Below are 144,179 nucleotides of genomic sequence, written 5' to 3' on the forward strand. Positions count from 1 at the left end.
TTTTTGGATGGGGGGTTTGCCTTGGTCAAACCCTGGTTTGGAATCAACCTTAATAATGGAATTGAAATAGAGAATGCAAGCAAGTAGTAGAAGTAAATCTAACAATGAAGCTATGGTATTCAATATATATGCAATTGTATTTGAAATGTAAACAAGTATGTTGATATGAAAGCTTGAACATAACATTAGAAAGTGTAAATCAAAACCTCCATAATTGTATGCTTGGAATCCACCTTGAGAGAAGAATGAATATATCTAGAAGATGAACAAAGGATCTTGAAGGAAGATCACAACACCATAATGGTTAGATCTAGGGTTTTGAATGATGAATCTTGAATGCTTGAACCAATCTCCTTCAAAGGCTTGAATGCTTGAATCCTTGATCTTCAATGGAAAACTTGAACAGAGACAATATCTTGGATACTTCCTTGAAATTACTTGATGGAATGCTTTCTTGGAAATAAAAGATCATCTGATATCTTCCTATTCATGTGTGTTATATCATGCTAGAGAAAATGAGAGGAGGCTTCCTTATATAGAGATCTAGGGCACAAACTTATAAAGGGACTGACATCAAAGAATTAAATCTAAATTAACCTTAAACCATAGAAATGAACCTAGATTAAATGAAATTTAAGAGTTTACCATTCCAAAACCTAAAAAAACTGACTTAGAAGAGGGAAAATGAAACTTTTTGAAGTCTAATATCCCAAAACTCCTAGAACTTGAAAATTGGACTTGGGGTTAGGGACAAGGTTGACCTTGCCCAAGGTCAAGGTCAAGGTAATCCTTGACTTAGGTCAAGTTTAAGGTCATCCTTGACCATTTGGGTCATCTTTGACCCACAAAGTCAAAGTCTTCAATTTCATAGAGAAAGTAGTCAGAAAGAGGCTGAAAATAGGAGAGAGGAAGAATAGGGGAAAACAACTAGATCAATGCAAAGACCTATTCAAGGTACTTGACATGATCGTAGACCACTTAATTGGAGGGATAAACACTCTTAACATGGAAGTTCTTTCATTTTAAGATGATACACTATGATGTCAATTAGCCATACCTAACTCTGTACATGTCCAATGTACCTCAACAAACCACGCTGATGAAAACTCTATGTGTTCTGCTAGATAAAATGTATGATACTAAGAAAAATTTCTAAGTATAACTATTATAAATGAATATTCATAATCTTCCCTCTTCCCATTACTGATATGTTTCCATAAACAACAACATCAAATGTATACCATAGCAAAATTGTCAACACAATGTGTATGTAAAATTGTACCAATTGCTTAAATAATGTAAATCTAGATGCTATGTGTATACAATTAGCCCAATTAAGATGTAGATATAGAGTAAAGATATGAAAGGAAATTAAATATGAAAGAATCACCTTGAAATACATAGAGGAAGATGTATTTTAGCTCTAAAAATCGTATATTTGAACCTTTTTTTGAATATTTAACCATGGATCTCAGACTAAAATGACAAAAGGAATAAAACTCAAAAATCATTTGGTAAGAAGCTAAAAAGGCCTAGGTCAACTTGTTGGAAGGATTTCTTACAAATGGTTGACATAGTCTAGAGACATTATAACAAACTTATCCAAAAATATTCCATAGAGTCATTTCTAGATGTGCATGCAAAATCCTAATATCCCATTTCTAAACACAAAAAAGAAGGGATTTTGTTGTTGAGTTGGATGAGGGCTTTCCTTGGTCAAGCCCTAGGTTAAGGAATTAATATAAATTAAAATATAATTGATAAAGGAAAAGCTTGCATGTAGTAGATCTGAGTAATGCCAAAAGAAAGATACAATTACCTTTGCAATTACAATTGAATTTGATATGTGATCAAGTATATAAGTGTAATAGCCTTGACTCAAAGAAACCATAAGGAATTAAAATAAGCCAAAACTTCATGTATGAAAATGTTTTAAGAAGTCTTAATACAGGAATTCAAATAGTTTTTCAAAGATCTACAAAGATCTATTAAGAACACTCTATTAAGAGATTTAATCTAATTCAAGTATGTTAAAACTGATTCAACACTTGACTCTCAATTTTCTCTGTAAGATGATTTTGAGTCTTTTGCTTACTAAGTGGTCCTCTCCTCTAATCTGATAATGCTTGTCTTTCCCTTACACATTCACTTCTTATGAATAAGTCACTTTATCTATTAGATTATAACATAACTCTTGAATGACTTTTTCTCTTCTCAATCCATCATAGTATAATGCTTCATATTCACACATATACTCTTTTCCTTCTTCTCCTTCGTCGTATCTCTAATCTAGGTTAAGATCATCACTATTTAAAGATTTTATGAAGAGTATTCTAGATGGTTCCATGTTTTGCCTCTTCATCCTAATCATTGAACATACACATAGGGGTATGTGATCTACATCATGTAAAAGTTATGTAACAACCTCTTCAAAACTAAAAATAAAATTTCCAAGTTGACATGATAATCCTTTTACCTAAAAATTCATTCCATTCCTAAATTTCATATAATTTTTTTAATATATTATTCTTGACACATACCATATCACTCAGTGATTATATACTTAGAAATCACTTAGTCATTGATAACTTGCTTGGTCTATGATGAGCTATAGAAAATTACTCTTTGACCATACACTTACTCAACTTCTATAGAACTTTCTTGGTACATACTATCCTATGTACATGTCTCAGCCTATGTAGAGTAGCTCAGTCATAGTGATGACTGCTTGACTCTATTTTGTAAATGACTAAGTGGTTGACACTAATAGACAACAATGGTTAGAGATACTAATAGACATAAGCCCCCAAACCTAGGATCCTAACTCCATTCCCATGTAATAAGAGCATGAAAATCTAGCAAAAGAAAGCCAAAGAAAACAAAAGGAATATAAAACCAAAAAGACACAAAAGGTGTTAGTGCTAAAGCCCAAATAAACTAGTAAAAGGGACCTTATCTAAAGAAAAATCCCCCTCACTAATATCATATTTGGAAGGCTATTAAAAAATGTAGGAGATCAAATAGGAAAGGCAAGAGCACCACAAATGATTGTGTCCCTTGTGATTCTATCACACCAACATAAAAGCATAAAGAGAGAGAGAAAGAGAGTGATTATCTTTCCTACTAAGGTTTATGTCCCTTATTTTGAATCACAATAAGGGAGGATTGAATGGTCTAATAGGTATGTGTGCTAGACAGTCAATCTAAAAAATGAAAAAACAAAGACCAAGATTAAATGGTCTAATGGGTTTGTGTGCTTGGTAGTCAATCCTATGCACCTGTCAATGACTTATGCATGCATATGTGCATATGTTCTTGTGTTGCATAAAAATGTAACAAAGGAAAAAATAATAAGCAACTAAATTCTATTCCTACATATTCATGCAAACCTCAAATATGAAAGACAACATGTAAATAATGATGACATGAAATCAAAAGAGTTTAAACTATTCATAGTAGCACTAATGCAAACCTCATAAAATTACCAAGTTGTTGATAATTTCATTGTTGAGGGATGTGGTTGCTCACAAATCTTGTAGCATAACAATGGGTTAGACAGTGCTTTTCGAGATGAGGAGAGGGCTCTCCTTTTATAGGAAATGAGATGAAATGGACGGTTGAGTTTCAATGCAAGATGAAGGGCTGGGATCTCTCAGGATCAATGAGGTGTCCCTAAGGTGGAGGCCAAGTGGACTCCATGTGGATTAGGGTTTTTGACCATTCAAAGGGGGAAAGATGCTCACACATGTGTGAGCAACCTTTAGGTGTAAGAGGTGTGAGAAGCATGGTTTCTCACACATGTGAGACACCTTGATTCTCATGTGAAGGGGGACAAATGTGTAAGATATTTGAGAAGTGTGAGGGGTGTGGGAAGTGTGAGTCTTCCTCACACATGTGTGAGCATACACTTAGGATTAAAAGGGGATTTAGCAAGGTGATTAGGAAAAGTAAGTGGGATTAAGTAGTGGGTAGGCTTAAAAGGATGAGTTAGGTTAGGAAAGTGAGGTTGGGTGAGGGTTAAAGTTAGGATCCATGTGCTCAAATAGGATTAAATTTAATATTTAACTCCAAGTGGGATTAAAAAAGGAATAATTAAGTAAATGAAGTACTTAATTAAAGTGAATGAGTTAGGATGTAAGTGGGATGAGGGGAAAAGGGCTAGGATCAAATAAACCTAAATTAATTTAAAACAAGGAAAGATGAATTTAATTAAATAAATATAAATTTATTTAATTAAAGGTAGGGTAAGACTATAATTACATAAATAATAAATACCTATTTAATTGGTCATGACAAGGGTATTTGAAATTTTTTAGGTGTCTACATTTTCCCCTCTTTGATATAGCATTAGTAATGTTATATCAAAGAAAAATAAAATATAGTGGATGGAAGGATAAGACTAGTAGCATGATGCCCTAGCCATGGAAGGATGAGGAAGGATGATGAGGGTGGAAGGGTATGCCCCCTCGAGAGGGCATGCAGGTTAGGAGAACATGGATGTTCTCTCGAAATGGATGGGAGGATGGAAGGGAGTGGGAAATGATAAGAGTGATAAAGTTATGTTGCAATGGTGTGAACAACCTAAGTTTGATATTGTATTCAACACTATGTAGCAAGGTATGAGGAACCAAGATGACAATGTGTCAAGTACGTGAAAAAAGGGGTCTAATACAACCATGTGCCTTATGAAACCATGATATGGAAGACCATGATTCCTTGGGACAATAGGATGCCAAGAACATGATAAATGTAAAAAATACTAATGCATACAAGTAACAAGCAATCATGCATAATAAACCAAAAGCAAACCAACATTTTCCCCTAGCCAAGCTGAAAACCAATTAATGGATTGATTAATGATGATTGATTGAGGATGAAAAAATTAATGATAAGAACAATGCACATCCAATGATTTGGGAAGGAAACATCTCATAATGATGTTCAAATTTGGTCAATGGATTATCAATTGGTTGGGTCAAATTGATGAATTGATTAAGGACTAATGTACAAGATTGCAAGATTAGATTGATTGGATTAGTATTGATTGCACATTGATTGAGCTTTTTTTTTGATGTTTCTAAACTTTTATGATTTTTTTGGATTTTTATGTTGTATGATGTTTTGGCTTTTTCAAATTTGAGATGCAAAATCAAACAATGAAATATATATAAGACAAATGTAGATGGTGTGTCCCCTTCAACTGGGGAGGGTTTCAAACACTCAAGAATGTCAAACACATGAAAAATCCTATAAGGTTTCAACTAAGATGTACAAAGATCAACTAAAGGGCATCCTCAATATACACAAGGTACGTGAGGCCCAAATCTATAGATGAAAGAAATTAATGGCAGATAGCCAGGAGGAGACAGTAATCCAAATCTCTACCTTCAATTCCCAAAGGTATAAAGTTCTTTGGGGCTTAGCTAAAATGACAAGATTTTATTTCCAAGAGAGGCGTCTTTCAATTCACCTCCCAATTTTTATACTCTGCCAGAACATTGGAGTTGAGGTCATCCCAAGGGGTGATGAATCCCCAAGTAGGCCTCCTAAAAAAGAAAAACAAGACCACTTATTTCTTGTGCACTCAAGATCACCTGAAGGTACGTGAGGAGAGAATACGTAAGTGGCCTCGAGGTTCAAAAGACAATTGTTCTTTCCCAATGAAGCTTTAGGTGTTTTAATGTGCTTTAAAGACACACATGTTTATAGCATACAATGTTCTTTCCAACTTGACAATGTCGTCAACATTAAAAAATTAAGAGTTTCTAACATAAGTAAATCGAGTGTCATCAACATAAGAAAATTTGATAAGGAAAGAATCAATTCCTTTATGCATTTAAGATTGAGTGAGTGTTCATTTTAAGCACCAAATTGAAATGTGCATTGCAATATTCATTGATCTTTAGACATTCAAGATTGTGCTATCATCCATTCCACTAAAATGTTCAATTTCCCTATGGCATTCAAGATTGTGTTGAAACATTCATTCCAAATCAAAAGTGTTGTTCAATTAACTATGCATTCAAGATTGAATTTGATTGTTTTAGCTTTAACCATACATTCAAAGATGAGTGTTTAAGCATTCAAGTTCATTCCAAAACAAATTTAATGAAAAACCTACAAGCAATATGGTTAGTGATTTTTAGAATTCTCCAACCTTCAATGCACAAGTGAGAAAATATCCTTGCAAAACCACAAGTTAGGGTATTGAAAATGTATGACAAATATGAAATAACCCTACAATGAAAATGTTAACACAAAGTTCAACCTTTGACAGAAAAATAGGTATCTAAACAACATTAGAATCTAATGAAACCAACACCATCATGATAGGCTCAGAATTAGCTTTTTGGTGATATTTCATTTTCCAAAAATGGAGTCTGTATGCTCAAGTTATGAGCAAAAAATTGAACGTTTCTCCTTATGTTCTAGAAGAGCATGTGGAAGGCTTATGTAGTGATGATGTTAGAAAACTACGGGCTTCAATTTGATGGTTAGATGGATGTCATAGAATTTTTTTTTTGTTTAAAATAAGAAGAAGGAAAAATGCCCTACTGATGTGGCATCAGTGTGTGATATGTCAAGATAAAATGTTCTCCCGCTTAAGAGGTCAAATATAGGTGATTTATTAAAAAGATAAATTTTATTTTTGAAAAATAAAATTGAAAATAAAATAAGTACTTATAAGTTCAATCTAGATATCAAAATTTAAAAATGAACTCTCTATATTGAACATTAAAAATGGAGCCCAACTTTATATGTCCCAAAGGATAATATTTATGCATGGATCCTTTTATTTGTTTATCAAGCAACAGACTGCAGGAGGAGTTGCGCGAGTGGAGGAAGGGATTAGAGGTTGTGGGTGGCAATGAGGGGAGATGAGCAGAGGCACGGGTGGGGAGTCGAGTGGTGATGGCAGGAGGTGCAGCAATCGAGTAGCACATGAAGGAAAGTCGAGTGGTGGAAGTGCAGGGGTTTTAGCGGAGGTGGGAGGGAGGAGCGATGGGAAGTGCAAGGTTCAATGGAGGTTGTGTGGGGTTGCAAGCGATGAGGGTTGGCGGCGCTATGTAGGGCACAGTGGTGGTGATGGGACGTACTGGTGGTGGTGGGATGCAATGGCAGAGGTGGCTAGGGTTTCGACGGTGGCGGTAGTAAGGGAAGAAAAGTAGCATAGTTGCAAGGAAAAGTAGAGAAAGGTGAGCAAGGCCGAGCAGAGTGAGCAAATGGGGGAGCAGAAGTTGCAGGGCATGGGGAGGAAGTAGTGGGCGGCGATTGCGGGTGCCACAGGTGGTGGCGCCTGCGGTGCCAAACTTGTAAAATCAAAAACAATTTTTATTATTATAGTTTTTCCCATTTGAGCTTTTGACAATTTCTTTTTTATAACTTGTATATATATATATATTATAAATATATATAGTAGAATATATATTTATATTGCTATATATATATATATATATTATAAAAAAAGAAAAACTAAAACAAAACAAACCTTCTATCTATTTGTTTAACAACAAACATAGAATTTTAAAAAAATAATTCTCATTAACAAAGAAGTATACTCAATGTATATACACTCCTATAACTTGGAAATAGAGAAATAAGAACTATAAAGTGTTATATATCAAAAGACTTCTCTTATGTGCTTCAAGCATGATGGTGGGCTTTTTGGCTCGATTAGAGGCTCTTCATAAAATTTGATCTCCAAGTCCTTCAATCTACAAACTTGAAAACTCACAAATAAACTCAAAAACACATTAGATGATTAGTTCAAACCCATGAAGTGGGTCCCACTGGGTGTGCCAAAATGTGTTGCATAAAAATGTAACAAAGCAACAAATAATAAGCAACTAAAGTCTATTCCTACATATTCATGCAAACCTCAAATATGAAAGATAACATGTAAATAATGATGACATGGAATCAAAAGAGCTTAAACCATTCAAAATAGCACTAGTGCAAACCTCATAAAATCACCAAGTTGTTGATGATTTCATTGTTGTGGTATGTGGTTGCTCACAAATTCTGCAACATAACAATGGGCTAGATAGTGCTTGTGGAGATGAGGAGAGGACTCTCCTTTTATAGGAAATGAAATGAAATGGATGGTTGAGATTCAATGCATGATGAAGGGCTAGGATCTCTTAGGATTAATGAGGTGTCCCTGAGGTGGAGGCCAAGTGGACTCCATGTGGATTAGGGTTTTTGACCATTCAAAGGGGGAAAGATGCTCACACGCGTGAGAAACCTTTGATGTGATAGGTCAATAAAAGGGGTAAGAGGTGTGAGAAGCATGGTTTCTCACACATGTGTGAGACACCTTGATTCTCATGTGAAGGGGGACAAATGTGTAAGAGGTGTGAGAAGTGTGAGGGGTGTAGGAAGTGTGAGTGGTCCTCACACATGTGTGAGCACACTATGTTGCATAAAAATGTAACTAAGAAAATAACACTAAGAAACTAATGCACATTCCTACATTATCATGCAAAACCTAAAAATATGAAAGAAAACAATGTAAAATAAAGAGAACATGAACATCAAAGTAGCACTATGCAAACCTCATGAAACTATCAAGTGTAGATGATTTCATTGTTGTGGGATGTGGTTGCTCACAAATCCAGCAGCATAACAATGAGGTAGATAGTGCTTTTAAAAATAAGGAGAGGGCTCTCCATTTATAGGAAAATGGATGCAACGGATGGTTGAGATTGAATGCAAGATGGAGGGCTAGGATCTCTTAGGATTGATGAGGTGTCAATGAGGTGGAGGCCAAGTAAACTCCATATGGATTAGGGTTTTGACCATTCAAAGAGGGTAATATGCTCACACATGTGTGAGTAACCTTTGATGGTGAGATAATCAATGAGGTGTGAGAAGCATGGCTTCTCACACATGTGTGAGACAACTTGATTGTCATGCAAGAGGACAAGTTTGCAAGAGGTGTGAGAAGGCATAGCTTCTCACACATGTGTGAGACACCTTGACTCTCATGCAAGAGGAAAAGTGAGCAAGAGACATGTAAGACATGAGGGATGAGGGAAGTGTGAACATCTCTCACACATGTGTGAGAACACACTTAGGATTAAGAGGTGATTAGCTAGGTGATTATGCAAAGCAAGCATGATTAGGGAAGTGGGTAGGTTTAGCATGACGGGTTAGGTAGGCTAGTGAGGTTAGGTGAGGGTTAAAAGTAGGAGCCATGTGCTCAAATAGGATTAAATGTAATATTTAATTCCTAGTGAAATTAGGAAAGGGATTAATTAAGTAAATGACATACTTAATTAAAGTGAAAGGGGTTAGATGCAAGGGGAATAGGTTAGGATTTAAATAAACCTTAGTTTATTTAAATCAAGGTAAGACAAATGATTTAAATAAACCTTAGATTATTTAAATTAGGGTTAGGAAAATGTAATTAAATAAATGCAAATTTATTTAATTAAGGTAGGGGAATTAAATAAATAATGAATATTTATTTAATTGGTTAGGAACGGGTTTTGGACAAATTTTGGTGTCTACATTTTGCCCCTCTTTGATATAGCATTAGTAATGTTATATCAAAGAAGATTAAAATATAGTGGCTAGGAGGATAAGACTTGTAGTGTGATGCCCCAGTCATGAAAGGATGAGGAAGGATGACGAGGGTGGAAAAGTATGCCCCCTTGAGAGGACATGCAGGTTAGAAGAACACAGATGTTCTCTTGAAATGCAAGGAAGATGGAAGGGAGTTATGCTGCAATGGTGTGAACAACCTAAGTTTGATATTGTACTCAACACTATGCACCAAGGTATAAGGAACCAAGATGACAATGTGTCAAGTACGTGAAAACAGGGGTCTAATACAACCATATGTCTTATGAAACCATGATATGGAAGATAATGATTCTTGGGACAATAGGATGCAAAGACCATGATACATGAAAAAAATGCTAATGCATACAAGTAATCAAGCAACAATGCACAAAAGATCAAAAGCAAACCACCATTTTGCCCCTAGTCAAGCTGAAAACCCATAAATGGACTGATTGATGATGATTGATAAGGATGGCAAAGCTAATGCTAAGTGTAATGCACATCCAAGGATTGGGAAGGATTCATCCCATGATAATAATTGTTTGAAATAGATTATCAGCTGATTGGGTCAAATTGATAAATTGATTAAAGATTGATGTAAAAGATTGCAAGATTAGATTGATTGAATTAGTATTGATTGCATAGTGATTGAGATTTGTTTTGATTTTTTGATTTTATGGTGGATAGAAGAATGAACATGGATAAGAGTGGAAAAATTATGTTGATAGGATAAAGAATGATGAGAGTAGAATAAAAATTGATTTGATGTGAAAGGATTAGAAGAATTGAAAATTGATTGACTTAGAGGATGAATGAATTTGATTGAAGTGATTGGAAGAATTAGATTGAATGTGATATGAACGAATAGAATGGATAGAAATGAATTGATCGAACGAATGTGAGAGAGAATGAATAGAATGGAACCAATGACAAGGGAGGGTCAAGGTATGGTAAATGGAGGAAAAGAAACATGATGTTGGTGGATGCAAGGAATAGTGAAAGGATATGAGGGGCCAAATGATATGGTGGCAAAAAAAATGCGGGGCCAAGGATCATGTTTCGAAGGAGTCCAAATGCTCCATACCAAGGATATGAAAATGGAGGGAAATATGGGGGTAAAGGATGCGTGAAAATGGAAGGATAGTGTGAAGGCTAGTGTATGGAGGAAGAGAAGGCATGAAAATAGGAAAATGGCACGAAGGCTTAGCATATGGAGGAAGAGAAGGCATGTCTTCTACCAAAGCATGTATGAACATTTATGGTATTGTGCCTCTAATATTGATCATGAGCATGGGAAGGAAAGTGGAATGAATAAGGGATATGAGAGGGAGGGTATGAAAAAGGGATAATGATATGAAGGGTATGGAGGAAATGTGTGATATGAAGGGGATGAAATGGAAGGGATGACCAAGATCAAGGACATATGAAAAAATGATGGAAGCATGTAGGAGTATGGATGGAAAATGGATGAACATGAGAAGGACTTTGGAATGCAAGATATGGAGCATATGTCAAGATCAACTATATGGAAGAATTATGGAAATATGTAGGATAATGTGCAAGGGATATGGAAAGTGAGCATATGGATGGATGAAAAGAAAGTGAAATTCAAGATCAAAGATGGAAATGGATAATGAATGGTGGATGGAAGGATGGATGATATGTAAGGGAAAATGGTATGGATGAAGCTTGGCCCCAGTATAGAGTGCAAGTGGACAAGGAAAAGTGAATGGATGGATAAGTGGACGTGGAAGACTATGGATACATGATAGGAAAATGAATGGAGGACTCAAGCATCTATATGCGTGGATGGTATCCCTTGATTTTATTTTTCCTTTTTTCTTTTTTATTTTCAAGGAATTTTGATTATGTTCTCATAGATGTTGGTAGGATAGTGAATGGAAGAAAATGGCTTATGAAAGGGTTTGGAGTAAGGTGGTGGAGTGGGTGGGAGGAAGACATGGTTGATGGATGCTAGGTTGGAAGGCTTGTGAATGAATGGATGAAGGAGGTGGAAAGATCGTCATCGACACACACCTTGAAGGGTGATGGAAAGGAGGAAATTGTGGAGGATATGTGGGAGAGAGTTTGAATTTTGGGATATAGGGACCCAAAATGGATGAAGGAGATGATGGATTTGGAATGGTGGATTTGGGTATATAAGGACCCAAAATGGATGTGGAAGCCTTTGGATTAGCCAAATTGGATGTCATTTTGAATCTTTCTTTGAGATTCATTGCTACATTAAGTAGCTTTGATATCCACAAAATTTTTGCATTTTTGATTTTTAGCCTTTGTGGCCTTTTGATTTTGCTTTGGATCATGTTTGTCTTTTCTTGAACATGTCTTTTAGAGGGGACATGGTGATCCTTGGATTTTTGTGGATTTTTCACTTTTTGCTCATTTTCTTTGGCATTCAATGTGCTTCCATTGGCCATGGTATGGGTGCATGAAGAAGAGCATATGGATGGTGAATGTTGGAAGGAATTCAAGGATGTGGGCCTTTTTTGATCTTTATTAGGAGCATGAGGGGATAAAATTGAAGACATGAATACGGTGGATGGATGTACATAGGGACCCAAAATGGATGGAAGGGATGAAGGGTTTGGCCGTGGAATATAAGGACCTAGAATGGACGAAAGTGAGGAAGGAATAGAAATATGGATATAAGGTCCTAAAATGGATTTGGAAGAGGAATGATGGGAAGTTTTAGGTTTGGAAGGAGGAATTGTGGAAGGTATACCGACATCTTGAGCCATTATTTCTTCAATGGGATACTTATTATTTTCAACACAAGATGCGGGTCCAGGTAAATGGGATACATGAGTGGATGGTATAGGCATGATATGATCATGTAGAATATTAGGATCACAAGGGGGATCATGAAGGATAATAGGATCTTGAGATGGAGTGGGATCATGAAAAGAAAATGAAGGGGTGCTTTGATCTTGACGTAGAAGAGGATCATGGAGTGGAATGCATGGATCATGAGATGCACTAGAATCATGAGATGGAGTGGAAGGAATGGAACCATGAGATGGAGTGATTTGATCTTGACATGGAGGAATATGAGTGGGTAGAGTGGAAGGAACTTCTTCATAAAGTGGAGGATCTATGGAGGCTAATGCTTGAGATGGAATGGAATTGGTGGAACATGGAATGTCTTGATCTTGATTAAGAAGGGGATCATGAGATGGACTAGGAGGGGTAAATGGATCTTGAGGGATAGGGGAAGTATGGGATGGAGAAATACTCAAATCTAGAGGAGAAGAGGCATCTATAATGTCATGCTTTGGATGAAGGTCATGAGATGGAATTAGGGGTATCACTTTGGGTGATTGGATCGCTTTATCCTGTTCTTTACACTTAGCCAAGAGTGATGTGAAAAACCCCTTACAAGGTGGGGATGAGGTTTTTGGAGGACTAGAATTGTGTGAAGGTGTAACTATGGGTAGTTGATTGCATGGAGGATTGGGGTTGGATGGGACATGAGGACTAGGGTCTTCAAAACATGGAGGAAGAGGACACATGGCATGAAAGGTGGATTCTTTTTGCTGACTTGCCAAGAGATAATTCTTTAATTGTTTCATTTCTATGGCAAGGGAATTTGTGTTTGAGGAAGTGTGTGGGCTAGGAATGGAATTGTATGTAGTTGAAGGATAATGAGGTGGATTTCCCTTGTCAAAGGTAGAAGAATAATGAACATGAGATGGATGAGAGTTGGATATGAAGTGTGAAGGATGGATTTGATATGTAGGTTGAATGGGAGGTATAACTCCATATTGTCTTTGAAGATTGTCAACCATTTGATTAAGCAAATTCAAATCCATAGATGCTAGAAGAAGAGTGATGAAAGATTTGATTATGAAGGAAATATGAACTTAGGACTAGGAGCAAGTTTGGACTTTTTGTTGACTTGATTTGAATTGGATGGGACTTGATATGATTTGATTGAATTTGATTGGATTTGATTTGATATTGAATTTGATTTGATATGATTGGATGAGGGTTTGATTTGATTTGATAAAAACCCTATGAGATTGCAAACAAGTGAATGCAAGATTTAAATTAAAGTCCAATGTTTATGAAAATGCTCCTATGACCAAAGTAGAATATTTGATGAAAAGTTGAATTAGAGGAAGACGAATGAAATTAGAAAGATGGATTATGGAGGAATATGTAAATGGATTGAATTAGAAATTGATTAGAAATGACTAAATTTGACAAGGGATTGGATTAGAAGAATGATGATGTGGAGGAATGAATTAAGAATGCATTACGAGATTGGCAGAGGAAATTGGATTTGGATGATGGTGAAGCATGACTAGGATGAAGATGAGGAATGAGATTGAATGATAATGAATGATTTGGATGAATATAGAGATGATGAAGATGTCAAGAAAATGGTTTGAATGATGAAGACTAGATGGATAAGGGTGATGACTGTGATGGAAAGAAGAAGTGATGTGGAAAAATTGACTAGGGGAACCCTAAACCAAGACTTGTTTTGTTGTTTTTGAAATTTGTTTTGATTTTTTTGGATTTTTGAACTTTTATGATTTTTTGGATTTTTATGTTTTAAGATGTTTTTGGGTTTTTAGGTTTAAGATGCAAAATATATACAATAAAATATGTACAAGGCAAGTGTGTTTCAAACACTCAAGAATGTCAAACACACCAACAAACCTATAAGGTTTTGACTAGGATGTACAAGGATCAACTAAAGGGCATCCTCGATATATGCAAGGTACGTGAGGCCCAAATCTATAGATGAAAGAAAATACTGCCACAAAGTCAGGGGGAGATAGTAACCCAAATCTCCTCCTTCACTTTCCAAAGGTATAAAGTTCTTTGGGGCTTAGCCAAGAGTGACAATATTTTGCTTCCAAGAGAGGTCTCTTTCGATTCACCTCCCAATTTTTATACTTCGCCAGAACACGGGAGTTGAGGTCATCCCAAGGGGTGATGAAATCCCCAAGCAGGCCTCCTAATGAAAAGAAAAGCAAGACCACTTATTTTTTGTGCACCCAAGATTGCCCAAAGGCACGAGGGGGGAGAATACATAAGTGGCCTTGGGGCTTAAAAGACACGCCTTCTTTTCCAATGAAGCTTTAGGTTTTGTAACTACTTGAAGACACACGTGTTTAAAGCATACAATGTTCTTTCCAACTTGAAATCATCATCAAAATAAATGAAAAGCACGGATTTGTCAACAAGAAAGTAAATCGAGCGTGTGTATAAGCAAGATTGCTAAAAATGAAATCAATTTCCCTTAAGGCATTCAAGAGTGTGTGAGTTAGTTTTAAGCACCAATTCCAAATGTTTGCTAGCCTAAGCATACATGTCCATTCCATTAAGGCATTCAAGATTGAATTTGATTGTTCGAGCGTGTAACCATGCATTCAAAGACGAGTGTTTAAGCATACAAGTTCATTCCCAAAACAAAATTAAAGCAAAAATCTGCAAGCAATATGGTTAGTGACAAAATATCCCTGCAAAACAACAAGTTAGGGCAGCAAAAATGTAGGACAAACATGAAACAACCCTGCAATGAAAAGGTTAGCAAAAAGTTTGGAATTTGACAAAAAAATAGAGGTCTAAACTACATCAAAATTTCATGAAACTAGAACCATGATGATGGGCTCAGAATTAGCTTTTCGACGATATTTCATTTTTTGAAAACGGAGTTCGTATGCTCAAGTTATTAGCAAAAATGTGAAGGCTGCTCCTTATAGTCTAAAAAGGCATGCGGACTATTGATGCAGTGTTGACGTCAGCAATCTACGAGGTTAAATTTGACGATTAGGTGCATGTCAAGCAATTTTTTTTTTTGAACTTTTTGGAGACCACAAGGATACATAGAAATTTACATTGTACATGAAAGAGGAATTTTTGTTTTGTTTTTGCACACAAGAAATAAAGAGTCTAAAATATTAAAAAAAAGAAAAAAAAAGGTAAAATGGTTTGTTTTTTCACCAAAAGAGGGCAGAGGTCGGTGGTGTTTGGGCGGCCAAGGGCAAAGTTTGCAAGTTGCGAGAGTAGAGCGGTGGTAGGTGGGAGTGCGGTTGCAGAGGGGTTTTTTTTAAAATTTGGTTACAATGGGCCACGGGTGATTAGCAGCTGAGCGACACTTGGGAGTAGGATTGGTGGTGGCAGGTGAAATGATGGATAGGAGCAATGGAGGTTACAGGCCGCACGAGGGAGGGTTTGAAGGAAGCGGCCGCGTGGAGGAGAAGATGTCACGGTTGAGCGCGGGGAGTGGTTCGCAATCGAGCAGGAAGGGGGTTGGTTGCTGCGAGCGGTAGGGTATGGTTGGCCGTGGGCACAGCGGAGTGTTGGCCGTGGGATGAGTTGCGTGATTCCACGAGCAGTGAAGGCAGTGAGCGAAGGTGGAAAGGTGGCTCGGGGAAGGAAGCAGTGGCGGCGGAGAGATAGGCATTGGGTTGCGGCCACGGCCGACGAGAACGGTGTAGGCCGCGAAGTGTAGCAGTGGCAGGTTTCGGCAGCGAGGTACAGATGGCCACGAGATAGGTGGGGAAGCACAGAGGGGCCGCCGAGGAGAAGAGGAAGCAGAGGCACCGGGTAGGGGAGGCGGCTCGATCACAACGAGAATTGCAGGGGGAAGCAGGGGGCAGCGGCGGCGGCTGCGCCGCTCGCGAGTGCCTCCCAAACTAAAAAAAGTTTTTTATTTTTATTTTTATTTTTTATTTTTTATTTTTTAATTATTATTATTATTATTATTTTTAATACAATCTATATATATGTTAAAAATGCATAAAAAAAAGATATAAACAAAACTAAGCCCCCAAATTATTATTATATATATATATTTTTTAAATTTAAACTTTTGACTCCCCTTTTTTTTTTTTTAAAATTTGATTTTTGATTTTTAATTAAACTAATCCCTTATTTTTAAAATTAAAAAAAAAAAAAATCTATATATGTAAAAGGTAAAGCATTAATAAAATAAAAACAACCCCCTCTTTTTTTTTTTTTGCTTTTAACCTATTTATCTATGAACAAAGAAAGAGTAAATTTTTTTTTTCTTTTAAAATTTTTTCTAATAACGAATATTTAATGCATATGTACCCTAGAACTTGAAAGTAAAGCCATAAGCAAAATATAAAGTGTTTTATGTCAAAAAACTTCCCTTAGGTCCTCCAAATGCAATGATGGGCTCCTTGACTCGATTAGAGGTTCTTTGTAAGATTTGATGTCCAAGTACTTCTTCAACCTCACAAAATACTCAAAAACACATTCAATGATTAGTTTAAACCCATGAAGTGGGTCCCACCGGGCGTGCCAAAATGTGTTGCATAAAAATGTAACTAAGGAAATAACACTAAGCAACTAATGCACATTCCTACATTATCATGCAAAACTTCAAAATATGAAAGAAAAAAATATAAAATAAAGAGAACATGAACATCAAAGTAGCACTATGCAAACCTCATGAAACCATCAAGTGTAGATGATTTTATTGTTGTGGGATGTGGTTGCTCACAAATCTAGCAGCATAACAATGAGGTAGATAGTGCTTTTTAAAATGAGGAGAGGGCTCTCCATTTATTGGAAAATGGATGCAACGAATGGTTGAGATTGAATGCAAGATGGAGGGCTAGGATCTCTCAAAATCGATGAGGTGTCAATGAGGTGGAGGCCAAGTAGACTCCACATGGATTAGGGTTTTGACCATTCAAAGGGGGCAATATGCTCACACATGTGTGAGACAACTTGATTCTCATGCAAGAGGACAAATTTCCAAGAGGTGTGAGAAGGCATGGCTTCTCACACATGTGTGAGACACCTTGACTCTCATGCAAGAGGACAAGTGTGAAAGAGACATGCAAGACATGAAGGATGAGGGAAGTGTGAACATCTCTCACATATGTGTGAGGATTCCTCACACGTGTGAGAACACACTTAGGATTAAGAGGTGATTAGCTAGGTGATTATGCAAAGCAAGCATGATTAGGGAAGTGGGTAGGTTTAGCATGATGGGTTAGGTAGGCTAGTGAGGTTAGGTGAGGGTTAAAAGTAGGAGCCATGTGCTCAAATAGGATTAAATGTAATATTTAATTCCTAGTGAGATTAGGAAAGGGATCAATTAAGTAAATGACATACTTAATTAAAGTGAAAGGGGCTAGATGCAAGGGGAATGGGTTAGGATTTAAATAAACCTTAATTTATTTAAATCAAGGTAAGGCAAATGATTTAAATAAACCTTAGTTTATTTAAATTAGGGTCAGGAAAATGTAATTAAATAAATGCAAATTTATTTAATTAAGGTAGGGGAATTAAATAAATAATGAATATTTATTTAATTGGCTAGGAACGGGTTTTGGACAAATTTTGGTGTCTACACACACACTTAGGCCTAAGAGGGGGTTTAGCAAGATGATTAGGAAAAGTAAGTTGGATAAAGTGGTGGGTAGGTTTAGAAGGATGAGTTAGGTTAGGAAAGTGAGGTTGGGTAAGGGTTAAAGTTAGGAGCCAAGTGCTCAAATAGGATTAAATTTAATATTTAATTCCAAGTGGGATTAAAAGGGGTTAATTAAGTAAATGAAATAATTTACTTAATAAAAGTAAATGGATTAAGATGTAAGTGGGATGAGGGAAAATAGGCTATGATTAAATAAACCTAAATTTATTTAAATCAAGGAAAGGCAAATGTAATTAAATAAATGTAAATATATTTAATTAAAGGTAGGATAAGACTACAATTAAACAATAATAAATATATATTTAATTGGTAAGGAAAAGGGGTATTTGGACAATTTTAGGTGTCTATAGATATATATGGCTTAACCATAGGGATTTGAGGTCAAAGGTAAGGAGAACCTAGTATGAAAATTAAAAAAAAGTTTATATGGCTTGAAGCAAGCACCTCGACAATGGTATCTAAAATTTGATAGGTTTACACATGAGCATGGATATAGCAGGTGTCGTTCATATCATTGTGTTTATTTTAAGATGTTGGATGATGAAAACTACATTATTTTATGTTTATATGTTGATGATATGCTTGTAGCTAGGTCTAACATGGATCATATTAAGGGGCTAAAACACCAGTTAGCACTTGCTTTTTAGTATGAAGGATTTTGGGGCAGAAAAATAAGTCCTTGGTATGAAGATTTGTAGAGATATGAAGAACATTAAATTGACATTATCTAAGGCTGATTATATTGAGAACGTGTTGCAATGTTTCTCTATGGAGAATGCTAAACCTGTCAACACACCTTTACCTAATCATTTGAAGTTGACTAAGGAGATGTGTCCCAACAGACAAGAAGAGGAGGACAAGATGTCTAAGGTTCCCTATGCTTCAATTGTAGGAAGCTTAATATATGGTATGTTATGTACTAGGCCAGATATTGCACATGTAGTGGGAGTTGTTAGTAGGTATATGAGTCATCCAGGAACTGAGCATTGAAATGTAGTTAAATAGATTCTCAGATATTTGAGAGGAACATCTAGTAAGTGTTTACACTTTGGGGGCTTTGCTAATTCTTTATAGGGATATGTTGACTCAGATTTGGTAGGGGATATTAATAATAGAAGGAGTACTATAGGTTATGTATCTACTATTGGTGGGGCAATAGTGAGCCAGGTTTCTTGATTATAACATGTTAATGCTTTATCCACTATAAAGGCACAATATCTTGCTACTACAGAGGTAGCCAAGGAGATGATATGGCTCCAGTTCTTCATGGAAGAATTAGGACACCCACAGAGGGATAATTATTTGTTCATAGATAGCCAGAGTATCATTCATCTTCTAAATATTTTAGCTTTGTATTCAAAGACAAAACACATACAATTGCAGTACCATTTCATTTGGCCAATTTTGGATGATGGACAGTTAAAGATGGAGAAGATAAATAGAAATGACAATCCATTAGATATGTTTACAAAGATAGTAACAAGGGAGAAGTTGAACTTCTCTTTAGCTTCGGTTAGTCTTCTAGATTGAACAAACTAAAAGAACAATAGATTCTAGGATGGTTTAATATTCCAATGGGAGCTATAGGTTTAGTAGTGCTATGATCAGTCTCCAAGTGGGAGGTTATTATTATGGAGTCTGATTAGTCTTCGAGTGGGAGATTGTTATGATGTGGCACCTAATCAGACTTAGAGGTCTATTCAATGTGATTTCCCTCTAGATTATTTCTACGAGGGCTTGGGGGTAGCACCCCCAGGATAGGGTCAAGGGGTAGCACCCTTGTGGGGTCCTAGTGTAGTGCCCCAAGTGTGCTCCCTATTGCCGTATAGGGTGGGGTCAAGGAGCAATGCCCTCGTGGGGGTCTTTAGGGACAGTACCCTCGAAGCCAAAAATGATCTGATTGTATATGCAAAAATGTGACCTCGAATCTTCACATACACTTCAACATGGTCTTTACTTGCAGAATCATCCTGGAATAAACATTGTGTTGTTTATCCAAGAGGTATGACATAGTGACCTATTGCTTTCTAACTAGAGAGATTTTTCCTATCTACTCTTAGACCGAGAAGCAGGCAACCAAAACTTTTAATATGAAGGATTTTATGCAATAATATAAAAGTGTATTTAGGCTAGATGATGTGTAGTTTAATATAATAACAAGTAAAGAAGAATTAAACTAGATGGATGCATTTTTAATCTAATATGACATCAATGCTAAGAAATTCAAAAAAAACTATGATAAGCTTGAGTAATTGAGTATGAAATCCGACAGTATTTTGATGCAATTCAAATTCCAACCTCCTAAATGAGGAATTAGAAGCCTCTTAAATAGAATTTCTAAAATCAATTAACAGTTGATATCAACTCAAATCGATGGTCAAGATTCAAGCAGAGATCTAGCAAGGATGGAAAATTCCCAGTGTAGGTGATGTTAATTAACTTAGATCTTGAGTGTAATGAAAAGTTAACTAGAATTCACCCAAGTGTTAGAATAAGTGGATTAAGCCAATTCCAATTTGAGAGGTAGATCACTTGGAATTCCCATTCTTGAACTGGAGAGATGAAATTGGAAGGTTATTTAATTTAATAAAAGTGAGATATGGCCTCATAAAGGCATATTTCCATTAATTGAATAATTACATTTAATAATTAAAATGAGAGCATTATTAAATTAAATAAATTTAATTCCTTAGTACATTAGCCTTAGGAGATTATTTAATTTAATTAAAATATAAACACTTCAAATTAAATCAAATCTTAATCAATAGGTTTAATGTAGCTAATTCAAGTTAATAATTTAGGAATTAAATAAATAGCATGATTAATGTAGATTAGGGTTTTCTACATTTGATAATTAAGTCAAGTAATGAAAATCAGAATGAGAATTGCTTAATGAAATAGGACTTTAGGGTTGATCAAAATAGACCAGAATTGGTTGAGATGGCAATGAGCTAATTTTGGGGTATTACATTTGCCCCTCTTTGAATGAATGTGAAAGCAACATGTTCAATTCAAAGAAAATCATAAAGCATGACAAACATAATGAGTTTGGTTTTGAAATTGATTAATAGAGACCAATTGGCAAGCTTTTAAAGATTATCTCCAAAATGGAGCTTAATCTTAAGGGATCCAGATAGGGTGCCTAGATACCTAGATATATAAGATTGGTTCTGAAATTGATGACACAAAGATCAATTGATAAGCTTTTAAAGATTATCTCCATAAAGGAGCTTAACCTTAAGCAATCCAGGTAGAACACCTAGATACCTAGAGTTGATAAGCTTTTAAAGATTATCTCTAGAATGGAGCTTAACATTAAGGGATCTAGATAGAACACCTAGATACCTAGAGTTGATAAAATTTTAAAGATTATCTCTAGAATGGAGCTTAATCTTAAGGGATCGAGATAGAACACCTAGATACCTAGAGTTGACAAGCTTTTAAAGATTATCTCCAAAATGGAGCTTAACCTTAAGGGATCAAGATAGAACACCTAGATACCTAAAGTTGACAAAAGATAACAAAATCCAACCATTGACTCATAGAATCATCCCTATAACAACGCTTGATCCTCAAGAGTTGGGGCCCAATACCTATCTATTGAACTCTGATAAAGACTATTATAAGATGTGATTAGCTAATGAAAAGATGAGATAGATGACAAAGATTCTAGATAGAGGGGAACAAGATGCCCCTAGTGATAAAATGCCCCAAGTAATGAGGACATAAGATTCAGATTGAGTTTGAAATTAAGATTCAATGATGTAATTATCCTGCCCCCTCGAGAGCAAAATCAAAAGATGACACACCAAAAATATGAGGTAGAGCAGTGTAGCAAGAAATATGGAAGAAATCATAGAGTGAAAAGGATACATAAGAGGTTAGAACGATCAGAAGAAAATTTGGAGTCAATTTGGAGTGATTTTGAGGTCTAGAAGACCAAGTCTAACCAAAAGTTGACCAGATTTGACCATTGTTGACTTTTTCTAGATTTGTGATGCAATGTGAAGTAATTTTGAGTTGAAAAGATTCCAAGATTCACAAAGTATCAGAAAGAATTAGACTATACAAGCATTCGATCACGTTGGTTCCAAAAATTTAAAATATGATTTTGAGCCACTTAAGTGTGTCAGATTTCAAATTCATTCCCGAAAATGGATTCAGAGCAGTCAAATTAGCCAAGGGGTGATTTTTACATGAATCATAACACTTTGAAAAAGTAGGTCAAAACTTATATAAGGGCCCAAAGGGTCATTTTCAAATCATTTTCACTTTTGTCTTTAGTGAATAGGAGAGCTTTGAGGCAAAAATGGTGGTCCTTGTGTCTTCTCATTGTTCCGAGCACTCTCAATGACATAGTCAACTAGTGGACTATGGACCTCTAGTGAGTAGTTGATAAACTTGCCTTGTATTTAATCTTTCATGAATTTTGAGGAATTTATTAGCATGTTTTAGGGGTTTTAATTTTTTCTTTTTCGGTCCTCGCACGAGGATCTCATTATTCATGTAGGCCCAATCTTTTCTCGCACGAGGATCCATCAGTATGGTGTTTCTTCACATGCCTTGGTGAGGTTTCTCACACAAGAGATGCTCACCTCTCACATGAGATGTGCAGAATATTGGGTGCATGCCACTTAGTGTTTTGTTGCTTCTTGCATGAAGATGTGAAATCTCGTGCGAACAAATGTGTGCTCATGAAAATAATTGATGTCTAGTGCAATGTTTAAGTTCAAATTTTTGCATTTAATTAGAAATTTGCATTTTAGTTTTTTCTCATGTTGCCTCATCGATTGGATACTGACCATCTACATGTTGTTGTTGGTCGTGTATGCAGGTTATCTTTGATGACATCAGATTCAGGTCCTGCTACCCACCATACAAAGCTCTGTTGCAGAGTCTCGATGATGCTGACATGGCTCATATAGATAGACTCATGTTTTCTCATTTATGTTGGTTCCCAAAAGTGCCGGTGAATCATGGTTTATTGACTGCATTGGTGGAGCATTTCCATTTGGAAACAAACACCTTCCACTTGCCCTAGGGAGAGATGACTATGACTCTCGAGGATATATACAAGATCTTGTGCATACCCTTCCATGGGCTGAGGGTAGTATATAGAATAGTACCAAGAGTAGGTATAGAGGTACCATGGGGCATATTTCATCAGGATTTGATCATGGGTTGGGCCATCACATGGAATGAGCTTGTCCACACTTATGACCCAACACATAGATTAGCTTCAATTTTGGCAATCTTTATCAACTATTTCTTGGTGTTGGATAGGGGGCAACATGGATTGGAGTGTAGTTGGGGGCAGATTATCTAGAGGATGTTGGAAACTTTGGAGAGATTTGGGTGGGGTCAGTGCATGCTCATGCACATGTTCCATGAGATGCATGAGATTGTGTACCATGAATAGAGGAGTATGGCCACCAACATATATGTATTATAGATTTGGGCATGGGAGAACTTGCCAATTATGAGGCCCATCTTTGAGGATGAGTGACAACCCATAGAGCTATACATCTATAGATATAGGGGCCAGCTTATCCAGACAGGTATGGGGAAGAATAAGTAGTGGAGGGCACATCTCGATGACTTGGTATCCATTGTATAGTGGCCTTGGAGAGAGATCGAGGACTGGGATGATGCTCCTTAGGAGTTGAGCCATATGTTTGCATCACGACCACTAATAGGACACTCAACATAGATTATTGTAGATTCCCCATTACATGCATGTGGTGTCAGTATGGGTGGCCACAAGATATATCATAGGAGTACTGCTCGTATGCATGATTGGCCAGAGATTTGAGTAATGGATGGTTGTTGAGGTTGGATCTAGGGAGATCCATGATCGATGTGCACAACTTGGTTGTGACATAGTGGGATTACTTGTTGGTAGTAACAATTGGTAGGATGATGCCTGACTATCAGGCATATTTTGATAGCCATCCCTTCCCATGATTTATAGATCTAGTAGGGATGGCAGCTCATGGACCACAGGTGGCTTAGCAAGTACCACCACCACAGCCGCCATAGGGACCATTGTAGACATTGGAGTAGGGACCACAACAGGTTAGACATTGAGTCAGATAAGTGTAGATTCCCCCTTGGTAGATGGGGAGCAATTTGGTACAGGTAGTAGTGGGGTAGATCAAGGTAGGCAATAGAGACCCCACACAAAGGAGTAGAAGCCAACTGAGCAACATGTGGAGCAGGTTGAGGAGGAGATATAGGACTAGCTAGCTACCAAGTCTCAAGATGCCTTGAGGAGACCTAGAGGGCAGATACAACAGGCCTCTTGGTAGTTAGGAGAGTTGCAGATCTAGATAGCTATGCAAGACACTTGGATAGTTGAGTGGGATCTTGAGATCCACAGGCTACAAGAGCAGCTAGAAATTGCTAGGAGGAGGACAGAGCAGCTATATAATGAGTTCTACTTGTAGGCAACACATGCGGCCTATTATTTTGTTTCTTATTCTACAATTATGCTAGATAAGGCTCAATAGGTGCCTTGATTCTCTTAGTATGCTTGGGAGTCAGGAGGTGTGCAACCACCTGCTAGGCCATATATGCCTCCACTACCTCCTCCTCCAAGAGGCGAGGGAGCTGGAGAGACTTAGATTGATTTTTGTCTCTAAGTTTTGATCTGGCTATGTATCATTTGCTATGCTAGCACCATTTTGTATCATTTTTGATCGACAGTGCTCGAGTAGCACTCATTTTTGTACTGACATATTCTTTGATACTAATATATATTCAAGATTTTGAGTTGAGTATCCTTTGTATATTTCATTGTCTATCTTTTAACTTGATGTATATGAGATGTTTATGCTATGATTATGAGATACAAACATGATGTGATGTATGGATGCATATTTGATTTGATTTGTAAATGTAGTGTAGATGAGATGAATTATGAAAGTATGTATGAACTAACTAACATCTCATGTAGTGTTCCATGTTTTTGTTAATAGTGACAGGTATCCCATTGAGGAGCGAGAGGATGAACCAAAGAACTGAACACTTGTGCAACTGTGAAGAAACATGATACTTTGAAGAGACCAACAATCTTGCATCATGAAGGATGGAAGTAGATTTGCAATCAAATCATGTGTTTAGTCAAGTGAAGTATGCAATGCAAACCTATGCTAGATGCAACCCTAGGTTTGGTTACCAAGCCTCTTCAATTTGCATCACTGAGCATACAACAAAACTCCATATGTCATACAATTCCCACTAACATTGCAATCATGGAAATTTGAATAGGACATATGTTTTGATTTTGTTGGGATGAAATGCAACCATTTGAGGCACAAGAAGCTAGAATGAACACAAAATCTATCCCTTTTAATGTAGCAAGCTAACATAAACATCAAAGAATAAATTCTAGGATGACTAGAATGTTGCTTGCATGTAGACACACCAAACACACAAGGTATTCTATGTGTAACGACTCATGCATTCATAACCTAAGACAAAAGTGTGCTAGATATACTCACAGTGATCCATACATTCACTTAGTAGGATGAGTATCCATATTTATAGTAGAATGAATAATTCTCTCCAAAAAGCAAGGAGAAGAACCAATGTTATTGATGTATCCATATAAAAGGAGTCAAGGTACACATGGCCATCCAATACAAGATGGAGGCTCTTATAGTTGATACCCCTGTTATATGGATGCTTTAGATTATTGGAACTAAACCACAAATAGAAAGAAAAGAAAAGATCATGCCCCCAGTCATTGCTTCTCTAGTAAAAAATGACATCATCGAGTTGCTCGAGGAGACATGATGAAGAAAAAGCAAAAAAAACAAAGAAAAAAAAACTCAACATATCCAAACAAGTATATCATTTTGAGGTTTGTGTTTTTGATGTCAAAAACCAATATCCAAAACATGGATGAAATAAATCTCTTTAGTAGGGTGATGACAATAAACATATGCAATCAGGATGACTAGTGACGGAAATCAAAGAGGAATCTTCATGAAAAAGAACCTTAGTTGGAATTGAGTGATAATAGATAGACATAGTCAAGATGACTGGTGACTAATGCAAGAGAGATCTTCCATAAAGGTGAATCTTAGAAGTGACACAAACAATAGTAGATAGATGCAGTAAGAACCACTGGTGACTATTGTGAGAGAGACTCCATGAGAGAAATCTCAAAAAGTGACATGAACGACAATAGGCAGATATAGTGAGGACCTCTAGTGACTATTGCAAGAGAGATTCCATGAGAGAAATCTCAAAAAGTGACATGAATGATAGAAGGTAGATGTAATGAGGACCACTGGTGACTATCGTTAGAGAGACTCCATGAGAGGAATCTTGAAAAGTGACAATTGTATATGTGTAAATGTAGCCTCTGTTTAACACACACTTCAACACAATCTTTGTATGCAGATCCATCCTAGAATGAACATGAGATTATTTACCCAAGAGGAGTCCTACAAGATGACCTGTTGCTTTCTATGTAGGTGGATTTTTCCTACTTATGCTCTCAGATTTGAGGTATAGACAATCAGACCATTCTAGAACAAAGGGTTTTAAAATGCAATAAAATCTAAATGATATGTAATTAGTCTATATAAAAGATGCAAGTAATCTAATAATGCATAAAAAAATTAAACTATATGTATGCATATTAAATCTATATGATATTAAATCTAAATAATAAAAAGCTTGTGAGAATAGTAAGTTACTGAGTGCAAGATTCAATAGAGATTCGTTACAAAATCAATTCAACCTCTATAATGAGGAATTATGAGCCTCTTAAATAGAATCCCTGGAATTCATCAATAGTCAAGATCAACCTTGATGAACAGTTAGAATTAGATAGAAGATTTAGTTGAGATGGAAACTTCCTTGTGCAGGTGAAGTTAACTATTTTTGGTCTGAGTGTGATAAGGAGTTAACTGAACTTGTCATAAGTGTGAGAGTAAGTTAACTAGATTGATTCTAATTTCGAGAAGTAGTTCACTCAGAGTTTCCATTTAGAACTAAAGAGAGGATTTTGAATATATTATTTAATTTAATAAGTGAGATATGACTTCACAAATACCTTTTTAATTTAATTGAATAATCTAATTCAATTAATTAAAGTGGACATAATATTAAATTAAATATTTTTAATCCCTTAGTACATTAGCCTTAGGATATAATTTAATTTAATTAAAGTATAAATACTTCAAATTAAATTAAACCTTAATCAATAGGTTTAAACTGACTAATATGAGTCAATACTTTAGGAATTGAATAAATAGCATGATGAATGTAGATTTAGGGTTTTTTGCATTTGACAATTAAGCCAAGTAGCAATAAGCAGAATAATAATAGCCTAGTGGAATAGGACTTTAGAATTGATCAGATAGACCAGGATTGGTGATCATGGCAATGAGCCAATTTTGGGGTATTACATTTTGCCTCTCTTTGAATGAATGTGCAAGCAACACGTTCAATTCAAATAAAATCAGAAAGCATGATGTGAGGATCAAGAAATGAGATTGGTTCTGAAATTGATGATACAGAGACCAATTGATAAACTTTTAAGGACCTTCTTCAGAACAAAGCTTAATCCCAAGGAATCCAAGCAGAGCACCTAGATACCTAAATTGATAAGTATTTTAAAGGTTTCCTTTAGAATGAAGTTTAACCTTTAAGGATCCAAATAGAACATCTGGATACCCGAGATTTGATAACATTTAAAAGATTGTCTCCAAAATAGAGCTTAATCTTTAAGGATCCAGATAGAACACCTAGATACCTAAAATTGATAAGCATTTAAAAGATTATCTCTAGAATAGAGCTTAATCTTTAAAGATCTAGATAGAACACCTAGATACCTAAAATTAGTAAGCATTTAAAAGATTATCTCCAGAATGGAGCTCAATCTTTAAGGATCTAGATAGAACACCTAGATACCTAAAATTGATAAAAGACTGCAAGATCAAATTATAATTCATAGAATCATCCCTAGAACAAGGCTTGATTTTTAGGATTCAAGGTTTAGGTTTCCCCAATACCTATTCATTGAATTCTTTATAACATGTGATAGATGGAAAAGATACCAGAAAGAGGGGAACAAGATGCCCCTAGCAATAATGATTCATATTGATTTGATATTCTAGTTCAATGATGTAATCATCTTGCCCCCTCAGGAGCGAAATCGAAATATGACACACCAAAAATATGATGTAAACTAGTAGATAGAGATATGTAGAAGATATTTGAGATCAACAGAATGCAGAAGGGATCAAAATGATCAACAGAGGATTTGAAGTCAATTCAATGTGATTTGAAGATCTAGAAGAGTAGGTTTGACCAAGAGTTGACCAAAATTGACCATAGTTGACATTTTTTGAAAATTAATTTGGAAAACATGAAGAATTATGAGTAAAAAAGATTCCAAGAATAAAAAAATATCAGAAAAATATGGACTACACAAGTACTTGATCGCATCTGTCCCATAATTTTAAAACTTGTTTTTGAGCTACTTGTGTGTGTCAAATTTCAAATTTGATCCCAAAAATGGATTTAGAATGGTTAAATTAGCTAGGGGTGATTTTTGCACAAATCAGAGCACTTTGAAAAATTAGGTCAAACCCTATATAAGGGCCCAAGGGGTCATTTACAAATCATTTGAACCTTTTTGCCTTTAGTGAATAGGAGCTCTGAGAGGAAGATGGCAGTCAATGTGAGATATCACCATTTTGAGCACTCTTGACAACATAGCCAACTAGAAAACTATGGACCACCAGTGACTGGTTGATAACCATTCTTCGTACTTTCATTTTCATGCTTTTTGGTTTCATTTATTACATGTTTTAGCATGTTTTAGGAAGTTTTCAATCAATCTTCGCATGAGACTATCCTTTCTCACGCGAAGGCAGTCTCTTCTTGCGCAAAGATTCACCAACTTGGTCTTTCTTTGTGCACGTAAATGGGAATTCTTGTGTAAGAGATACCCACTTCTCGCATGAGAAGCATGGGAATTTGGGAAAATTTCACTTATTTTTTTGTCACCTTTTGCGCGAGATACTCTCTTTTTGTGCGATGACTTGATTTCTCACATGGGTTAGCATCTCTTCATGCAAAGACTTGATTTCTCATGTGAAGACCCACAATCTTGTGTGAAGAAGTGAATCCTTGCATGAGGAAACAAATCTTTGTGCAAAAATCCAAGATAATAGGTTAATGAAAAATTACATTTTTGATGTTTTAGCTTGGATTTTTTGCTTATTTTGTTGTTGTTTTGACTTTTCAAGTGAGTACTGACTGTTTGCACATTATAGTTGTTCGTGTGTGTAGAAGGTATTTGGTGACATTGCATTCAGATCACATTATCCTCCATATGGGGCTTTGTTGCAAAGCCTTGATGTAACTGATATGGCCCATATTGACAGATTGGGGCTCTCTTTATGTTAGATCCTAGTAGTGCTGGTGAATCATGTCTTATTGACTGCCTTGGTCGAGCGTTTCCATTAAAAAATGAACACCTTCCACTTGCCATAGGGAGAGATGACTATGACTCCCAAGGATATATATAAGATCTTGCACATACCCTTCCATGGACTGAGGGTAGCATATGACACAATGCCCCAATTAGGTACAGAGGCATTGTGTGCCATTTTTCAGAGGCAACTAGCAATTGGACAAGCCATCACCTGGGATGAGCTTATTGACACATATGGGTAGACACATATATTAGCATTAGTTTTGGCCATATTTTTCAGCTGTTTCTTGGTACCAAATAGAGGACAACACAGATTGGAGTGTGGATGGGGTATTATGCTACAGTGCATGCTCGATGCTCTAGAGAGATTTGGGTGGGTCCAATGTGTGCTAGCTCATATTTTCCATGAGATGCATGAGAAAATATATCATGAGTGGAAGAGCATGGATGTTGGGATTTATGTTCTCCAAATCTAGGCATGGGAGCACCTGCCAGTTACACGACCTATTTTTGAGGATTCCTGAGAGCCCACAAAGCCTTATATTGCAGATATAGGGGGTAGATTACCGAGGCATGCCTGGGTAAGATGGAGCACTGGAGGTCACATCTCAATGACCTAGTCTCCATTGCATGGTAGCCCTAGTGAGAGATGAAGTATTAAGATGACGCTCCTAAGGAGCTAGGGTGGATGTTTTGCTCGTAGTCATTGGTGGGTAGGACCACACATATTATTGAATAGTTTGCCATTATGAGGCTATGGAGATAATATGGGAGGCAAAAAGATATCTCCCAAGAGTATTGCACCTATGCACAGGTTGCCTAGGACCTAACATGAAAATGGCTAACGAGATTAGGTGTAGGGAGATCGATGATCGATGTGCGCAACCTAGTTGTAGCATAGTGGGACTACCTTTTGAAGGTAGTAGATGCAAGGGTGATGCCATCATATCAGGCATACCTTATTAGTCACCCATTCCCATGGTTCATAGATCCTCTGGGGGTAGCATCACCAACTCCACAATAGGCACCAATACAATAGTAGTAGGTACCCCAACAATAGGAACTCCACCAGTAGGCACCACAGGGCCCACTACCATAGGTATGACAAAGGATGAGACAGACATAGATCCCTCCACATCAGATGGGGTCAGATCTAAGTGTAGAGGGTAGTGGAAGAGGGCAAGGTCAATGCTAGAGGGTGAGGGTGGAGGAGTAGGCACTTGGGATGCGTAATGAGGAGATATAGGACCAACCTATGGTGAGAGCTCATGATGCATTACAATGATAGAGAAAGAAGATCTACCAGGCCTCTTGGCAAATCAAAGAGCTACGGATATAGGTAGTAGTGAGAGATGCATGGATCTTCGAGTGAGATAAAAAGATTCAATAGTTATAGGATCAAGTGTAGGCTATCAAGTAGAGGGAAGAGGTGTTGCAAGACGAGGTCTAATTGTAGATGGCTCAAGCGGCCTATTGCTTTGTAGCATACTCTACAATTGTGCTCGATGAGGCTCAACAAGTACCTCAGTTCTCATAGTATGCTTGAGATTTTGGGGGTGCACGTTCTCCTACCAAACTAGATATGCCACCTCCTCCACATCCTCTTGTTACTGGGGGTGATGGTGCAGGTTAGAGCTAGCCACAAGTTACTGTTACCCTAATTTTGATTCTAGCTATGTATTGATTGGCATGGCAACACCATTTTGTATCATTCTTGACCAATGGTGCTCGAGTAGCACTCATTCTTTTGTACTGACACATTTTTGAAGATATATATATATATATATATATATATGATATTTTGGGTTGAGTAGCCTTGTGTTCATGTCATTGTTAGTGTTTGTCTTTTCCGTTGATGTACATGAGATGTTTTTATGCTTACGATTATGAGATGCAAATGTGATGTTGATGTATAGATTTAATGCATATGAAAATGAAAATGAGATTCTTATATAATGATTATGAAATGTGAAATGTGATTTAGTGGATACGTAAATTATGTGATATGAGTTGATTATGTAATGTAAATGATATAAGTGTATGGATGTAATGCATATGTAAATGAACTGACATCTCATGAAGTGTTGTATATTTTTGTGTGACAGTGATAGGTATCCCCTTGAGGAGCACATGAATATGAACCAAAGAACCAAATTCTTGTGCAACCATGGAGAATCTTGATATGCTTGAAGAGATCCACAATCCCTCATCACAAAGGATGGAAATAGAGTTGTAATTGAATCATGTGCTTATGCAAGTAAAGTATGCAATGTGAGAGTATGTAAAATGAAACCTTAGGTCTGATTACCAAGCCTCAATCATTTATCATCACTGGGCATAGGGTGCAATCCCATATGTCATACAGTTCCCATTGACATTGAAATCATGGGGTTATGAATATGACATATGTTATAAGTTTGTTAGGATTAAATGTACGCATTCAAGGCAAAAGAAGCCAGAATGACTAGAACATTTGTCTATTTTATTGTAGCAAGTTAACATAAGCATCAAAACATAAATGTTAGGATGAATAGAATGTTTCTTGCATGGTAGACACACCAAACACATGAGAGATCCATCTTATGCTAAGTATTGAGTAAGTATTCTATCCGTAATGACCCTTACATTCGTAACTTGAGACAAAAGTGTGCTAGGTATACTCGCAGTGACCCATACATTTACTTAGTAGGATGAGTATCAATATTTACTATAGCATAAAGAGTTCACTACAATAGACAAGGAGAAGCACCAACAATATTGACATATCCATATAAAAGGAGTTGAGGTACACCCAACCATCCAATATGAGATGGAGGCTCTTATAGTGGACACCCCTTTTATAAGAATATGTCAACTAATTGAAACTAAACCATAGGAAAAAAGAAAAGAAAAGATCATGCCCCTAGTCATTACTTCTCTAGTTAGAACTAACATCATCAAGTTTCTCGAGGAGACATGATAAAGGAAAAAACAAAACAAACAAAAAAAATGCTGAGCATATCCATACAAGTATGTCATTTTGAGTTCAATGTTTTTTGTGGGATTGATGTCAAGGGTTAGTGTCCAAAACATGGATTAAAGAAATCTCTTCAGTAGGGTGACAATAGTAGGAAAACACAGTCAAAATGACTAGTGACTGAGGTCAAAGAGGAATCTTTGAGGTGAAGAGCCTAAACAAGATTGAGTGACAGTAGATAGACACAACCAGGATGAATAGTGACTAATGCAAGAGATATCTTCCATAAAAGAATCTTGAAACATGACCCGAGCAATTGTAGGAAAACACAACTAAAACAATTGGTGACTGTTGCAAAAGAGATTTGATAAAGAAAATCTTGATAGAGAGTGACATTGGTGACAGTAGGTAGACACAACCAAAATGACTGGTGACCATCACAAAAGAGATTCTATGAGGATAATCTCAAAAAGAGTGATGCTAGCAATAGTAGGTAGATGTAGTGAGGACCATTGGTGAATATCGTGCAAGGTTCTAATGAAACTAAAGGGGAATGCCCCCAAGTTGTGACAAGACTCAATCCATGGATACATGAGCAAAAAGTAGGAAAAATAGTAAATATTCTTATTCTCTTACTCATGTCCCTATTTAGCGTATTTGTCATAGATTCTTGGCTTTAAGTGGGTTGAGGTGTCTTATGACGCGTCATAGATTCTCTTCCACATTTAGCCAAGTTTGACTTCCGTGTGTCATAGAATCTTACAATTGGCATATTTTGTCATATGCATCATGGATTCTCAAAGGAATCTCTTGCCACATTGCATATCTATGGGTGACAAATCCAATGCTTTCATCCTCCATGCCCATTATAAAATGAGCATTCTTCCTCTCATTTCCGATCCTTGAATCCTTGAAGTCTTGGAAGTCTTTAGGTCCAAATTCTTGAGTCTTTGAGTCCCTACTTCTTTGCATTTTGAATTCTTGCTCTCACACTAAAATCACACTTCTAGTATTCTCATGTCATTATCCCTATCATAGACTTTGCTTCAATATTGTGTGCACTATAGGCAAGTTGGAGCTACATCATTTGGAGAAGAAAGAAGGACATGGGAGCTACAAATGAAAGAGGAAGTTTCTATTGGTTTCTTTATTAGTTTGGCTTTCATGGTAGACTAATGGATGCTAAAGTATGATTATTGAGTTTTATGATTTGCTGATAGTATGTTATGCATTTAGCCCATTTTCTAGTCCTACATTTTGGTGAACCCGACGCGAACATGCATATCTAACTTGAATTTTCTTGTTTTGTGCTTGTAGGTGCAAGGAAGGAGCTCAATTGGAAGGGTATAATGACTATCTACTCTTCCTTTTCACAGCTAGATTAATTAGGGGGTCTACTAATATGGTTAAATCCTTTCATTCTATGCATTTTTTCAGCTTGCTGTCCTAGGGTGCACTCTACTCTATCAGGGCACACTTAGGACTCCTAGGAGCAATTTTAGGAGTCCAAAAGCCACCAAAACCCCTTTCTACTATTTCTAACTTCCCAAATGCATCATAAAACTACCAACTACATCATTGACATAGTCTACACTATTTGGGCACACTTGGTAGTATAGGTGTCAAAATTTTTAGTTTCTGGATCTTATCTAGGCACCATTTCCCCACACTTTGCACCTGACTTCCCAAATGTTCCCTAAAACTACCAAATATGCCCAAATAGGATCAAAATATGTCATTTATGTAGTATCCATTGCCTAGGCACACTTGGGAATGTTCTGAGTCATTTTGGCCTTCTGGGGTGCCACCTGCTCTGTCAGAGCACACCTAGTTCACAGTAGGCACATACATCAATCAAAATTTGCATATAAGGCTTCCATTTGCTTCTAGGATATAGATTAGAGGATTTTTGTGTTACTAATGGTCTACTTGTAGCATGTGGCAATCTTGGGATGAAGACATGATCATAATAGACTACTAAAGCTTGCTTTGCAGGATGTTGAAGACCATTGCATGTTTGCTAAAACCATGTGTGTGGATTTCCTAGATTAGATAACACTTTGTTTGGTGCTTAAAATGAAATTTTTCCTTTTTTATTGGTGTGTCTATAGTGTTTAAATCCCTAGGGGTTACATTGGACATATGCTCTCCCCTCGCCATTTGTGAATCTTGGGTGTAAGAGAAATCCGTGTAACTTCAATAAGAGGCCTACCTTGGACCAAGATACTCAATATTGGGTATGCTAGGGGATGACCTCAGAGTGGTAACAGGCCAAAGCCAAGTCAACATTCTAGCCACTATATAAAATTCAATTATAGTGAAAGTCGTGTCGGTGGTATTACTGCGTGATAGCTCTCCTCTAGTACCCTTGTGGTACATCAAACCTCGATTCTCAAGGCTAGGAGACCTTCTACAAAATTTTATCATTCACTTGCCGAACAGAATGCCCTTACTAAAAATCATGTTTTATTGGCCAAAATCCTTTCTATCCACTAGCTCAAGGGGTCGCCCATGCCCTCACAGTCCTTAATAGAGGCAACAGTCCCTTGGGAAGTCATGCCCCTTGGGAAGCGAATCTTGGTAGCCCCAAGAAGTGAGCGCACTATAAGGGGGAGCCTATGGTACCAAGATCCTAGGTTGTCCACTCTAGATAAGCATGACTCAACTTTAGTTCAAGTAGGAATTCAGTGGATACAGTCCTAAAAACCTAGGTTGTGGTGTGTTTGTTCACTTTTAACAACAACTATTCTTGTCTTAATGTGTCTTGCATGTGTGTAAAATATAATCAAGATAAAAGCCAACATTCAAATTTACACCTTGGAAATGTGAAAAAACTTGTCAAAACATCACACATTGCCAAAAAATTTCAGCCCTTGTCCAAAATTTGTAAACTTTGGTTCAACACACTCAAACCTTGGAAAACATGGTGACTTGTGCTCCTAAACGTGCTTGGCAAAACGTCGATCTCATACTTGCATAGACTTCACTTGCATCCACCCTAGTATAGGCCTCATTCATGCATCATATAGACTTCATATTACACCTTTTGGTCCTCATTTAGTATCCATTACCTTTCATATTGCATCTATTTGGGTTTAGTTTACCTCCCTTAGTTTTTGCATTCCCATCTCAAAATTAGCACTTTGCATTCACCACCTTACATATTTGCATACCTATTCATCATCTTGACCACTTTATCCATCATTTCAGGTGTCCTAACCATCATTTTGAGAATTCATACTAGTCTTAACATTGTCCGCTACTATTTACCTCTTTGTGACATTAATCTGGAAATCATAGCTCCCGAAATTGCCTTAGTTTTAGCCTAGTTTACCAACTACACCCTGAAACTACCAACTGCATCATAAAACTACCAACTACATCATTGACATAGTTGGCACTATCTAGATGCACTTTGTGGTCCTCAAACCTAGTTTTGGATTCCAAATAGCATCTTGGGGCTTCAACAGTGTCCCTTGCATTAGCTTACCTAGATCTGCATTCTGCATCACCTAGTCTTCATTACCTTCACTTAAGGCATCATTCCCTAGGTCATAACCTATATTTTTCACCTCCCAACCCTTCCTAACATTAACCCCAACATCTTAGCTTCTTGGCATATCACTTTGGTAACCATACCCTTTAGAATCAACAAACATTCTTCCTAGCTTACCAACAGCACCCAAAAACTACCACTTGCACCCAAACTAGCCCCATCTACATCAATGAAACAATTGGTACTATTAGGGTGCACTTAGAACTATTAAGGCACACTTGGGCACCTGCATTACCATTTTGGTCCCCCAAACTGCACTTTAGGGCCCCAAAACTACATCTAGGAGCCTCCGTACCTCCCCATCTTGCACTTGACCCAAAACTGCATCTTGCACCCAAAATCCCATTTTGCATCATAAGCATTGTCCATATCATATATCTTGTTAACATCACCACCATTTTGAGTCCCCGAAACATCATTTTGAACCCCCAAAACCTTTGAATTTAGTCAAAAATCTAGACAAAGTATGAGTCTTAGAGTATCTCCTAGTGTTGATAGATAATGGATCTTGACTAGTCTTTTTATCTTTTCTTATCATTTTCTTTGGTCAAAATCTGTCTATGTCTTGATAGATTTGACCTTGTCATCTTTTATCAATTTGATCTTTTCATCTTTTATCACTTTTTGGTCAAGATCCAAAGTCCTTTATCACAAGGTTAAACTCCTAGACAAAATACTTTCTAAAAGGTTTTACCTTAGTTCAAAACCTTGCATATACCACTATCATTAGCATAATCATATTCCTAAATGTTTGACTTACCCTAGAGGTATATCCCTTTCATCTTGCATTTATCAAAATCCTAGCATCATTTTCACTACCAAACCTTATCAAAGTGTCCATCAACCAAATTGCCTTCCTAATCATTTACCCTCATTTTTGCATATCCCAAACATCATTATCAACCCTTGGAAACCATCCTTTGCATAGTCTATCTTCCATACATCAACCTTTGGCATCCTTAGCAAGTCCAAAATATAACCCTAACCTTCATTTTGCATACCCTCAAAACATCACCTTGCATTGGCATTTTCATAACATCCCTAATACATTTGCACTTTTCACATCAAAACACTAGTTCATTTACCATTTCCTCACATTGCATAACATCCCTAAACACTTAAAAATCCCAAAAAAACTCATATCTTGCATACCCACCACTCTAAATCACCCAAAACACTCAAAATTTCCATTGCATCTACATTCTTAGGTATCATGCCAAGCAAAGACAACTGCCAAGTAGGCTTTCTCAATGATACTGTAGTTTCTCTCATGAGAGATTAGTGTGTGACTCAAGTAGTAAATAGATCTCTCCTTGTTGTCATTGTCCTCTTGAGCTAATAGGATTCCCAGAGATGTTTCAGTTGCTAAAATGTACAAGAGCAAGGGCTTCCCATAGATAGGAGGGATCAAGATTGGTGGATTGGCTAGATATTTTTTGATTTGTGTTAAGCTTTGCTCACAATCCTAACTATAGTTGAATTTCACACCCTTATGTAAAGTCTTTGTGAAGGGTTGTGATCTATCTACCAATTGTGAGATAAACCAATGAATAGATTGGAGTCTACCTTATAGACCTCTCATTTGGATGATGTTTCAAGGTGGTGGCATATCCATTATTGCTTGTACTTTCTCTGGATCCACCTCAATTCCTTTTACATACATGATGTATCCCAGCAACTTTCTTGATGTGACACCAAATGCACATTTCCTAGGATTGAGCTGAAGACTAAACTTTTCCATGCGATCTAGGATGGGTCCCAAATCTTGTAGATGAGTATTGCATTTAGCACTTTTGACCAAGGTATCATCCACGTAGTCCTCTATGGTCTTATGCATCATGTCATGGAAAATTGTAGTTACTACTCTCTGATAAGTCACACCAGTATTTTTCAAACTGAATGGCATTACATTCTAGCAAAAGGTTCCCCATGCATATGTGAAAGCAATTTTCTCCTAGTTTTTTGGTACAATTTTTATCTAATTGTAACTAGAAAACCCATCCATAAGTGAGTACATATCATAGCCTACCATCATGTCCATTATCATATCAATGTTGGGAAGTGGAAAATCATCCTTTGGACATGTTAAGTTGAGATCATGAAAGTCATTGCAAACTCTGTTAGATTTATCATGCTTGGAGACTGGGACCATATTGGATATCCATTTAACATAATAAATTGCCTAGATGAATCCAACTTTCAGAATCTTCTCTAGTTCTATTTTGACAAGTAATGCAATATGAGGATGCATTTTTCAAAGTTTTTGTTTAACTAGTTTGATGCCTAGTGCGATGGATAAGTGATGCATGATAAGATTAGGATCTAGTCCTAGCATGTCATAATATCTCCAAGAAAAGTTTATTTTCTTCTCTTAGAAGAAGGCAATGAACTCCTCCTTTTGTTTAGGGGATAGTGATTGTGCCAGATGTATCATATGAGGATGTTCTTTTGTACCCAGGTTGACTAGCTATGTCAACTCTATCAAAATTGATGATCTCTCTTGAAAGTGACTTTGAAGCACATCAAATATCTCATCTGTGGGTGCCTTAGAGAGGTTTTTAGCCTTGGATATGTCTTTTGTTTTTACTTTTTTGGGTTTTGACATTGGCACAATGTGGTTTTCACCATCAGACCTTTTACATTTTTTCATTCAAATTGTATGACTAAGATATTTGATATTAGCTTCAGTCATGTTGACACTCTACTCATTGGTAGAAGATGTTATAGATTCAATAGAATTTAGGTAGCAAGCAAGAGCATAGTCATTCTGGAACATGGGGAAATCACTAGATGCATTAGGGTTCTAGTCTATAAGCTCAAGATGTGTGAGTGAAAGAGTAGTGATTGGTTCCATTGCATTCATGGTATAGTCAATAAGTGCTTAGACCAAACATTTGAGACCTATGGAGACTTCATCCATAAGTGTGTTTGAATACCTCTGAGTACTAACATTAGTAATTGATGACTCTAGGAAACTAGTTGGATCAGACCCATCTAACCTAATCCTAGATGTTTCACCCACTTTGATTTGGTTTTTGTAGACATGAACTTGGTCAATGTCTTTATCAGTAGTTGCTTCTGAAAGAGAGTCAAACTCATATTCCTTAGAGTCAGTACTACTTGGCAAGAGACTGTAGAACTCCCCAATAGTGATAGGGACATACTCACCTTCATCATCTAGATTCTTACACTAGTACTCAATACGTAATGACTAACTAGACTCTCCCTTTTCTGAATGAGCTTTGGGTTGATCAATATTGTCCTCATAAGAATCACTAGTATCATCCATAGTGCTGATAAGTGGCATAAAATCATCTAGCTCAGCAAAGAATTTAGCAAGGTCATGAGGGATAGGATAAGGATAAGGATCCTCATCATCAAATTGTTGCTCTTGAGTATCTGATTAAGCTCGTGACTTGTTTTCGATGAATTTTTAGGTTCTAGTATGAATTTGTTAGCTCCCAAATGAAAGGGCACCTTCTTGAAGCCTAAACTAGTTGTATCACTATTTCTTTGAGCTATTGCCTTGATAGGATCAATTAAGCCATTGTTATTGCACCCAAAATGGCTAGTTCCCTTGTAGCCAAAACACTTCATGAGCCTAAGACTAGGCCCATATTTCGCAGGAGTGATTTTGCAAGCTTGCTTTGTTAAGTCTACTGGATTCTCTTCTTTGTAAAGCCATGCAACAATGGCTTTATTTTCACTTTCATCCTCTAGGGGAACTATAGCCTTGACAAAAGTACCATTATACTTGGTTTGAGGTGTCAACATAAATGGCTTCTTGGCCTCTGAGGGTCTCCCATAATGATAAGGAGATTGTAAAAAAGATGTTAATGACAACATTGGTTCAATATGATATTCTCCCATGTAGTTTCTTTGAGTTTGAATGAATGCTCAATTTTTTTGAGATTGTTGTTATGATAATTAGTGGATTCCTTGTTAGTAGGGACAAAAGTTTCAGTAGCTTTGAGCATATTGTCGGTATAGCTAGTAATGGCAGGAATGGTGACTTTGGAGCCATGAAAAGGAAATTTGATGCATTGGTGATATGTGGATCAGAAAACATGCATCTCATGAATCCATGGATGTCCTAATAGAATATTATAAGCCAAGGGAATGTCAACCACCTTACAGGTGACATCCCTTTTTGTAGGACCGATGAAAATGGGTAAGATCACAAGACCTAGAGACTTTCGTTCAACTTCATCATACACTTTGATGGTGATCTTGCATCGAGGGTCAATGGAGTCCTCTGAATAATTCAATTTCATAAGAAAAGTAATAGAGACAATGTTTAAGCTAATGCCATTATCAATGAGTACCCAATGAACACATGTCCGATGTATCATGACCTCAATGTGTAGAGGTTGATTGTGCGGGTGACTCAATGAGTTATCATCCTCCTTAGAGAAGGACATAAAATAAGGTGAGGTTAGGTGACCTACCATGGATTGAAATTTCTCAAGATTGAGATGTTGAGGAACACTTTCCTTAGCAAGGGATTTATCTAGAATCTTCCTGTGAGTAGGCAAGATTTTAAGCAGCTCAAAGATGGAAATTTGAGCATTAGTTCATTTTAGTTGATCAAGAACACTATAGCTAGTTGCTATTGAATTTGATGTGAGTTTTGAACCTTTGTCAGACGGACTAATAAGGGCTTTGTCTTTATGTTATTTAGGATAAGGAGTAGAAGGCACATGGCCTTTGAGAACCAAGTTGGCATGAGAGTGGGTAACAACATTAACATAGTGTTGCGAAGATGTGTTATCTATTGTGTTGGAAGTACTACCCCTTAAGACAAATGGTGTCTTGGGTTTATCATTGTCTTGTTTACCCTTGATGGTAATGATGTTGTAGTATTGAAAATCCACTGGTTCAACCATGTTGATCACATTATCATCATTAGAATATGCATAGCTGACCTTGTTGTTGGGTTTTGGTTTTGAGCCCTCTCCTTTTTCATAAATCAGGAAAGGTTCTTTGAAGGCCTTGTGATCCAAGTTCTTATTATTTCCATCTACCACAAGTTCACCAACATCAATCATGTCCTAGAATTTGTGATGTAAGTTTATGCAGTTGCTAGTTTTGTGCCCCTTATTTTGGTGATACTCATAGAATGAGGTTTCACTCCACGATGGTGGATGTGGTTGTAGATCATAGGGGTGAGAGTTGTCCAGTGGTGAGCTAAGCTAGTGTTGTAACAATGTTTTGTAAACCACATCCAAAGGCTCACCCATGGGTGTATACTCTCACTTAGGACATGTGGCAGATGAGTTTCTTGGTTTGTTCCTAGATGTCTTGTTGTTTAGAGGAGGCTTTTTAACATTTTTGGCTGTATTGAGACCATTTGTGAGATTAAATGTTGCCTTAGTAGGTTTAGGAGTGACATTGTCAACAACCCCATCATGTATGATTTCTTAGTTCTTGTTGACATATTTGGTTTTATCCTTGTTGGAGGTGGAACCTTGTTTTGTGTGCTGCTGAAGAGTAAGTTCACCTTTCTTGACCATGAATTCCTTGATGTGGATAGCCTATGTGATCATGTCCTGAAAGGTACATGGACCTTGAAGTTGGAATCTATACCCAAAATTAGGTAGGAGATTGTCAGTGAAAATGTCAAGCTTCTCCATTTCTAGAATTTTGCATGAATACTTAGTGTAAAGTTGTCTCCATCATTGGAGGAATGTAAGGAAAGGTTCTCCAACTTTCTACTTAAGGTTACATAGATCTCAAATATTGACAGGGTGTTGAATGTTATGAGAATGTTACTGGACAAATAAATTAGGAATTTCATCAAACATCTTGATATCAAGAGGCAAGTGTGAGAACCATTCCAAAGCCTGAACACCTAGAATTCTAGGGAATAAACACATGAGGTATGTCTGGTCGTGCATAAAATCCATAAAAAAGGCACCAAATTCCCACAAGTGATCTTGTGGATCAGTGGTACCAAAGTACTTGTCATACTTAGGTAGTTCTATGCCTTGTGGGAAAGGAGGCATTTTTATGCTCTTGTCAAATGGGAATGGACAAAGAGCATATAATGTGTATGTTTTTGTGGGTTTCTCTTTCTCATGCATCATCTGAGCCAGCTAGTCTTGCATAATTTTTAGTTGTTTTTGGAGTTTGGAGGTCTTAGTTTCCTCTTTAGGTGTGATGATGGTTTCCACATTGAAATGAGAAGGTATCTTAGCTCCCTCTTGGGAAAGTTTGAGAAATTACTTTTCCTTCTCTTCATTGAGTAAGATTTTCATGACCTTTTGAAAGTTCTTATCTCTTTGACATTTTTCTATGTGTTCAAGAAGTATTTCCACCTCTTCTTGTTCATCATCTAGGTCATGGGTTTTCTCTTTGTCATTCCTAAGTGGTTCTTGATGTCTGCTGTGACTACCATGTTCGGGTTCATGATCAGCCATTGTAGGAATGTGTTCAATTTCAATATGTTGTGACTCAAAAGGTACTTTGAAAAGGAAGTTAGACATGTTTTTTGAGGATATGGGACCTTTACTAGTCTCAGGATCATCTTGATACAAAGGGTTCCTAGTTTGTCACAATTTTATGGAGAATCATCATTGGACTCGAGGTTCCCTAATAAGTGAGGGAGATTGTGAAGATGCCTCGGTAGATGAACTAGATGTAGACCATGGATCAAAAGGGAGGCAACCTCTACCACAATTATGACCTCTAGTACAACCTCACCTAAGTCTACAAGGATAAAACATGTTGTTGCTCCTTGTTGTGATAGTCATAGACAAGGACAAGAAATAATAACTTGCACAAGGACTGCACTAGAACTTAGTCTCAATAGGACAAGGTAAGAGTGCTATATACTAAGGTATGAATAGTCTGATTTGAAGGCTAGAACAAACAAAGATTATGACCATCATAACATAGAGTATGACAAGAACTAAAGAACAAGAATCAAGACAACTAAAAGATGAGACTAGTCAAAGTACAGATCACAAATCTTTAGGTAAGCTATATCTCACCGTTTGGGGACTGTTTACAAATAGAGAAGGGACAAATCAATGTAGAAAGTAGAAAAGGTACAAATTGCAAATAGCTCTAATAGATCAAAATGATAGTTCAAACTCAAGGTCTCACGTGAAAACCTTCTAGGGACCATGCGAGAAAGTTTTGAGGACCATGTGAAGACGCAGAATAGTAGCAATATTTCACGTGAGGATATGCTCTAGGCCACATGAGAAAGTGCATAGGTCAGATAGTATAGCTACAAGATCTTGTGCAAAGACTTGCAACTGTTCACACAAGAACCTATACAGAGCCACATGAGAAAATGACAACACAAAAAGATCTCGCACGAGGACTTGCATAACTGTGCATGAAAATCAGGACTAGTTTGAAATCAATGTTGGATTTTGAAGAGATTTTCAATAGTTTCAGATAGTTTTAGATAGATTGCAGGTTCATTTAATTGATAACAAACATAATGTAGGTTTAGTTCTTAGACTTTTGAAAGTAATGTTGAGTTTTAAATAAGACAAAGTGTCAACAAGATCCAGGGAGCAAGCAATAGTTGAATACAATCCAATTGAGGGAAAAACAACTCAGAGGGACAGGGGAGTCTTGACTCTTTAGTTTGTTTTGTCAGGTTTGAACATGTTGAAGACTTGATAAAAAATTCACTTTACCCCTAAAATAGAAAATGGTAGAGAAGGAAAAACCTTTGTCCCACATCTTATGTGCATGGGTATACCTTACACAGCTATGTCACCCCCTAGAGGGTGTTCATGTTTTTGGTATGTTCAAGGGACTCAATAGTATACGCTGAATGAGCACCCTTGTGGTAGGGAACAAGTGTGTATACCACCTTCCAATTTATAGTGACATGCTTATGGTGAGTTCTACAGGAGAGATTCTTCCCCCTCCTTGTACAAAGATTATTCCTCCTTTCAGAGGTGAATCATGTGGCTTCTAACTACAAGGTTTTTACTTGGCTTCTATTCAAATTAATCCCCAGTGGCTCCACAAGTGAAGTTGAGACCAACATCCCACACCAACATCTAAGAGTGCACACACTTGCTTAACAAGATTGGGGTTGGTGTTAGCTAGTGCAATAGTCAAAGCTTCCCCTTGATAAGTGATATCAAGAATCAAGGGAAAGAAATTAATCTAGCTTTGGAGTCTTTTTCTCTACAAAGCATCTTGATTATAGTGAGTTGGAATCTCTGGCTAAAGGAGTGTGCTCACTTGGGTCATTCTTAGAGGTTGGATCACTCTAGTAGGCCCTCTAAAGGATTAACTTGGACTGGTGGTTTGATCACAAGGGTCAAAGTTTTTGATTTCCCTCAAGGGGAAAGAGCATACTCCTCTACCTTAATTTCTCACCCAAACACGTAGAATAGGTTAATTTACTGACTTATTTTAATCAATCTAGACTCATTATTCCTAAAGATTTTGATTCCCTTGAAAGGAAACCATCATCTCATCATAGAGAAGAATTAGCACTAGAGAACCACTAAGCTGCTTGCCTTCTTCAGAATGCCATCTTTTAGAAGTGTTTAGGTTTATAATTCATCCTTGGTCATGACCTCCAAGTGGTGAAAAGCATAATCCCTTATTCTTTTGTCTTGCACCCTAGGAAGTTCACAAGCCCTAATTAGACTATGTTTTGAAAGCAAGAAAGAAAAAAAATTGTTTTGCAGGTTTTAAGATCAGATCTTTGACAAACGTGTCTTTTAAAATCATTCTACAAACAAAGGGTTAGTTCATGTTTTGAATGGTTTGTAAAGGAATCTTCACCAAATGTTCTATAGACAACTATTAAGCTGTAGAAAATTAGAAAAATAGAACAACAATGATTCAGAGGAAAAACATGTCAGTAAAATATAATGAACACCATGTCAAAGATAACAAAATAAATCTTACTATTTCACAATTTTGCATGAAATCCTACGCAGGACCATGCGATATCTCTCACTAACCTACACAAGAAAATGATGTGGTATGCAAAGACTTGTGTAATAAGGCACTTTTTTAAGTGAGAAGGTGCAGAGATCCAGGAAAAACCTTTATATCTTCATGTGAGAATGAAATTTTTCATGCGAGAATCTAGAAATCTATATGGAACTGTATGGACAAAGTGCTAAAAAATGATAAAAAATTAATGCAAATGAGGCCAAAAAACTATTTCTCAGGCCCCACGGTGGGCACCAGAAATATATATGTGTAAATGTAGCCTCTTTTTAACACACACACTTCAACATAGTCTTTGTATGCTAATTCATCCTGGAATGAACATGAGATTATTCACCCAAGAGGAGTCCTGCAAGATGGCCTATTGCCTTCTATCTAGGTGGATTTTTCTTGCTTATGCTCTTAGATTTGAGGTACAGGCAATCAGATCATTCTAGAATGAAGGGTTTAGATTGTAATGAAATCTAAATGATATGTAATTAGTCTATATGAAAGATGCACATAATCTAATAACACATAAAACAAATTAAACTATATGAATGCATATTAAATCTATATGATATTAAATCTAAACAATGAAAAGCTTGTGAGAATAGTAAGCTAGTGAGTGCAAGATTTAGTAGAGATTCATTACAAAATCAATTCAACCTTTGTAATGAGGAATTATGAGCCTCTTAAATAGAATCCTTGGAATCCATCAATGATTAGGATCAAGCTTGATGAATGGTTAGAATTAGATAGAAGATTCAGTTGAGATGGAAACTTCCTTGTGTAGGTGATGTTAACTATTTATGCTCTGAGTGTGATAAGTAGTTAATTGAACTTGTCATAAGTGTGAGAGAAAGTTAGCTAGATTGATTCTAATTTTAAGAAGTAGTTCACTTAGAGTTTCCATTTAGAACTAAAGAGAGAATTTTGAAGATATTATTTAATTTAATAAGTGAGATATGACTTCACAAATACCTTTTTCATTTAATTGAATAATTTAATTCAATTAATTAAAGTGGGCATAATATTAAATTAAATATTTTTGATCCCTTAGTACATTAGCCTTAGGATATAATTTAATTTAATTAAAGTATAAATACTTCAAATTAAATTAAACCTTAATCAATAGGTTTAATGTGAATAATATGAGTCAATACTTTAGGAATTAAATAAATAGCATGATGAATGTAGATTTAGGGTTTTTTGCATTTGACAATCAAGCCAAGTAGCAATAAGTAGAATAATAATAGCCTAGTGGAATGGGACTTCAGAATTGATCAGATAGACCAAGATTGGTGATCATGGCAATGAGCCAATTTTGGGGTATTACAACACTGTAGGGTGGTGCCCTTGAGTTCTGACAAGATTCAATCCATGGATACATGAGCAAAAAGCATAAAACTAAAGCAAAAAGTGAAAGCAGGAAAGCTACTATACAAGAAACCAGAAGATGTATTGCAAGATGGAGCATTGGGAGCAAGGGGCACCTATTTACTAGGTTTTCACCTTCTTGGAAAAGATTCACTTTTTTTTCTACCATGATGCCTATTTCCAGGTTTTCAACAATGGCACTTTTTCTTATTTTTCAAAATTTTAAATATTTTTCTCTTTTTTTCTCTTTTTTTTTCTATTACCAAGGCACTTATTGCTAGGTTTTCACCAGGGTAATGATTTTTTAGGACCTTTTACAATTTTTAGATTTTTTCTAGGACATTTAAGTATATACAGAGAGCTTTTGAGATTAGATCAGCTACAAAATTGCTTCAAGTGGAGAGTGTTAATGGGCTCCTTGAGTACTTCTCCCTCAGCTATAGAAAATTGGTAAGTACTAGATCCAAAAACTACAATGACTATGTAAGGACCAAGCTAGTTTGGTTTAAACTTCTCTTTTTGAACCCATTGTTGCTGATTCTTAGGGTTTTCTCTCAAGACAAGATCACCCAGTTGGAAGTTATGTGGCTTAACTTTCTTATTGTAACTTTTGGACATATGCTACTGATAAGCTCAAAGATGATTGCATGCCACTTGCTAACATTCATCTAACAACACTACCTCTTGAAGTTGAGACATTCTATAGTCATCATTAGTGATGAGGCCCTTCATGGAGATTCTTAGAGTAGGAATCTCAACCTCAATTGGAAGCATAGCATCTGGTCCATAGACCAAAGAAAATGGAATTGTACCTATAGAAATTCTAATACTTGTTCTATATGCCCATAAAGATGGATTAATCTAGAGGTGCCAGTCCCTCCTAGATTTGCTGACTATGTGATGCAAGATCTTGAGTATCACCTTGTTGGATGCCTCTACTTGACCATTACCCTGGGGATAATATATAGAAGATCAATGTTGAGTTATTCCAAACTTTTTTCATAACTCCTTGAGGTCTTTTTTTTAAAACTATCCTCCATTGTCAATAATAATGGAGGATTGTACACCATACTTGCATATTATGTAGTTTGTAATAAATAGAGCTATAGTTTTGACATTTTCTATTGTGAGAGGCACTGTTTCTACCCACTTTGTGAAGTAGTCTATAGCTGTAGTAATGAACTTATGTCCATTGGAAGAAGATGGGTGAATATGAACCACTAGATCAAAGGCCCATTATTTAAATGGCCACAGTATGGTAGATGGAATCAACTCCCTAGCTGGAGCATGAATTAGATTCCCATGGAGCTGGCACTATTTGTAGGACTTGGCATACTTGATTGCCTCTTGCTCCATATTTAGCTAGTAGTAACTAGCTCTAATAAGTTTACGAGCTAGTATCAAGCCATTTGAGTGAGATCTGTAAATTCGCTAGTGAATGTCAATTAATGCATGTTTTGATTCTTTAGATTCTAGACACCTAAGGAGTGTTCCATCGAGACCTCTCCTAAATAATTAATTATAAAGACATATTGCAAAGCATTATAGATAAGGTGACATTATTCATTCTAGATTAGACTATCCAAAATAGTTTAGTCACATAGATATGAGTAGATATGGTGGTAGTGAGATGAGTATTGTCCTACAATAGAATAGATCATCCTAGATTTAGGGGTATCATAGGTAGGTTAGAGTAATGTTTCCAATAGGAACTCATGTTAGAGATCATTTTTTGGCATTTGTAGCAAGGAAGCAAGAGTAGTGATGGCATCAACCACTTTGTTGTTTGCTCAAGGAATTTGTTGAAAAGTAATATGAGCAAAGTATTTCTTCATATCATCAACCATGCATTTGTAAGGGATTAATTTCTCATCCTTTGTTTGATACACATCATTAACTTGGTTGATTATGAGCTGAGAGTCCCCAAAGATGCTAAAATGATCCACTCTCCATTTAGCTGCAATCTTCATGCCATTAATTAGAGCCTCATATTCTACAATGTTGTTTGTACAAGGAAACACAATATTATACACCTTGGGGAGTGAATACCTGTGTGGTGTTATGTAGAGTAACTTAGCATAAGATCCTTGTTGTGTGAAGGAACCATCAAAGAACATCACCCACATTTGGTGTGTGAGTGTTAGAATTGATTCATCAGGAAAATTGATGTTCATCAGGAGAAGACTCCACATAGGTGCATCTACTAGCTGATCTGCAATCACTTGTCCCCTGATAGCTTTTCATTCAACATATTGAATGTCAAAATCACTTAGTATCATGACCCACTTGGCTAATCTCCTTGTTAGAGCTGCCTTATAGATTAAGTACTTTAGTGGATCAATTTTAGCCACCAATCATGTAGTGTGAGTGAGCATGTAGTGCCTCAACTTTTGGGAAGCAAAGACAATTGCCAAGCAAGCTTTCTTGATGATACTATAATTCATCTCATAAGAGATCAATGTATGAATTAGATAGTAAATAGCCCTTTCCTTGTTGTCACTATCTTCTTAAGTAGTGAGATACCCAAAGAAGTTTTTGTGGTAGAGATGTACAAAACTAGTGGCTTCCCATAAATAGGAGTCATCAAGATTGGTGGATTAGTGAGATATTATTTTATTTGTGTCAAGCTTTTCTTGCAATCCTAACTCTAGTTATATTTCAAACCTTTATGTAGAGTCTTGGTGAAATGTTGTGATCTATTCGCTAGCTGTGAGATGAATCTGTGAATAGATTGAAGTCTTCCTTGTAATCCTCCCATTTGACTGATATTACGAGGTGAAGGCATATCTATAATTGCTTGAACTTTCTCTGGATCCACCTCGATTCCTTTTGCAGACATAATGTATCTTAGTAGTTTTCCTGATGTGATGCCAAATGCACATTTCTTAGGATTAAGCCTTAGATTGAATTTTTCCATGCAATCTAGAATAAGTCCCAAATCGTGAAGGTGAGTATTAAATTTTGTGCTCTTGTCCAAGGTATCATCCACATAGTCTTCCATGGTCTTATGGATCATGTCATGAAAAATTGTAGTGATAGCTCTTTGATATGTAGCACCATCATTTTTCAAGCCAAATGACATCACATTCCAATAGAAGGTTTCCCATGCACATGTAAAAGTAGTCTTTTCCTAATCCTCTAGTGTAGTCATGTCCACTATCATATCAATGTTTGGCAATGGAAAATCATCCTTAGGACATGCCAAGTTTAGATCTTAGAAGTTTGTACAAACTCTGATAGATTTGTTGTGCTTGAAGACTAGAATAATGTTGGATATCCATTTAGTGTAATCAATAGCATGGATGAAACCAACCTTCAGAAGCTTCTCCAAATTAGCTTTGATGCAACATGGGGATGCATTTTCATAAGTTTTTGTTTAACTGGTTTACCACATGGTGCGATGAAAAAATGATGCATAATGAGATCAACATCTAGTCCTAGCATGTCAAAATATGTCCACACAAAGTTTATCTTCTTTTCTTGGAAGAAGGCAATGAATTCCTCTTTTTCTTCTGGAGATAGTGACTGTGCCAAATGTATCATGTGAGGATTCTCTTTTGTGCCCAAGTTAATTAGTTGTGTTAGCTCTATCAACATTGATCATCTTTCCTAAAAATGACTAGGAAGTGCATCTAATATCTTATTCATAGGCACCTCAGAGGGGATTTCACCCTTGGATACGTCCTTTATTTTTACTTTTTTAGGTTCTAACACTACCACAATATGGTTTTCACCATCGAACCTTCTATTTTTTTCTTTTTGATTGTATGGCTAAGATATTTGATTTCATCTTCAATCATGTTGATGCTTTGTTCACTGGTGGAAGATGTTGTTAGTTCGACAATGTTTAAGTAGCAGACAAGAGCATAGTCATTCTAGAATGTGGGGACTTCACTAGATGTATTGGAATTCTAGTCTATAAGTTGAAGATATGTGAGTGAAAGAGTAGTGGTAGGTTTGATTGTGTTCACAGTATAATCATTAAATGGTTGGACCAAAAATTTGAGACCTAGAGTGATGTCATCCAAAAGTGTGTTCAAATGCCTTTGAGTACTAACATCATCAACCAAAGACTCGAGGACACTAGTTGGATCAGACCTGTCTGACCTAACCCTAGATGTTTCACCTACTTTGAGTTGGTTTTCATAGACATGAACTTTATCAATGTCTTTATCTATAGTTGCTTCTGAAAGGGAGTCAAATTCATATTCCTTAATCAATGCTACATGACGATAAGCTCTAGAATTCCCTGATAGTGATAGGGACATACTCTCCTTCATTGTATGGATTTGTACACAGGTACTCAACACATAATGCTTGACTAGAATCTCCCTATTCTGAATGAGCATGGTTTGGATCGGTATTATCCTCAAAAGAATCACTAGTACCATCCATATTGCTAACATGTGGCATGAAGTCATCCGATTTAGCAAAGTATTTTGCAAGATCGTGAGGAATAGGATAAGGATAAGGATCCTAATCATTAGTATTATCTTCTTGAACGTCAGACTCAACTTGTGACTCATTTTTGGATGAATTTTCAAGTTTTGGTATGAATTTATTAATCCCTAAATGGAAGGGCACCTACTTGAAGCCTAGACTAGATGTGTCTCTGTTTCTTTGAGTTATTAATTTAGTAGGATCGATAAGACCATTATTGTTACATCCATAGTACTAGTTCACTTATAGCCAAAGCATTTCATGAGTCTAAGACTAGGGCCATATTTCTTAGGAGTGATCTCATGAGCCTATTCTGTGAGGTCAACCATAGTATCCTCTTTGTAAAGCCATGCAACAATGGCTCTATTTTCACTTTCATCCTCTATGTGGACTATAGCCTTGACAAAAGTACCATTATACTTTGTTTGAGGTGTCAACACAAATGGCCTCTTCACTTTAGATGGTCTCCCATAATGACGAGGAGGCTTAGGAAGAGATGTCAATGACAACATTGGTTCTATGTGGTATTTATCCATGCTAGTTTCTTCTAGCTTGAATGACTACTCAATTTGCTTCAACTTTTTATCATGATAATCAATAGATTCCCTGTTAGTGGGTACAAAATTCTTAGCAGCTTTCAGCATAGTATAAGTATAGCTAGTACTTGTAGGGATAGTGACTTTAGAGCCATGCAATGAGAATTGTATGCATTGATAGTATGTGGATGGCATAGGGCACATCTCATGTATCCATGGCCTTCCTAGTAGAATATTGTAAGCCAAGGGGTTGTCAAAGACTTGAAAAGTGACATCCCTTTCTACAGGACCAATGTGGAGAGGCAACACCACAAGACCTAAAGACTTTTGCTTGACTTCTTCATACACTTTGATAGTGATCTTACAATGAGGATAAATAGACTCCTCATAATAGTTTAATTTTCTAAGAAGAGCAACAAAGACAATGTTCAACCCAAATCCATTATTGATAAGTACCTAATGGACACATGTTTAATGTATCATGACCTCAATGTGTAGAGGTTGATTGTGTGGGTGACTCAATGAATTATCATCCTCCCCAAAGAAGGACATATAATAAGGCAAGGTTAGATGACCTACCATAGATTGAAATCACTCAAGATCAAGATCTCAATGTTGATCAAATAAGTAAGATTGAAAAATGAGTGTCAAAACACTTAACCATCTTCACTATACATGTCGAGTATACAATGGAAGATGAGCCAGAACTCTAACACATGCCGAGTTATAGATAGTGCCAAGTAGATCAGAAGATAGTATGTGCCAAGCAAAGCAAAAGTCCAATAGGTGCCAAGTAACATAGGAAGTTAATAGGTGTTGAGTAACATAGGAAATTAATATGTGCTGAGTAACATAGGAATTCTATAGGTGCCAAGTGACATAGTAATTCTATAGGAGCTGAGTAACTAGGAAACACAGTGGATGCTGAACAGTCTAGAATAGATGGTGCTGAGCATTAGTATTACTTCATGTGCTGAGCAATGGAGGATCAACATAAAATTTTGTGCAATTGTAAGCCAAGATGTAAAACGGTTATGCATGAATCATTACTTAATAAGGAGATAAGATCAAATCCTCTCAACCACCTATGCAATATTCATGTAGCCAATTAGAAAATTGGAGACTGCATGGAGGTAATAGGTGAATTTCAAGGGTTTGAGTAGGAACACTTGAATCAAGGATGCATAATGAACCACTAATCCTTATAAGGGAGTCTTGATGCCATTGAAAAAAAACAAAAAACAAAAAAGGAGTTAGAAAGAAGAAGGAAAAGCAGAGCCTATTATTAAGGTCATTGTAGAACACTGGTGTCAAAGATTTAGTGGAAAGGATGGTGTTTACACATCTAGTTGATTAGAATAGAACAAGGAACATAATTAGTAGATCAGATCTAGAAAAGATCAATGATAGAAGAGCAGATCAAGTACCTGAGATCAACATCAGAGATTGCATTAGATCAGGTGTATTATTCTAATACTCTCTCACAATTGTATTAGAAATTTGGAAATCCTATTGAGTTAGGTGGGTTTAACAGCTCTATGTAAATCCTTTAATAGGGTGGCATTCTAAGTTGAATGTTCTTAAGTCCTCTAACATGGTACACTCTTAACAAGGTGTAGAAATTCTTTAATAGGGTCACATTTAACAGTGTGTTGTAGCCTTTAATAGGGCAGGCCTTTAATAGGGCAAACCATCAAAAGTGGTTGAAATCAATTGCTATAGTAATTTTATGGGTATCATCCCCACCCTAGTTTTACCTTCTTATTCTTGGAGGGTTTTTGGGTCACCAAAATCTCAAGTGCTATGTGGTGATGCATGTTTGCTTCTCATGATTGGTTAATGTTTATATGCATGCATGTTAATTTTAGTTATATGTTATTAAGGATTTAAAATGAAGAAAAGACCAGTACTTCTTATTCACCCCCCCCTCTTAGAAGCACTCTTCCCATTAAGACATTCCAACAATTGGTATCAGAGCAAAATTCTCTTAAGAAGAAGCTTAATAGCTTGGAGGAAAAGATCTAAAGATGGAAGTCTTCAAACTTGGGAAGATCATTGAGAACTAGGTGATAGATGTGCATCTTGCTCTACACAAGGTAGAGGAAGCTAGAGAGGAATTAAGAAAATCCTTAAAAAGAAGGAAGGAAATAGCTATAGCCAAAAATGATATTCACTTCAAGGAGATTGAAACCACACAAGTATTTTCTAAAGGAGACTCCAAAGAATTTGATGTAGCAATAGAAAAACTGATGGAGAAAAACAAAGTTCAAGCAGAAGAGATAAGAACTCTTAAGATGGAGCATGACTCACATGCCATGATGCTATGTGAAATCATTGAGCAAAAGAAAAGAGCAGTTGAGGATAGAGTCATGATGGAAGATGAAAAAAGAAATCTTACAAATAGACTTGAAGAAAAATGTACTAAATTAACAAGGATCTCAAACATGCAGATGGATACACTTAGCCAACTGATGAATCTTCTTCATGAACTCAATATGAAAGATGTTGAGATCTCTACTTTGAGGATGTAGACTAAAAAACTATAGAATGAATTGAAGATAGAAAAAAAATAGTAGAGAATCTCAAAAAGTCAAATGAAGCTATCAAGTACTTTGAACAGTTGCTAAAATCCTCAAGATCAGCCCATGACACATCAGGACTTGGATACACTAGCACTAAAGTTGGTGAATCATCAAAGAGTGCTGAGCAAAGAAGTGACAAAGGTATGGATCCTAAACCCACTTGTCATTACTATAATAAAAAGGGGCATACTACTAATGTTTGTAGGAGTAGAAGGATCAATCAGCCAAACACACCCAAAAGCAAGGGTTACTATCACAAGTGCAACATGCAAGGTCACATGACACAAGACTATAGGTCTAAAGTCACAAGGACACAAAGATTTGATGGACACTACCATAATTGCAAGAAGTATGGACATAGAGCCTTTGAGTGTAGATCAAAGCCTATGTGGACACCAAATTAGCATTTAAGGAGGGAAAACTATGTACATCATTACAATTGGGACTACAATAAAAGACAAAGTTATTATTATTGTCAAGAGTATGGTCACATACCCCAAAATTGCATCAGAACACATTTCAAGGGGAACTATAAAAGATGGTTGAACCAAATTACTTGCTTCAGTTGCTTGAAAATTGGACATGTCAGAAGGAATTGTCCAACAAAGGCCAAGGCACCCAAGACTAAAGTAAATAAGGGTAAAGAAAAAATTGAGGAGGCACACATCAAAATAGATGTAAAGAAGACATGGTAGAAAAAAGATGTACCAAGTACATCCAATGGAAGGGTCACTTCACCCAAGAGGTCAAGTGATCATATCTAATCCAACTAATCACAAAATGAGCCTATAGGGCTGATACATATAAGGAAATATCATACATTAGCCCTAAACATAGAAGAAGCACTACAAAGTATAAATCTACATGAGTTAAGATGCCAAGAAAAAATTTGAATGATGATGCAGAGCTATCTTTCGTTTGGAAGTCAAGTTAAAATGTCAAGTGGAAGCTGAGCAAAGCCTATTAGTGGTTGTTGAGTTATTAATAAATTTAGTAGATGTTGAGTGATGATGGCTACTGAGTAAAATGGAATGGATGCCAAGTTGAAAACCTTTGGAAGCCGAGTGATAGGTGAAGGTACAAGAATGCATTAAATGCAAGGTTTTTTTTGAGTTTCTTAAAGGTGAAAATTGATTCATTTTGAGCCATTCAAATGAAGAACAATTACTAGGAGCATGACTGAGTGATTTTTGAGTATTGAACCAGTGATTTGTGGTGATTCAACATCAACCCAAGTGATTTCAAGAATTTAATCGGGTATTTTCTTCAGGTGCTGAGTTGTACAGTTTATGAAGTTTACTTTAAACATCAAAACCTAGTTCAGTTAAAAATGGTGTCTAGTTCAAAGTTCACCAAAGGGAAGGAAAGCCACGAGATTCAGCTGGTTAGTAATGAGGTTAAACAACTTCTATTTAGGTCCATACTAGAGGTAGCATACAAAAATGATCCCATAGGTGCATTGTCTATGATTCCAGAAAAAGTCGTTATGGTTCAGAATGTGCATAATTGTTACAACTGTAAGATTGGAGCCATAGGAGACCTAGAAATCTTCAATGCCTATGATAAACTCTGTGATAATGGTATATTGAAAGATGAATTTTCAATTGTAGAAAAGAAGGGTTTAACCAAAGCCCTAGTTTTTCCAATCGTATTCAAAACTAAGTGGATATGCATAGTACTTAGCAGTCCATGATGGATCATTCTGGTTAGAGCAAGGACTAGTTAAAATTACTAAGAAGTTGGTTCATAGGGTCACAAGTTTTCCAACCCTAGATCGGCCAAAGACATTGAGAAGTGATAAGAAGGAAACAATAGAGAAAAAGATAGGAGCAAAGTGGAACAATAGAGGCATGACCATAGACACCATAACTGATCCCCTTGTAGACTTTAATATAAGATCATATCACATAAGTTTTATCAATCCAGTAGGTTGAATAGTGTACCCTGCATAGCAGTGGATGTGGCATATTAGCTTGTAAAGAAAGACCACACCTATGACCTTGCAGAGATCATGTTGCAACAAATAAATGAAAATCTTGGAGCAATTAGAAAGTCTAAGCGAGTGCAATGAAAATTTGAGTCAGCGTTGGTATGCATGTTCTTTTATGTGATGAAGGAATTTTTGTCATTTGGCAAAGTCAACTAGAGTCAGAATAAAACAATTTTTGATCAAATAAATGATTTTATTACAAAAATGTGAGATAGCTTTGATGATCAAATGACTATCTATTTTGATGATTTCAAGAATGCAATGAAGAAAAGAATGAGGATACCAGCCTCATTGGTGAATCAACATGAGAATGCCATATGCTTTCTTGTTGACATTGATTATACTTACATTCAAGTAGTCCTTCCAAGGGTAGGATGGCTTAGACCATTGGGATATGAGCTTGATGTTGATCAAGCTTCTATAGCTATTACATCATTACTTTCAGAGGTAACGGACAAAACTACCAAGGCATTTGGAACTTATGATACTATCAGATCAAGAGTTGTTATAGAACTCAAGACAACCACAATAGTCAAGAAGAAGGACAAACTAGTAAAGAAAATAAAGAAGAAATTTGGTGTTGAAGAAACAAGTGCAGCAGGAGAAGTACAAGAAATTAGTGAAGATGAAGAAGAAAGTGATGATGAGAAAGATGAAGATGAGCTAGAATAAGGGCCACTTTAATTGACACAAGGCCAAGGTGAAGACAAAGATGAGGATGTCGAGAAAGATGAGGATGTCGAGGAAGAAGAAGCTGAGGATGCCAAGGAAGAAGAACCCAAGGAAGGAAAGGCTATCAAAAGGAAGGCAAAGACACCTCCTACTTCTTAGCCTATATCAAAGAAAGCTGCCATGCTAACACCCAAGAAGCCAACAACCAGAGCTACAACAAGGGCCTCCACACAAAAATCCAAAGAGGAAGCTACAAAGAAGATGAAGATAGCCAAGAAGGCACAGAAAGAGCCAAGAAAAAGGAAAAGATATGTGGCTCAACCTGATACTGATAAGGAAGATTAATCTAAAAAGGTAAGTCATCCTCCTAAGTCTTCAGTTGATACATTATGTGAAAATATTAGGAATGGAGACTTACGTGACATGGAAAATATTGATTTCAATAAGTTCACTAAAGAGGAACAAAATAGAATAGAAGAATCAGTCTATGCAATGATGGAACAGTTCAAGTATACACCTCTTGAACTAGATGGATAATTGCCAAAGGAATTGTCTAAAATTGTAGAGGACAAATGGCATTTTTGTTTGAAAATGGAGAAGGAGATGAGAGAATCAACTCTAGCAAACATACTACCTAATTTGACAAGGGAATAGATAATTAAAGTAGTAAAAAGGTATAATAAAAGGTTTACACCTAAGTATAGGGCATTTTCTATACTTTAGAATAAAATAGAAGAAGTTGTACAGAGAACCACAAGATCATGGAAGAATTTATATAAGAAAACTAAAGATGTCCTTGAAGAGGAATAAAAAGAAGAAGCTATTGCTAAGCCATAAGAGAGAAGAAAGAGGAGAGAAGAGAAGACATAAGTAGAGAAAAAGGTTGAAGAAGAGGAAAACAAGGAAGAAAAAGATGAGGAAGGAAAAGATGAAGATAAGGGTACTGATGAGTAGCAAGACCGAAGCATGCAAGACACCCAACTACCACCTCCTAGTCCTCCTCACTCCACTATCACACCTGTAGAAATCATAGTGATTAAGGATGTTACTGACACCACAAGTCAAAAAATCAATCCACTAACTGTAGAGGATCTCACTAAGATCCTTCAGCAAACAACTCTTCAAGCACAATTGTGTGCAAATCCTATATTGGTTAGTGAAGGTGAGCTCCAAGAGTCAATAGATAAAATCAAGGAAGGTGAGGTGCCACCACAAGAACCACCTCAGAACATTCAAACTATTGGATCTTTATCTCTTCCACCTCTATCACCACCAAAAGATGTCCCAAAAGCACTTCAATAGTTGAGTGCAACAATAGGGGCAGATACAAGTATATCAGTATAGATAACAAGTACACCCCTAGCAGTAGTGGCACAAGAAGAGGATAAGGAAGAAACACAGGATAAGGAGGAGTCTGCAATTCAAACTTTGGTTGAATTGCCAAAAATAGGAACTCCTACCAAACCTATTTAGAAGCTAAGTATTGACATGTTGAACTTACAGGTCAGGACACTATGCTCAAGTTCTACTAGGGTAGCTAGGACCATTCATTATGGTATTCCTAAGCTTGATGAAGAAATTCAAATACCCTATTATGTTTCAAGCACTTTAATTGAGGAAAAGATGAATGAGATACAAAGTGCATTGGACAAGAGAAGGAGGCAAGAGGCATTGAGGAAAGAGTTCAAATACAAGTAGACAATGAATGAGATCAAAGATATATTCATGGATGCCTTTAGCCTACAACCTCTAGATTCAAGTAGGCCAATCCTTGAGCAACTATTTGATATAGTTGACCAAGAAAATAATGAAGACCATGATACAAATGTAAAACTCATGGAATGGTCAGAAAAGAAGTTTCTAGGCATGGTCAACCAAAAGATAACTAATGGAATTATTTTGGGATAGGTTGACCTAGCCAAGAAATTGGAAAGAGTAAAGATTGCACTACATAACATCTTTTCTCTTTATATCAAATTGTGTGATTTCTCCAAGTTCACACAAGAAATGAATCCAAAAATTCTAAACCTTGAGAGTAAATTAAAACTCTCCAGTATGCAACTACCCTCAAATCTTGTACACAGTGAGAAGCATTTTACTCAAATACTTCACACTTAGAAGGAATTAGCTACATTATCAACAGAAGAGGCCACTCTTAAATAAAAAATGATACAAATTCAAGCCTCAATTACTCCTCATTTGGAAGTCTTGCACAAGGAGAAAATTTATGCTAAAATAGTCCTCAAGAAGGATCCAAATATTTCTACACATGAAGAACTTGTTGATCTAGCAGCAGAGCTTGCAATCCAACACAAGTCATTGTATATTGCATTGAATAACTGGGATGCAGCTTTCAAAATACTCCTTGAGGTAAACAAGACATTTTTGGCCAAGCATGGCATTACTATTTAGAACCCTTTGGCATCAGTGTCAGAAAGGGGGAGATAATGAAGGAGACAATATTCCAAGGGGGAGATATATTAAATGAGGAGAAATGCATATAGCAAGAAGATAAGGAGATAACATGATGAGAAGGTAAGAACAGGATAGAAATAGGGAACATCAGGCACAATGGCACAAGATATCAGATCAGAAGGCAAGAACAGGACAAAAATAGAGAACATCAGGCACAATGGCACAAGATATCAGAATTCATGACATGATAAGGCATAATCAACTTAGAGGGAGTCATAAGGTATATTAGCTTTTACAATTTTTTTTTGAAATTTTATATATGAATTAAGCAAGTGAAGAATGAGAACACAATGATTGGATCATGAATGATCACTTAAGTGTTTTTGACACTCATGTCAAAGGGGGAGATTGTTGATCAAATAAGTAAGATTGACAAATGAGTGTCAACACACTTAACCATCTTCACTATACATGCCGAGTATACAATGGTAGCTGAGCCAAAACTCTAACACATGGTGAGTTATATATAGTGCTGAGTAGATCAAAAGATAGTATGTGTTGAGCAAAGAACAAGTCTAATAGGTGCCGAGTAACACAAGAAGTTAATAGGTGCCGAGTAACATAAAAAGTTAATAGGTGTAGAGTAACAAAGGAATTCTATAGGTGCTGAGTGACATAGTAATTCTATAGGAGCCGAGTAATTCTATAGGATTCGAGTAACTAGGAAACATAGTGGATGCCAAGCAATCCAAAATAGATGGTGCTGAGCATCAGTATTACTTCATGTGCCGAGCAATGCAAGATCAACATGAAAGTTTGTGCAATCGCAAGCCAAGATGTAAAATGGTTATGCATGAATCATTACTTAATAAGGAGATAAGATCAAATCCTCCCAACCACCTATGCAATCTTCATGCAGCCAATCAAAAAATTGGAGACTACATGCAACCAATCAAAAAATTGGAGACTACATGCAGCCCATCAGAAAATTGGAGACTGCATGTAGCCAATAGGTGAATTTAAAGGGTTTGAATGGGAAAACTTGAATCAAGGATGCATAAGAAACCACTAATCCTTATAAGGGAGCCTTGACACCATTGAAAAAAAAAAAAAAAACAAAAAAGGAGTTGGAAAGAAGAAGGAAAAGTAGAGCCTATTATTAAGGTCATTGCAGAACATTGGTGTCAAAGATTTAGTGGAAAAGATAGTATTCACACATTTGGTTGATCAGAACAGAACAAGGAACATAATCAGTAGATCAGATCTAGCAGAGATCAGTGATAGAAGAGTAGATCAAGTACCTAAGATCAACATCAGAGATTACATTAGATCAGGTGTATTATTCTAATACTCTCTCACAATTGTATTAGGAATTTGGAAATCCTATTGAGTTAGGTGGGTTTAATAGCTCTATGTAAACCCTTTAATAGGGTAGCATTCTAAGTTGAATGTTCTTAAGTCCTCTACCAGGGCACATTATTAACAAGGTGTAGAAATCTTTTAACAGGGTCACATTTAACAGTGTGTTGTAGCCTTTAACAGGGTAAACCATTAGAAGTGGTTGAAATCAATTGCTACAATAATTTTGTGGGTATCATCCCCACCCCAGTTTTACCTTCTGATTCTTGGAGGGTTTTTGGGTCACCAAAATCTCAAGTGTTATGTGGTGATGCATGTTTTCTTCTCATGATTGTTTAATGTTTATATACATGCATGTTAATTTTAGTTATATGTTATTAAGGATTTAAAATGAAGAAAAGGCTAGTACTTTTGATTCACCCCCCCTCTTAGAAGCACTCTTCCCATTAAGACATTCCAACACTCGAGGAACATTTACCTCAGTGAGGGCTTTGTCAAGAATTTTCCTATGGGCAGGCGAGATTTTAAGCAGCTCAAAGATTATGCTTTGAGCATTAGTTTGTTTTAATTGATCAAGAACACTATAGCTGGTGGCTACTAAATTTGTTGCAAGTTTTGCAACTCTCTCAGATGGACCAACAAGGGTTTTATGTTTGGGCTATTTAAAATTTGGAGTAGAAGGCATAGGGCCTTTGAGTATCAACTTGGTGCAAGAACATTTAACAATGTTGGCACAATATTCTGAAGATTTATTATCAGTTGTGTGGGAAGTAGGGCCCCTCAAGAAAAATAGTTTCTTTGGTTTATTGTTATCTTGCTTGCTCTTGATGGTAATAACATCACAGTACTCAAAATCCATAGGCTCAAAATTTTTGATCACATCGTTATCATTAGAGTATGTATAGTTGACCTTGTTGTTAGATTTTGGTTCTGAGCTCTCTCCTTTTTCATAAGACAGGAAGGGCTCCTTGAAAGCCCTGTGATCCAAGTTCTTGTTATGTCCATCTACCACAATGTCACCATCATCAATCATGTCCTAGACTTTGTGATGCAGGTTTATGTAGTTGCTAGGTTGGTGTCCCTTATTTTGGTGGTATTCATAGAATGAGGTTTTGTTCCACCATGGTGGGTATGGTTGTGGGTCATAAGGGTGAGAGTTGTCCAATGGTGAAATGAGCTTTTTTTGTAGCAAGGTCCTTTAAACCACATCCAAAGGTTCACCAAGAGGTGTATACACTCATTTTGGATGTGTAGCCCATGAGTTTCTCAATTTATTTCCAGATGTCTTTTTGTAAAGAGGAGGTTTCTTACCATTCTAGGTGGTGTTGAGACTATCTGTGAGATTAAAGGCTACCTTAGTAGGTTTAAGAGTGACATTGTCAACAACCCCATCATGTACAATTTCTCAGTTCTTGTTGATGTACTTGGGTTTGTCCTTGTCAGAGGTGGATCCTTGTTTTGTGTCCTTTTGAAGGGTAAGCTCACCCTTTTGGACCATGAATTCCTCTATGTGGATAGCTTGTGTGACCATGTCCTCAAAGGTGTGTGAACCTTGAAGTTGGACTCTATACCCAAAATCTAGCAAGATATTATTAGTGAAAATGTCAAGCTTTTCCATTTTAGGAATCTTGCATGAATATTTAGTATAAAGTTGTGTCCATCTCTAAAGGAATGTGAGGAAAGGTTCCCCAACCCTCTATTAAGATTACACAAATCTTAGATGTTAACAGGGTGTTGAATGTTGTGAGAATACTGCTGGACAAATAAGTTGGTAAATTCATCAAATGTTTTGAAACCAGCAGGCAAGTGTGAAAACAACTCCATAGCCTGACCACCTAGACTTCTTGGGAATAGACACATGAAATATGTCTAATTATGCATAAATTCCATAGGCAAGGCACCAAATTCCCTCAAATGATCTTGGGGATCGGTAGTTCCAAAGTATTTATCATACTTAGGTAACTCAACTCCTTGTGGAAAAGTAGGCATGTCTATACTCTTGTCAAATGGGAATGGAAAAAGAGCGTCTAAGGTGTACATTTTCATAGGTTTGTCTTTATCATGCATCATTTGAGCTAGTTAGTCTTGCATGATTTTTAGATGTTTTTGGAGTTTCGAAGTTTCAGTTTCCTCTTCAGGTATGATGATAGTTTCCACATTGAGATGATGGGGTAGCTTAGCTCCCTCTTGGGCAAGTTTGAGAAAGTATTTTTGTTTCTCCTTGGTGAGTAGGATTTTCATGACCTTTTGAAAGTTTTTGTCTTTACAAAACTTTGCTGTGTTTAGGAAGTATTTTCACCTCTTCCTACTCCTCATTAGTGTAATGGTCTTTCTCTTTGTCATTCCTAGGTTGGTCTTTATTTTTGCTGTGTTCACCATGTTAAAGCTCATGATTAACCATTGTAGGAATGTGAATGGTTTCAATATATTTCAATTGGAAAGTTCCTCTAAATAAGAATTTAACTATATTGTTTGGAGATGTAGGATCTTTGCTAGTTTCAGGATCTTCTTGATACAAGGGGTTCCTAGTTTGTTGCAAGTTTATAGAAAATGTTCTCTAGACACAAGGTGGTTTGACAAGTGAAGGAGATTGTGAAGACTCCCCACTGGATGAACTAGACATAGACCATGTAAAAACTAAAATACAACTACTACCATGATTATGACACCTAGATCTACCTCATCTAAGTGTAAGGGGATAAAACATATGGTGCAGGAGCACCTAGGTAGGCTAAGTGTGAAACCTAGGTATTTCTTTATTTTTGTCTTGTAGTGATGCTAGCCACATCACTATTCTAATAATAGGTCCTATGTGGTCCTTAGGTGTGTTTAGGAGACTTGGCAAGACCCAAAGTGACCAAGTTGCTAGAAGTTGCCGACTATTGTCAACTAGGTGACTTAGGTCCGGAAAAGGCTAAAATGGTCTAGAAAGGTTCCAATGGCTTTGAATTGTTTATTTGAAGTCATTTTATGCATATTATATGTCTACTTTGTTTTTGTGCCAAATTTGGAGGTCTAACTCCATGTATAACAAAAGTTGCTGAAATGTTGTCATGTTGTCATGACAACATTTTCTTGCAAAAAGCAACTTTTTGGCATTTGTGTGTTTAGAACGTCCTAAATGTTTAGAAAATTTATGGAACTGATGGAGGAGCCTTTAAAAATGTGAGGACAGCCATTTTTAGGGGGTTGGACAAGTTGGTTTTGCATTTTGTACGAATTGAGCAAGTATTTTGTTGCCGGTTTTATGCATTTGAAGGCATTTTTAATAGAGGAGGATTGAATGGCCTGATTTTTGTGTTGGAAAAGTTCTAAAATATTGTTTTTAATCTTTTTGTAGTGTTGGCTTGATCATTTTAATTCGTTTGCATTAGTGTAGAAAAATCTTTTTGTTCTTGGCAAGTTGCTGATCTGAACAGGGTTGCACTTAGAAAATGGGATCTTAGGGCCACTTCCCACCATTGGAAACCTCTGGTATTTTGGGATTTGGAACTAGGATCCATGTACATTATGTATCAAGAAGGAGGTCCCTTGAAAGCATCAGCAAGCATTTTTAAGGTGATGCCCTAGGCAAGCCAAATGCAACTTGGCTAGGAATCACAGTTGGAAAATGAGTTATGGAGAGGATTGAGTGTACAAATACCTTAATCTGGCTGCACAGCAAGTAATGAGAAGGTCTAACCTTGCTCCAGTCCAAAGGAGAGGTCTTGGAAAGGTGTCTAAGGTGGTTTTCCATCACAACAACGATAAAGCACTTGAAATCCTCATTTTTGGCCTAAAACTATACTTTCATTGTACGGAAAGTTTGGAGGCTAGAAAATTACAGAATCTTGAAGTACTCTAAAAAGGGTATCCAAAAATATAATTTTTTTGTAGGGTTGTTAAGAAGTTTTTCAAGAAATCTTGTTTCCAGCTATTTAGGAGGGTTAATTCCTAGTAGCCTTTTTGGAGCAATTTGGTGTATCTTCCCTAGTAGATTGAATGTGCCTATGAAATCAAAATTGTTTAGGGTCATGGATGTTAGAAGGAGTCTAAAAAAACCCTAGATGAAGAACTGGTACCCTTGGAGCTATAGATGGACTTGAGGGTTAATAGCGGACTGGAGCCGGCTAGTAAGAAATTTGATGTTACTTTGTTGGTGTACCCCCAACTGAAGGATTAGGATCTCTTGAGCAAGGTCCTAGTAATTATAGGGTGTGAAGAAGCCCTAGTGGGTCTAGTGAATGACCTAAGGTAGCCCTGAGAGAGAGCTTGGGGTTTGGAAGCAAGGTTGGGGTGTTACATAAACATATTTCCATTTCTTGTTGCCATAGTCATAGATGAGGACAAGAAGCAAAAACCTAGACAAGGACCGCACTAGAACATAGTCTCAAAAAAGGTGAGATAAGAGTGTAGTATAATAAGGTACAAGTAGTATAAGTAAGGGCTAGAATAGCTAGAGATTATGACTATCATGAAATGGAGCACAACTAGTACTAAAGGAAAAGAACAAGGTAATTGAGAGATAAGACTAGTCAAAATGTGGATCACAAGTCATCAACTAAGCAAGATGTTGCTATTTTTGACCTTTTGCAAACAAAAAAGAGGTAAATTGTCATAGGAAATAGACCAGATTGAGAGTGCAAGTAGCTCAAACAAATAATTTTTATAGTTTGGGTGCCAGATGCCACATGAAGATTCTCAGAGATATGTGCGAGAAAGTGTTAAAAGCTAGTCTAATATTTAAAACAATAATTTTGGACTAGAGTTCTTGCACGAAGACCTGTATAGGGCCATGCGAGGAAGTGCTAGAATGACAAGACATAAAAAGGACTAGTTTGGAAAAATATTACACAAATTCTTGTGGGATCACATGAATACTTGTGTAGAGCTATGTGAGGAAGTGCAGAACAAAAAGATTCTCATGTAGAATTTTGAAAAATTGGGCAAAAAAATAGAGACTAGGCTGATAATAGAAACCAGATTTTGAAAGTTTTAGATTATTCTAGATAGATTATTGGTTGATTTGGAATATTTAAAATAGATAGTAAGGTTGAATTTAAATAGCATTTGGTTTTAAACAAGTCCAGTGGGTTTTCAGAAAGACACAGGAATCAAGCAATAGTCGAATACAATCCAATCGAGGACAAGGCAACTTGTAGGGATGGGGGAGTCTTGACTTTCAATTTGTTTATATAGGTTTGGACATGTTTAAGACTCAATAATAAACACAATTTATCCCTAGAACAAAAAATGGTAAAGAAGGAAAAACCTTTGTCCCACAACTTATGCACATACATGTACCTCACATAGCCGTGTCACCCCCTAGGGGGTGCCTGTGTTTTTGGTATATTCAAAGGGCTCAATAACATATACACTAAATGAACACCCTAGTGGTAGGGGTTAAGTGTGTAGACCACCTTCCAACACCCAATAGCATTCCTATGGTGAGTTCTATAGGAGAGATTCTTCCCTTTCCTTGGACAAAGATTATGCCCCCTTTTGGAGGTGAATTGGGTGGCAATAACTAAAGGTTTTTACTTGGATTTTGTTCATATTAATCCCTGGTAGCTCCCCAAGTAGAGTTGAGACTAGTAGCCCACACCAGCATTTAAAAGTACACATAGTTGACTAGCAAGACTGGGGTCAATGCCAGCTAGTGCAACAGACAGAGCCTTTTGATATGCGATATTAGGAATGAAGAAGATGAAATTAATATGCCTTTGGAGTCTTTTTCTCTACAAAGCTTATTTATTATAGTGAGTTGGAATCTCTAGTGAAAGGAGTGTGCTCACTTAGATCATTCTCAAAGGTTGGATCACTCTAGCAAGCCCTCTAAGGGTTGACTCAGACTGGTGGTTTAGATCTAAGGGTCTAAGTTTCTGATTTCCCTCAAGGGGAAAGAGCATACTCATCTACCTTATTACCTCACCCAAACACACAAAACGTATCAATCACTGACATAGCTTAATCAATATAGACTTATCCTTTCTCAAGATTCTAATTCCCTAAAAGGATATCATCATCCCTTCATAGAAGAGGATTCACATTAGAGAACCACTAAGTTCCTTGCCTCCCTTGGATACCATCTTTTAGAGGTTTCTACATATTTGATTTACCCTTGGTCATGACCTCCAAGTGGTAAAGAGCATACTCCCTATTCCCTTAGCTTGCACCCTATGAAGTTCACAAGCCCTAAATAGACTATATTTGGAAAGCAAGAAAAAGACACAATGTTTTATGCGGGTTTTAAAATTGATCTTCGAAAATTGTATCTTTGGCAACATCCTGCAAACATAGTTAGTTTATGTTTGGAGAGTTTGTATAAAAAGAATCTTCATCAATTGTCCTACAAACCACTATTATGCTACAGAAAAATTAGAAAGCTAAAATAAAGATGCTTTAGGGAAAACATGTTAGTGAAACAAAATGATAAACAACATTATGAAAAATCTACATTTTATCTACATAGTTAGAAGATTCCATGTGAACTTTTACACAGATCCACACGAGCTCTTGCACTGATGCATGCAAAAAATGAGGTGCCATATGAGAAACTATGCAATGGGGAACTCTTTCATGCGAGAATGTGTGGAGAAATAGGTGAGACCCTCAAATCTTCACATGAAAATGAGATTTTCTGCAAAAAAAATTGGAAATCTATATGTGCAGGTACATAGAATCATTAAAATATCAAAAAATAAAGTGAAGAAGGCCAAAAAAATTGTTTTTCTCGGGCCTCACATTGGGTGCTAGAAATTTATATGTGGAAATGTGACCTTAGATCTTCACATACACTTTAACATGGTCCTTACCTATGGAATCATCCTGGAATAAACATTGAGTTATTTATCCAAGAGGTCCAACAAAGTGATTTGTTGCCTTCTAACTAGAGGGATTTTGCCTATTTTCTCTCAGACCAAGAATTAGGCAACTAGACTCTTTAATACAAAGGATTTTATGCAAGAATATGAAAGTACATTTAGGCTATATGATGTTCAGTTTAATCTAATAACAAGTAAAGGAGAATTAAACTAGATGGATGCATTTTTAATCTAATATGCCATTAATGATAAGCAATTCAAAAATCTATGATAATCTTGAGTAATTGAGTATGAAATTTGATAGTATTTTGATGCAATTCAAATTCCAAGCTCGTATATGAGTAATTAGAAGCCTCTTAAATAGAATTCCTGAAATCAATTAACGGTTGAGATCAACTCAAATCAATGGTCAGGATTGAAGCAAAGATCTAATAAGGATGGAAAATTCCTAGTGTAGGTGAGGTTAACTAACTCAGATCTTGAGTGTAATGAAAAGTTAACTAGAATTCACCCAAGTGTTAGAATAAGTGGATTAAGCCAATTCCAATTTGAGAGGTAGATCACTTGGAATTACCATTCCTGAACTGGAGAGATGAAATTGGAAGTTATTTAATTGAATAAAAATGAGACATGACCTCATAAATGCATACTTCCATTAATTAAAAAATTACATTCAATAATTAAAATGAGAGCATTATTAAATTAAATAAATTTAATTCCTTAGTACATTAGCCTTAGGAGATAATTTAATTTAATTAAAGTATAAACACTTCAAATTAAATTAGATATTAATCAATAGGATTAATGTAGCTAATCTGAGTCAATGCTTTAGGAATTAAATAAATAGCATGATTAATGAAAATTAGGGTTTTCTACATTTGACAATTAAGTCAAGTAACAAAAATTAGAATGAGAATTACCTAATGAAATAGGACTTTAGGATTGATCAAAATAGATCAAAATTGGTTGAGATGGTAGTAAGCCAATTTTGGGGTATTACACTTATATTGTAAAAGGTGTCAGCTACTATTTTTCTATTATTCTAGCCCTAATTTTGCAAGTGAAAAAAGGATTCTATAAAAAGGCTTAGGGTTAGGGATTTTCATAATGTGTGATGTGAAAATTGGTTCTTGTAGTGGTATTGAGCTATGAGTGATTACAAATTCTAATCATGTTTTAATTACTGGATAATAATAATATTAGACTTGTTGTTGGTGGACATAGCCCAGGGATTGGGTGAACCACGTTAAATCTTGGTGTCTTGTGTTCTCTTATATGCAATCTATTATTTTTAGATATTGGTTATATTTTCATGTAACTGTTATTTCTATCTGAGGTTAATCAAGTTTTTAGATTAGATTAAGGTAAAAGTAGGTTTTGAAGGGGCCCCAAAACTCTTTAATAGTAAAGGGAAAGATAAAACATGAAGCACAACTAGGTTTTACAAGGATCTAAAACCTATAGTTTAAATAGTTGCAAAATTAGGTTTTATAGGGACTTGAAACCACAAAAAAATCCATAAATTGAACCCAAGTTTTACAAGGACCTGGAACCTAGTTTTTACAATAGATAATCACCAAATGAAAAAAACCAAAAATAGTGACCAATTAACAGGACTAGTACATATAACCAGGACTACTACTAAAACCAAAAACCAAAAACCAAAGACATTAGAGGCTGCTATTGTAGCTCTTTTATCATTTTAACCACCTCCTTACCGATCTCCATAGCACCTTGAATGGAATCAGTAGTCGAACCACTAGTAGCCTCCATTGCCCTTTTCCTAAAACTCTACCTAGTTCTCTTACTAGGTCCCCCTAGAGACATAATTTCTTCATTGGTATACTTCCCTAAACTTTCAACAGTAGCACAAATAGTGGAAGTTACTTGCTCCATCTTATTGCCACTTTCCTTGCTTAGTAGTCAAAGATTTTGTTCATAGTCTTTAATTTTGTCCAGTATATTACCCACCTGCACTTCCATCTGATTGAGCTTGGCATGGTCCATATACAAGTTTTTTTGCACCTTTTCCATCTTCCTTTTGAGACTCATTAATTCATTATACATCCATGAGTCAACTTACAAAGACGTATCAACTTTAAGTTTTGTAGTATGCAAAAAGAAAGCATAGAATCCCTTTGAAGAGACTCATTCTTCTCCTTCACCATTTCTTCTCTGCCAGAATACTCATCCTTATCTATCCTCTCCTCCTCCATCACATTAATAGGGCCCTCCTTTGTTGTCTCCATTTCCTCTTTTCCAATCCCTCCTCTTTTCCAATCCCTCACTCCCTTGGAATGCTCACTCTAATTTTTGTCTTCACCAACATTACTTGACCCTAAATTTTTCTCACTACTCTCTTCCTCCTCTTCCTTACCACTCTCACTCTTGCTATCTAGGCAGCCTTCCAAATTGGAACTAAAATCTCCCACATCCATGTTTTCCTCCTCCTCCAAAATTTTCTCCTCCTTATTTGTTAGACTTAGTAGTCTCTTCCACATATTACTGGGGAGATTGCTAGGTATCTTGTTTCAGACCCCTCCTTTTACCCTTGATAGCCTCATCACCCTTACTCTTCCTAGAGTCAGTTTTAGTAGTAGAGCCCTTCTTTTTATTAGACAAAAGAGAAGAAATAATGGCCATATTTTTATAGAGACCCTCAATAAGAAGAATCAACCTTAATGCAGAATAGGGCGTGACTCTTTTTTCCTGTGAGCTTGCAAACTTTGTAGAAGAGAGAATTGCAAATAAAAAGGAAATGAGAGTCTATCTTTGTACCTAAAGTGATTAAGGAATACAAAGTGAAATTTATGCACACATTTAGCTCTACCATCTAAGATAAAATACTCATGAATACATGAGAGCACATCCTGCCAGATGACCTTTATCTGACCCAGTTCATAAAAATCACCATTCTTCTCCAGATTTTTCTCCTTTGCTTCTGTTTTGGGAAATTTCTTAAATGCTGCATTTGAAATACTTGTTCTTTTTCTAAATTTTATACCTTCCATTGGTAAACCCATCACTTCAGCTATAAATTCCTCAGTCAAATGCATAGTCACACCATGCAGAGAAACCCTATCTTCAATCCAATTTTTAAAGAACACTGTAGTAACATGAGGTTTAAACCCATGAAGGCACTCCAGATAATTGGTCACATTACCCTTTTGTAGAATCTTCCATACATCCACTTTTTCCTTCAAGGCATTGCAATTTGGTGACTCCTATTTTCATGGCTCTCCACCCATTTCTAGAGTTTACAACTTGCTACAATAAACTAGTATCAAATGGAGGCAAAAAATAGAGTAGTTAATCATATACTATGCATTAATTGAAACAAATAATGGATGCCTTAAAACTGATACGTGCATGGTGAAGATTAAAATCACATAAATGTACTTCCTTGGGGAAAGAAACCTGACGTCTATAACCCCACTCCAAAATATCATTAAATTTCTAATCTTAGCAAATCTTTGCCACCATTGCATGAATTGCATCATAATTAATAAGGGCTTTGAGATCCACATTTTTTCTTATGTCACCATTCCACATCATCTTATATCCCATTTGGATAACATAGTTGCCAATCCAATCTGCCATCACATTACTTTTATGAAATGTGTGGGATATAATAAGTTTTTCAAATTTATTCATTAAAGTTTTTATTTCCATAACACTTGCCTCAATCGACCAAGTAATATAATTTTTTTCATTAAGCATATTAATAAGGTTTAATGAATCTCCTTTCATCTAGAAGTTTGGAGAGCTAGTTTCAGCTACTAGTCTCATAGTATAAAGAGTAGTAGTAGCCTCTACTTTGTGACTATTAGAATTACCTATGGGTATAGCAATGGAATCAATTATATTACTTGTACAATCTCTCAAGATAACTCCACAGCTTGCTCTACCTAGATTTCCCTTAGCAACACCATCGAAGTTTCCTTTAAGCCATCCAATAGGAGTGGCCTTCCATCTAGTCATCAATCTTGGGTTATCTTTTTTAAAATTAGAACCTTTGGGTAGCATCAAAGAGTCAATTTGAAAATCTTGATCACATCTTCTTTGAGACTTAAAATTTTCCTTTATTGCTCTAACGATATTTTGTCCAAGTACCCATCCTAGCAATTCTTTATTTCTAAAAATTCTATTATTTCTTTCTTTTCGGATGCCCCACCAGAGATGGAGAAGAGTAATTTTCCATAGAAAATCAACATTAGAATCCTTATAAGGACATCTCTAACTTTTAAAACATAGTTCAACATTATTTTGATGAACCCAAGTTATGTTCTAGTAGATGAGAATAACAGTCCATACTTGTTGACTATAAGAATAGTTCAAAAACAAATGGTCTCTATCTTCAAAACCTTCTTTACATAAAGTATATCTATTTACTATATTAATGCCTCTCTTTTGCAAATTATCCTAGGTAAGAATTTTGTTTTGAAGCATGATCCAATAAAAGATATTTATACGAGACTCTTTATCCAAGCTTGAGACCATAAAGGTTGATTACATTTCTCCTTAGATTTAAATATAGAAGAGACTTTGAATTGACCACTAGGATCAACATTCCATATCATCTTATCCTCCTAGTTGGGATACAAAGAAAATGCATTCAACATTATTTAGATATTATAGAAACCTTGGTCAACATCAATCAGGTTAACCCAAGTATTATTCTGCGAATAATGTCCCACTAGAGTACCATATGCTTTCTTACATCTATCAACTTGAGTAGTATCCTCAAAGTACTCAATCAAAGGATGATCCATTAACCAAGCATCTTCCAAAAATCTAACCTTTTTCCCATTCCCAATTTTCCATGAACAACCCTTGACTAAAGTCTTCTTGGTACCCTGAGCAACTCCTCAAATAGCAGATGGAGAAAGAACATCAGGAGATGATAGGAAATTAGATAAAGAGTTAGCATTAGAAAGATACCTATTTTTCCATATAGTACTCCATTCCTTATCATCATGATAAGTTCTCCAACCTTGTTTTGCAAAAAGAGCTCTATTAATACTTCTTATAGGCCTAATTCCAAAACCACCATCCCTAATAGGCTTACAAATTTGATTCCATGCAATCAGATCCATTCTCTTCCTTTCCTCAGTTCTAGTCCATAAAAATTTCTCATAATTTTATCAATAGTATCTGCAAATTTCATTGGTATTCTAAAGAGACTCAAGCATAAGTAGGAATACTTTGAAGATAGGCTTTAAGGAGAGTAACTTTACCAGCTTGACTCAAAAGATTACCCTTCTAGCCTGCCAATTTCTTATTAAATTTCTTTATGAGATCTTCCCAAAAAGAATTAGGAACTTTTGGACCCAAAAGAAGACCCAAATAAATGAAGGGATAATATCATATTGAGTACCCTAAAATATTAGCAATTTTTTTCTATCTTGGGATAGGAGTGTTAATAAAACACAAAGCACTCTTGTTCCAATTAACCAATTGACCCGAGGCAAAGAGTACAAATTAAGGGCTTGCTTGAGGTTTTTAGCTTGCTTAACTTCAGATTTGCTGATGAAAATAGTATCATCAAAAAACTAACCATGAGAACAAGTAAGAGGTTGAGAAGAAGGTTACAAACCTTTAATAACCCCTTGTTGAACCAATTTCTCAATATATCTCCCCAAACAATTAGCCATAATAACAAAAAGAATAGGGGATAAAGGGCCCCCCTGTCTCAAACCTCTAGAGGGACTAAAAAAATTGGAAGAGCAGCCATTGACTAGGACAACAACTGAAGTAGTGGAAGTCAACTGATAAATAGATCCAACAATATTATGATCAAACCTAAAGGCCTATAAAATATTAACAAGAAAAGCCAATTCAACTATATCATAGGCTTTAGCAATATCAACTTTCATGATAAACCCCTGATTACTAGAACATGATAAAGAGTGTATATTCTCATGAACAAAAATGATAAAATTAAGAAATTTTCCTACCTGGGATGAAGCCATTTTGTTGAACAACAATAAGAGAAGGAAGAACCAAAAGCAACCTAGAAGTAAGGACTTTTGAAAAATCTTGTAAAAGGAGTTGCAAAGACTAATCCATCTAAATTGGTCTAGAGAATTAGCCCCAATTTTTTTGGGAATTAGAAATAGGAATGTAGAGATAATTTTGGCTTGATAATTCTTTTTTCCCCAAAAAATTCCTTAACAACATCACGAACATCTTTTCCAACTAGTTTTCATGACTTCTGAAAAAGGAACATGGGAAAACCATCTAGACCTGGTGCTTTATTTCCTCCTAAGGGACAAACAACTTTTAAGATTTCTTCTTCCCTAGGAATAGATCCTAACAATTTATTTTGTTCCTCAGTAATAAAAGGTGGGATCACCTTTAAAAGTTTAGCCTGGTGAGCAGGGTCAATGTTAGGATTAGCTGATATTAAAGAAGAGTAAAAGGAGACCATCTCTTTCATAATATCCTTTTCCTCAGTAATCTTCAAATATCCCTTTTTTAGATAAGAGATATGAGTTTTGGCTCTATGCTTCAGAGTAGAAAGATGAAAAAACCTTGTATTTTTGTCTCCTACATTCAACCAGATCAATATGGATCTTTGCCTCCAATAGATCTCTTCTTTAGTAATAATATCGTGATATTGAGCCAACTTTTCATTCTCTTCTCTAACAAGGTCAGGAGTGTACCCTTCCTTCTGTATGTTATCCTCTATGGTTTCAATTTCTTCTTTAATACTTGCTTTACTCTCAAAGATATTACAAAAACATCTTTTATTCCATATTTTAACCCGCTTCTTAACATTTCTTAACTTTGAAGCTACTCTATAAAGAGCAATACCTTCAACATTTATATTCCACCATTTAGCCAATTTACTTTCAAACTATGGATGCTACATCCACATTTTTTTAAATTTGAAAGGAAATTTTTTCTTGAGATTAATCTTATTAGTAGAAAAAATTAGAGGGAAATGATCTAACCTAATTTTTTGAAATGCTTCCAGTTTACAAATAAACTCTATAGTCCAATTAGCTGAAATAAGAGCTCTATCTAGAGAAGCCTAAATACAATCATTACCTATCCTCTTATTGCTCTAGGTATATTGAATTCCATGAAGATCCATATCCATTAAACCCTCCTTATTGATAAAATCCATGAGATTCAGTCTTCCTTCCAACTGACTCACATTTCCTCCTTTTTTTTCATGGTCATAAAGAGGAATATTCAAGTCTCCCATAATAATCCATCACCCAAATTAGTCTTTACTCTTTATCTAAGAGAGAGTATCCCAGACCTTTTTCCTAAGGTTCTTAATATTGGGAGCATACATATTTACAATATACCAATCCTTGTTTTGATCAATACAAGTAATTTTAACCACCATGAAATGTTTACTAGCATTCAAAATAGTTCTGAAATAATAATTTTTCTTCCATAACATCAGGGTTCCCCTTGAAGCTCCTTCTAAACTACTTGCTTTTAAAAAATAATCTTTAAAAGATTTAATTTGTTTAGCTTTCTCCTTTTCCATCTTTGTTTCTTGCAATAGAAGAAAATCTGATTTATGCTCTCTAACAAAATTCCTAACAATATTAATTTTGTGGCTACTATTCAATCCCATAATATTCCAAGTAATAATTTTCATATCTATTTTTTAGGTGTAAAATCCATAATAGTTGCCTATCTACCATTGGCAATATTCTGCATACTTTCCATTTCTCTTGTTTTCCTAGAAGATTTTCTTCCAGGTTTTTTTGGAGTACCAAAATTTGGTTTCACCTTGGATTGCTAGTCCAATTTACTAATTCTAGTCTCCACTCCTTTAGGGGTTTTATTTCTCTTCTTTTCAACCTTTTTCCTTTTGACTCAGTTTATGTTTAGGATCCTTTCCTTCCTCCTTTATCTCCTCAAGCTAAAAATCATTCCTAAAGGGAACAATTTCTTTACGCATAGACTTCTTAGTAGGCATTGGGGCAATTTTCTAATTTTTAGTCAATTGGAGATTATGAGAATCTCTTGGCTTGATCCGGTTACTAGAGTCAAATTGGATTTCCCCCTCCTCTAAATCACCCATCTCAACTAGATCTTCCCACTTTTCATCAATCTTTTGATAAATCACTAGTTGTTTCGTTAAATCCACCATATCTTCTATATTTTTCTCAGGTGACATAGATTCCAATATGGTCCCATCTCCCTTATTTTCAATGTTCACATTTTATTTTATAGCCAAATTTGACATTTTTCCAGCATCTTGAGATTCCAAATTCAATTTATCCTGATTATCTTTCATATGAGGGACTTTAGGTTTCCAAACCCTTTTCTGAACTTTTACTTCTTTCTTTTTTGCTTCCTTTTTAGTGTTTGGATGATTCTTACCTTTATTAGGATAGTTTTTTACCCAATGAGCCTACTTTTTATAGGAAAATTAGGTATTTGGAAGATCTTCATATATAATTTCCTATATTCTTTTCCCTAGCTTTGAAATTAATTCCACTTTTTTGGGATATGATTCAAATTAGCCACTTTCACATATAATCTGGCTTTGTGGAGTTTAGATCTTGATGCTATAGCATGATCCATAACAACTAATTCTCCAAATGAACTAGTGATTTTTTTAAAAATGTCTTCATGCCAAAATTCTAAAGGAAGGCTAGGGAGTCTAGCTCAGATCAGAGTGGTTAAGAAAAAAGCATCTGTTAAATCCATATTTGGCTCCCATTTTTTGATAGTGAGAGTACTTTTTCCAAATGATTGTGGGCCTCCATAGAGAACCATATTCATATATTCTTTATGATTGAAAATAAAAGAGAAGAACCCATTCAACATAGGGGCTATATCAACATCACCATGGATAACCGATTTCCATTTAATCATTTTTTTTAAAGAATCTATATTTGGTCTAGCCCACAAAAATTTACCCATAAGAGAGAACTCCATGGAAGACATAGAAAAATCAACAATAGGATTAGGGATAAAGATTTGAAACTCAGCTTTGTCCAAACAAGATTTAGAGGTCACCGACAGGAAGGATAATTTACCACTAGGTTTTCTACCAAATAAGGAAGACCATGTCCTTTAGTCTAAAAACCCTATGTTTGACCTTTCTGAGTTCCTCTCACTAATAACCTCCACATTCTCAAAAGGATTCTTTTCATTTTTGAATACCTAGCCAGACACATGAAATGTAGAAGAAGAATCCAAAGAAAGGTTCTGAACCCCACAACTAGTGGTACCCGCAACCATAGTTTTTCCAGCATCCATATTGTCCACAAATCTATTTTCTATCCCATTAGCTTTTGCCAGATTCTCCTCAATTTTTCCTACTATTCCTCCAAGATTAGTACCTCTTGCTAGATTCTCCCTGACCAGTCTTCCACCTAGCTAAGAACCAACCAATTCAAAAATGCTAAGAGCCCCCATCCCAGGTTGTTTGAGGTTAATTAGGTTATAATCACTAAATCATAATAATATTGGACTTGCTGTTGGTGGATGTAGCCCAGGGATTGGATGAACCACATTAAATCTTGGTGTCTTGTGTTCTCTTATATGCAATCTATTATTTTTTGATATTGGTTATATTTGCATGTAACTATTATTTCTATCTAAGGTTAATCCTAAAAAATATGCTAAGGAGAGTTGATCCTTAAAGATATAGAGAGAAAGAATATACAAAAAGCCTTGCCCCAAAAATGTGAGACAAGAAAGAGAGTCTATAGTAAGATTATGCCACTATATATCATGAGATATAAAGATTTAGCAAACAACCAATAGTTATGAACAAATCAACTAACATAAAGAAATAAAATAGAATAATTTTATACCATAGAATGGCAAGAAAACCTCATAGGATAGCCTACTATAGACATCATAAAAGGCTAAGAAAATATATCATAGATAATGTAATTGATGTAGGAGCATCTAGGTTTCCTTTCTATCTTAATAATCTTTTTGCATTATGTCACTCATTGCCAAGTTGCTATTATTGTCAAGTTCTAGTATTGGCCGAGCACAGTTATTACCGAGTTGTAGTGGTGACTGAGTTCTCTATGTTGGCTAAGTTCCTTCTTTTTATGAGTCCTATGGTTGCCCAATTCCTATGGTTTTTGAGCTCCTTCATGTGTCAAGTGAGCTCACTAGTTTTATGATGCTCTCCTCCTTCTTTGATTGAATTTATCTATGATTGGTTCCTAGTATGAGCTGACTTGTTTATTTAATTTTAATCATTAATTTAATGTTAGGATCATGCATTGGGATGCATGCATACCCTTATAAGGTTGGCCTTCTATTATGTAAAGATATGGAATCTTATGTAAGTCATTTTGGCAAGTATAAGTATAGGTGTCTAGGCTTACATCAAGGGGAGAGTCTTTGAGAAGAGGAGATGATCATAGGGGAGAAAGTATAGAGTTATCATTTACATAGATCATAGATTTTAAAGTGGTAATTTATAATCATCTTTGATTGGTTGTAACCTAGAAGGCCTCATAGCTAGGCATGTTTATGGATAATTTGATGAATCAATAAGAGATACTATTGTTTTTTCTCTCCTTGGTGTTGTTCTCTATTATTTTCTTTTGTTGTGTTTACTTTGTAGGTTCTTTGGACTATTAGGTGTACCTTTGGCCCTAATTTTTCCAACCTTCCCTATGTCAGGTGGTATTAGAGCCTAGTTCATCCTTGAGAAGATTGGATCATGTAGAATCCTGATTGATTTTCATTATAGGGTGGTAGATTTATGGATTTGACCTATAACTTGCTGAGGATTACAATCTTGTAGGAACCCATTTTTTTTCAAAATGGTTTGAGGTAGAGAAAATGCTAATAATGCCATATTGGACATGCTGAGGAAAATTATAGCTATGTTAGATGTCATGGAGATAACCCATATGAGAGTAGTGCATCTTGATGATGTGAGTGATGATGAAGCAATGACCCCAAACCATAATCTAGAACTTGAGGAAGATCAGGATGAGGAAAGACTATTGAGAGTGTTGTCTAGGGCACATTTAAAGCCTACTATGGAAGTTATTTCCTTATGATTGAAATCTAGGTACCATGTTGTGTTGGATTGGATATTTGATATGGACACGATCTTTGAGTTTGAAGGCACTCATGATAATAGGAAGGTGAAGACTAAAATCACTAGGTTGAAAGGCCATTCCTCACTATGGTGGGAGAATTTGCAAATTGGTAGATAGATAAGGGGAAAATAAAAGATTTGAACTTGGTTGAAAATGGTGAACAGGATGAAGAAGAAGTTCCTTACTACTATTTACCAAGTTAGTTTGTTGAGGAATATATAAATTTTGGGACAAAAGGACATGACTGTGAAGGAGTACACTGAGGAATTCTATAGATTGAACATTAGATCTAGGCATGTGGATGATGAGGTTGAGAAAGTTACAAGATACCTGAATGGTTTAAGATCTAGTATTCAAGATTAAATAAATTTTGTAAAATTAGGTAGTGTAGAAGAAGCATATCAATATGCATTGAAAGATGAGATCTTGACAAATAAGAAAAAACAAAGATAGAAATGTAGAGATGGTAGATTCCAGAGAGGTAGAGGTAGATCTTATGGAGAAAGTAGTAGATCTAACAATATTGCACAAGATAAAGGAAAATATAAATAGAAAAGTGATGAGAAAGGAAAGACTAAGTGTAAAGGTGGTAATTCTTATCGAGGAAGTACTAGTTCTTACTAAGGAAGAGGTAATTCTTACCCTAGAGGTGGTTTGGTGGTAATTATTTCAGATGTGTTCAAGAAGGGCATAGATCCTTTGAGTGTAAAAACTATTGTGAGAGTGGAAATAGTAACATAAATGCAATGATTCAAGGAGATCTTGAGGGATCACCAAGTAGACCTGAGATTGGAGAAGACCTAATGTAGTGCCTCTCGTGTTTGCAGTCTGTACCTTGTGTATTTTTGATTCGAGAGATACTTGATACTCTTTTGATATTTGTACCTTGAGACGACCTGAGGGTCGAATGTTATATTTTGATTTTTGTACCATAGATGCTTTGTTACTATGCTATTCAGTTTATCATATTTACATGTTGATGTTATTTTAAGATGACATTAGATCTATGATAACTGATTATCTGGTGATATGATGTATTGGACCTATTTGTTGATTATGCTATGAGATGGATTCTATACTATGGTTATTTACTTCATTCTCGTCTTTTACGCTTTCTGCGAATGTGAGTGATGTAAATGGATTAAATAGGTATTTTAATACATGTTGCTTCGACTATGATATTATTTTCCATTGCACTTGATCGTGTGTTTTAGTGTGCAGGAATTATATCCCTGGCAGTGGCCTATGGAGTTAGTGATCCAGCTATTCATATTTTTCCAATGTCGCTCCTATATGGTCGACGTATCCTTATTTACTTGTTTTATATTAAAACCTTTCGGTGATTAGTAAATCTGAACTCAATTGCATTATGTGATTAGACTAGTGAACATGTCTGTGCATTTAGAAGTTCGCATTTGTCGCGAAAGTGTTAAGTGTTTTTTTGTAATTTTGGGTTTTCGGGTTTTTAATCTTTTGGATTTAATTTCTGGCAGCTTTGTCTTAGGTGAAATCCCATTGCGGATAATAACCTGTTTTCATTTGGGTCATTTTGGAGTTTAACTACTCCAGCTAGCTATTTTCCAGAATTGACTATTCACCCAAAAAAAGTGAATAAGTATTGGAAAAGTGATTTCATAAATCACTTTTCACAATTAGGAAATAGACTTGTAGAGCAAATTTGGAAATCCTCTTCTGAAAGATTCTTGTTTTGCTCGTTCTGGGAGCTGTGAGTGTGGGATCTGCACGAGGTTGGTCTTGTTGGATTCGGCTCAAGGAGTTTATGCTTTGCTGTCATTTTCAACTGTTTTGGCGGGTGGTTTATTTTATTGTGCGGGTTTCAGTTTCTGCCTCTTTTTCCTTCAGGTAGGGCCTTCCCGTTTTTTAGTTTTCGCTCCATTTCAGCTTCCGTTTCTTGTAGCAATATGTTAGGAGGCTGAGAACTAGTGTTCCCCTCCGTTTTTGTTTGCTAGTTTTGCCCGATTGGTCGGGTATGAACGTTTAACCTATTTTTGAAATGGGGGTTTGGGTTTTTGGGCCGTTATGCTAGCCGTTTTTGCATACGGTGTCCGTTTTTGATTATTTTTGGATTTTTGGGGTTTTTGCACCCAAAGGCCAAATGGGTTTTAATTTTGAAATTTTTCCAAAATTTGGGGTTTTTACCTCATTTTGCGTGCCACCCTATTTTCTCGGGCTTTCTTGGCACATTGTGGTTCATGGACCTGGATGATCCATTTGGATAACAATCAGAACACTTTTTCATCTTTTGTTGCATTGGGATGCGTGTAGCATCCGTCATCCCGATTATGTTTTCGATCGATTGACTTTTGTTTGCATTCTCATCCTGTCCTTGTGTATGATCTCTGTGATGGTGGTGCACCACACACACACATATTGTCGGGTGACCTGCGGGGCTCGATCTTTCATGGTACTTCCGAAAGTTGTGATCATTGGGGTTGGGTTGGGAGTTTGCATGCCTTTGGGCACTCATCGTTGGATGAGCATGGGTAGGGTAGGGTAGCATATGGAGGGGGCTTCTATCCTGTAACCTGGTGACTACTTCCTGGTTGGTAGAGGAAGTTTTATATAAGTCATAATTAAATTAAAACTTGGGGTGGTAATAACATTAAAGATAATAAATGGTACTTTTGTGTATTGACCTTCCGTTGAGGGAGTTGAGCTACACAGTGTATTGGCCTTCCATTGAGGGAGTTGAGCTACACAGATCCAAGCTTGGGCTTTGATGCCAAGCGACTCTCCATGATGTCAGTCCCTACGTAGTAGCCCATTGAGGTGTCTGACCAGGACCTGTAGTTTATACATTGTTTATGTCTTGGATTCAGTCATCATACTGCTTGGCATGTGTGTTAGCCATGGTTGTTATTTTGTGTGTGTGTGGTTGGATCATTATCTCCATCAACACGGTGGGTGTGGACCTACAGGTGCCACGTGGTTGGGAGGCGTAGCTACCTTCACCACTGCTAGGGACCGGTGTATAGAGACGGTCTATTGTTCTAGCGTGATCGTTGCTGGATGTGTCACTTGGTACTTCAGTATACAGAGTATGATTCTTGTGATTTATGCTCTCATTATGATGTTATCATGCTTAGATGATGTTAGTTTTAACGCTTTCCTCATTATGATGATTAGCATGTAGTAGATGATGTTATCTGATTACAGGGTTATCTTATGTTCTACTAGCATGTTAGATTTCATTACTTATATTGTAGCATGTTTAGTAGTGATGTCCCTATCACGACAACACCGATGATCTAATCGGTGGCTTGGGATGTCATGCACGGGGGATGGCTAGGGCCCACGATGGTCCTATGACGCCATTGACGGTTGGGAGGAACTGCGTACTTAGTTGGTTATTTTTCTCATTGCAATGTTATCTATGTTATTGCAATGTTATTTCAGTTGTCGTGAGGTTTCCTTTCTGTACTTTCCCTTCTTTGTTTGATAGATGGTTAGATTTTGTTTCCTGTTACTCAATTTTGGTTCGAGTGTTTTGGCCTCGAAATGTGGATCCGGTACTCCTTGGTGTGGAGGTTCTTTTGTCAGATTTTCTCCATTTTTGAGTTTTGGAAGTGTTTTTATTTTCTATGGGCGACATTTGTTCAGCATTGTGCGACACTGATAAAGTATCGCACGCCCATAGAAATAATGTCGCACGAAACAAAAAAGTGTCACACGCAATACTAAAGAAGTTTCGTACGACACTGGAAGAGTGTCACACGGCTTTATGAGAAATGTCACGCGATACTTTTCCAGTATCACACGCCTTCTTGAGAAGTGTCGCACGCAGTAAGGGAGAAGTGTCACCCTCCCTTAGTGAAAAGTGTTGCACGCCTTTTGGTCAAAACCTGCGCGTGCCAACAGCGAGCACTTTTTGTAGTGTTCTAATCTTTTTGAGAGTTGATCTGGATACCCTTTTTGGTGTTCTTCAAGCCTATGTTGTTGCATTTTGAATTTAACAGGTTTCTTTTGAAAGTCAGTTTTTGGGTTTCTGTTGTAGTCCCTCGAGGTTTAAAATATATCGTTTAAGTATAAGTCCTTATACTTAAGATATATTTTAAAATATGCGATGATTCATTTGAGATGGGTTTCAGACCTCTACGAGCTAAGGTGTGGATTCTAGGAAAAATCAGGGCTTCAGAAATTCAGACTTAGCCAAAATTTCAGGGCTTCAGGATTTCAGACTTATCCTGTTTCCTAGAGTCAGCTTATGTCTTTCAGCTTGGTAGACCGTTGTGGTTTTCATGATTGTGTTCTAGTTGGTAGTGGTGTTTGGAGATCCATTGGTGCTTGGTTGTCTTTCAGTCTTCCATTGCAGTCTTTTGGTTTGTGTAGGTTGTATCATGTGCACTTACACTTTAAAAAAAAAATTGTTCTGACTTGTTTTCCATCCTTGTTTCCAAGGATCTCCAGGTAGGGCATTACACCTAATGGTAAGGATAACATTATGTAGTGAAAGAGTTGATGAAGAACCTATCCTAAGGAGAAGTATTTTAAAGACCATATGTAACATGGATTTAAAATGTTACAAAGAGATCATTGATAGTGACATTTCATCAAATTTGGTGTAAGAGGATCTTGTTACCAAGTTTTAGTTGTAGAGATTGAGACACCCTAAACCCTATCATGTTTTTTATGGATCAAGGATGAATATAAGTTGTTGGTAAGTGAGCAATGTGTTGTAAAATTCAAGATTGGAAACTACCTCGATGAAGTTCTGTGTGATATGATGCCTATGGATTATCCTCATATTCTATAAAGTTCTTTGAGTGAATGGAATGAAAAAAACATTATTGCCTTTGATTGAATTTCTAGATGACATAAATTGTACTACTATTAGAGTTTGTATGGTCAATGGTAAAGAATTCGAGAAGGAGATGAATAAAAAGCAAGTCTATTTTTTTGTAATCCCTAGAGGGGTGAGTTATGATAATAATGGATGAGTGATAGAAAATATTAATTACTAGGTGATATAAGACAATAGAGGCCAAGTAACAATAGAAGCTAACATTGTTAGTTGAGTTCCAACATTAATTGAGTACTTGCTAAATGAGTACAAGGAGATTGTTGTAGAAGATATTCTTAATGGTTTACCACTAGTAAGAAGTATCCATCATTGTATGGATTTGATTCCTACAACTAGTTTTCTAAATAAAGGACCATATAGATTGATGCCTAGTAAGAATGAATAACTCAACAAAAAAGTGCAAGAGTTGTTGCAAAACTATTTGATTAGAGAAAGCTTGAGTCCATGTGTTGTACTTCCTATATTGGCACCTAAGAAAAATGGATAATGGAGAATGTATATTGATTCCAGAACTATTAACAAGATAACAGTAAAGTATAAGTTTCCTATGTCAAGGATGGATGCCATAATGGATTGTTTCAGTGGAGGAAAATAATTTATCAAAATTTATTTAAAGAGTGGTTATCATTAGATCAAAATCAGAGAAGGTTGATAGTTTATAGAATAATTTTGACAACTAAGTGTCAATACACTTAACCATTTTTCTACTAAACAATTTCGAACAAAGAGTAGATGCCGAGTAATATGAACTGCCAAGCTATATCAAGTGCCGAGTAATAGTAGGTGCTGAGTGTTAACAAGTGCTGAGTGTTAACAAGTGCTAAGTGTTAACAAGTGCCGAGTGTTAACAAGTGCCAAGTGTTAACAAGTGCCGAGTGTTAACAAGTGCAGAGTGTTAACAAGTGCCAAGTCATAGTAGGTGTCAAGTGATACAATTTTTCTTAGGTTTTGAGCTATCTAGGAACCAGCATGTGCTGAGCATCAACAATGCTTCAGGAGCCGAGTAACTCAGAATATCAACATAAGAGTTCATGATTGCACAAACTATGATGCAAATAGTTTTTGTAGCCGACATAAGGAAAATCTCAAAGGATTTAATGATGAGATTGAATCTTTTATCTTTCCTATGTAATCTACATGTAGCCAATAAGAAAAATGGAAAGGCATGCAACCAATCAGAAAAAGACAAATATTGAGAGAGAAATTGAGATTCAATGTGGATTGTAGATCCATATCTAACCCTAAGTCTTCAAATGCCTTTTTAAGGAAGATGAAATTTCATTGTAAAAATATATGAGTGGACATACAAGGGTGCACAAGAAAATCTATTTTCAGAAGCGAGGATTATCAGTTCACAAAAGGATCAAGATCAGAGAAAGCGAAATAGGTGCCTACATTCAGCAATCAAGGATTGTAATCTATCAGGTTCATTATACCTAATACTTTCTAGCAATTGTATTAGAATGAAAATCCTATGGTGATAGGTTAGCTTAACAGCTATTTCGTAGATCCTTTAATTAGGTGATTAAATCCTTTAACAGGGTGACACTTCATGTTAAGTGTTTGAAATCCTTTAACCAGGTCACTATTGACATAGTGTAAAGCCTTTAACAGGGCAGACCATCAGAAGTGGTTGAACAATATTGCTGCAGTAATTTTTGTGGGTATCATCCCCACCCCATTTTTACCTTCTTATTCCTGGAGGGTTTCTAGGTTACCAAATTCCAGTGTTATGTGTTGTTGATGCATGTGTTTAGTTTCATAATTATTTGATGTATTTACATGCATGCAATTTACTTTCAGTTAAAAGTTTTATTGGCTAAAGTGTGATACTTATGATTCACCACCCCCCCCCCCCCCCTCATAAGTACTCTTTCCATATATGAATATTCCAACAATTGGTATCAGAGCTAATCTAGGTTCTCACAAGGAAAAACCTAACAGCTTGGAGGAAAAGATCTAAAGATGGAAGCTTTCAAACTTGGAAAGATCATTGAAAATTAGGTGATAGATGTGCAACTTGCTCTGCATAGCTTGGAGGAATTTAGAAACAAGTTGAGAAATTCATTAAAAAAAAGGAAGGATCTAACCATAGCCAAAAATGAGATAAACTACAAGGAGATTGATACCACCAACATATTTTCCAACAGAGACACTAAAGAGTTTGATGCAGCAATAGCAGAACTGATGGAGAAAAATAAAGCTCAAACAGAGGAGATAAGATCTCTCAAGATGGAACATGAATCACAGGCCATAATGATATGTGAAATTATTGAACAAAAGAAAAGAGCAGTTGATGATAAGGTCATGATGGAAAATGACAAAAGAAATCTTGCAAAAAAACTTGAAGAAAAATGTACTGAATTGACAAGGATCTCAAACATGCAGATGGATACACTTGCCCAAATGATGAACCTTCATCATGAACTCAATGTAATAGATATTGAGATCTCTACTTTGAAGATGCAGAATGAACAAATGTAGAATGAATTGAACAGAGAAAAAGAGGTGGTAGAGAATCTCAACAAGTCAAGTGAAGCTATCAAATATTTTGAGCAATTACTAAAATCCCCACGATCAACCCATGATACATTAGGACTTGGATACAATAGCACTGAAGTTGGAGAATCATCAAAGAGTGCAGAACAAAGAAGCGATAAAGGTAAAGATGTCAAACCTACATGTCATTTCTGTGGAAAGAAAGGACATACATCTAATGTATGTAGAAGCAAGAATGCCCATAAGCATGATAAACCAAAAAGTATAAACCATTGTCATAAATGCAAGAAGCAAGGTCATCAAGCATATAAATGCAAAACCAAAACTACTAAGACATCAAGATTTGATGGACATTGTTATAATTGCAAAAAGTATGGACATAGAGCTTTTGAATGTAGATCAAAGCCTATGTGGACATTAAATCAACCAGCAAATATATCAAACCATGAATTTTGGGATTACAACACCAGATACAGTTGTCACTATTGTCAAGAATATGGGCATACACCCCAAAATTGTATAAGAACACATTTTAGAGGGAACTACAAAAGATGGTTGAATCAAACTACATGTTTTAGTTGCTTAAAAATATGTCATGTCAATAGGAATTTCCCAACAAGGTCAAAGGCATCAAGTTCTAAGTTCAGCAATGGAAAGACAAAGATAGATGTTGGACATATCAGAAGTGAAATGAATAAGACATGGAAGAAGAAAGATGAGTATAGCACATCAAGTGCAGAGATCACTTCACCTAATAGGTCAAGTGATCACACTTCATCAAATTAAGCAAGAATAAGTGTGTGGGATTGATAAACCAAGATTACATCATACATTAGTCCCAATACATAGAAGAACTGCAAAGAAGAAATCAGCATAAGCAAAGATGCCAAGTCAAAATTAAGAATTTTGGAAAATTTGTCAAAGTTGTCTTTAGGTGCCGAGTTGCTAATAGCGACCGAGTTGATAGATGATGCCGAGCTATGAAATATCAATAGGAGCTGAGCAAAGTGAAACACAATGGGTGCCGAGTTATGTTGAAACCCTTCAGGTGCCGAGTAGACAGTTGGTAGCACACTAAGCATTAATTACTTTGTTTTGAAGGGTACATAAATTTGATTTTTGATCATTTTCCCACCATTCAAATGAGAAGAAAAGTCGAGAAGAGAGAAGAAGATCAAGGTCAGCTCAAAAGCCATTTGTGAAGATTTCAGCAGCGATTCAAGACAAGTTTCACCGATTTGAGGTATTTTACTTAAGTGCCGAGCTACGTAGAATTTATAAACTTATTTAAATCATAAACCCTAGTTTGGAAAACAATGGCATCTATCTCAGGAACCACTAAGGGTAGAGAGAGTCATGAGATATAGCTGGCCAACAATGAAGTTAAACAACCTAAATTCAAGCCCATTCCAGAAGTAGCATACAAGAATGATCCCGCAGGTGCATTGTCAGTTATTTCGGATAAAGTTGTTATGGTCCAAGATGTTCAGAGATGTTATAACTACAAAATTGGAGCCATAGGAGATTTAGAGATCTACAATGCATATGACAAGCTATGTGATAACAAAAGACTAAAAGGTGAGTTCTCAATAATAGAAAGAAAAGGATTAACCAAAACCCTAGAATTTCTGATTGTTTTCAAAACTGAATGGGTACGGATAGTTTTGAGTAGAATACATGATGGAGCTTTTTGGTTAGAGTCAAGGCCAGTAAAATTTACCAAGAAAATTGTTCATAGGGTTACTGGTATTCCAACCCTAGATCGGACAAAGACCCTGCGAAGTGACAAAAGGGAAGTAATAGAGAAAAACACAGGTGCTAAATGGAATAATAGAGGAGTGACTATTGACACAGTGATAGATCCCTTACTAGATTTTTCTGTGAGAATCATTTCACACAAATTCTATCAATCAAATAGGTTAAACAGTGTACCTTGTATAGCAGTTGATGCTGCATACAAGATAATTAAAAAGGATCACACTTATGATTTAGCGGAGCTCATGTTTCAATAGATTAATGAAAATCTGGGAGCTATAAGGAAGAGCAAGGGAGCTCAGTGCAAATTTGGATCAGTTTTCGTGTGCATATTTTTTCTATCTGATGAAAGAATTCCCTTTCATGGGTAAGGTAAGATGGAGTCCAGACAAAACAATTGTTGAACAAATCAATGGATACATTGAACAGATGGGTGAAAATTTTGATGCCCAAATGACTAGTTACTTTGAGGACTTCAAAAAGTCCATGAAACAAAGAATGAGGATTCTAGTCTCATTGACTGAGAAAGATGAAAAGGACATTTGTTTTCTTATAGATATAGATTATACCTATATACAAGCAGTTATACCTAGAGTAAGATGGCTTAGGCCACTAGGTTATGAGCTTGATATTGATCAAGCTTCTGTAGCAATAACAACCCTCCTTGCAGAAGAAGTTGATAAAAATGAAAAAGCTTTTGGAACCTATGACATTGTTAAATCAAGGGTGATAATAGATTTGAAGACTGCTTCTGCAGTAAAGAAGAAAGAAAAAATGGTGAGACAAATCAAGAGAAAATTTGGTGTTGAAGAAGAAGGAACAACAAAAGAGGAAGGAGAAGACATTGAAGAAGAGGGAGATAAACCTCAAGGTCTGAATCAAGGCTTAGGAGAAGATAAAGAGGAAAGTGTTGAGGAAGAAGAAGCTGATGAAGCACAAGTCAAAAGAAAAGCCACAACTCCTCTTGCTACTCAATCCAAGGGAAAGAAAGTAGCTGCTCCTGCACCAAAGAGACCTACCACAAGGGCTGCAACACAAAAAGCCCAAGAGGAGGCAAAAGGAAAGAAGAAAGACTCAAAGAAGACTACTGTCGAGTCTAAGAAAAGAAAATTTATTGCCCAGCCTGAAACAACTGAGGAGAAGACAGAGTCAGAGGACAACAGTCAATTTCAAGTGGTAAGACACAAACCTCAGACTGCTATTGATAAATTATGTTAAAAAATTAGGAATGATGATTTGAAAGGTTTAAAGAACCTAAATTTTTCTAAGCTCACCAATGAAGAGAAAAATAAATTAGAGGAATCTGTGTATGCTATGATGGCTGAATATAAGCACACACCTCTAGAATTAGATGAATCAATGCAAAAAGAATTGTATAAAATTGTAGAGGATAAATGGCATTTTTGTTTACAAATGGAAAAGGAGATAAGGGAGTCAACATTAGTTAGATTGTTGCTTGATTTGTCTAGAGATCAAGTAAAAAATGCAGTAAAAAGGCATAATAATATATTCACTCCCAAGCATAGAGCATTCAACATATTACAGAATAAAATTGAAGAGGTAGTTAAAAAATCCACAAGATTGTGGAAAATAGTTTACAAGAAAATAGAAGATGTGTATAATGAAGAATTTAAGGCAGAGGCAAGTGCCAAGATAAGAGAAAAGAAGATGTCAGGAACCAAGGAAAAAGAGAAGGAACAAGTGGAGAAGAAGAGTGAAAAAGAAAAGGAAGAAAAGGTACATACAGAGGAGAAAGAGGAAGAGAAAGATACAGCTGAGCCACAAGATCAAAGTATGCAAGACACTCAGGTATCTCCTCCTAGTCCTCCTCATGCCACCATCACACCTGCAGATATTATAAAAATAAAAGATGTTACAGACACTCCAAATCCAAACATCAATCCATTAACTGCAGAGGATTTAGAAATCCTTGACCAATCATCACTAGCAGCAAAATTAAATTCAAATCCTGTATTGGTCAGTGTTGATGAATTACAGAATCCAAAAGTTAAAACAAAGATAGTCAAGGTAAAAGCACAAGTGCCACCCTCAACCATACAAACTACTGGTATTCTATTTCTTCCACCACCACCTCCACCAAGTGTAGTCACTTATACACTTCAAATGCCAAGTACAACAGTAGGGGAAATAAAAGAAACATCTGAACAACCAACAAGTTCAACCCCACCTAGTGATCATAAAAGGGATACTCAAGCTAAAGAAAAAGATGAGACAAAGAAGAAGGAGGAGTCTACAATACAAACACTGGTTGCATTACCAAAATTTGGTACTCCAACACAAACTCTTCAGCAGCCGAGCACAGATGGGTTACAACTAAAAATCAGGACACCAGGCTCGAGCTCATCAAAGGCAGTCAAGAAACTTCACTATGGAGTTCCTGAGCTTGATGAAGAAATAAAGATCCCATATTATGAATCTAACACTCTCACTGAAGAAAAGATCAATGAAATTTAGAGTGCATTGTACAGAAGAAGGAGACAAGAAGCACTAAGAAAAGAACTCAAGCATAAGCTTACCTTGAATGAAATCAAAGACATATTTATAGAAGCTTTCTGCTTACAGTCTCCAGATGAGTCAAGACCAATTATAGAGAAACTATCTGATATAGTTGACCAAGTGACTAGTGAAGACCAGGAAACAAATGCCAGATTGCTCGAATGGTCTGAAAGGAAGTTCCAAGGCAAGGTAAATAATAAAATATCCTTTGATATAGCACTGTCACAAGAAGAACTGGCAAAGAAAATTAAAATAGTTAAAATTGTACTAGGAAACATCTTTTCCCTGTACAACAAGTTGTGTGATTTTTCCACATTTACACAGGACACTAGCCAAAAAATACTGAGCTTGGAGATCAATCTAAAGATTTCTAGCATGCAACTCCCCACAAATCCAGCTCAGAGTGAGAAGCATTTTGCCCAATCGCTTCACACACAAAGAGAGTTAGCTATCTTAGCAGCAGAGGAGGCAACCACAAAAGCTAAATTGATGCAAATTTAATCATCAATAACTCCTCGTTTGGAACTACTTCACAAGGAGTAGATAAATGCAGAGACAGTCCTCAAGAAAGACCCCAATCTTTCTTCATCTGATGGACTTGTCCACCTAACAGCAAAGATTGCCATCCAGCATAAGTCATTGGATCTCGCACTAGAAAATTGGGATGCCGCTCTGAAGGTACTCCTTGAAGTAAATAGTACATTGATAAGTAGGAGATAATTTCCACATCAAGTCAAATTGATATGTGAATATCAGGATTTAACTATTTGATTTTGAGTCAAACTCATTGAACCATGTTTCATGAGTAGTGATTCAACATGAATCCATCTCTCATGAGAATAAATGGAACACTTAGCACTCATTGGATCTAGGTGATGCTCATCAGGGTGAAGCACCGGGACTTCCCGGGAGGTCACCCATCCCAATACTACTCCAGCCTGAGCGCACTTAACTACAGAGTTTCCTCCATAGTTAAACCCAAAGCAAAACCTTCACCAAGTGTTGTGCCTTATGAACCATTCATTAGAAAGCCCCTTAAGCTCATTAATTGATAAGTAGGAGATAATTTCCATAGCAAGTCAAATTGTGATGTGAATATCAGGATTTAACTGTGTGATTTTGAGTCAAACTCATTGACCCATGTTTCATGAGTAGTGATTCAACATGAATCCATCTCTCATGAGAATAAATGGAACACTTAGCAGTCATTGGATCTAGGTGATGCTCACAGGGGTGAAGCGCCGGGACTTCCCGGGAGGTCACCCATCCCAATACTACTCCAGCATCACCTATATCCAATGAGTGCTAAGTGTTCCATTTATTCTCATGAGAGATGGATTCATGTTGAATCACTACTCATGAAACATGGGTCAATGAGTTTGACTCAAAATCACATAGTTAAATCCTGATATTCACATCACAATTTGACTTGCTATGGAAATTATCTCCTACTTATCAATTGATGAGCTTAAGGGGCTTTCTAATGAATGGTTCATAAGGCACAACACTTGGTGAAGGTTTTGCAAATGGGGTTGCAAGCTTTGGGTTTAACTATGGAGGAAACTCTGTAGTTAAGCGCACTCAGGCTGGAGTAGTATTGGGATGGGTGACCTCCTGGGAAGTCCCGGTGCTTCACCCCTGTGAGCATCACCTAGATCCAATGAGTGCTAAGTGTTCCATTTATTCTCATGAGAGATGGATTCATGTTTAATCACTACTCATGAAACATGGGTCAATGAGTTTGACTCAAAATCACATAGTTAAATTCTGATATTCACATCACAATTTGACTTGCTGTGGAAATTATCTCCTACTTATCAATTGATGAGCTTAAGGGGATTTCTAATGAATGGTTCATAAGACACAACACTTGGTGAAGGTTTTTCAAATGGGGTTTCAAGGTTTGGGTTTAACTATGGAGGAAACTCTGTAGTTAAGCGCGCTCAGGCTGGAGTAGTATTGGGATGGGTAACCTCCTGGGAAGTCCTGGTGCTTCACCCCTGTGAGCATCACCTAGATCCAATGAGTGCTAAGTGTTCCATTTATTCTCATGAGAGATGGATTCATGTTGAATCACTACTCATGAAACATGGGTCAATGAGTTTGACTCAAAATCACATAGTTAAATTCTGATATTCACATCACAATTTGACTTGCTGTGGAAATTATCTCCTACTTATCAATTGATGAGCTTAAGGGGCTTTCTAATGAATGGTTCATAAGGCACAACACTTGGTGAAGGTTTTTAAAATGGGGTTGAAAGCTTTGGGTTTAACTATGGAGGAAACTTTGTAGTTAAGCATGCTTAGACTGGAGTAGTACTGGGATGGGTGACCTCCCGAGAAGTCTTAGTGCTTCACCCCTGTGAGCATCACCTAGATCCAATGAGTGCTAAGTGTTCCATTTATTCTCATGAGAGATGGATTCATGTTGAATCACTACTCATGAAACATGGGTCAATGAGTTTGACTCAAAATCACATAGTTAAATTCTGATATTCACATCATAAATAGTACATTTTTGGCCAAGTATGGCATTTCCTTGTAAGACCTTTGACATAAGTGTCAAAAAGGGGGAGAATAAGTATGGGGGAGTGATAAGAAGAGATTAAGTATGGGGGAGATAAGTAAAACAATGAAATGATAAGTATGATAAAAGGGGGAGATAGAAAATTTTGAAATAGCAAATTTTGATTAGTCAGAATGCAGAAACAGGACAGAAATCACTGAGTGTACATACAGGATCAACTAACAAGGAGTCATAAGGATCTTAGTTAAGTGTTTTTTTCCACTCATGTCAAAGGGGGAGATTGTTAGTTTAAAGAATAATTTTGACAACTGAGTGTCAATACACTTAACCATTTTTCTACTAAACAATGCCAAACAAAGAGTAGGTGCTGAGTAATATGAAGTGCCGAGCTATATCAAGTGCCAAGTAACAATACGTACCAAGTGTTAACAAGTGTCGAGTGTTAACAAGTGTCGAGTAATAGTAGGTGCTGAGTGATACAGTTTTGCTTAGGTTTTGAGCTATCCAAGAACCAGCATGTGCCGAGCATCAGCAATGCTTCAAGAGCCGAGTAACTCAAAATATCAGCATAAGAGTTTGTGATTGCACAAACTATGATGCAAACAGTTTTTGCAGCTGACATAAGGAAAATCTCAAAGGATTTAATGATGAGATCAAATCTTTTATCTTTCCTATGCAATCTACATGTAGCCAATAAGAAAAATGGAAAGGCATGCAACCAATCAACAAAAGACAAATATTGAGCGGGAAATTGAGATTCAATGTGGATCGTAGATCCATATCTAACCCTAAGTATTCAAATGTCTTTTTAAGGAAGATGAAATTTCATTGTAAAAATATATGAGTGGACATACAAGGGTGCACAAGAAAATCTATTTTCAGAAGCGAGAATTATCAGATCACAAAAGGATCAAGATCAGAGAAAGCGGAATAGGTGCCTGCATTTAGCAATCAAAGATTATAATCTATCAGGTTCATTATACCTAATACTTTCTAGAAATTGTATTAGAATTAAAATTCTATGGTGATAGGTTAGCTTAACAACTATTTAATAGGTGATTAAATTCTTTAACAGGGTGACACTTCATGTTAAGTGTTTGAAATCCTTTAACCAGGTCACTATTGACACAGTGTAAAGCCTTTAACAGGGCAGACCATCAGAAGTGGTTGAACAATATTGGTACAGTAATTTTTGTGGGTATCATCCCCACCCTATTTTTACCTTCTTATTCCTGGAGGGTTTCTGGGTTACCAAATTCTAGTGTTATGTGTTGTTGATGCATGTGTTTAGTTTCATAATTATTTGATGTATTTACATGCATGCACTTTACTTTCAATTAAAAGTTTTATTGGCTAAAGTGTGATACTTATGATTCACCCCCCCTCTCATAAGTACTCTTTCCATATTTGAATATTCCAACAAAGGTAATGAGTGGAAGACAACTTTCAAGATAAAAGATGGTTTGTATGAGTTGTTCATAACACCTTTTGGTTTGACTACTGCACCAAGCATTTTCATGAGTTTGATGAATGAAGTTCTCAAAAGAATTTTGGGTAAGTTCATGATTGTTTAATTGGATGATATTATGATATTTAGTAAGACTAAGGAAGAACATTTGGAGCATATTAGGAAAGTTTCATAAAGTCTAAAAGAAGAGAAATTGCTAATTAATTTGAAGAAGTGTTCCTTTATGCAAGAAAAGATTGTATATTTGAGATTTGTAATTTTAGTTGATGGTTTGAGAATGGATCTTAAGAAGGTTAAGTAAATTTTGGAGTGGCCTACACCTGAGAATCTGGGTGAGGTAAGATCATTTCATAGTTTGGCTAGTTTCTACATGAAATTTACAAGGAATTTCAGTTCTATTTGTAATGTTATGACTGTGACCATGAGAGAAGATAAAAATAATTTCAAGTGGATACATGTAGCTAATAAGAGATTTATGACTTTGAAACAAAATATGGTTGAGTTACCTATATTGGATTTACCTGATTTCAATAAGGTATTTCAAGTTGAGTGTGATGTTGCAATAGGAGATGTATTGAGTCAAGAAGGTAAACCTATTACTTTATTTAGTGAGAAATTGAATGATGCTAAAAAGAAATATTGAATGTATCATCAAGAGACTGTATATGCTATTGTTCAAGCCTTGAAGAAGTGGAGACATTAGTTTATTTCTAAGGAGTTTGTGTTGTATACTAATCATAAAGATTTACAGTATTTGGGAAGTCAACATAAGTTTAATCAAAGATATATGAAGTAGGTTGAGTACTTGTAAAGTTTTACATTTATGATAAAGCATAAAAGTGGAGTCACTAACTGAGTTGTAGATGTATTGAGAAGAAGATGTTCTTTGTTGATCAATATGAAGGTTGAAGTTCTTGACTTTGATGAGATGAAGGAGTTGTATGACATTGACCCTAATTTTTCTGAGTCATGGAGAAAATATAGAGCACCAATTCTATTAGATTAACTAAGTATGATGAGTATTTCATTCAAGAAGGTATGTTATTAAAGGGATTCAATTGTGTATACCAAGAGGCTCTGAGAGCAAATTTTATTAAGGAAAAACATTGTGGTGTATTGGCTGGAAATTTTGGTATTGATAAGACATTAAGTTTTCTGAAAGATAACTATTATTTGCCACATATGTACATGGATGTTCATAAGTTTTTTAGGAGTTGTAGAATTTTTCAAGTTGCAAATGGAGTAAGTCAAAATGATAGATTCTATAAACCTATTTATTTTCCCAAGAAACCTTAGAGTGACATTAGTAAGAATTTTTTTCTTAGATTACCTAAGACAACAAGAGGGTATGATTCCATATTTGTTGTTATGGATAGATTCTCTAAAATGACACATTTAATACCATGTAAGAAGACATCTAATGGAGTGCATGTTGCAAAGCTTTTTTCCAAGGAGGTTGTTAGATTGCATGGATTACTAAGAAGTATTTTCTTTGACAGAGATAGCAAGTCTGTTGGTTATTTCTAAAGGTCTTTGTAGAAGAAGAGGGATATTGAGTTGAAGTTTAGTTCTACATTCCATCCATAGACATATGGAAAAAAAAAGGTTGTGAATAGAAGCTTGGGAAATTCATTGAGATGTTTAGTTGGAGATAAGATGAGTAATTGGGATATGGTATTGACACAAGATGAGTTTGCATACAATAATTTTGTGAATAGGAGTATTAGGAAAACACATTTTTATATTGTTACTAGAATGCAGCCTAGAGGTATATTATGTTTGAAGGATATTTTTAGTGAAGAGAAGAAAATTATTGAAGGAGAATTATTTTATGATTTTATGAAGTCTTCTCATGAGGAAGTGAAATTGTGGTTGGAATAAAGTAATCATAAGTATAAGGAGAATACATACAAGTCTAGAAGACATCATGTTTTTGAAGTTGGTGATGAGGAGATGGTTCATTTGGAGAAAGGTAGATTTCCTATTAGAACTTAAAGTATTTTGAACATGAAGAAGTTTGGTCCTTTTAGATTTTTGAGGAAGTTTGATAGTGGTAATGCGTATGAAGTTGAGTTACCCAATGATATGGATATATCTTCTATATTCAATGTTGCTGATTTGTATAAGTATTATGAGTTAGATGATGAAGTTTTTGTATCAAATGATTATCCTAAGAAATATATTGAAGAGATAGAACAAGTAATGGATCAACGAGTTAGCAAGAGGACAAAGTTAGTTTGAGTATCTGATGAAGTGAAAGAACAAACTAGTTGAAGATAATAAATGGATTTCTCAATTTGAGTTAGATTCACCTAAGGTTGTGACATCTCAATGATTGAGGAGAATAATTTCTTTCAACCTTGATTATCTAATGTAGGGGCATCTAGGGAAACCTTGCTATATTTCTCATCTTTGTGTATTCTATTAGTTAGTCTTGAGTTGTAGTTATTATTGAGTTACAATATTGGCTGAGCATAATTATTTATGAGTTGCAGTGGTGATCGAATTCCCTTTGTTGGTTGAGTACTTTATTTGGTCGAGTTTTGTGGTTGTCAAGTTCCTTCATGTGTTGAGTGATCTCACTAGTTTGCTAATGCTTAGTTCCTTCTTTGATTGAGTTTATCTGTGATTGGTTCCTAGTATGAGTTGACTTGTTCATTTGATTTGAGGCTGCCCTTATCTTATGTAAAGATCTAGAATCTTTTGTAATACATTTTGGAAAGTATGAGTAGAGGTTTATAGGCATAGGTTAGGGGGAGACTTTTTGAGAAGACCATATGATCATAGGGGAGTAAGTCTAGAGTTAGCATTTGTAGAGATTGTGGATCTTAAAGTGGTAATTTGTAATCATCTTGTATTGGTTGTAAGATGGAAGGTCTCATATCGTAACATGTTAATAGATAATTTGATGAATCAATAAGAGATACTATTGTTTCTTCTCTCCTTGGTCTTGTTCTTTGTTATTTTCTTCTGTTGTATTTACTTAACAAGATGTTTGGATTATTAGGTTTGCCTTTGGCCCTAACTTTTCCAACCTTCCTTGCATTAGTACTCTATAGATGATTTTTGAATGAGAAACATTAGAATCCAAGATATCAAAAGGTATTTGTTAGAAAAAATATGCACGGTCTTGTATGTAAAAAGATCTTTTGATAAATTAAGATAAAAATGTATCATAAAAGATATGATCTATAGAGAAATTAATGAAAGAGAAAGGAGAATCATGGTATAATTATAAGAAGAAATAAATTGAAGAAGAAAAAGTGAAAACATCCATCTAAGTGAAAACCACATAATATGATAAATACAAAGATCAAGTTGTATAACCAGGAAATATAAACATATTAAAGAATACACACCTAAAAAGGATAAGGGATGACATATAAGGCTATATCGATTATAAATATGCAACTTTTGAGAAAGAATATATAGGTACAAAATAACTAAAATAGATCAAAAGAAAAGATGATCCTTGCCCCCTAGTGAAATACCATTGAAACAATTATTATGTTGTTGTTGATGTCAAATCTACAAACAAGACATATTTCTATCTAATCTAATTTCATATCTATTTGATTGATGAAGAGGATTTGAGAAGTTTCTTATAACAAAAGCACCTAGAGGAAAGGTTGAGTAATGAAATGGAAGCTACAATAGATGTTTGATTAGTTAGACTTTAACAAGATGATTTTATTGTTTGCATTATGAAGACATTAGAAAAGACTGCATAAGCTTAACTAAGGAATAAATTAGAAGATTAAGAAACTTGAAGTTTATGCCGACTAATGCTAGTGTCAACCAAGTCACAATAAGTGCCAAGTGAAATTTTTGTGTTGATTGAGCATCAATATTGACCAAGAAAACAATGTTGATGCTAAGCCAAAAACTCTACAATGATTGAGTAAATAAGTGATGACTGAGTGTCAGAACTTAATGTTGGTTGAGCAACAGTATTTTTTTTTTTTTTGAAAAAAGAGGGGTAAAAATTTATTCAATCAAAACCAAGTTATAGAACAAAGGCCGAACACCCAAAAGAACACTACATACTCCTGTCCTACAGTAACATCTGATCAATGATCTCACAATACTTAGAAGGTAACTCATCCCTACTATTAATATCCCATCTACCCACATTCTCTGAAGCCCACTTTGCCAAGAAATTTGCCACTCTATTTCATTTGCAAGGGATATAATAAAAGGAGACAGAGTCCAAGGACCTAAAAAGACTAAGAATTTTTCTGGCCAAAGAGGCAAGTTGCCAACTAACATCTTCCAATCTCTAGTTATTCAGCATATCCACAACAATTTGAGAGTCAGACTCATAGATAATATTCTGCCACCCTAACAAGCATCCTTGCTCAATAGCAACCTTAATAGCTAGGGCCTCCATCAGATTATTAGAACATTGACCCTTGTAAATAGAGAGGAGAAAGACTACACCACCATCATCACCTCTACCAATAGACCCAATACCAGTATGACCAGGGTTCCCCTGCGAAGAACCATCTGTATTGATCTTCAAGAATCCCATCGGGGGAGGAGACCACCTACCATCTTGACTCAACCACTACTTACCATGACTCAGTCTTTTTTTGGGATTGCATCCCCAACAGCTATCTCCCAAGTTCAGATTACTCATAATAGCTTGATCCCCAGGATCTATATAAATAGACATGTCACACTTAGCATAAATCATCTCCTAGAGCCTATTAAGAATTAGCTTCCACACTTGGGAGATTCCAATTTTGGAACCACAAAAGATTCTATGATTCCTTTCCAACCAAAGGTTATGGAGGATGAAAATCAAACCAACCAACCAGGCAACCTGTAAGAAAGAGGTCTTCTTGGGAGGTTTACCGAAGCTTTCCCAGAAGTTAATAAGAGAAGTAGCATGAATACAATCATGACACCAAGCCTCCCACCATCGATGCCATATCTCTCTTGAAAATGGGTAGAGAAAAGACAAGTGGGAGACACACTCCTCATTATGCATACAAAGAACGCAAACAAAAGGTCCCTGAAAACCTTGTTTGCAAAGATTCTCCCAAGTGAGGCATTTCTCCTGAGCCAACAACCATAAGAAAAAGTCACACTTGGGCCACAAAAATTTGCTCCAAACCTTCTTCCACTAGTGCACTTCAGCCAAACCTTGAAGGTTCCTATTGAGAATAGCATAGCCTTGAGCCACTATGAATTTGCCTTTAGGACTTGGACTCCATGCCAAGCTATCCCTCCCACTGAGAGAGCTACAAAACCTATCCTCCAGAACTTTAGAGAGAAGGGCATGGTCCTCATCAGAGCCACCCATCAGCCACTCTTGAGAATCCTTCTAGCAAGTCATCTCAACCTACCCTAGGAACTTGATAGCCTTAAAATGCTCCAGCTTAAGCCATCCAACATTAATAAAAGTTTGGGAGAGGGGGAGAAGCTAGGGAAAACTAGAAATAGTCGGAGGATGACCATCCCACGAGTCCTGCTAAAATAGAGTATTTGAGACTTTGTTACAAATCTAGAAGAGTCCCTCCTTGACAAGAGGGGTACCACTCTTAAGAGTATCCCAAATACAAGAGCCTTTACCCACCAAAGGAAGACATGGTACCTTAGAGCAATCTGCACTAGGAAAGTACTTGTGGGTAAGAATCTTGGCCCACTCTTGATCTTGACCGTTACACCATTGTCAATACAATTTAGCAGCCAAATCCATGACAACAAGAGCCAATGAGGGAAGCCAAAGGCCACCCACATGTTTTGGGCCTACACACATGCTCCCACTTGAAAAAGCTCCACTTTGAGGATAGAAGACTACTAGACCAAAGGAATTGCCAAGATAAAGCATCAAAGTCCCTCGCAAAACTAGAAGGGGGAACCTGAACACAACACCTATAAATGGGTAGAGAATGCACCACAGTCTTAAGAAGAACCAATCTCCTAGTAGAAGATAGCCATCTGCAAGTCTAGTGACTAACCTTACTCCTAAATTTATCCAAGATCCCCTACCAGTAATCCTTCTGCTGAGCCCCCAAGGAAAAAGGGACTCCAAGGTACATCAGAGGAAGGGAACCAATTTGGAACTTAAGAATTCTAGAAATCCTATTTTGAATAAGTCAAGGAGTGTTAAAGAAATAAATAGAGGACTTATCATCATTAATTTTCTGACCTTAGGCTTTCAAATAGGTATCCAAAGCTTTCCTAATATTCATTGCCTCACTGATTCTAGCCAAGCCCATCAATCTAGTATCATCCACAAACTAAAGATTAGAATACAAAGGAAGGGTATTATTCCAACTCCAACCTTGGATAAAACCCTACCTCACCTAATCTTTTAAAAATCTGCCAAGACCCTCTGCCATGATAATGAATAAGTAGGGAGATAGGGGGTCTCCTTGTCGAAGTCCCTGAGAGGCACCAAATAGCTCAAAAGGTTCTCCATTAATAAGAACTAAGAAGGAGGATGAGGTCACACAACTAAGAACCCAATCGACCCATTCCATAGCAAACCCAAAAGTCAAAAGAATTTTCTGTAAGAACTCCCAACTCACCCGACATAAGCCTTGGCCATGTCAAGTTTAATGAACATGGCTTTCTCCTTAGAAGTGGCCATAGAGTGGATAGCCTCTATTTCTATCACAACTCCATCCAAAATTTGTCTTATGTCAATAAATCCACCTTGTTCAGTAGAGATCAAAGAATCAAGGAATGGCTTAAGCCTCTCAACAATCAATTTGGTGATGATCTTGTAGACAACATTACATAATGCTATAGGCCTAAATTGATGCAACTGATTAGCCCCTTCCTTCTTAAGTATGAGAGCCAAGAAGGTGGAATTCAAAGACTTCAACATCTATTTATTCCTGTATGATTCCTGGACCACATCTAGGAGATCATACTTTACTATCTCCTAGAATTCTTGGAAAAACTCAATCGAAAACCTGTCTGGACTAGGGGCCTTACCTTTCTTTATATTAAACACAATTTTCTCCAATTCTAGAAGCAAGATGGGGCTTAAGAGGGTGCCATTCATTTTTGTAGAGACTAGGTGAGGGATACACTCCAAGATGACACACTCCTCAGGCCTAGTACCAAGATCCTCCCTAGAAAAGAGATCACAGAAGTAATTGACTACTTCCCTAGAAATATCTTCATAAGAAAAGATCTGAGTTCCATTCATTAAAACAAGAGAGGATAGAGAGTTCCCATGCCTTCGTGCCTTAACAGAGTTGTGTAAAAAAGTAGTGTTCCTATCCCCCTCTTGAAGCCAGTCAATACAAGATTTTTGCTTTTAGAAAATCTCCTCCTAAAGCTCCCATTCTTTTAGCTCCTTAAGAGCTAGGGACTTCACTTCACTCATCTCAAAGTTCAACCCATGGTCCCAAATCTGGTGGGTAATGGTATCTAGCTTGGTTCGAGAATAAGTCTTCTAAACATGTAGATAACTGAAACATTGTTTATCTCATCTCTTAAGTTTGTACTTCACATGTTGAAGCCTTTTACTGAAAGGATACATGGCCATACCATGATCAGGCATCCCCTCATACCACCAATTCCCCATAATATTAGGTAAAGACAAGTCTCTGAGTCACATCAACTAGAATTTGAAAGAGGGATTCTTGGTGACCCTATATGACATGATGGAAAGCTTAATAGGCCAGTGATCCGTTCCCCTCTAGTCAAGAATTTTAGAACTAGTGATCCACCTGTTGTCCATCCAATAGCATGAAACCAAAAATCTACCAAGCATTTCTAAGATAGCCTCACCACCACATCTTTGATTATTCCAAGTAAAGAAACCATTAGTCAATTTCACATCAATGAGAAACAATGAGCCAATCATATCTCTAAGCAGATTTAAAGATTTGTCCAGCCTAGCAAGGCCTCCCCCTCTTTTCTTCTAGGCTAATGACTGCATTAAAATCTCCTACCATAATCCATGAAAGATAAGGTTCCAGGGATTAGATGAATCTAATATGGGCCCATAACTAGGATTTACCTACAAAGTCTGTGGGAGCATAAATATTGGATAAGAAGCACCTTTCTCCATTCCCAAAACTAGTGGCAATCAAAGAAATGGAAGATCGACTGGAGATCCACCACAAAGGGGAGACTTTCCTTGGGTCCCAAAAGCAAGCCACCCCACCTAAACTATTCAATGTACATACCCGCTACCAAGAGCCCTGGTGCCAGATATAAGCAACACAATTAGCCAATCCATCCAATGAAAGCTTGGTTTCCTAAAGAAAGACCATATCAGGCGACTAAGACTTAATTAATCTGCGAACAACCTTTTGTTTGGGGATGCTATTCAACCCCTTTACATTCCATGTTAGCACAATAATTTATGGGGGTGAGAGAAATGAGAATCAATGGGTATCACAAACTTAGACTCAACCAATTTTTCACCCATTATCTTCACTTTCTCCTGATCAGTCTTCTTGTCACTTTTTGGCGATTTATCTGAAGGCCCCTTTTTGAAGGGTTTTTGCTGAATGCCTAAAAAAAGAGAAACCTTATTAATCTTTCAAGAATTAGATGTCTCCTTAGACCTAAGGGGGTCAGTGGCCACCAAGGCTGGGCCCTACAAACCCTGTGAACCATTAAAATCCTCGGTATCCTGAATAGGAGGGGGCATCTATATATCCAACTGCTTGGCTTGTAGGTCCCCTGTAAATGGAGTTGGATCCTCTCTCTGCATATCCCCTACTTGAATCACATGTTGGTTTTTGGCCTTAGAAGAGAGCTCAACTGGGATACCTTCCTCTTGGACCAAGTCTCCAAGAGCATCAAACCTGTTAAAGGTGCCATCAGTTTGCCTATGCATCTAGGTTCTCTTCTTACCTTTGCCCTTGTTACAAGATTTAACCTGAGTAAATCCCTCACTATCAACAGGTCCATTAGATATCGTAGCCTTTCCCTTGTCCTCCCTAGGGGGGCTTAGAGCATCCAAGGAGGGATTATTATACCTGGGACATCTGTGAAATAGATGCCCATGTTCATGGAAGATCCTGCATCTAAATGGTAGGGTCTCATAATCCAACTACTAGATCTAGGAAACTGAGCCCAAAAAAATCTCCAAAGAATCTAGCAAAAAATTATTCAAATCAGCTTCTACATAGATACGAACAAAAGAAATTACCTTATGATCTTGAGTCTGTGTAGCCGATCCCATAGGTTTTCCCAGAAGCATAGAGATTGAGTGAAGAATATCTTCCCTCTAGAATTCCAAAGGAAGTCTCAGCAAGTAAACCCACACTGGAACTCGAGAGGGGATTTCCTCAGCAGAGTTAAAGCCAGTGTGCCAGGGCTTGATGAATAGCCCCACCTAGTTAAAGAAATAAGGTCCACCTTCTTAAACCTTATTCCTATCTGACATGCATGAGAAGATAACCATAAAATAATTATTAGCTACTAATGAAAGATGAAGGCCCAAAAATTTGTAGATAAGAGCATGATTACTCCAATACTCGACATTCTCCAAAAGTTGTTCAGGTTGAATGACTAGAATTGGTCGGATCTTGGCTTTTTATAGACATCCATTAATTTTTTGTAGTCAGAGCTTCCCATTCAAAGAGTATTATCCTTCCCCTGATTGGGAGTTACCATTTAGAGCCCTACTATAGGCATGCACCCTCGAAGCTGGCTCACCCATCTCCAAATCTCCACCAGTAGGCTAGGGAGAGGCAACACCACAATCCCCCATTCACCTCGAGCCTAGATATAGTAGGAAAAAAAGGAAAAGATGAGGCAAAAGCCCGTCAAACTCCCACTACCACAAATTCCTTCCAAGGATGCAACAAAAACAAAGGACAGGCTACCGGCCAAAACCCACGGCCAAAGGGGAACTAGACACCCAAGAACTGACGAATGCCCACTCAACAGCAGGCCACACACCTCAAAATAGCCATAAAACAAAGCCAAAGGAAGAAGAAAGGATGTAGGTTGAGCTAGGGCACGTAGGCCCTAGTAGACCAGGAAATGACCTCGACTGCCATCCATCAATTTCCCTTTTCTCTCTTCACCGAGCAACAATATTTTGAATGTGTATGAGAAATCCTAATTTTTAGTTGACTTAGTTGATTTCTTGAGATATGGAAAGTGTGTTGAAGATAAGATTGATTAGTTGGATCATTTAATTCAAGGAGAGGATTAGGTAAGATTCCTAATGAAAAAATTCAATGAGAAGTTTCTAGAAATGAAAGAAAAGAAAGCGATGAACAAAATGGTGATTAGATACAATGAATCTGTTAGATTGAATCACAAACCCTAAGTTATATGGTGATTGTGAAAATGGAAAAAAGACTAGAATTAACTATTTAATGAGGCCCATAGATGAACTTTAAGAGAAGCAGAGAAGAGGACAAGTGATATATGCGAAGAAGAGAACATAGCAGAGAAGCTGTGTGAGTGTTAGATATTTCCAATAAGATAGAACAATGATGTTGAGGTTGATAGGATAATATAAGTAAAAGACTTAAGATTATTATGAAGAGAAGGGTTAATTATTGAAGGAATTCCAAGAAAATGAAGGACACAGGTGACAAGGAAGGCTTATTAGAGAATCAACATATGAACTAAACAAAGATCTAAAATTGCAAAGTGAGTTGTAGTCAAATAGGTCAAACCATACTATTTTCTTTCTAATCATTGTAAATAGTTTGTATTGAAATCCTTTTAATCAAAAGTTCAGCTATCATTCATTAAGGACTTGAAACTCTATATAAATTCTATAACTGGGTGACATTCTAGTGGAATGTTCTAAAGTCCTTTGACAAGGCCACTCCTAATGTTCACTTGCTTTTTCACTTTGCTAAAATCGTTTAAGTTCATTGTGAAAATCTAGTTTATTCCATATAAGAAACTAGGGTTGTAATTCTCTTGATCAATCGTTCCCTAGAAAATCCTTAATTATTATGCCCTAATGTCTCTTGTGCCCTAGCTTCCTTCAAAATATTTTTAAATTGACCACACCTTTCAAATTAAGGTGGTAGATTTGAAAAATGCACTAATACTTTTTTAAATTTCTTATTCTAAAGTTTTTTTCTATGATTATTTCTAAAATCCTTCATAAAATTATTCTTTTTCCCTAGCTCATAACTTAGTTTTAACCCTATGACATGTTGTGGTTAGCTCGAGTCTTATTTTTCCTTGTTTGTAACCCTTCTGGTGATTAATTATTATATCTGTTGATCTCCTTCAAGATCAATAGATATCAAATTCTCACAAATTCAAGATGAAAAGCCTTTAACCAAAGTGAGAAAGTGATAGAATGATACCTATCTTGTAGGACCTAAGGAAATGAAGAAAGTAGTGGTTTTACAATAGCGGTTGATCTCCTTCCAGATCAATGGATGTTTCATCCTCGTAGTTGCAAAGTGCTCAATATTTAAGAAGTGTGAGAATGTGACATGCTAACACGTGTCCTAGTGGGAGCCATAAATTCTTACTACAATGTTCTTTGCTGAATATGCTACTTGTCACATCTAGATTGGTTCCAAAGTTAGATTGAGCTTTCTTCCTTGATTTTTGATTCAAGTGATGATCAGGGGCTGTCACATTTTGCAAAGTGAAAGTGTTAAATTTTTAAGAAATGCAAAAATATTATAGATTGCCACGTGTCCCTATGGGCCCACACTACACTCAAAATAGTCTAAAAATAAGCATCTTCATAGTTGTAGATTTAGATCTAGATCAGCTGTAGTCATATGTTCACAAAGATAAAATGCAAAATGTTTAACCAAAGAGAAATTGTGAGGTGTTGATACATGGAATTTGTGGGACAAACTTGAGTTTTAAGTTGCAAAAGGATGATATTAGTGTAGCTTCCCAAGTGGCATGTTTTGATTTGCTATGTACACTAAGTATAACAAATATTAATGATTAGTCTCAATCGTTCGATCTTCAGATGATCAATGGCTATCACATTCTCACAAAACCAAAATGTTTAAAGTTTACCCAAAGTGAGAATGTGAGAACTTACCATGTGTCCATGTGGGCCATGTTATGCATACAACTGCAGGCATAAATCTTAACCATCTATTTCTTGAAGATCAATGAATGTCATATTTTCAAATACTAAAGGTTTAAGGTTTTTATGAAAAGTGATAATGTGAGGTGGTGATGTGTGCCTCGATGGGCCCAAATATTAAAAGGAATATAATGATAAAAATGATCTTTCATGATTGTAAGATGTGAAAGGATCAACGATGGTCATACTCTTACATAATAAAAGTGCTTGATTTTTAGCCATAGCGAGAATAGAAGGTTTCAATATGTGTCCTAGTAGATAAAAGCTGATGCAATTGTTAAGTTTAAATCAAGACCATGATATTATGCCTAGATCAATGACCATTTTTCAAATTCATGGTGTGATATACACAATCTGACTATTAGAGCATTAATGGTGCATCAAAGCTAATTCATGTGAAGGAATTTTGCATAAAATCCATGATTCATTCCATAACCAGTTACAAAGAAAAAGATATTTGAAGAACAACAAACAAGAGCTTAGAGTTTGAGTTTTCCACACAATGAATTGTTGCAAGCAGATTGTTTTTCTAAAGAAAACAAATTGTGGGTAAGTGCCTAAAACTTCTATTGTTTGAAGAATTCTAGTCTCAATTTTATTGAATTGATAAAAATGTCTCCACAAAAGGATTTCTCTGGAAAGGTAGATTATTAACATAGAAATGTGCATTATGATTTCCTTGAACAATTTCCCTTATCTACCAATGAAGTAGCTAAAGGAAAAGAGATAGTTCATAGGAACCCTAGATTGTTGATTGGTGAAGGTTTTTATGATAAGGACAACTGGTTGAGAGATGCCAAGATAAAAATGGGTGGATTGGAATTATTTAGAAAATGTTTCTCGGTGAGAAAATAATAATACCCCACTAAGTAATGTATGGAAATTTGACATTAGAAAGTTGATTGTCCCTGGTGTTTTCTTTGATGATGACTTGCTAACCATGTTGGAAAAGAGGCATGATCATATGCTAATGATTATAAAGAACCATGCAGGAGGTAACCTCTTTAGGTTGGTTGCCAAAGTTATTAGGGAATTTTTCATGCTAAACCCTAACCATGCATTACATAAGCAGATTGATTTTGATGATCTATAAGCACGATATGATACTTAGAGGGTATACCCTCTAGGGAGGGCCACTAAAGGAGAAGTTTATAAGGATAGGGCATCTTCCACTACTCACACCTCATACCCCTGAACCCTTGTTGAATAAACATTTCAATCCTAGGGTGTAGGCTCTTTATGTATCATTGTGCAAATTTTTTGGTATGGATGAACAAGATCATTGTTGACATTCTAGTCATGTTTGTTATTAGTGACATAAACATTAAAATTGTGAGTTCTATTAGCAATATGACCAATCAATCAGATAAGGTAAGTTATATGGTTGTCATTTATGGTAACATATTTGTTTTGCAAATAAGTCATGATTATTCATGAAGGAAAATTGTCTAAGTATTAGAAAATGTTACAATAGCAAAATATTCCCTTGGAATCCAAAGATGTATGATGTCATATTGATGATGCATACTAGTGCACATGTCTAGATGATCAACTGAGTTCAAGTTATGAAGGAAACAATGATGCAATGATGATACAATGCAGAATAGAGCATGTCAGTAGAATGTGTTAAACAACTTGAATAATTGTTTGAATTATTATTTCTTTATGAGCCAAATCCAAGAATGATATGTGAGTTAAATAAGGAAGAAATTACCAATATGTTTGGTATAAGTAAAGAACTTCATTTGCGAAGTTAGTGTGTAGTGCAAATGAATGAATGCCATGTGAAGTAATGATATGTGATGCAAGATATGATGCAATTTGATATATGTGCAATTACTCTTTGTGCAAAGAACTGATAATTAGAAGAATTATGAAGTATAGCAAGTAAAATAGTTATGCACAGTTACTGACATACAGAATATTTGCACAATACATAAATTGATCTAGTTTTGTATGTATATCTATTCTCTTGAAGAAATTATTTGTATAGTTGCATGTTAGGGTAGTGGGTTCTTTTTGCACATATTTGTATGTATTTTACCAACTCCTAATAGGGTTGAGGCTTCTAATAAGGCCTGGTCTACTAAAAGAGACTCATGACACTATACATTCTTCATAGACTCCTAATAGGGTCAATATCCTTAACCAAATTATTTATATAGTGAATCATTTTGTGGGTTCCATCCCCAGTGGTGTTTTCCCTTGGCCACGGTTTTCCTAGATAACAAAATATGGTCTTATGAGTTCTCCTCTTGTATGGTTATTTATTTTGTTTTTCTCTATTGGTTCTCTCTCTAATGCATGTGGAAAAGTAATTAATAAAATTCAATTGTGGGAAAAAAGATTGAAAATACTAATTCACCCCCCCTCTTAGTATTATCTATTTCTAATAATTAGTATTAAAGCCTACTTATTCAAAAGAAGCTTAACAACTTGAAAAAGATTCCTATGGATATGGAACACTTGAAGAAGAATCTTGAAGAAGCTCTTGAATAGATTTATCTCCTTATTAATGAAAGAGATGGCCTTAAAGACAAATGCAAAGATGAAAAAGCTTACATTGGTGAACTAAAGGACAAGATAGATGATCTGAAGAAAAAAGGACCTTGTGAGAAAACTAGTGATTATGATATTAAAGATCTAAAGAAATAAAATGAGATCCTAAAACATGAGTTAAAGATAGTTGAACTCAAGTTAAGTCTTAAGAAAAATGGAGGTAAGAATGACTTTGATATAAAAGCTAAAAATGCAGATCTAAGATCCCAATTAAGCAAGGTAACTTCTAAATTGGAATCCATCAAGTTAGATTATGTAGAATCAGAAAAATACAACACTATTGTGAAAGGCGAGTTGGTACAAACCAAACAACAACTTGAGAAATTATATGCCAACAGTGAAAAGATTGAAAAAAAAAAATCTGCACAGAGATCTAGTTATGACAAGATTGGACTTGGGTTCTTCCTTGGACAATCCACCAAGAAATATATTGAGAGAAAAGAACATGATACCCTTGAAGTCAAAAAGGATCTAAGCATAAGTAGCATAGATGATACATCTAAAGATAAAGAAAATGTTATTCGATTTGAGAAATCTAAAGAATTTGATCAAGATAAGGATAACAAAAGAAAGGAATCTCATGCCTAGTGTGATGAACTTGAACATATTGAAGACGATTGCAAAGGTAAGTCTTTTAAACCTATTTCAAAGTTTTATTGTCATAATTTTCATGGATATGGAAATTATGTAGTAGATTATAAGAAACCTAAAATTGATAATGACAATAAAAATAGTATAATATTTAGGAACACTAACCATGCAGGCAATAGAAGAAGATCTCACAACAATGAGAGTGGAGAAAGAAGACAAATTGTTTATTACAGATGCAACAATCTTGGACACATTACAAGAAATTGTAGAGCACATGACGATCAACATAATGAACAAAGAAGAAATGTACCTATATGTCAATTATGTAATAACTTTGGACACACAGAAAAGTTCTACAGAATGGATAGGAGAAACCTAAATAGGAATGAGAATTATGGAAGGAATAATAGAAGAAATGATTACATTTTGAAGGAAGAAATGACAAAAGAATTTATGGAAATATTTGTAAAAGTAAGAGAAGCTAGAAGCTCTCACAAAATTTAGGAAGAAGCTCATCTTAATGTATCTAACAAGATAGTAAAGTCACTTATTGTTTGTGACTCCTCCTACCAAAATTAAGCATTCTTAGTAAAATAGAGCATCAGTTATTGATAACTAATATTAGAAAGAATATCATAGGTTGCTTAGTGAATGGTATATAGTAGACATTGAGACAAGTCTATAGCTAAGTGCACATTACTTAATATGATCAGGATAAGGATATATGAGAAAAATAAAACTCTCTATTATACAGAGATAATATATAGAACAAGTGGTAGATATGCATTTAATGTGAAGTACAAATTACAAAAGATTTAAAGGACACGATTTGATTTGCAAACATCATTTGCTTGTGCAAAATCTAAGTGTGAGATCAAAGAAAGATTTGAAGAGTTGAAGAGGCCTATAGGCATGTGAACTTGCCAAAAACCCTAATACATGAAGTTAAGGTATTTTTTGAATCCATTGAGCATAATTTTTTAGAAATGGCAAGACAAGAGGTTTTTAATGTCAGCAATAGACCTAGATACAATTTCAAGAAACACCCATTTGTTTCTTTGTTTGATGACCCTATTGGAGCATTTTTACAAGTTCTAGAAAATGTTTTTCATGTTGAGGATATAAGAGGTTATATTCATTACAAAATTGAAAGCATAGGTGATACATAAATCCATAAGGAATTGTAGAAAATGTGCACAAATGATTTGTCACTAAAATGAGAACATGGACACCTAGAATGACTTAACCTAGTTATGCATATGTTCTACACAGACTTTGACAATCATGAATGAACATTGATAATTTTGAGCAGAGTACATGATGATCTTCTATGGCTAGGATATTCTATCATATGTATTGATAATGAACTAATTCACAAGTTCACAAGTTTAAATGATGGAGGATGTAATCCAGTCAATATTAAGAATGTGTGCAAGATAGTTGAGGCAAATCTCAACACATGTTTTAATGGTAGAAAAATGAAGGTCAACAACATTTAGGATGATGGAGTAAGACTGATTTGTAAAATTTTGGGATAAAAATTCAATCATGGATCTAGGATAGATTTAGTACCGATAGGATTTCTTCATGTAGTTTACTTGGTAGTAAAAGGTGAAGATGTTAATCTATGTGACATTATTTGAACATAGTTGTTGGATAATATATCAAGAATCAAGAAGTATAGGAGTGTAGTCTTTAGGTTTGAATCCCTACTAAGTCACATATTATTTTTCATAACTAGGAAGTTTCCTAGTATTATGAATTGGGATGGTAGTGAGTGCATAATACAAACAATCACTTGTACATGCAGAGCTAGACCTAAAATAGTCAGAGATAATGATATTAATAGTATAATGAAATCCTTCCAAGCTAAAATGAAGCAAAGGTATAGAATACCTCTTGTGCTAGTGGAAAAGTATAAGGATGAATTGTGCTTCATGGTTGAAACAAATTTCACTTGTATGGAGGCTATAGTTCCTCAAGTTAAGTTTATTGAACCTATTACAAGATGAGTGAGGAATTAATTAAAGGATATGTGTAGATAATTTGTCACTTAGAAGTTGATTCTGAATGTCCTAGATGGGGGACATATGTTGAAAAGATGAGAGAAGTTAAGATGATTTAGATAATAAAGGACTCCAAGAAGAAGGTGGAAAAGGTGATTGATTCTATTTTAAAGGAATCAGGAAAGACAAGAAAGGAATTTGATGAAGTGAAAGGAATAACCATGGAAATAAAGGCGAGTGCTCAATTTGAGATATTGACCCCTACACCCATTATAATGGCTAGAGCTATTGAGGAGGTCACAATTGCCTAGTCAAGTGCACAAGCAACTACTATACCATATGCAATAGTTGTGCAACAACAACCTCCAAGGAATCAAGAAAAGACTAAGGAAGTGCTAGAACCTAGGAAGTCTACAAGGCTTGAAAAGGCCAAAAACCCTCCTAAGAAGAGAGTCAAGTAGACTACAAGTGGTCCAAGAAAGAAGAGAATAACTTTGCAGATTAGTTCTTTTGAATTAGAAGAAGAAACCGGTGACAGACTAGTAGAGCTAGGTGATCAAGAAGAAAAGACCTCAACTAGATGAAAGGCATGGAAACCCAAGGTAGAGAATCTCAACATGAAAATTATTAATGACAATAACTTTGTGCAATAAAAAAAATACTATGATTTGTACAATAATATGGACAAAAGATAGCTAGAGAATGTTGTAGTTAGGAATATGATTCCTAGAGATAAAAGGTTTGATTATATAAGAGGTCAGATACAAATAGATCTACACAATAGACTTTTAAACAAAAAAAGCAGAGTGATAGAGTAAGAAAAACAAATAAGAATTAATATGGTGAAAAAGTTACATACTATAAATAATGAGGAAGAGTTAATAAATTTTTTGAAAGGTATAACACCTCTACTAAGGAATAAAAAGAGATCCATTCTCCTCATGGGAGGAAATTATGAAGAAGTAAATAAAGGAACTCAAAAGGAAACAGTAACATACATGACTACTATGCCAAAGAAGAATGCATAGCTAGAAATGGCAAGCCCTATATTAGAAAAGAGTGTGCAACTAGAGAAGGAAAGCTCTACAAAGTCTGAGGAGTGTGCACAAATAGAGGAAGCAAGTCCTACTATAGGCAGTCCACCTCATAGTTTTGAGCAACCAAATGGGACACCAATTTCTAGAGATTCACCACATATAACCATTGGTAGTGAATCTATACAAGTGGATAACACCAATGTGATAGTTGATAGAACTAAGGACACATTTAAGGATTTTGGTTCCAACATTGTTGGCAATATTATGGATTATAGTAGCTCATCTAATGAAGAAGAAGATTAGGAGCCAAAGAAAGAAGATGCACCTTCTACAAAGAAATTTGAATCTAACATTGAAGCAACTACTTCAAGTGTGACCTTAGCAAATACAAGTACACCACCTACTCAAGAAGTAGTAGTCATAGTAGCAACAATTTAGTTAGATGAAGATGATGAAGCACAAAATCTCATATCTTCTTTGAGTAAATTATTGAGAAGAAGAAATTAGTCAAGTCCATTGAAAAGACTATGACTTTAGTTCTAAACAAAATGGAAAAGACTGTAAGTCCTATTGACACACTTGCAGATATTTAATAACGTGCAATAATTTTCTATAAAATTTTTGAGGATGAGTTCACAACACTCACTAATGTAGCTGTAATTTGAGTGTAAAAAAAGCATGATGGTAAACTCCTTAATATCATGTGTACAAATATAAGGAATGATATATAAACTTTGAATGTATGCATTAAGGAATTAAAATAGAGTATAGAAGAAGGAAAATAAGCTTATGCTAAGTGTAACTTGACATACATCCATCTTCAAAGTTTTGATGATCAAATCAAAGAAAAAGTAACTAAACTTCAGATGCTCCCTGAATTTTTTTGAAATAGAATCAGAAGTTAGATATCATTGAGCATACAATCAAAGCACTTCATAACAACATCAAAAATTTAGAAGCAAAAAAGGAGAAAGTTCTCAAAAGATTCACTCTTTTGAGAGATCATTTATCACCATAGGTAATACTGCAAGAAAATTAGTTGGAGGAATGCTTGGAAAAAAAGTCCTCATATGAAAAATTCATGGCTACAAATTTGAATGCAGCAATGTTAGCCATATATGCCTTATTTGTGCTGATCAGTGTATCTTATGCACTAAAAGATAGTTGGAAGAAATGCTTTGCACAGTTGACAATTGATTTTAGTGATTGCTTTTCCAAGTTTTGATGCAACTTTTGACATTTCTTTCTCTTTTCCTTTTATTGGCACCTTTGTCATTGATGTGAAAGGGGGAGAAATAAGGAAAAGTGTAATAGATAGTTATATTTTGAATTATAGTAGTAAGTTTTGCTTAAGAAAACTTTGTAATTGGAGTTATAAGGGATGTAATCCTCTCAAACCATGCATAAAATGTTTTTTGTTGTTGTTATGGTTATTTATTTTGATTGGTATGACAACATGTTTGGGACTTAGCCAATTTTCTCAAAATTTTGCCATCAATGCAAAGGGGGAGATCATTGGAAATATGACCAATCAATCAGATAAGGTTAGTTATATGGTTGTCATTTATGGCAACATATTTTTTTTGTAGATTAATCATGATTATTCATGAAGGAAAATTGTCTAAGTATTAGATAGTGTTACAACAACATGACAAGATTTAATAATAGTAGAATATTCACTTGGAATATTCTCTTACACAGTTAACCAGAGATGCATGATGTCATAGTCATGATGCATCCTAGTGCACATGTTCATATGATCAACTAAGTTCAAGTTATGAAGGAAATAGTGATGCAGTGATGATATAATGCAGAATAGAGCATGTTCGTAGAATGTGTTAAATGACTTGAATAATTGTTTTAATTATTATTTCTTGATGAGTAGACTCTAAAAATGATATGTGAGCCAACTAAGGAAGAAATTACCAATATGTTCGGTATAAGTAAAGAACTTCTTTTGCAAAGTTAGTGTGTAGTGTGAATGAATGAATGCGATGTGAAGTAATGATATATGATGTGAGATATGATGCAATTTGATATATGTGTGGTTACTCTTTGTGTGAAGAACTAATAATTAGAAGAATTGTGAAGTATAGCAAGTAAACCAATTATGTGTAGTTATTGACATACAAAATATTTGTGTAGTACAACAAGTGATCCAATTTTGTATGTATATCTATTCTCTTGAAGAACTTATTTGTATAGTTGCATGTTAGGGTAGTGGGCTCTTCTTGCACATATTTGTATACGTTCTACCAACTCCTAATAGCGTTGAAGCTTCTAACAAGGCCTAGTCTCCTAATAGGGACTTGAGACACTACACATTCTTCATAGACTCCTAATAGGTTCAATATCCTTAATCAAATTCTTTATATAGTGAATCATTTTGTAGGTTCCATCCCCAACGAGGTTTTCCCTTGGTCAAGGTTTCCCTAGTTAACAAAATATGGTGTTATGAGTTCTCCTCCTGTATGGTTTTTTATTTTGTTTTGTACTATTGGTTCTCTCTCTTATGCATGTTGGAAAGTAATTAATCAAATTCAGTTGTGGGCAAAAAGATTAAAAATACTGATTCACCCCCCTCTTAGTATTATCTATTTCTAACAATTTCATATCAAGCATATTGTATAGCTAATAGTGTTAACCAAGCATTTCAGTTGTTACTAAATTCTATAGTTGCTACCAAGTCCTTTGGACAGATTTTAGTTTGAACCAAGTAGTTACTATAGAATTTATGATCAATAGTGTAAACCGAGCATCTCAGTGTATGGCAAGTTTACCAGTGCAAACTAAGTTGTCTAGCTCTTATCAAGTTTGTAGTTGATGTAATGTGAGTCTAGTGTTAACCAAGCTACTTAGTGTTGACCAAGAGACTCAGTATATACCAAGTTTGAGGTGATAGTGTTTATCGAGCTATGTTGTGTGAATCAAGTAATTCAGTTTATATGTTGAGTTTCATAGTATTCACTAAGTCACCAATGTAAATTGAGTTCAAGACTAATTGGAAGTGATCTGTATGGGCCAAGCTTCTATGTTTATTGAGTGCATAATGATGTCAAGCATTGATAGTGGATATTGAGTATTAGAACCTCATCGAGTTAGTCTTTAGAGCCCAAGTTTCTACACTTTGGCCGACTTTATAATATTTGTGTAAACTTGCATTATGGTTGACTTTTTAATTGTGTAATTAGATTGATATATATGTGATGTACTATATCACATCCAAATAATCATCAAGAGCTAATGTAATCATCAAAGAAGAGAAAAAGAGAAAATAAAAAAGGCTATAGAAGTATTAGGGGCAACAAAGATTCATCTATTACAAGGTGATTTGTACACATAAAGGAATCTTATTCAGCAAACCAAGTTGTAGATTAGAGATCGACTACTACTTCATCCTGTAGACACCTAAATTTGATTACACCGCTTTGGTAATCTAATTTAGCCATCTCTAAAGGCATCATTAATTAAATTTTTATTTAATTAATCCTTTGCCATCCCTAGTTGATTAATTTAATTAATCATCTATAGTCCTAATTGATAAATCAAATAACCTATTATTTATCAATTAAATCCTGTTCTTCTATCTAATTCCAAAAATCTTCATTTATTAAATAAATCTATTTGATAAATAAAATCCTCAAATCTAAAAACCCCTAACTTATCCCTAATCCTCCATTTAGCCTAATCCACCCCATCCACCCATACTAACCAAGCTTAGCCACTAACTCACCCACCCTCATTAATTCCATCAACTTGCACATCTCTAACATCCTTAATTTAATCCTAAACCCAAGCCTAATCCACCCCCTAATGTTGTCACATTCCCTAAACAAGTTTAAAACTTTCCTAAATCAAATCAAAGTCTCCCCTCAAAAATACTAACAACCAAGTCATGAGTGCTCTTACAAGCCATAAAAGACTCTTACAAGCCCACTCATGACTCTTACATCCATCTTCCACACTCTTCCCTCTTCCACACTCATTCCTCTTACATCTCTCTTACATACTCAACCCCACTCATCATGCCTTTAACCAACCCTTTACCCTACCCTCTCACACTCATCCTCCTTGTGACAAGTGTCACCTTCCCATTGGTGCTAAATAAGCACAATCCATGTGCTCTCCTTTGAGTGCATCCTAGCCCTCCTTAAGCCTTCATCTCTCCTTGCATCTTAGCCCTCCATCCCTCAAGCCCTTAGCCTATAAATTGAATCCCCTCCCAAGCTATTTCAATCACATCCATTTGAGTAAAGTTATCATGCCATTTTGAGAGCCAAAAGCCATACCCATACCCTTATAATGCCAAATTGAGAGCTCACAAGACTACCAATTTTCCATTACCCATCTCCATTGAAGCCATTTTTAGCACTTGAGCATACATCCCCAATCCATAAATAGACACATCTCAAAAAAAAGAGAACAAACCTCATTGAGAGAGCCTATCCATGGCTCACATTCTCATTTGAGTTTGTCTTCTCTTTGTCTCTCTTATATGTTATGTTAGTTTAATGTGTAAATGCTTCCATTGAATTAGTATTTCTAGCATATTAGATTAGTGTATACACATCCTAACAGGTGGATCAATCAAATCCTTTAACAAGGTAGACCTAACCGTCTTATGTAAATCTCTTTACCAAGTGCATACTTCATTATATGTTTGTAAATCCTTTTGCAAGGTGGACCTAGTAGTCCTTATTGCTCCTAATAGGGTAGATCATCATAAGTGATTATTGTAAGCCTTAAAAGGCCAACTTTATATTGCAAAACTAAGGCTTGTGAGTATCATTGCCTTCCCAGTTTTACTTTCTATTTGGAAGGTTTCTAGGTCACCAAATCTTGTGTTAAAGTGTTATGTATGCTTTCATGTTTTCAATTTCTCATGCATGCAATTAGATCAAAATTCACATAAAGGATTAATTTCTAATTGGGATAAAAGTTTTAGAAGTTATCGATTCACTCCTCCCCTCCCAGTAACTTATCCTATCATAATATTTCCAACAATTGGTATCAAAGCATTGTGGTTCTTAGGGAAAAATTTAACAAAATGAGAAAAGATCAAAGGCAATGGAGGTTTTCAAACTTGACAAGGCTATTAATAATGAGAAGTTAGATTTAGAATTGGCCATTGGACAAATCAAGAACGTAAAAGAGCAACTCTCTCAATCCTTGAAAAGAAGAAAAGATCTTGCAATCTAGATGAATGATTCACTCTACATTGAAGAAAGAATTGAAGACATCTATTCAAGCAATTCAGATGAAGCTGATGAAGCAATCAAAAAACTATTGGAAAAGAATAGTACTCTTTAAGAAGAAGTAAGAAAACTAAGAAGAGAGAAATAAATTTAGTTAATAAGATTGTGTGAAGTCATGGAAGAGAAAAAAAAGATAAGAGAAGAAGGAAAGAATAATGAAATTTAACACCTATCCCTTCAACAAGAAGACTTCATTGATCAACTCACCAATGCAAATGAAGAAATCATGAACTTGAGATTAGAGAATGAAAGGTTGTAGAATGATCTAATTGAAAGCCAAACCAATGAAATAATGATGAAATCCCAAGTAGACATGAATCAGTTGAATTAGCAAATCCACTTTAGACAAAAAGGGAAAGCAAGAATTGGATATATAGAAGAAGGTGAAAGATCCAAGCAAGGAGCTCAAAAGGATAAACCTACTTATAGTCACTGTGGTATGATAGGTCATACTTCAAACAAGTGTTGGATCAATGGGAAAGCAAAATTCATTGGAAAATGCTTCAATTATAATTAACATGGTCATAGAGAAAATGAATGCAAGGAGAACCAAAATTTGAAGGCGAATGTCACAAATGTAAGAAGCATGGGCACAAGTCATCAAAATGAAAAACCAAGATATTGAATCCAATAGAACAAATTATGAAAGCTATATTTGGTTGGGACTATAGCACTTGGTGTAGATGTCATTACTGTGAAGAATTTGGATACATTAGAATGAATTATGTAAAGCATCACATGAGGAAAATAGATACTAACAAAAGATGTTTCATTTATACATAACTTGGTCATCTTGCCAAGAAATTTATGAATACTTGAAGAATTGAAGATGAAAAGAAGGAAAAAGTTGATAACATCAAAAAAAAAATGAGACAACAATGGGTTCCAAAGTTTTACTAAGAATACAATTCTGAGTAATGATGATCAAGTCACTCAAGAATTGGGTGACTCCACCATTTCCACTTAATTTCTCAAAGGAGAACTAGAACTAGGCTACTAAAGAAGGCATCTAAATAAGTTCTAGTTAATAGAATAAAAGATCTATATCAACATTCAAGATGCAAAGGGATCACGGAGTAAAGAGTACTAGTTACTACTGAGTTACCTTCTTTATCGAGTGAGGTTGGGTCATAGGCTCTACCAAGCGAGGTTGGGAGTAGCTAAATCTTATGTGGCTATCAAATGATGGAAGACTATACTGAGTAATCAATGTAAGTGAAGTGGATGACAATATGTCAATTTGATCTAACATTTGTACTAGGCATTTATGGCAAAAATTTGATAAAAGGAATGAAATTGAAGTCACTCTTCACTGTAAATTTTCAAGAGCAAATTGTGTAGAGAAATATTCAAGAGCATTCAAGTGATTTGAGTGAATTGTTACCAAAAAGTTTTCCAATTCTCTCAAACCCTACCAAGTAAAGATGACAACTACTAGCAGTAAAGAGAAATGAGGTTTAGACTTGTTGGTTCTTGGTGTAGAATGGAAGGCACTAGATTTCAAGCTCACACCTACAGTTATAGAAACCCTTTATCTGAGTGGAGCATAGTTGAAAATCCCTCCTGTGGTATTGTTAATCAATGATATCTTTTCTCATTTTAAATGTGCAATTTAGGATATTGGTAGACTAGAAATGGATGAATTTTTAAAGGAGTTATGCATTGACGGTATATTGAAACCTGAGCACCAACATCTTGAGGCTAAACGTTTAACTCATATTCCTCACATGCCATGAGATTTCCAAGTGAAATGGATTAGGTTTATCCCCAGTTAGGTGCATAATGGTCAGCTATGGCTGGAGAAACTAATTTTGATAACCAAGAAGATGATCCATAGGATCACCAGTCTCCACCCACATTTGAGGAGAGAATGAAAGTATATGAATCAAGTTTTGGAATAATAAAATTTAAGGCATTAAAATATGAGACCAAAAATACTAATGAGTAGAAGAAAATTGAAGATATATTGATATCCAAGATGGGTAAGTGGAAGTACTCACCTGATCATCTCACTCAGTAGATTCCTAATGTTTTAATGGATAAGATTAAGCCAAGATGGGAGCATGCAATGAAAACTACAAAGGATATTCATGAGCAGACCCTGAGGTAGCTTATGCCAAATTTGAATGACAAGGAAGTGAAAGAATCTTTGAAAATAAAAAAGAAAAATTAAATTTAAGATTCAATACTTGTCTTATTTTTTTGAATGAAATAGAACATGTTGTGAAGAAAGCAACAAATAAATGGAAGAATGTCTATCTTCTTCAAAAATTGAGTGATTTTACAATTACTATAAGTGGCAAGGATGATGATGATGATCAAGAAAAAGATGAGGAGAAAGATGGTGAAGAAGTAACTCATTTTGATAATGTAGATGATGAAGAGGAATAGAAGCAAGAGGCTACCAAGGAAGGTTTAGGATCCTGATTTAATAGCTTTACAAATAACCAAGAAACCAAACAAATGCATCTAAGGCTAGCAAATTTCTATGATCAATGCATCTGACTGCAGTCTTGGGTCAACTATAAGACATGGCCCTTCTTCTACTTTAGGCTCTGCAAAACCTAGGCGGGTGAACCTCGGATCCAATTAATATGGTACCAATGCAAAACATATCCATAGATCTAAAAAAGTAGATTATGACCCTTATATCTCCTAATAACTCATGTAATAACATAGATCTATAGTGGAAGATTGCAAACCCTATGATATTCACAAGCTGAGTGAGGGCATTCTATTATAGCTCTTCAACATAAAATGTAAAGATGATTTGAATTTGTTTTTAAAATTTTATGAGGGTGGGGAAAGTGGATGAAAAATAGGTATGAACAACAGACTAATGATCCTGTAGCTAATCAGTGCCTGATCCATTGGGCAATTCATGAATCTCCCTCATGCATTTTGGATATCTGATACTAATTCATATATTTAGATATATGATCTATCCATTCACCTTGTAAATAGACATCAATGTTCAACTTAAATCTCATTCTTACTTGATATCCTCCTCAATAAACCTACAACCCTATTGATTTCTCTGAAGCATTTACATAATTCCTTGAATTACAAGCAATAATGAAACAACATATAACCTTAAGGGACTACAACTATGACCTAGGCTCTTTGTTCAAAGATCATAAAATATTACAACTCACTAAGAATGGAGACAAGATTTAACATGAAGCTCACATCTGCTATTCTTTGTATTGATTTCCTTGAAATAATACAAGAAATTGACTCATAAACTAGACTATACAATGAGAAAATGCTGTCATACAAGAGAGGAAATGGAAGAAATGAGAAACTGATGGGATGGGAAGGGGGTATCACAGCCAAAGCAAAAGCTTCATGGTCTGGAACTAGCACATCCTAGATCTTCCATTCAGAATTCATCAATTCTAGGGCTAGTTCTACTAAATGCCTTCATTCTAGAGAAACTTTCCAATATTCCAACCATTAAAATGAATGAAAGAAAGAAAGATATAGGAGGAAGTGAATTCCTAGATCTGATGTGAGATTGACATGTGTCCACTTGGAATTCAATCTTCTACAACTGAATAACCTCTCTCTTCCTTCTCCCATTTTGACTTAATTTTTTTTCATCATTACATTGTAACTAATTTGAAAATATCCTCAGTTTAATCATGAAATCCTTTGTTTGCCAAAATATCTGACCTGCCTCATGAAATTTTGGTTAAATTAAGCTTTAACTGAGTGAATCTAATCAGAATTCAACCCAAACTACATTTTCACTGTCTTTTATTGACATTTAGGTCATTACCATGTCAAAAATTAGTTCTAAATTTCCTCACCTGAATATAGTTGCAAAATAGGAATCTAGAAGAAAACCTCTTATAGGTTGAACCAGTGGCATTCTGTGCAAAAAAAACCTCATAATTAGAAATTTCATTCTCTCTCGATTCTGGCAATATATAATATCGCATATTTAGCCTACCAAAAATGTCCAAAAAGCCAGTTTGAAAAATGCCCTTTTGATATAACTATCAGGTATGTCTGCAACTTTGATTTTAAATTTTCAAAAATTTAAATTTTTTTTAAAGTTAAAACTTTAGAAAAAACCCCATTTAAATTTAAAAAACTTATCTAAATGTACACCATAAAATGATTAAAAAAATCATTTTATTTAAAAATCTTTCTGTCCACACCCTTCAAATTTGGGGTCAAACTAAGTTTGATCGAGTGCCACATGGGAATCTCTAATTGATCTAACTTTGTTCATTAGATGCCACATCATCATTAGCTTGGGCTCGATGCAATGTGGCAACATCCTACAAGCCCACATTTTAAAACTTTCTTGCAACTTTGTATTGTGAGCGTGTGCAAACCGTCAGATCGTGACATGTGTCATGATCCTGTGCTTCGCCTTTGAACCTACACATCTCTACCATGTCACTGCTAGTTGGGACCTACCACCACATGTCAAATTTTCATAATCCCACATTATTTAACCTTCAAACACTTCCATATTGTGAGCATGCACCAACCCTCAGATGTGGACACATGTCATCATCCAGAGCTCTATCGCCACATCAGCACACCTTTATGTTTGTTTAAAATTTCCAACATATTGCCCTCTAGCCTCACTATAGGTGGGGCTCTCCTTTTATCATGAGGCTTCCAAAAGCTTGTGTCTTTAAGACACAATGTGTTATATGTTAGATAGTATTTAAACTTTTAAATTTCCTACTACTTGCCCAATGTGGGATCATTCATTTTCATGGTTTTCTCAACTTCCTACACTTGTTCCTCTATTTTCTCTTCCTTTTCATGTAGAGCCTCCTTTTAAATGTCATGGTCCTCAACTTCTTGATTCATGCAACTTGTTTTATGATTTGCAAAAAAAAAACTTCTCCCTTTTACCTTGCATGGAGGACTTTTCTATTTTCATATGCTCTGCCCTGCGTAATGAAGACTTGTTCTCCTTCATTTGCTACTTTAATGAGTACCCAAGCTTTGCGTGGGTCTGTTGTAGATGTTTTCCTTTAAAAAAATGGGTTTCTCATTGTTAAGGCTGCATTATTTTCTAAAGGCAACTTCTCTTCCCTTAAAAAATGCGTGTGCTTCTTTGATATGCCACTATAGATTCTTGTGCTGCATGCTTTCCTGCTTCCACCATTTAGGTGTGGGGCTGCTCTTTTGCTTTCAATATGTGAATGCAGTGTCCTTTTGTTAGCTGCTCCTTTGTTTGATGCCTTTTTTCAGCACCAGGTGTTCTATTTTCCTTGCTTTAGCAGCTCTGCTCTTTAAATCTGCAGCTTTGGCTTACTAATGCATGAAGCCCTTCTAAGATGTTTCCCTCCTTTAAGATGTTCTTTTCATGAAAATCCAAAAGGGTAGTGATTACTTTTACCACTGCTTCATTATCCCCTTTTAATAATCTCAGAATGGTCTGAAAGACAAAGCCACTGGAAGTGTCTGCTTGTATTACAGAGATGCTATCTTTGGAATATTCAAGGATTTTGTTAACAATGAATTTTAACAAGTTAGGAAAAGCCTACAATAGTGTGATAAGCACTGCAAGAATAAGCATTAAATCAATCTTTGCACTAGTTCAGCTCAGCACATTATTGATTGAAGTACCAAGGACTTCATCTACTAAGTTGCAAGTTTCACCCTCTACATCAATTTTGGCTACAAATAGGTATATTTACTAGTATTTCAACAATGAGTGTAGTATCAACTTTTACAGTGTGTCCTACTATTTCAACTATTATTTCCATTCTGAGTACATAAGCAATAAGTGTAAGGACACTTGAGACCAAGCCTCAACTAGGCACAATTTTTTTGGGTAAAGGTAAGGAAAAGGAGGATGAGGAGATTGTCATTCCAAAATGGGACATCTCAAATCTAACTCCAAATTAGATGCAAAATTTTGGTGAACTTGTACAAAAGAAAGCCAAGCAAAAAAGGCTGAGAGAAGAAAGAAATAAGGAGTTCAAGATTATTGAAGATGCAAAGAACACTCTAGTAGAGGCTATAGGTATAGAGGTTGACACTTCTCAACCAATTTTGTATCAGTTGGTAGAGGTAATCCATAAATACAATGAAAATTTGAATGGATAGAATAAATTATTACAAAGAGCTGAGAAAAAGTTTGAGAATAAGGTTTTATAACTTATTGCTCAATAGATTGCCATTCACCAAGTAGAGTTATCTACTATTTTGGTCTCTTAGGAAACTTCTTGTATTACTATATCATTACTTTTTGGAAAGTTATGTGACACATCAATTTTCACAAAAGAAATAAAAGACAAATTGTCTAAAATTGATGAAGATCTGAAGACAAGTGCATAGCAGTTGCAGCTTGACCCAAGTTCTAGCTTTGTTCACTTCAATAGAATAAGATTTCTAATAGATACATAGGCAAAACTACTCAAAGAAGAAGAAAGAATTAGATCTACATTGATAGATATCCAAAATATGATTCTCCCTAATATGGATGCAGTGCAAGAGCATATTGCATATTCAAAAGTCCTCATCCATGATAATAATTTCTCTATTGCAAACCACATGATTGAATTGTCAGTAGAAGTGTAGGTTGTATTGCACACATGTAGGGTCTTGCAAGAGAACTGGGACAAGACTTTGGCACTCATACAGAAGGTACATTCAGACTTCATGTCTCATTTTGGCATTACTATGTAAATACATATAGCATAATTCTTTGGCATTAATGTCAAAAGGGGGAGAAGGTATAAGTGGAAAAAGCTATAAGGAGACATAATAAGGAGATAAAAGGGGGAGAAGATGAGAAAATTTTGAAAGAAAATTGCAAGTTATAGAAGAAATATATAATGCATGTATAGTATACTATATATTATGTATGGGGGAGTATTACCATGTACATAAATGTATCCTTTACAAAACCAATTTTGAAAAATCTCAAAAATAGTATACTCTACCGAGTTGGAGACATAAGGTAATGGATAATTTAGCTTTGACTGGTAAGTATTTTTGTCACTAATGCCAAAGGGGGAGATTTTTGACATTCTAGTCCTATATATTATTAGTGACATACACTTATTGAGATTGTCAGTTCATAACAAGCATATTATATAGTTAACAATGTTAACCAAGCATTTTAGTTGTTACCAAGTTCTACAGTTGCTACCAAGTCCTTTGGATAGATTTTAGTTTGCATTGAGAAGTTACTATTGAATTGATGATCAGCAATATAAATTGAGCATCTTAGTATATGCTAAGTTTACTAGTGCAAACTGAGTTGTGTAGTGCTTACCAAGTTTGTAGTTGATGTGATGCGAGTCTAGTGTTAACTAAGCTACTCAATGTTGACCAAGAGAATCAGTTTATACTGAGCTTGAGGTGATAGTGTTTACTGAGCTATGCAGTATGAATCAAGTGATTTAGTTTATATGCTAAGTTTCATAGTATTCACTGAGTCATCAGTTTAGAAAAAGTTTAAGACTACTTGGAAGTGATCAATATGGACCAAGCTTCTAAATCTACCAAGCACATGATGATGCAAAGCATTGACAGTGGATGTCAAGTATCAGAACCTCACTGAGTCAATCTTTAGAGCCCAAGTTTCTACACTTTGGCTAACTTTGTAATATTTTTGTAAGCTTGCATTGTGACTGACTTTGTAATTGTGTAATTGGATTAATATATATGTAATGTATTATAGCAGATCCAAATAATCATGAAGAGGTAATGTAATCATCAGAGAAGATCAAAAGAGAAAATTACAAAGGCTACAACAGTATAAGGAGTAGCAAAGATTCATCTATCACAGCAAGGTGATTTGTACACATAGAGGAATCTCATTCAACAAACCAAGTTTTAGATTAAAGATCAACTATTGCTTCATCCTAATTGATGGATTAGTCAAATGCTTTAACAAGGTAGACCTAACAGTCTTATATAAATCCCTTTACCGAGTACATACTTCATTGTACGTTTGTAAATCCTTTTGCAAGGTGGACCTAGAAATCCTTAATGCTCCTAATAGGGTAGATCATAAAAAATGATCACTATAAGCCTTAATTAGCCAACTTTATGCTGTAGTACTAAAGCTTGTGGGTATCATCCCCACACTAGTTTTACTTTCTATTTGGAAGGTTTTTGAGTCACCAAATCTTGTGTTAAAGTGTTATGTACACTTTCAGTTTCTCATGCATGCAGTTAGATCAAAATTCACATAAAGGATTAATTTTTAATTGGGATAAAAGTTTTAGAAGGTACTAATTCACCCCTCCCCTCTCAGTAACTTAGCTTGTCATAATATTTCCAATAGATCACATCATTGGGTGTCTTGTTTTAATGATTGCTTAGATCTTGTAGTATAGGATGAGCTCTATTTTTTATTATGTATCCTACTTGGCTAAGGTGATACATAATGGAATAATTGGCATCAACAAGGGTAAGGTGGAAAAGGATTTTTTTTGATATTCTTTATTAATGTATATGTGCTTGTACAAGGGAGTTTATGTCTTTTCAAAAAACATGAAACTAGAGCTAGAAAAGGATTGGGAGAAGCTACAAGTTTAGCTATGAAGTGCTGGTATGACATGGAAAGTCATAGATGCTAGTGTTGTACATTTTGATAGATATTCTACCTCAAAGATGAGGATCTTGTTGATTGGAGATAACCTAGGATACCCCAACCCTTACTAGAGCTGATCAGGCCCAAGGATCATGCCAAGGGTTTGAAAGTAAGTCATAACTAGGGGGATATTATACCTTATTTTGTAGCTACTACTTTTAGAGTATATAGTTTCCAAGGGAAACCTCATGTACTCCCATATTAGGTGCCTCTAAAGGTGGGAATTTTTGAGTTTCTATGGAAAGTACAAGGGCTTGAAGAGAGAGAGCTGGTGGGCAAGTTAAGAGGGATAATTTTTCAAAATTCCATAGTCATCCATAATATTTTACTTACCAAATGAGAATGGAGACATCTGGCAAAGTTTCTTGATAGATACCAAATAGTTCAGTCTCATCCTCATTTTATAGACCCATAAGGCTTCAATGACATGTTCAAAGATATGACTAAAGCTAAATCATATGAACATGTTATTTATTTTCCTAAGGATATTATAAGAAATGATTTTTCTTGCAAGAAAAAGAAGCAAAAAAGGAGAAATGGAAACTATATAGTAGGGTCTTAGAGTTTATAAATACATTAGATAAGAATTATGATCCTTTTTCTAACATTAAATACCAAGGAGATAAGATAAATAAACTTATGAATTTTTTTGACAAATTCATACAATTTCTTAATGAGAAGAAAGGGATATTGATACAAGCATACCTAGACCAAGCCATAGAGATTGAGAAAAGGAAGGAAAATAGGGTAGTAATAAGCCTATGGCAATAAAATTTGCAAAGAAAAACATGATATGTTGTGGGTAGGAATATAGATATACAACTTGTTCCTTTGTATAAAAGGCAATTTTCAGAGAGCCCACCTTCAACACAAATTGCTAAAAGTTAGAAGTTGGAACAAGGATCTTCATCCAAAACTGAAGAGTTCTCCCCTTCATAGACTCCCATCCATATTGACAATAATTTTTCCTTATGGGAACAACTAAAGCAGATGGGAGGTCAAGGTGATATTTTTATAACTACATTAGAGGTAGAGGAGGGAGCACTTGAAGAGCCTCCAATGTGACTTGCAACCCTTACTATAGAAGACTTAAAGGGTAAGGAGATTGATCTTGTTGTAGAGAAAGCTACAAGATTTTTTTGGGATGATGACAGTTTTATAAAGTCTAGGATATTTTTGCAATTTTTGTGGAGAAGCAATATTCAAAATTTTGAGGCAAAGTGTAAAAAGGTGAAGGCAAAGAAACCTAATAGACAAGAATCTAACATAGAGGAGGAAGTTTAGGATAACCTAAAGCAAGCATTCAATCAAATAACCCCTTCAAGAGGAAGGACGTTATTGAAAGATGCAAGACTACTAATACTACCATAGTGGGACATTGCTAATGCAATGATTTTTGATGTAGTAAGAAAAGAAAAGGAGACAAAGTTCAGAACTGAGGAAGAGGTAGAAGAACCCCATAAAGGGATGTGATATCCTTTATTTTCACTATGCCTAAATCATGGAAATTTCAATGTGAAAATGTCTTGAAATGTGTTGTGCAGTTAGGTTTTGTTATATATTATTATCTTTTTTCCAATTAAAACCCTAACCTAATAACTTTTTCCCTAGTATAGGATATTGTAATGTCTTAAGGATTATGAATTTTACCCTATCATTGATAAATTCCATTAATCTGTAATCAATTTCAACCTTTACCCTAGGTTTTATGTTAAAGTGGGAGATTGCATGTGATTTTCATATTTCCCATGTTTTGTTATGATCTAATGATTAAGGCTTAAACATCTAGTCATAAGGCTAAGTTTTCATTCTCTCGATGTTATGAAACAAAGGCTTTCTCATGATCATAAAGGTAAATGTTGGGTCTCCCAATGTTATGATATCCAATGTAATCATAGCATCATGAAACTATATTATAAGGGTTTCAATCTTATGCTCATCCCAACTACGTATCATCGTAAGTGCATTATGGTGAATAATAGGTGATACAATTTTATGATAAATAGGAGAGTGTATAAGCATAAAGGCTTATAAGGGAACCCTCAACCATACAAAATAAAAGAAATTGTATGATTGTAAGATATCAAGTGCTAAGGTTATTCAGTGTCATGATCTTATGAAGTGGGGCCAAGCGCAGAGGCATAAATAAATTGAAAACATGTCAATAAAGTCTTCCAAAGATACAAAGAGTAAAGGATAATAGTGTTAGAAACAATAATCCACCAAGATAATTGAAATAGGCGGGAGTGTGAATCAGTTGTCTAACAATTAAAACATTTATCTTCTTTAAACAAACTTAACCATTGAACCAAAGTAAACAAAAACCATAATAAGATGCACATAAACAATTACACTAGATATCTTAACTGTAAGGCCCCTTCTTCAATACCCTATTATAAACCCTATTAATAAGAATATAATTGGATATAGGAAGAATTAGAAGATGAAATACCATGTTTCTGCCACTTGTGTATAGAATGTGAATTTTATACTATTATCATACACTTTATGATCGAAAGATGGTAAGTAGGTTCTAGGATTTGAGTATGCCATGATTGACATTTTTCCTTTCCAATATGAACCTAAGATCTTATTGAGATTGTGTGATATCCCTATTTTGACACATAAATTAAATAATAGATAAGTATACTATAAGTATTATATAATATTAAAATGATTGATAATGTATATAAATTTATAAATTATTATTATATATATCATAAATATTATCATATAACTATATATTTATACAATATATATACTTATTAGATATTAAAATACTATATTAATTAATATATTCATATACATCAACTATTGACAATTACATCTTAATTACTTATTAAAATAGTATTAATAATAAGGAATATGATTAAATATAATATAAAATCATATTTAATATAATAATATATAATATAATTATCTTATTAGTATAATTAATATTAATGAAAGGGCATGACTCTTGGAGATATGCATATAAATATAGGATACTAGATAATGAAAAGGGCATCAGATAAAAATATATTATAAAATGGATACAAATAAAAGATAATTAAGAGAATGTCCTCAAATGGGACATTACAAGTGATATTAGAGCATCTTTCCTACCATCCTATGGAAAGTATTCAGTGGAAAGTCAAGGAAATTAGAGGATAAAAGAAGCTATGCAGTTAGATAAAAATCCAAAAACCCAAAGGACTTAAAATTATTAGAGAGAATGCTTTGTGAATAATAAATGGTGTGGAGCCCATGTGCATGCCAACCCCATTTGTTAACCAATTTGTGGAAGCTGTTGTTGTCACTTAGGTTTGCACCCTTGTCCAAGGCCTATGCGCGAGGACAACCTAGTGAAACATGGAAACAACCTCCAAGCTATGGGACTTGAACTATGAGGTTGAGTCTTCGGAGAAGGCCGACTTCCTCTTACTGTTAGGGCGCACCTATCTATTCTCAGAAGGGAAAGGGAGAAAGAGAGCGTCAAAGCAAATCTACCTAGTCTAATCTAAGGCGGTGATGCACCAAAACAGAGTGTTCAGACTCATTCCTGCCCATATATATACTACAAAACTAGAATAACATACAAAAGTCATACACATCCAGACTTATATCGATCAATAATCACATACAGATCAGAAAAAAAACACTGAATGACAGTAGGAAAAGGAGATTTCACTTATGTATTATCCAATAGGCCAAAGATAGATACAGTATGCAGATCATTGATCTCAACAATACACCAATGGGAGGCAAAGTGATGCACATTCACACTGATGGCTGAAAGAGATGATACAGGCTATTACATGGCTCAGAGACAAAGGGGTTTTACACTGCAAGTCTGCAAGCAGTAGCAGAGAAAATCAGAAAGAATCGACCTTGAGAACAGATCACAAAATTGCCTTTATAGATCAGGAACAACTGAAGATTTCCGCGTTACATTCACTTCTTACCTACTGGCATTAACTTCCCATCTTGAGAATCCAATCGGGGATCTGGATTGAAATCCTGGCCTGCATATCGAGAAATCTCATTTCTTTCTGAGAAGAGCTTGGAGAAGATAGAAACGACGCCACAACATTCCCTGACATGGTAGATGGATCGACCGGATGGGTGGAGTGTCCTTATGTCCTGCATTCATTCCTGGTAGGTCAAAAATGATCGCGAAGATCAGATCGCAAGATACGTCGATCGCCTCTGCATCTTGGTTCATGAATCAAACTGGCCTATTAGTTGACCCAATTTCTTATATGCTGACTACACCACGCGGGCCAATCGTAATCTTTTGTCTTGCCACCTGGAGAGTCCCTCCGTGGTTGACCACCTATGAACTAACCGTGCCAACCTTATCATCTAACCACTGGCCGTTAGCTAATTGCCACGTCGAAAACCGAACTGTGAGGACACATGTCTTCCGAGCGCTAACTCGCTATTGTAAAATCCGCGCAGTTCCTTCATGGCAAGATAGCGCCGACCCTAGATTTCTGCAGATTTGATGGTGGAGAATCCACCCCTTAATGCACTGGTTGTATCAAGAAATTTGGCCCCTCGACATATCTGTGTTCTGACTCGGCACACATGGTTGTTTCTGATTCGCTGTGGACTCTCTTTCCTGTGACTGGGCCCCATCTGAATCAGTGCCACCTCAATGATGCATCCGACGAGACCTGACCCCACCGACACATGTCAATTGGGTGCGATGTCACCATGGTAAAAATCTTGCAGCTTCACTAAGGCGACATGGCACCTACCATTGATCTTTTCTCATCCGACGGTCACGAACTTGACCTCCTATAACCCTCAGTTCCTATTGATTCGCCGAGCCCGCTAATACGTGGCATCCTCCTATTGGTTTGTCAGTCACCCCACCCTAATTTCTTCTAACGGCATGAAATGCAGCCCCGCCAGGACACGTGGCGCATGGGTGCTATGTCGCTGATGCTAAAGTCTGGGCAGTTCCTAATGGCGAGATAGCGCCAGCAGTAGATCTTTGTAGATCTAACGATCAGAGGGACATCGTACTTCACTCACCATCCCTCCTGAAAACTACTGGGCCTGTGGTTGCCGTGTCCTGACATATACACATGGCATCATCTAATTGGTGAACCCGAGACTTGATCCATAGAATGGCCATGCGGCGGATGGGCGCTATGTCGCCATGATAATATCTGCGCATCTCTGCCATAGCGAGATGGCACCATCCATTGATGCAATCAAATCTGACGATAGAGATCGCAAACCTTGACTGTGCCAACCGTACTGATAGAGACTCCAGCCTGGTTACATGCGGTGGTTCCTTACTGGCCCAGTGGAACACCACCAGGCAATCTTGCGACTTGGCCTCACAGGGTGACCACGTGTCAACCAGGCGCCATGTCGCTATGGGAAAATCAAGGCTAAATTCCCATAGCGCCATAGTGCCCAACCGATGACATGTCCCTATTTGTGTGTGGTTCCTTTTGATTCGCTACTGTGGCATCGGGCTCCGCCAACTAGGCAGATGAGGTACATAATGGGGCCCAATATTTTGTCTGAAGCTCTCGCTATTTATTTTCTCCGACCCGCCAAACTTTACCCGATTGTCGCAACATTTTTTCGGCAACGTGACCTGCCCATCGACGTGAGCATCTCCACCGAGCGCAATGTCGCCATGGAGATTTTCCAGTTGGCGTGCGATAGCACCATAGCGCCTGCGGCACCGAAAAACTTTCCTGACTTGCTCTCCGTTGTAGCCCACCCGTTGGGCCCACCAAACACGTGTCAATCGGGCGCGATGTCGCTAATACTATCTCCCGTGCAACTTCTAATGACGAGATCATGCTGACCGTGGATCCTTTTAAAATCTGACGAAAGAGAAACTTTGGCGAGTTGGGGCATTAAAATAACAATTTTTTAGGCTAATTGTTGAATAGGCCACAGATTTGAATTTAAATCTTTTGGTGGTAAAACCAGAGGTAACACTTCTGGCGACTCCCAGGGGGCATGAGCTTGCTCAATGCATGACCAGTGCCTAAGAATGATCCATTGGGCTATGGAGTTGGAAAGAGGACTAGGAGGCACAAAGATGAGAGCTGCAAGAACCCTAACCCTTAAAGAGGAAATCAAAACATTAAAAACCCTTAAGGTTCTAACTCTGCTTCTATGATTGGAAACAAAAAATAGGACCTCCTCAGCAGCGTGAGACATGTCAAAAATGACTCACGAAGAGAGCCATGTGCTCATGAACTTATTGCAAAATAGAAACAAGCAGGAAGCAACTAGATTAACTATGTACATGGATTCACAACCCTTCATAAACAGGGCTTCAGATAGATCCCATTGACTGGAATGGGTAGAATTTCACCACTTGGCCTTCTTAGTTGGAATGCGTTGGCCTGTTTGCAACTAGAAATCAGATAAGGGCCACTCCATAATGGGTCAAATTTGGAGTGCCTTCTTGGTTTTTCTCTGTCTGAGTCCCACTTGAGAACTAAATCTCCCTCTCTGAAGATTCTAGCCCTTGCCTTCTTGTCAAAATTCCTCTTCATCTGTTGCTGGTGAATCTCTAGAGTTTTCATGGCTTTGTTTCTCTTTTCTTCCAACTCAATTAGTTCTGCCATTCTTACTAACATGGCATCATCTTCAACTAGTTCCAGCTGATGAGCCAACTCCAAGGATGGGAACTCCAATGAGATTGGGAGTCTAGCTTCCCTACCATATACTAGCACAAAAGGTGAATTCCCAATAGATCTCTTGGGTGTTATCCTATCAGCCCACATAGCAGTCCTTAATTTCTTGTGCCAAGTCCTCTGATTGTCTTCTATTGTCCTCTTCATAATTCTGATCAGATTCTTGTTGGAAGATTCAGCCAAACCATTACCCTGAGGATAGTAGTTCGATTATGTGCTCAGGTAGATATTGTGATTCATGGCCCATGCAAAAATTTGGGTTCCAACAAAAGACTTGGCATTATCTAAGATGATAGTAGAAGGAGCACCAAATCTAGATACAATTCCATCAAGGAATTCAACAACTGATGGCTTTGTGGCATCCTTCAAGGCAATTGCCTCTGTCCACCTAGTGAAATAATCAATAGCAGCCAAGATCCATTTATGACCTGCACTAGATGGAGGATTAATGGGGCCTATAAAATCCAGCCTCCACTGAGTGAAGGGCTGATCCACCTGAATAGGATGAAGAGGAAGAGCTGCAAGTCTCTGTTTGCCTGAGAAAAAAGCACATTTCTCACATTTCCTCACATACTTGTAACAATCATGGAACAGAGATGGCCAATAATATCCAGCCCTCATGATCTTCATAGCGGTTGTTCTTGCAGAGAAGTGGCCACCATCAGGGCCATCTTGGAGTTCTCTAATCACCCTTTCAGCTTGATTCACTTCAACACACCTCAACAGGGTCCCATTAAAATCCCTCCTGAATAGGATATCGTCAATCACAACATAGGGAATGGATTGTAGTCTATATTGTCTTCTTTTAGTTCTGTACAATCCCTGAGGGTATCCATTCCCTAATAAGAAATTCTTCATGTCATTTATCCAGCTCCTTGGACCGTCAGCGTACCTTTCCTCCTGCTACTCTGCTATCACCATGGCAACTTCTTCATCTGAGTTCTGATCTGATAACATTTCTTTACATAATCCTCTTCCTCTTACCAATTTGGTAATCTGAATGTCAACATCATATTCCATTACCCTAGTGATCCATCCAGCTCTCTTCTCACTAACATCTTTGTTTAACAGGAAGTCTTTTACACTTGCATGGGGTACCAACTAATGGATCTTATTATGGGATAAGAGGTGTCTGAAATTCTTCAAGGCTCTAATGACTGCAAGGGCTTTCTTCTCAACAAAGCTATACTTATCTTCATATTCCTTAAGCCCTTCACTAAAGAAGGCTATGGGCTGCTCCTCATTCTTGTCATTTGTTTGGGTCAAGACAGCAGAGATACTTGACTCACCACCTAAAGTGTAGAGGATGGAATCTTTCTCAAATTTTGGGTTTATGAGGGTAGGGGCCGATGCTATGGCTGCCTTGATCTTTTCAAAACTCTCCTTCCCCTCCTTGGTCCATGAGAAGACCATATCTTTCTTGAGCATGGCTGTAAGGGGTTTCACCATGGTGGCAAGATTAGGAATAAACCTTCTTACAAAATTTATCCTACCAAGGAAACTTTGTAGCCCTTTCTTGTGTTTAGGGAGAGGAAGGGCAAGTATTGCTTTTTTCCTTTCTGGATCAACACTCAATCCATCCTTAGATACAATGTGTCCCAATAGTTTTCCCTGGTTTGTAGCAAAGACACATTTGGCTGGGTTGAGAGATACCCCAAACTCTCTACATCTTAGAAATACCTGTCTCAAATGATCACAATGATCCTCCACATTCTTGGAATATAGAGTTATATCATCAAGGTATACCAAGACAAACTTTCCAATTAATCTTCTGAAAGCTACCTCCATTGCCTTTTGGAATGTGGCACCTGCATTTGTTAATCCAAATGGCATTTTGCAATAAGCATAGGTGCCCCATTTAGTAGTAAATGTTGTCTTGTATCTATCAGACTCTTTAACTAGCACTTGGTTATAACCAGAAAACCCATCAAGAAAAGAGAATCTCCTTGACCCACTAACCTTGGATAGAATTTTCTCCATAGAAGGGAGAGGATGGTGATCTTTAAGGGAAGCCTGATTGATATCCCTAAAGTCCACACACAATCTAATTTCTCCATTCTTCTTCCTCACAGGGACAAGGTTAGCTACCCATGATGAGTGTTTGATGGGAAAAATTATGTTAGCCTCAATCAGTTTGGATAGTTCTTTCCTCATTAAAGGTTCAATCTTGGGATTCACTGGCCTCTATTTTTGCCTTACTGGTTTGACCCTATCAACTAAATCTATGGTATGCTGAAACAAACTAGGGTCAAACCCTTTTAAATCATCATATGTCCAAGCAAATAAATCACTAAATTCTTGACATAGATGAATGAAATCTTCTTCCTTAGCTTTAGAACATACCTTCCCCATGTTAAGAGATTTTCCATCAACAATAGTAACTGGGGCATGGTCATCCTTTTCTGCAGCTAGATTCATCCCTTTGCCTCTTGTTTGATCATCAAGATTAAAGATACCCTCCAAGGTAATGAGACCCTTGGGTAGCTTGTTGGAACTGAGATGAATGATCTGATCACCATATTGATCTTGTAGTCTTAGCTGATTTCTCTCTGAAAATTCTGCTTCATTCTGCAAGAAGCTCACAATTTGCTCATCAGACTTGAACACTTGCCAATGAGTATTATTATCAGGAACAATAGGCCTCACCACTACCCTTATTTGTTGTTTCTTTTCTTCCTCAAGATTCCCTGGCACATCATAAGATGCACCCACTGCTGCAAGTCTGTTAGCATGTTTATTTCCTTTCCTAGGAATGCTCTGAATGTTAAATGCATTGAAACCCTCAAGCAAATCCTAGACTCTATGTTTATAAGACTTGAGCAGGCCATTTTTGGTGATATTCTAATTTCTCACTTGGTTCACTACCAACTTGCTGTCCCCATATACTTTTAGGGCTTGAATTCCCCTCTTTTGGGCAAGTAGGAGACCTTGGATCAAGGATTCATACTCGGCCACATTATTGGTACAATTGAATTGGAACCTAAAAGAGAAGTAGTATCTTATTTGTGTAGGAGAGATCAACATAACACCAGCCCCTGATCCATTTCTATTCCTTGAGCCATCAAAGTACATACTCCATACTCCATTTATGTCGTCATTAGTCCTAACAAGGTCAGGAACTTGAACCTCCTTCTCTATTATGCAATATGTACTAAGGCCTATCTCAAGGGTTTTTGACATAGGTTCAAACTGACATGTATTTGCCCACTCATCCAAGAAGAAATCAGGAATCTCTACTATGGAAGTGACAGGCTCGTTTACTATGTTATTTTCGTTCACCTCTAGGATAGGGCAATTCATATTGATGAAGTTGGGAGTGTAGGGTTCAGTGTGGTGAAGGGCTTGAGGTTCTACTCTTATTGAAGAATTGGCCCCATATCTAGTCTTAAATGACATGTAAGACCAATCAGCAGATATGAATCCACCAATTTGAGCAGTGAAGTCTCTTGAAAGACAGATGGCAAAATAGGGCTTAACCTCAGCAACAGATATGTCTTGAATCACAGTACAATGAGGGCATGCATGTAGGGCCATTTCCACACTTCTAAGGATGCCTACGGTTTTGACAGTACTCCCATCTAGTTGTAACACATCCCTAACAATGGGCTCATATCTCATCCCTAAAGCATCAGCAACACACCTAGGCATTACTGAGCTGCTAGCCCCCGAATCTATTATGCAATTATGGACTAATTTGCCCCCTATAATCAGAGAAACATAAAATGGAGGAGGTCTAACCTTTTTATTTGCCTCCACATCTCCTGCTAGTTGTACTAAACTAGTGGCACTCTCCATGGTAGATGACTGATCCTTGGGCTCAATCCTTTCCAATTCTTGCTGCAGCATCTTCCTCTGCATTGGTATGGTAGCAATAACATCCCACATGGAAATGTTTACATTGGTCTTCTTCATTTGCTCTACCAAACTTAATGGGGCACTAGGGATTTTGGTAGAAACTTTGGGGGCTGCACTTACAAGAGGTTGAGATGGGGCAACAAAAAGATCACTTGCGTCCTCATTTCTTGGACCTTGCTTTTGCTATTGTGAAGTGTTTGTCTACTCATTTTCTGTTTGTGTGTTAGGTATAACACTTGAAGTTGAGGCCTGCTTAGGAGGAGGAGGAGCAACATGTTCCATAGCTCTCTTCTTGCTTCTTGTGTTATCAGCAACGAAGTCCTGGTTTACATTACAATGTTCCTCCATCTGGTGATTCATAAAAGAGCAATCACCCTACCTCTGAACATATGAGGCTTCCTTGGGATGATCTTCTTTGTGTGATTGCTTTAATGTGGACTCCTAGACAGTTAGGGCCAAATAAGATTCTGCTTGCTGACATAGGTAGTAGGTATAAGAATAGTTACATGAGGGACAAAAATCTTGGTCTTGGGCCAAGTTATTTTGAGGGACCATAGCTCTGTTCTGATTTGACTTGAAGCAGAAGCATGACTATTCTACCTATTCTGATCAAAAGAGCTATTCCACTGATTAGGAGGCCTACCACTGCTTGGAGCCTGATATTGCAATTGGGGAGGCTTGCCACCTTGGGCCTGCTACCTTTCTAAGGCCACCACCTTGTTACTCATCTTTTGTATTAGAGAAAAACTATCCTCTAGTCTCTTCCCTTGGTCCTTCAACTCCCTCCCCTGCTCTTGTAATTTTTTATCCAGGGTCTTTTCTCTTTTATCTGCGTTCAATACTAGACCTTGGAGCATTTCCTTGAGTTCATCTATTCCGTTTGAGGATGTGGAAGCTTGGGGAACTGGAGTAAGGCCTTACGATGTAGAAATTGTAGGGAGAGGGGCTATTGCTAGTTGGTGGTTGGGAACATCAGGAAAGAAAGGCATAGGAGGCCTTGGAGCCAACTTTCCCCCTTGTATTAGAATGTTCTTAGCTTTTATGGCTGTCTCATAAGCATTAGGTAATGTATCTCCTCCCATAGTTTGGATTATGGTGGCAATATCACTTTTAAAAGCTCTAAGGTAATGCAAGAAGGCATTACCAGGGGTAGGTTTCACTATAGTAGGTATTCTATCCCATGTCTTTTGGAATCTATAATTAAAATCAGTCATACATTCATGGGGGGCTCTTTTTATTGTAGTCAGCTGCTCTAATAGTGACAAATGGTCACTCTTATCATCAAAATGTTTACATAATCCTGCTCCTAGTCCATCCCAATCAGTTATGGAACCATGAGCTAAGCCTCTATACCACTGTAATGCTTTTCCTTTTAAAGATGAGGCTAGAAGTCTGATGGCAACATCATCTTCTGTAATACCATGAATATTGCAGACATTCGCTACCTCTTGGATATGCTCTATGGGGGAAATAGAAGTTTCACCAGTAAAATCAGGTATGCTTTTTAGTGCAGCTACTAGTATATCATGTCTTTGGGCTAACAATAGAGGACTTCCACCATTAAAGGTGGCAAAAGGATGAACTCTTGGCTGTGCCATATAAACAAGTGTTCTATAGATGAGTGTTGATGGCAATCTAGGCTGAGTTCGGACAGTAGGAGGAGTAGAGACAGATCTCACAGGTATATTGATTGTTACTCCACCTCTAACTGGTGATAATAAAGCTCTAGCCCTCCTTCTTCTAGGACTTGAAAGTGAGAGTTCTTGATATTGAAAATTACCTCTAGAAGATGCCCTTGTTTCAGCTCTGGGCATGAATTTATGCACTTTGGCCTGAAACCAGATTTGTTGATGCTCAGAGTCGCCAAGTACTTGATGAATCAGCCTCTTGAAGGCTTGAATACTAAAGCCAACACTACTTCTTTAGTATTAATCTCAGAAGCTCTTTCTTCTTTTGACATCAGTAGACATGAAATCTTCTTATATTTGTCCCACCGGGCATGCCAAAAACTGTTGTCACTTAGGTTTGCACCCTTGTCCAAGGCCTATGCGTGAGGACAACCTAGTGAAACATGGAAACAACCTCCAAGCTATGGGACTTGAACTACGAGGTTGAGTCTCTGGAGAAGGCCGGCTTCCTCTTACTGTCAAGGCGCACCTATCTATTCTCAGAAGGGAAAGGGAGAAAGAGAGCATCAAAGCAAATCTACCTAGTCTAATCTAAGGCAGTGATGCACCAAAACAGAGTGTTCAGACTCATTCCTGCCCATATATATACTACAAAACTAGAATAACATACAAAAGTCATACACATCCAGACTTATATCGATCAATAATCACATACAGATCAGAAAAAAAACACCGAATGATAGTAGGAAAAGGAGATTTCACTTATGTATTATCCAATAGGCCAAAGATAGATACAGTATGCAGATCATTGATCTCAACAATACACCAATGGGAGGCAAAGTGATGCACATTCACACTGATGGCTGAAAGAGATGATACAGGCTATTACATGGCTCAGAGACAAAGGGGTTTTACACTGCAAGTCTGCAAGCAGTAGCAGAGAAAATCAGAAAGAATCGACCTTGAGAATAGATCATGAAATTGCCTTTATAGATCAAGCACAACTGAAGATTTATGCATTACATTCACTTCTTACCTACTGGCATTAACTTCCCATCTTGAGAATCCAATCGAGGATCTGGATTGAAATCCTAGCCTGCATATCGAGAAATCTCATTTCTTTCTGAGAAGAGCCTGGAGAAGATAGAAACGATGCCACAACATTCCTTGACATGGTAGATGGATCGACCGGATGGGTGGAGTGTCCTTATGTCCTGCATTCATTCCTGGTAGGTCAAAAATGATTGAGAAGATTAGATCGCAAGATACATAGATCGCCTCTGCATCTTGGTTCATGAATCAAACTAGCCTATTAGTCGACCCGATTTCTTATATGCCGACTAGGCCACGTGGGCCAATCGTAATATTTTGTCTTGCCACCTGGAGAGTCCCTCTGCAGTTGACCGCCTATGAACTAACCATGCCAACCTTATCATCTAACTACTGGCCGTTAGCTAATCACCATGTCAAAAACTGAACCGCGAGGACACGTGTCTTCCGAGCGCTAACTCGCTATTATAAAATCCATGCAATTCCTCCATGGCGAGATAGCGCCGACCCTAGATTTTTGCAGATCTGATGGTGGAGAATCCACCCCTTAATGCACTGGTTGTATCAAGAAATTTGGCCCCTCGACATATCTGTGTTCTGACTCGGCACACGTGGTTGTTTCTGATTCACCGTGGACTCTCTTTCCTATGACTAGGCCCCATCCGTATCGGTGCCACATCAATGATGCATCCGGTGAGACCTGACCCCACCAACACATGTCAATTGGGCGCGATGTCACCATGGTAAAAATCTTGCAGCTTCACTAAGGTGACATGGCGCCTACCGTTGATCTTTTCTCATCCGACAGTCACGAACTTTACCTCCCGTAACCCTCCGTTCCTATTGATTCGTCGGGCTCGCTAATACATGATGTCCTCTTGTTGGTTTGTCATTCATCCCACCCTAACTGCTTTTGATGGCATGAAATGCAGCCCTGCTAGGACACGTGGCGCACGGGCGCTATGTCGCTATGCTAAAGTCTAGGCAGTTCCTGATGGTGAGATAGCGCCAGCCGTAGATCTTTGCAAATCTGACGATCAGAGTGACATTGTACTTCACTCGCCGTCCCTCCTAAAAACTACTGGGCCCGTGGTTGCTGTGTCCTAACATATACACATGGCATCATCTGATTGGTGAACCCGAGACTTGATCCATAGAATGGCCATGCGACAGATGGGTGCTATGTCGCCATGATAATATCTGTACATCTCTGCCATAGCGAGATGGCGCCATCCATTGATGCAATCAAATATGATGGTGGAGATCACAAACCTTGACTATGCCAACCGTACTGATAGAGACTCCAGCCTGGTTACACGCGGCGGTTCCTTACTGGCCCAGCAGAACACCACCAAGAAATCTTGCGACTTGGCCTCACAGGGTGACCACGTGTCGACCAAGCGCCATGTCGCTATTGGAAAATTGAGGCTAAATTCCCATAGCGCCATAGCACCCAACCGATGACATGTCCCTATTTGTGCGTGGTTCCTTTTGATTCGCTGCAATGGCACCGGGCTCTGCCAACTGGGCAGATGAGGTACATATTGGGGCCCAATATTTTGTCTGAAGCTCTCGTTGTTTATTTTCTTTGGCCCGCCAAACTTTACCCGACCGTCGCAACATTTTTTCGGCAATGTGAACTGCCCACCGACATGAGCATCTCTGTCGGGCGCTATGTCGCCATGGAGTTTTTTTGGTTGGCGTGCAATAGCGCCATAGCGCCTGCAGCATCAAAAAACTTTCTCGACCCGCCCTCCGTTGTAGCCCACCCGCCGAGCCCACCAAACACGTGTCAATCGGGCGCGATGTCGCTGATACTATCTCCCGTGCAACTTCTGATGATGAGATCACGCTGACCGTCGATCCATCTAAAATCTGACGAAAGAGAAACTTTGGCGAGTCGGGGCATTAAAATAACAATTTTTTAGGCTAACCGTTGAACAGGCCGCGGATTTGAATTTAAATCTTTTGGCGGTAAAACTAGAGGTAACAGCTGTAAAGAAATTTTTTTTGTCGAGATGAAAGAAATCACCTCATAAGTTTACTACAGTGATAGTATATATGAAACTACTTAGGGATTAGTCTGCTAGAATATTAAGTCTACTACCTATGTGAACTAATCCTTGTGTTTGACCTAGTTTTTGCTATTTAGTGATGAAATTCCAAGTATAAGTGTACAAAAAAATATATATCCAAAATACAATTATGCATAATAAACAGCCTGATATAGGAAACCAATTGGTGATTCTCTTAGAACTAGCATGAGAAGGCATCAAATTCAATAGAGGTTGCTACATTGTCAACCATACTCTGCCAACATTAATCATAATGGATCAGGAGGTGGTAATATGAATAAATGTTGTTGTTGAGTGTTGTTATTTAATATCATCAATAATAATTAAATCTATAATGGGAAGCATATTAAAACATGTGACTGCTATAAACTAAGGGTGCCATTTATTGATGAGACATGTCTCTTTTGCATTTGAACATCATAAACTCTCTAAAACTCCCATAATATTTAAGATCAAATTTTGGAGATAGGGCAAGAATTTTAAAAGATATATTTGAAAGAAAAGAAGGAAGAGAAGTAAAGGATTCAACGATGACACAATATAATAGAGTCAATATTCTAATCAGAGTATTATGTTTTCAGAATTGTTCAATTAGATTGAATCACCCTTTACCCTAATCAATTGCATATAATCCTATGGATTATAAAATCAGAAATAAATATATCACCCAATACATTAGAGTTGAAAATATTTAGTCTCTCATCAGGGTGAATAGATAATAACTTATAAGATTTTTGGAAGCATAGAAACAAATTATAAATCTTGTTTAACGACCATTACACTAGTCAAGAGCTTTAAACGGTGGCTTCATTAGTGACAATGACATCCCATTGGTGAATAAAGGCATGGAGAGTATAAAGGTAAAAGTCACAACAATTACAAAACACTCCAATCACAGTTGAGACATGGGTGTAGGGTGTGACAAGACCAATACTAAGGTGGTACAAGACGTTCATTGGAATTTTCATTTGGCTTTGAAGATATTGCAGCAACACTCGATGATGTAGATGCCAACCATATAAGGCTTAGCTAGCCTAGGGGGGCTTAACAAGTAATCATTAGCATGCACAATTATCTCCAAAGTAAAGATGAGTCATGATAAGATGATTCTAAACCAATATCCTACCAAGCCCAAGAGCAAAACTTTGGCCCCCTTGACCTCAACGGAAGGCATCAGTCATCCAATGAAGTGGTCTACTTGAAATATTCTTCGCTAGCCTAGGGGGGACTTAACCAATAAATTCTTCCACCAATTCAAAAATTGAGTTGTCCAATCAGTTCACCCCCATCCTTTCACTTAGTCAAAAGTAGCAAATTTGGTAGGGAAAAAGTTGTAAGAGATAGTATTTTGATGTTTTTGCCAAAAGAGATAGTGGGGGAGTCTTTTTAGTGGACTTGGAAAAACTAGTGGGGTATTTACCCACTCTCTAAGTTTAGAGATAATTAGGATTTAGAGAGGGAGCTAAGTAAATAGGGAGCTCTTCAACAACTTTACTTTCCATTAGCTTGGACAAAGGTTGGTGCCCATTCCATGTTCCTCATTGCACTTGTTCATTGTGTAGAATACTTGTTCATACTATGAATTGAAATATGTAATGCATGTGGTGTTGTATTTGCTGTTATGTGTAAATATTGTGATGAAATTCTCTTGCTTTTTCTCTTGATTTTGTGTATGAAATGTTGTATGGGTGTGAAGGCTTCACTCACCCTTGGGAGGGAAGAGATGCCTTGGGTGAAGGGGTTAGTTGGGCTCAACATTGAAGTTGAGAGATTTTACTCTTGGAGAGGGTTTTTTTGTTCATGGTGTATGGGCTCCATTGAAGTCATATGCCTTGTCTGATAGCCTTGAAGAGGTATTTGTGTTATGGGAGGTATAAGAGTAATGAGGTGATGATGCAGATGTATTTTGATAGCCTTGAAGAGGCATTGTGCATTGGCAAATGTATATATGTATATGGATATGGTATTCTCCTCTTTGGAGAGCCCACCTTCACCTGTTGTTTTCATGATTCCAATAGTGAATCATTGTGTTTAAATCTTGAAAGGGTTGTAACTATATTTTGATATTGAGTTTTTGCATGCATTGTGAAATGTTTGAGTGTAACCCGCTCGAGTCTTGTTTCCCCTACTCGGTGGGTGGGTTCTTAGAAGCCTAGGATGGGAGGTGAGCCTCCATGGTTCTTGTGTAAATGTTTTGCAGGTTTTGTGATTTTGGATCCATAGAAGAAGGCTTGTATTGCCCATGGGTGGAAGAAAAGTGGAAAAGAAATTTGTCATTTGTGTATCTTCATCTTGTTCACTTGTTGTGATGTATGATTGCATGTTGGAAATATAGGACTTTGTATAGATGTAATTGTATCATTGTTAATGATGTGCATTTACAAGTCATCAATGAGGATTTGAAAATTATTGGTGATATAGTTGGAATGTAGAGAGAAAACATTTCAAGTAAAGAATCGATTGTATTTAATGATCATTGGAAAGTATCTAGTATATGTGATTTATAGTCATTTTCAAGTCATGAAATAATATGAGGAGACTGTATTTAAAATATGTTATTAATGAAAAATAGTATCCATAAAGTAATTAGCTCAATGAGCAATATCATATAAATTCTCATTGTTTAAGAGAGGATCTTAATTATTAGATTTTAAATAGATTCAATTGACCTATTATTTCAAATGTACTACATGAATTAAATGTATTTTTAAAGTGAATTTGATAGATATAGTAATTGTGACATATACATTACAATATTAGAATAACATCACAGTAATAGAAATTCATAACACCATAATGAAGTAAATAAGGTAGACTAAATGGGAAAACATAGCTTAAGAAAACATGAAATAAGCAAGCCTAAGCAAGCTTGGGAATGCATGTTAAACTTTCTAGATTTTGTATGAGGATTGAAGAAAATACCCACTATCTAATACAAACCACTATAATAGTCAACTAGAATATTCCCCTAGATTCTTATCTCATAAAGATCAATAAAATAATTAAGTCTTAGAGGAACCTATGGATTTACCTAGTTCAAAAACACATGCTTAAGAATACTGACAAGAGTCACATGCATCTAAATGGGATATCACAAATCTTAAAAAAAACTATAGATAAATTGCATGCCTAGCCATA

Source organism: Cupressus sempervirens, chromosome 1, assembly GCF_028749045.1.
Source record: "Cupressus sempervirens isolate cs-2001-9-10 chromosome 1, ASM2874904v1, whole genome shotgun sequence".
Classification (NCBI taxonomy): domain Eukaryota; kingdom Viridiplantae; phylum Streptophyta; class Pinopsida; order Cupressales; family Cupressaceae; genus Cupressus; species Cupressus sempervirens.